At 37.2% G+C, this 144,179-nt stretch overlaps 2 protein-coding genes, 1 long non-coding RNA gene and 1 pseudogene across 11 annotated transcripts; 2 read left to right on the top strand and 2 right to left on the bottom strand.

Moving 5' to 3' along the window:
• The first annotated feature begins 55,525 nt into the window (after positions 1–55,525).
• FXR1 (FMR1 autosomal homolog 1) lies at positions 55,526–125,607 on the top strand. Of its 6 annotated transcripts, XM_046658415.1 has the most exons (18): positions 55,798–55,985; positions 74,610–74,662; positions 76,956–77,049; positions 89,647–89,718; positions 90,125–90,273; positions 90,499–90,592; positions 91,273–91,389; positions 92,726–92,896; positions 94,311–94,389; positions 98,080–98,189; positions 110,151–110,237; positions 111,525–111,582; positions 111,670–111,732; positions 116,542–116,745; positions 118,631–118,831; positions 119,536–119,616; positions 123,472–123,563; positions 124,292–125,601. In XM_046658415.1, exons 1-18 carry the CDS (start codon positions 55,935–55,937, stop codon positions 124,460–124,462), a joined length of 1,947 nt encoding a protein of 648 aa, XP_046514371.1. In that variant the 5' UTR covers positions 55,798–55,934; the 3' UTR covers positions 124,463–125,601. The 6 variants fall into 6 exon arrangements, with proteins under 6 accessions (XP_046514373.1, XP_046514371.1, XP_046514372.1 ...); XM_046658417.1 differs by having other exon boundaries at positions 55,526–55,985; positions 111,525–111,732; positions 124,292–125,607; XM_046658416.1 differs by lacking the exon at positions 119,536–119,616 and having other exon boundaries at positions 124,292–125,602.
• On the bottom strand, positions 84,178–84,876 carry LOC124238028 (diphosphoinositol polyphosphate phosphohydrolase 2-like; annotated as a pseudogene).
• A 7,433-nt stretch (positions 125,608–133,040) lies between the features above and the next one.
• Positions 133,041–138,442, bottom strand: DNAJC19 (DnaJ heat shock protein family (Hsp40) member C19). The gene is made up of 6 exons (XM_046659900.1): positions 138,280–138,442; positions 137,352–137,403; positions 137,200–137,273; positions 136,060–136,139; positions 135,242–135,312; positions 133,041–133,637 (listed from the first exon to the last, which is right to left on the bottom strand). Exons 1-6 carry the CDS (start codon positions 138,280–138,282, stop codon positions 133,567–133,569), a joined length of 351 nt encoding a protein of 116 aa, XP_046515856.1. The 5' UTR covers positions 138,283–138,442; the 3' UTR covers positions 133,041–133,566.
• A 58-nt stretch (positions 138,443–138,500) lies between these two features.
• Positions 138,501–143,903, top strand: LOC124238318 (uncharacterized). 4 transcript variants are annotated; one of them, XR_006888282.1, is made up of 5 exons: positions 138,530–138,579; positions 139,915–139,992; positions 140,101–140,591; positions 141,395–141,653; positions 141,815–143,903. It is a non-coding gene; the product is annotated as an uncharacterized LOC124238318 (long non-coding RNA). The 4 variants fall into 4 exon arrangements; XR_006888284.1 differs by lacking the exon at positions 139,915–139,992 and having other exon boundaries at positions 138,522–138,579; XR_006888280.1 differs by lacking the exon at positions 140,101–140,591 and having other exon boundaries at positions 138,529–138,579.
• The last annotated feature ends 276 nt before the right edge of the window (positions 143,904–144,179 follow it).

The raw sequence follows: 144,179 nt of genomic DNA, 5'->3' as shown, positions 1-144,179 counted from the left end.
ACACAGAGCTTTTATTATCTGATGGCTCAACTTTGATGAAAGAAAAATTCTGAAGAATCAGGGCTACTTTCCTTTGTTCAGGAAAAATTAGAGTTCATTTCAGATACTGTACTTTCCCTGTTAAAGGGACCACATTGAATTTGAACATACCATGAATCATTCTATAAAATTGTTTTCACTTTTCTGAAAGGTAGAATTAGAGTCTACAGTTATTTTATTCCCTTTCTGATAATGCATAAAACCTACTATTTCTACCACACGCTTCAGTTCTTGAATATATGTAGCTTGAATATCTCATTTATACTATTCTTGAATTTCCCCGTCTTTGTTGGTCGACTTTCTTAAGTTCTTTGTGAGAAGAAGAGTCACATATTTCTGCTGCAGTGAAACACATTAAAATTCACATTAAGTGGAATAAATAGACCATAAATAGTCAGTTCAAGTCAAGTCTTACTAAAAATTAATTATAGAAAACACCTTCATTTAAAAGATATTTTTGGGGGACTGGCCCTGTGGCCGAGTGGTTAAGTTCGCACGCTCCACTGCAGGCAGCCCAGTGTTTCGTTGGTTCAAATCCTGGGCACGGACATGGCACTGCTCACTAAACCACGCTGAGGCAGCGTCCCACACGCCACAACTAGAAGGACCCACAACGAAGAATATACAACTATGTACTGGGAGGCTTTGGGGAGAAAAAAAGGAAAAAAATAAAATCTTAAAAAAAAAAATTTTTGGATTTAAGAATTTATGGACTTGTAGTAACGCTATGCTAGAAAGGAGCTTTATTTGTTTATACTGAATAAAAGTTATGTTTTAAAATCAAACAAATTACAATTCTAGGCTTAAAAGTATACACATATATAAACATGCACAAATTGCAAACAAGCATTAAAGTAATTTTAAAATCTAAATTCTTAAAAGGAGGATATGCGTTCACAATATTGAATCAGAAAGTCGTTTTGAGGATGTTGACGCTATTAGCAGAATAATAATCCATGTATTATTCTATATTTTGTGAAGCACTTTTATATTTACTATCACATTGACTTTCACAGCAATTTTGCGAAGTAAATAAGGCAGGAATTATTAGTTTTTGTTAAAAAAATCACATCAATTTTTTTCTGGTTACCATAGTAAGACATTCTTGCAAATAATATGGAAGATAAAAGAGAAAAAGTTGAGGGGAGGTTTCCCTCTTATTTTACAGAAGGAACTTGAGGATCAGAGAGGTTCAGTGGCTGACTCTGGGTCTATCAGCTAGACAGTGGTAGAGCTGGAGTTGAAACCTAGTCTGACTCCAAGAATTGTGGATTTTTTCTTTCAACAATTTCTATTGAGTATCAACTGGTATCAGGTTCTCTGGTAACCACATCTGCTGCACCACAATGCCTCCCAGCTAAGGAACAAAAGAAAAGACACAATTTCACAGCATAAGACATCTGTAGGAATCTAGACCTAAAGAATGTTGGGGCTGCTAAGTGGTGTAGTGGTGAAGTTCCTGCACTCCACTTCAGCAGCCTGGGATTCTCGGGTTCAGATCCCAGGTGCAGAGCTAAACACTGCTCATTAGGCCATGTTGTGGTGGCATCCCACATGCAAAATAGAGGAAGATTGGCACAGATATTAGCTCAGAAACAATCTTCCTCAAGCAAAAAGAGGGAGATTGGCAACAGATGTTAGCTCAGGGCCAATCTTCCTCACCAAAAAAAAAAAGAAGAAGAAGAAGAATGTAATAACACCATACCATGAGCAAAACTACTTATTTTCATTTTAAGGGGAATATTTAATTTGCTAATTAAAGTAGAACCTTCCTTCCCAAAACTCTGTTTAAACAATTTGGCAGGTACCTTGAATCCAACAATCACTCTAGTGTTAGTTGGGGACCGCATATCAATGTAGGTTGGAATTACCTCAGACCAGCCACTCCCATAAATGGCCACACTCATTTTATAAGATGTGCAGCAACTGGAGTCTATTAGTGGTTGAGGTGAGAAAGGATGGATGTAGGCCAGTTTGGTGAACTATTGAGGATATTTCCAAAGTCTTAGTTTTGCCCCAATACTATGGTGAAATGACTTTCATTAAACTATTCTTGATGGTCTTTGGAAAACTGACTTAGTGAATGGACCTAAAGACATTTGGTCCAAGTGTCAACTTTATGATGAAGGGCCTCAAGTTTAGATTTTTGATGTTATCCCTGACTGAAGTCATACATACCATCTGTATTAGTTTTCTGAGCTGCCGTAACAAAGTACCACAAACTGGGTGACTTAAGCAGCAGAAATGCATTGTTTGACAGTTTTGAAGGCTTGGAGACTGGAGTCAAGGTGTCGGCAGAGCTGGTTCCTTTAGGAGTCTGTGCTGCAGAATCTGTCCCGTACTTCTCTCCTAGCTTCTGGAAGTGCAGGCATTCCTTGGCTTATAGATGGCTTTCTCCTCGAGTCTTCATGTCGTCTTCCTGCTGTGCAAATTGTCTCCAAATTTCCCGTTTGATAAGGACACAAGTCATATTGGATTAAGACCCACACTAATGACCTCATTTTAACTTGATTACCTCTGTAAAGACCCTATTTGCAAATTAGGTCAGATTCTGAGGTAGTGGGTGTTAGGAGTTTATTGGGCCTTGTGATGGTTAATTTTATATGTCAACTTGAAGGGCATTTTTAGATGACATCAATATTTAAATTGGTAAACTTTGAGCAAAGTTTAAAGTAGATTGCCCTCCATGATGTGGTGGGCCTCATCAAATCAACTGAAGGTCTGAAAAGAACAGAAAGGCCAGCTTCTTTGAGCAAGGAGGGAATTCTTCCACAGACTGCCTTTGGGTTTCATCTGCACCGTTGCCTCTCCTGGGTCTCCGGTCTGCCAGCCTTTGGACTAGAACTGCACCATCGGCTCTCCTGGCTCTCCAGCCTGCAGATTTTGGACTTGCCAGCCTCCATAACTGCATGAGTCAATTTTTTATAATAAATTTCTTTATTTATTATACATATACACAGATATCCTATTGATTCTGATTCTCTGGAGAAGCCCAACTAATAGAAAGGAGAGGACAAAATTAAATCCGTAACACAGACCCAGGGATACTCTAGCAGGTTGAAAAGAGACATATATCACAGAACTTTAAAACTTGTGTCCTGTTATCATAGCACACCACCTGTGGTGTATTATGAATTAACATCTTTTTATAAACTCTGTAAGCATCTTGTGAATTGGTACAATTATATTGCCTTATATTTTTGGTGTTTAAAGTATCAAACAGATGTCTTTGAAATATAACATAAATTTTACAGCCCTGTTTTGGAATTTATTTCTATTTTAATATTCTGGAAGCTTCAAACACTAGAAATAGCTCAGGTCTTTCTCAACCTTGGAGAGACTCTCCTTAGCTGTCATTTTTCCACTTAGTCCCTCTCCCACTTGCTCCTGTTGCAGGAAAGCCTTACTAATTCTTGCCTTTTGGCTTTGCACACCCTCTTCAGACACTTTCTCTCCACCAAGTCACGTTCATCACCTGTTGTAAGAAGTCTTCCCAAATAAACGCCAGCCTTATTTAATCACTCTGTAATTAATTACATATTTAATATTCATACATACCAGTATAAGAAAAATTCTCTCCTTGCATTTTCCACACCATATTCCCTAGCTTCCTTTATAATTAAGTGGATTTTTATGACAAAATTCTCTCTAATGGCCTACAGGTCAATCTAAGGAATTGGGAATCTAAAGTATAGTGGGAAGCTGCCAAAGTATTAGAAGCAAGGGAGTGCGATGATTCCATTTTTATTGGAAAGATTCCTCTGGCTGATCCATTAAGAATGGATCAGAAAAGGCAAAACTGGAATGGGAAGACAAGACGGGAAGTCCAAAATTAACCCAGATGAGAGGATTTCAGCTTTAACCAGGATGGCTGCAAGGAAAACTGAGAATGAAAACAATACTTGTAATGGGTTTGATATGGGGAGTGGGCAGGAAGGAGGTATCAGTAATGACTAACAGATATAAAAAGATGGTCAACTTCACCCATAATAAAATAAATGCAAATGGGATCTGTAGCGAGATAAGGTTTCACCTATTTGGGGAAAAATCCAAAATTTGGGTACCATACTTTGTTGGTAAGACTTGGGGAAACAAACACTCTCATTTAACACTGGTGGGAGCTCCAAACAGCACAGCCTCTGGAGGAGAATTTAGCGACAGAAGTATTTATCCTATGACTCAGTAATCCCACTTCTAAAAATCGATCCCAAAGATACACTGGCAAATATACAAAACTGACACATGTACAAAGCTATTCACCACAGCAACACTTGTAATAGCAACCAATGAGTACAGCTGGCTTGTATTGCTTACAAGAATCAATTGTTAAGTTTTCAGGAATTTTGCAAGCTGGTTGTCAAACATAGTCATTGTTTAAAATTAAATAATATAAACTTACAATTAAATAAATTATATCTAAGAACAAAGGTGACAAGTAATCAAAACTCAACACTTCCTAGTTATTTTACTACCCTTTATTATTATCCATGCTCTTGAGGGCATTTATACGTGTTGTATATGAATGGTGGAAATGCTATATAATGATGTATCACTGTGCATCACTTCCCAACTTCACATCCAGTGACACGATGTTAGTAGCTTTAAATCAGCCATGGTAGGAGTATTTATACCACCCGGAAATTTGCAAACACTCCACATCAGAACTTTTTCCCCTGGAGAAAGCTGATTGTTAAACATTTACCAACACACAATTAGAAACAATCAACACATCCATCAAAAGGGTTCTGGTTGAATAAACCATGATACATCCACTCAACAAAGTACCACATAACTATAAAAGGAAATAACATCATTTTTATATACTGCTATAAATGTGATCTTCTCCAGAGTATACAGGCAAGGGAAAAAAGCAGGTTGAAGGAAAGTATGTATAATAAGCTGCCTTCTATTTTTAAAAGGAGGAAAGATACAAAGGCATATATGTTTTTACTAATTTTTTTTAAATAGAAAGCTGAAGCAAAAACGTTTTTAAATAGCCCAATATAAGGAGAGAGAAGAAACGTAAGAAAGATAGGGATAGATGACAGATCTCTTTAATATACCTTGTTTGGTAGATTTCTTTGAAATCATATAAATTTTTTTGTTGTTGGTAGTGGTGTCGTCGAGTGGATTCTGACTCCTAGTGAATCTGTGCACAGCAGAATGAAACCCTGCCCGGTGTGTTTTTGCACCATCTTCTCATCTTTTGGCGCTATATCAGACAATGCTTTGCTGCTATTCATGGGGTTTTAGTGGCCAATTTTTTCAGAAGTGGTTGGCCAGGCCCTTCTTCCTATAAATGTTTTACATAATTGAAAATTTAAATTTTATCAAATAAAGAAATCCCTAAAAATATGAAGCAAAATGAAACAAATCAATCTATGCAATGAGTTGATGGCATAATCACAGACAGAAGAATTACTTCAAATCAAGTGAAAATACAATTTCATTTGCCTAGCTAGATATACCTTAAGGACCAAAATAAATAAATGAAATGTAAAAAAAATCTTGAACAATTTTCAGTAATCATATTGTTAGTGATGACATTGATTATGTTATTATGAAACTATTAGATACAGTCTAGGATAAAGAAAATAAGTAATCGTGTTTACGCAATTAAGAACCAATGTTTTTTACAACAGTAGAAAATGACATCAATATAAAATCAAAGAAGTTTAGCAAAATCATTATAATCCTAAATTTAAAATACTGTGAACTCGCATTTTTTCTTAAGAAACATTTATGTATTTTCTAGTTCTGTACGCTGAACGAGCCTAGAAACAATCACCAATGCAGCAGCAGTGAACACTTCTGAAATCCAGATTGGGGACGGCCCAGCATAGTGGTTAAGTGCACGCGTTCCGCTTCGGAGGCCCGGGGTTCGCCGGTTCAGATCCCGGGTGCGGACATAGCACCACTTGGCAAGCCATGCTGTGGTAGGCATCCCACATACAAAGTAGAGGAAGATGGGCATGGATGTTAGCTCAGGGCCAGTCTTCCTCAGCAAAAACAGGAGAATAGGCAGCAGATGTTAGCTTAGGGCTAATCTTCCTCAAAAATAAATAAATAAATAAATAAATAAATAAATAGATGAAATCCAGATGTGGTCTGTGAAATCCCAATACTGGGTTCCTTGGAGAAATGGATGATTTCAGTCCTGGAACAAGAGAAGTCTAAGATGATCTTGGAACATCTTATCATACCAGAAAACAATGAGGCTACCAAAGACTACTGAGGTTTGTCAAAAAGACTCAGGAGCCAAATTGAAGAAGCTCCTACTGGTCAAAGAGGGCATCACTTGAGCATCAATACAAATAATGACTGCAGTGGACTGAAAAACATAAAAACATTTTTACAAGTTCATTGACCAAACATGGAACATGATACAGAATCAAGTCATTATGCTGAAAGCTGAGAAATAAAGGGAAATATGGAGTATTTTGTATTTCTCATGTGAAATGTACTGTTGGGTAACCAAAAGTTGTGAGAAGAAGTTTCTCTTTATAGAAGTATTTCAACCAATAAATGAAGAAGCAACAATAGAATATTAACATTTTGTAACCACTAATGGCATAATGGATATATTCTAAACAATGTCCATCAACAGTTAAAAATATCACAAATTAAAGAGACAATCGGACGTTAATGTGCTTCCTGACGGAAGTGCCCAACACTTCCCATGAAATATTCTTGCAAAAAAGCAAACCTAAACATAACCAAGCCAAGACTTCAGATCTAACTACCAATTTACAGGAAATATAGGGACAAAGGGAAACCATGAGGCAAATGACTGTATCTTCAACAAATATATTTTGGGGAATGGGAGAAAAAGGGGAAGAAAAAATAAGGATTAAAAGAAACTTGAGACATGTCAACAATTGCTGTATGTGGACTTTATTTGGATTCTAATTTAAATCAAAGGTGAAAAAGGAAAGATAATTGATATTTTGATAAAGTTTTCAAAGAATGTCCTTATATTTTTAGAGATACAAACAAAAACATTTGTGCATAAAATAGTATGGTGTTTGGGATTCATTGCAAAATGATTTACTTTGGGGTATGGTGGAGCGGCTAGGAGGTATAAATGAGACAAGATTGGCCACGCTAATTGTTGAAGCCAGGTATTCTCTCTATTTTTGTACATGTTATAAATTTTCCACATTAAAAAGTTAAAAATGTTTAAAATATGACTGTCCAGTTTTTGTTTGAACTGGGGAGATGAATATGCCATTTGCTGACATTGTAATATCTTAAGCAGGACCAAATTGCGGGTGGGGAAGAGGTCTAGAAAGAGAGAGCTTAATAATTTAACTTTCAGTTCTGAACGCGATTTAGTGTCCAAGAGACAAGCAAGGGAAGATACTGAGTAGTCAGATATATATAAGTTTTGAACCTCGGAAGAGATATCAGGACTAGAGATCTACATTTAGGATTTATCAGCATATGGGTGGGGATTGATATGATTATTTAGGGAGAGAATATATCACAGAATAAAAACTACTGAAACTTACTGAGTGCCTATTACGTACCAGACACTATTCTAAATTCTTTAAATGTATTTACTTAATCCTCACAATAACCTCGTGAAGCAGATATTACTACTATCTCCTTTTTATATACAGGAAGCTGAGGCACATAAGATGTAAGTCTTGTCTATAGCGAGTTAAAGCATTGTAACCAGGATCTGGAGCCTTAAAGTCTGACTGTGTAAAAATAGAACATCCCACGACTGTAACCTAAAGAACTCTGATATCTAGAGATAGAGAAGGAGACAGAAGAAAAGGCTTCTGAGAAAAAGCTGCCACAGAGGTAAGAGAGAAATAGTTGAGACAAGTGTCCATATAAGCAAAAAGAATAGCACATTTGAGAAAGGGATTGGCCAATGACACTGAATGGAGCTGAGAGGTCCAGGAAAAAATATGCTGAATTAATTCTATCAGTGGTGGCAAGCTCAGCTCATGACTCATGCTACAGTTTATTTCCATCAGGATACTTTTCAATAGAATGACTTACGGTATGATTCTAACCTGATATATAATAAAGAAATACTAGCTTCTACCATTATATATATAAGTACAATAGCTTTCACTATAAATAATATATCTTGCCTTAAAATACACAAATCCAAATAGTCAAAATATAATTTAGAGAGGATTTTTCTGTGGTTAACAATAGAATTTCTTACTGAAATGATTCATCTTATGATTCTTTCATACAGGGATTTTTTTCCTAATACGTTTAAAATATGATTCAATTTTCAAATCTGTCGCACATAAAATTTTAAAGACATATTTGCTTTACACCTGTACTATGATTTTTATATGTTTTAGTGTTTGCTAAGATTAGGAAGAATTTAAACTTTCAGGAAGAATGAAGCTTAAAAGCTATTAAATAAAAATGATTATCTTTTCTTATTGCTCAAAGATTATCTTCTTTAAATTTTCAAATCTTATTTTCAGTTTCAGTGAATAAATTGTTAGCATTTATGTTCTTGGGTTCTTAGAGGGAATCTTCACCTTCTCAGGAAATTTATTTGTGATACAGATAATAGAGAAGAATCCCATTTTCATCTGCATATGCACAATTCTTAAGGGATTTTCAAGCACCAAGTACATTGCACATGGGGGAAAATGAGTTAGAGATTTTCCTCTCAAACAATCTATTTGTAATTATCAATATAATACTAGCTTATGTTTTCACTTCGATGAAAGAAACGTATACCACATAAAGTGTTTTTTGGCTTGAATTTTTAAAACCTTAATAATAATACTAGAAAATGGGAGATGCTTACTTTCCCATCTATGTTTGTTTGATTTTAAATGTTGGCCTAAAGATTAAGATGTAATTATTAACAGGCTGGCTCTAACCTGAAAAAAAAGAAGAGTAGGGGAAAACGACGTGGTACTGGAGCCAGCCCTGATGGCCTAGTGGTTAAAGTTCGGCGCTCTCACCCTCGGAGGCCCAGATTCTCTTCCTGGTTGCGGAACCACACCACTCATCTGTCAGCTGCCATGCTGTGGTGGCAGCTCACATAGAAGAACCAGAAGGACCTATAACTAGGATATACAACCACGCACTGGGGCGTTGAGGAGGAAAAAGAAAGAAAAATAAAACAGGAAGATTGGCAACAGATGTTAGTTCAGAGAGAATTAAAAAAAAAAAAGATGTGATACTTGACATGAACTGTATGATCTGAAGGTACTACTTCTCTTCCCTATTGTCTAGGGTGAGAGTAAAGGAAATAGAAGTATTGGAGCTGACAACTACAGGACCCGAGCAGGCTCATCACCTAGCACAGTGGCGATTACATAGCGGGTGTTCAGTAAATCAGTGTAGAACAAACAAATGAGTACATAAATAACAAATAAAGCTTGTTTTTTGTACCAGTAATGAGAAGCAAGAGGCAGTGTGTTAAATAGTAATAGCCAGTTTCTACTGCATGCTTATCATGTGCCCAGCACAGCAAATAATTTTAATAGCCAAGACTCATTACTGCTACCATGTGCTCTTACTGCTTACCAGACCATTACTAACTGAAGCTTCAATAGGTATTATTATTATCATCATCATCTCTCATCATTTCATCTTACAAATCAGTATACTGAAGCACAGAGGGGTTAAGTAATTTAACAACAATCACAAAGTTGGTCAATGGTAGTTCTGGGCTTTGAGCAGTTTGCATTCAAAGCCTGTTTTTTCAAACACCAGAACATGTTGCTTTCATTCTCTATGGTTCAAAACTCTCTATTCGTTGCATTTGCTAAAATCCTTCCAGTTCCCCAAAACCTTTGGGTATGTATTAGAACTAAACTCTTTCAAGGCTTCCTGTGGGGCCTATCTCTACTACCAGCAGGCGCATCTGCCATTCCTGGCACATATTTGTCTTCCAGAATGACTGATTTTCAGAGCTGAGCAGCAGCACAGAGATCAGTATAAGATAACAACCAAGTACATGGGCAGGCTAGATCCAAATCCTGGCTTTGCCCCATACCGAGAATGTCTTCAAGTTCTCTTTATTATTATCCCACCTTGGAAAAAGAGGCAAGTGTAGTGAAAAGAAAGTAGTTGCGTACTGCTTACCAGCTACTAACTACATGAGTTTAAGTTCCTACTTTTCACTAAACTCTGTCTCAGACAGCAAGGCAGGGTAATCTAATCATTAAGGAGTGGGTCCCTGCTTCTCACGAGAGAGCCTCATTGTCAATGATTCCTTACTTCTGATGAAGCAACTTTGTGGGAAATGAAGCAGTGAGAAGCTGGCCATTCTTCTGACAACAACAGAGAGGGGAAAAGTCAAGACCTAAATAATACTGAACTCTAGTCCAGTGGTTTTCTAAATGCAATCTGTATACTCTTGGGGTCTCCAAAACACTTACAGGGAGTCTGCAAGGCCAAAACTATGTTTATAATAAAACTAAGATGTTATTTTTCTTCTTCATTGTGTTAATATTTACTAGTGGTGCAAAAGCAATGGTGGGTAAAACTGTTGGTCCCTAAGAAGAATCAAGGCAGTGACACCAAACTGGACTGGTAGTTACATTCTTCACCATCATGCCCTCACAATAAAAATAAAATGCCAGGTTCCCTTAAGAAAGCTATTTATAGAGCAACAAAATGATTTACTTTATTAGATGTATACGTCTTATTAACATCCTGTATGATGAATGAGAAGGATGCGTAAAGCACTTCTACTGCTACTGAAATATGATGATTGTCTCTAAGAAAAGAAATTTATGCAACTGAATTTCAAGTGGAACCAGCTTATGTTTTCACGGAACATCATTTTTATTTGAAAAAAAGACTGACAGACAAATGATGGATTATCAGATTGGTATTTGGTAGACTTTTAAATTTTTTTAATGAACAAGTAAGCCTGTCACTTCAAGGAAAACAACAGATGGCATTTTTTCACTCTGATAAAATTTGAGCCTTCAAGAGAAAATTAAAATTTTGGAAACCTTGAGTCCACCATGGTGAACTTTATAATTTATCAACACTTTAAGGCTTTTCTAATGAGATTTATGGTGATATTAACATGAATTTTTTTGATATTGTATAATGAAACAGGTCAACATATACAAGATCTGAGTAAGTAAGTGAACCAACATTTTCCCAATGACCAATGAATGATGTTAAAAAATCGTGCATTAGTAAAAAATTCATTCAAAGTTCAAGCTATGTCAGTAGATTTCAACGAAACTGAGTACACAAAGTTTATTTATATGATTTCAGATTCCACATTGCAATTAATCTTTAAGAAACTACCACTTGTAAGGTTTTGGTATAGTATAAAAGATAAGAAAACAGAGACAGATAAAACAAACGAATTGTCCAATATCAGAAATAAATTGCTGAGGGTTTGAGATCAGAAACTTGGATCCTAAATTCCTACCTCCCAAGAAAAAGTTTCTAATATTACCCCTGTCATAGTGGTAGTGGGCTTTATTAAGATCCTGAAGAAGAACATGACCCCAACTTGTTCCCTAATCATGAGAACTTAAAATTTAGAAAGAATTGGTCTACAAAATAGTTTTCAACTTCTGAACGCTAAAATATTTTGAAGACGTCTATATATATTTGGTGTTCATAAATACGTGTTTCGTGTGTGTGAGGAAGATTCACCCTGAGCTAACATCTGTGCCAATCTTCCTCTACTTTGCCGGATGGCTCTACAGTATGGCTGATGAGTGGAACACGTCCACACCCGGGATCCGAACCTGTGGACCCTGGACACCAAAGCAGAGCGTGCATAACTTTAACCACGCAGCCACGGGGCCAGCCCCACAGTTAGTGCCTATGTTTTAAGCATCCATTGACAAAATGCTGCAAGGAATTACATTCAGTCTACAGGCAATATGTGGTGTATATTTGGAACCCCTCCAAAGATCTAAATCTCACAAATTGAAATTCAAAGGTCTTTATCTAAACCTTTGAAAGAGCTAATAACAGAGGTAGCTCTCAGATTCAGACTAACACAGAAGGCAATAATTTATCCCATCAGCTATGGAGAAATCTGAATTGTGTATATGTGTGTAGAAAGGACAATTTTCACAAGAAGTCTGTCTGGTGCCTTTTCCAAAATTCTAGCATCTTGGGATTGGTGCAAGAAATGGGACTCAGTCTAATCTCTTTTGTGAAGATAGATTTACTTTGGCTTTAACCAGTGTTCCAGATATATCTCATTTCAACTCAAAGATATAACAGCACTGTATTATTCCATTGCCGGACCAAACCTGGAATTGAAGCAGACAGGAGATGCAAAGTAAAAATAGCTACGTGCAAATCTAAGGTGTTGTCAGTGTCTGGTCAGATTCAGAAAAATCTTGCACATCATCTAGCCAAATCTCACTTTTCAAAGATGAGGAAGTTGTGGCCCACAAATATTAAGTCGCTTGCTCAAGTTTTTACAGGGAGTTAATGCCAGAGATGAGATGGAAAACCACAGGCTTTTCTTTATACCACAACTTGATCATCTAATTGCTTTTTTCTTTGATGGTCAGTTCCCAATCTCTAAACCTAGATTGAGGTTTTCCTAACCACAACAAAAAGGACACAGCATGCTAAAGAATTGGTTAAATAGCATCAAGAAACCCTATTTACGTTCAAAAAAAGAGAAAGGTTTGTTAAATGCTAAGAAGTTCATAATAGTCTAGTCAGTTGACACAGCTTCTTAGGTTTCAATTACAGAAAAATATTATTGCCAAAGTCCACAAGTGCTATCCTAATTTTTCAGATTACTTCCTTAGAAAGTGTGCTTTTGATCTGTTCTTCCAAAGAAGAACAAATGTGCAGACTTCAATGCTTAATAAACTTGAAAGCTTCTCCCTGGGGTAACTGAAATTTTTATCAAAGGGACGATAGACCTGGTTGCAGCTGCAACAAAGAAGTGCCATATAAAGCCAAGTGGAAAGCAGTTATACATCATTGGTGGTGCAGAGCCATTGAACATGTTCATATTAATTGGAATCTATTGCACAGGACATTCCACTACATGCTGGGCAAATGACCCTGAAAGTTTTGAGTCTCTCTGGTGTATAAAAAAAGTTCAGATGTAAAAATAATCACAGATGGTGGGTTCTCTATCCTTGAATGGGCATAGCTACCCTGAGATGTAGGTGGCTGGAAAATCTCTTTTTTAAATAACGCCCTTTGAGTGAGTCCCCATATATGCATCTTCTTTTACAACCATTTGAAAACTTGTCTTCTAATAATTTCACGCAGAGCTTTCAGCGTAGTAACATTCAAAAGAATAAAACTAATGAAATACAGTAACTTTTACATTTTTACTTCTGTGCCTTGGGAAAATTCCGATTAAAAGATATGAGGCAGCTCAAGTTGGAAGTTCTTTATTGTCCCCAAAATGAATAACTTTTAATCTAATAGAAAAATTAGAAAGATTAAAGCCAAAGCAGTAGGGAATGTGTTTCAGGTACATCAGGATGAAACCCTTAAGCACTTACAATTTAAATTATTGTATCCTTAGATGCTCATACTGATTGTAGGTTGTCCGTAAAGAGCAATCACTGTATTTGTCTTTTAGGCAGAAGCCATTCCTGAGCTCCGACACAGCCTTTTTATCTCATTCTTCAAACTGAATATTAAAAGAAAATCCCACAAAATATAATAATATCAATGTACAGTAACCTTAAAATGGCAGAAATTTTGTCAGGATATACATCGTCAACCAATAAGAATAATCTCTTTCTCAAATTTTGATTTGATTTCCTAATTTTGTCTAATTTTGTAAATAAATTGTCTAGAATACAAATCAATGAAAATGTAAGCCCTAGCTAGATGATGGCCAGAGGATAAATGCCCTTTAAAAGTTGCACTTCAAGTCAATTTTCATTTACTCGAAACTGGAAGCCCCAAATTCTTTTTTTTTTTTTTTGAGGAAGATTAGCCCTAGGCTAAAATCTGCTGCCAATCCTCCTCTGCTGAGGAAGACTGGCCCTGAGCTAACATCCATGCACATCTTCCTAACATCCATGCACATCTTCCTCTACTTTATACGTGCGTGGGATGCCTGCCACAGCATGTCTTGCCAAGCGGTGCCATGTCTGCACTGGGATCCAAACCGGCGAACCCTGGGCCACCAAAGCAGAACGTGTGAACTTAACCGCTGCGCCACTGGGCCAGCCCCAGGAAGCCCCAAATTCTTAAGTACATCAATCTTTTCATCAAGCCATATAGCACATGCTAAAAACATGCTGAGTTTATGTTACAGCCAAGTCTATTTTCCCCCAGGGATCAACACATAATGTTGACTGGATTTTTGATTAACATATTTATCTAAAACATAACATTCATGAGCAGTCCATCACAGATATCGACACATTTACAAACATCTTTTCTTAAACTAATTAAAGCAAACAAAATAACTATACTTTTTTTCTTCCATACCCATAACCAGTTTCTCTATATTTACCTTTCTACCAATAGTTGAACTTTCAATAATTTCTACCTTTCACAAAATGATTACTTCAGAATCTGTTGGAACAGCCAAAAGTTGAGCATTATTATTGCTGAGAAGAACAGGAAGGATATTTACAACCAGAGTTCAACAGATGTGGGAGAGCTTCTATGAATAACCTATTTCTTTCTCAAGAGTCAAATATCATTGAATATGGTATTTAAGTAGAAGCAACGTGATCTCTTGAGCCATCCTCCATTGTAGAATGGAACTAATGAAAGATAAATGACACATGAAAGAGTATGATATTCCACTGTGGGCCTTGCTTCCTCTGAGCAGTGTCTTGCATCGAGTGAAAGCCAGAACCAAGATTTAATAGAGATTACAAAATTGGCATGGTAGACCCTGCCAAATTCTCCTTGTAATGAATAACTGATCATCACTGGTTTCACAATGATTATAGTAATAATCCAATGTTGCTATCATTGAAATAAGGTTAGCAGGACATTACATGAATCATTTTCCTACCAAGTCATCATATTGTCCATAATACTTGCTCCCACAGTTCTCTACTAAAATTGTTGTGGCCATAATACTCTGGGAGAAGTGTGAGCAAGCAATATTCTATAAGTGGTCTCACCACAAAACACAACAGTAGGTAGAAAGCTATAATGGGAATATGCTTTTCCTAGATTATCTACTTTCATAAATGTATATTACCTAGTATTACCCAAACAATTTATCTATAGGTACACTGGGTAATCAAAGTAGAGAATTTTCATCCCAGTCAGAGTAAAAAGTTTTCAAACAATCATATTATTGTTGCATTATTTTTCTTAGTGGCTGGTAACCTAAGATCACTTTACCTGCCTAAAAGACCTACCAGAGAGATTTGAGGAACATTAGACGGTCCACTTAACCAAAAATCAATCACTGACAATATAACACAGTAGATTTGGAATCGGACAAATCTAATTTGAATTCAGACTACAATACATATAAATTCTGCAACTTAGATCAGGTTATATAAGTTCTCTAATCCTCAGTTTTTTCATTTTTAAAATGAAAATGATAATGCTTTTTAATGCAGGGTTGTTATGAGGATTAAATGTGATAATATATTTAAAACCCTTAGCACAGTGTCAGACACATAGTAATTACAGGGATAAAGGTAGCTATCAGGGCCACCACCAGACTGTATAGTTCTCTTGAATTAGAAAAAGCCCTGTGAGTGTTTAGCTTGGAAAGCAGAGCATGAACTGGATTTTAGCCTCCCCCTGCCACCTCAGCCAGGTGCTTCTGTTCAGTGTACAAACCGTACAACTGTACTCAGAAGCCTTGGGAACTACTACCAATTATAGCACCTGAAATTTCCATCACTTAAATAATTCCTAGTGAAGAAGGTTTTTTCCTCTCTCTAGGAAGCCCCTGGTATTCCGATATTCAATGAAAATAAAAGGTGATTAGATGGACAGTTTCAGATACTGCTGGTGGGAGTATAAATTGGTATAATATTTCTGGAGAAATTCATTAAGAGCCTTAAACAGGCTTATATCTGTTGGTCTAGCAATTTCATTTTGAGACTTTACTCTAGAAATAATCAGATATACAGAAAAATATTTGTATAGTGTTATAAATAATAGTGAACTTTGGAAGCTATCCAAATATCTGATTATAGAGAAATAGAATACACTATTGCCACTTAAATTGCCTCTCAAAGAAGTGTCCATAATAGAGAAAAAGCTTAGCAAAATGTTGAATGAAAAAAACAGAATCCATAATTGCATATTTATATGATTCCATTAAAAAATACATAGAAAAAGTCCTGGGATAAATGAACAACAAAATACTTACAGTACTTCTCTCGAAAGAGAGCAATTACAGGTGATTTTCAAATTCTTCTTCACACTCCTTAGACTAAGAACTTTTATTATTAAAAGCAGAAAAAATAGTTACTTTTTTAATTTTTGAAAAATTAAATTGCTCAGAATAGAACATACATTAGTTCATTAGCAGTGGTACTTTAATAAGTCAAATAATATACAGCATAATGAAAAAATGATCAGGTGACAATGTGATGGGAAGGAAGATGCCAGGAATTCCTGGAGCTGAGATTATTTTGAGTAGTCTAAATTACGAAAGAGAGGATAATTGAGGCTTTAATTTGGTTGGGCAAATGCACAGTTAAATAAACAGTAAGAAGGATGTCTGCTTCTGGTCAAGGTGGAATAAATAAGATGTGATATACTCTCCCTCTTGAAATAACAAAAAGCCTGACAAAATACATCAAAGATGATTTTAAAGACACTGACCATTAGGCAAGAAAGGATAGTAACCTCTGAGACAGGAAACAAATCAAATGAGCCTTATAATTGCCCAAATTCCTGCCTTGAGAGAGTTTTCCAGGCTGTGACGCAGGGAGAAGTACCCCAGTGATCTTCCTAATTTGAGGAATTGGAGCTGGGCATTTAAGGGACCAAAGCAGCTCGAGTCCACACGGGAGAGTCCCAGAGAGTAGAAATCTTTACTGAGGGAGAACACCAGGTCTGCACAGGCTTCCCCTAGAGTATTCAGCTGAGTACTGATCAGTGCATACATGTAAGGAAACTACCGGAGATCAGGGGGAAAACATTCAAAAGACCAGAGACAATTGGTCAAAAAACAATCCTCAGGCATCATACAGGACTGGAAACAGTTCTAGTTCTCACCACTCAGATTAGAAAAACCTCATAATTCACACAATATAAAGTTAAGTACACAGAAGGGTTTTGCCTCAAAAGTAGGGCAAAATTAGCCCAAGAGTAAATGCTATTCTGGTATTGCCTATCAAAACTTGATCCAAAATAATGAAACGCTTTCCATGTAACTTAACCATATCTCAGAACAAAGCTCAAGAATCTTCATAGAAATAGAAAAATATCCATTTTATCCAATGATAAACACAATGATATCACAATGTCTAGTAAACAGTCAAAAATTACCAAGTATGCAGATAAGCAGGGAAATAATGACTCATAATGAGAAGAAAAAATAATCCATAGAAACTGATCCAGAAATGACACAGATGATAGAAGTAGTAGATAAGGACATTAAAACTGTAATTCCACACATTAAAACTGTATTCCATAGGTTCAATAGGTTAGAGGAAAGATTGAATATGTAAATAGAGACATAAAAGATTTTCTTTTTTGGAGGAAGATCAGCCCTAAGCTAACATCTGCTGCCAATCCTCCTCTTTTTCCCGAGGAATGTTGGCCCTGAGCTAACATCTGTGCCCATCTTCCTCTAGTTTATATGTGGGACACCTGCCACAGCATGGCTTGACAAGTGGTGCATAGGTCTGCACCTGGGATCCAAACCAGGAACCCCGGGCCGCCAAAGTGGAACATGTGAACTTAACCGCTGCGCCACTGGGCTGTCCCCAAGAAGTTTTTAAAAAGACACAAAATGAACTTCTAGAAACGAAAACTATAATTTCTGAGATGAAATTAACTAGAGGAAGACATTGCAGAAGTAAAGATTAGTGAATGAAATAATGTGGAAATAGAAACTGTCTAAACAGAAAATACAAAGGTTTGTGGGGAGACAAAAAAAATAACGGAACATCTGTAAGCTTCAGAAGAGTTTCAAGCAGCCTAATAAGTAATTGGGGTCCCCAAAGGAAAGGAAAGATGAAAGTACAGAAAAAAATTGGAAGAAATAATGGCTGAAAATTTTCTAATTTTGATAAATGCTATAAACCCATGATCCAAGAATCTTAACAAACTACAAGCACAAGAAACATGAAGAAAACTATAGCAAAACACTTCATAAACAAACTGCCTAAAATCATTGATAAAGAGAAAGCCTTAAAAGCAGTCAGAGGAAAACAAGACACATTAGGTACAGAGTAACAAAGATTACAGATTTCTCGTTGGAAACAACGTGAGCTGGAAGACAGTAGAGTAATATCTTTAAAATACTAAAAGGAATAAACTGTTAGCCTAGAATTCTATGTACTGCAAAAATATCTGTCAAAAATGAAGGCAAAATAAAAACTCTTTCAGATATACAAAAGTGGAACAAATTCATCACCAGCAAGTAGAACTGCATTATAAAAAATGTTAAAAGACATCCTTCAATCAGAAGGAAAAGGATACCAGACAGAAATCTGTGTGGAAAAGGTAACTATGTAGGTACTTATAAAAATATTGTCTCATTATTTAAATCTCTTTAAAAGATAATTGACTGTTTGGGGGTCAGCCCAGTGGCATAGTGGTTGGGTTCATGCACTCCACTTTGGTGGCCCAGGGTTTGTGAGTTCAGATCCCAGGCACTGACTGCACACCACTCATCAAGCCATGCTATGGCAGCATCCCATACATAAAATAGAGGAAGATTGGCACAGATGTTAGCTCATGGCCAATCTTCCTCACCAAAAAAAGAAGAAGAAGAAGATAATTGATTGTTTTAAATAAAATAATAGTATGTTTGGGGGTTTATAAAATATGTAGAAGTAAAATGTATGGCAACGATACTACAAAGGCTGAGAGGAAACAAATTGGAGTATACTGTTATAAGGGTTGTTATACTGTAGGAGAAGTGATTTAATGTCACTTGAAAATAGACTGCGATGGCTTAAAGATATATGCTGTAAACTGTAAAGCAATCACTAAAGTAACCTTCAAGGAGTCAAAGAGATAAAACGGAATAATAAATATGTTCAATTAATTCAGAGGAAGGCAGAAAAAGAGAAAAAAGTGAACAGAGAACAGACGGCAAAGATAGAAAACAAATAGCAAGATGGTAGATTTAAACCCAAACATCTCAATACTCACATTTAATGCTGATGATTTAAACACTCCAACTAAAAGACAGAGATTGTCAGATTTGGTAAAATAAGAAAACTCAATAATATCTGAAAACCACTTCAAATACATAGTTACAAACATTAGATATTGAAGAAAGGAAAAAATACACCACACTAACACTAATAAAAATAAAGTTGTAGAGACTATATTAATATCAGATGAAGTAAATTTCAGAGCAAAGAATATTTCCAGGGATAAAAAGAGTCATTTTATAATGATAAAGGGATCAATTTATTAAGAAGACATAATAACCCTAAACATTTATGTACCTAATAACAGAGCTTTAAAATACATGAAGCAAATATTGATGAACTGTAAGGTAAAATAAACAAACTCACCATTCGAGTCAGAGATTTCAATTCCCCTCTCTCAGTAACTGACAAGTACACAGAAAATCAGTAAAGGTGTAGAACACTTGAGCAACGCTCTCAACCAACTTGACCTAATTGACAGTTATAGAACAGCCCACCCAACAGCAGAATACACATTCTTTTCAATGTATCTGGAGCACTGACGAAGCTAGGCCATATATCCTGGATCATAAAACAAAACTCAAAAAATTTATTTTTATGTATTTATTTTTTTGTTCAAAGTACAAATTTAATTCTCTCTCAAAGAGCAGGATGAGGTGGACCCAAGGAATTCTCATACATCATAATACAATGAAGAAACAATACTTGGAGATTCATCTTTAGGTGAAGAAGTTTAAATCAGTTTAGAAATACTGTACATAAACATACACGTGAAAAGCCTAAAAAGCTGTGAAAACAGAACCTACAACTGAAACAAATATACTTTAAGAATAGCTAAAAAGCATTTGCTTTCTAGAATCTCTACAAATAAAATAACTTTAGGAACAGAGATTTCTGGACTCGACTGTTATGACTAGAAGACCCAAAACTTTCATTAACAACCTTTAGTATAAGTGTTAATTCCCTTGATATATTAAATTTTGTCTTATTTCCCTTTTCTTTCTCAAACCCAGCTATCTGACTAAATAAATCGACAACTCAAAAGTTTAAAGATTTTATTTTTCCTTTTTCTCCCCAAAGCCCCCCGGTACATAGTTGTGCATTTTCAGTTGTGGTCCTTCTAGTTGTGGCATGTGGGATGCTGCCTCAGCATGGCCTGGTGAGCGGTGCCACGTCTGAGCCCAGGACATGAACTGGCGAAATGCTGGGCCACCAAGCAGAGCGCACGAACTTAACCACTTGGCCACGGGCTGGCCCCTGAAAAGTTTAAATGAACTGAAATCATACAAAGTATGTTCTGAGCATATAATATAATTATTTCAGATATCAGTATCAGAAAGATATCTGGAAAATCCTCTAAAATTTGGAAACCAAGAACACACTTCTAAATAACCAACGGGCCAAGGAAATCAATAGAGAATTAGAAAGTCTTTGCAACTGAAATAATATAAATATAATATTTCAAAATTTATGGAATACACCTTAAGCAGTATTTGGAGGGGAATTTACAGCATTAATCACCTATCTTAGAAAAGAAGAAAGGTTTCAAATCAACGACCTTAGCTTCAATCATAAGAAACTAGGAAAACAAGATCAAATAAAACCAAAAGTAAGCAGAATAAAGGAAATAATAAGACCACAGCAGAAATCAATAAAATAAGAAACAGAAAAATGGTAGAGAACAGCCAATAAAAACAAAAGCTGTTTATGTGAGATCAGTAAAATTGACAAATCTATAGTCAGACTGATAAGGAAAAATGAGAGAAGACGCAATGAAAAAAGATCAGGAATGAGAGAGGTGAATTAACTTTAAATTCTACCAAGTATTAAAAATATAATAAGGAAATATTATGACCGACTTTATGCCACTAAATTCAACACTTTAAATGAAATATTTAAATTCCTTGAAAGAGAGAAACTAACAAAGCATTTCCTTTGGAAATGCCAATTCTGCTCAGTAGGCAAAAGCAGGTTAGTATATAATTGAAAGAGAACAGAAGCAAGCATGGAAAATTACAGGGCATAGTCATAATGATAGTTCCTAACACCCAGAAATTTTTAGCTCTTTTTTGATCAGTTTTTAGCAAAAAGGCATCAGTAGAATCTGAGAATATAATTTTAAGTGTGTCAAAGATGTGATGGAAAGCATTTGACTTTTTTAAGGCCTAAAAAAAGGAGTCACAGAGTTTTTTATACTTTTAATGTAAGAGCTCAAGTAAAAAGTAATTTTAATGCAGTGATTAAGGCAAAGCAAATGATTCCTTGTATTCTCCAGAATTATCTTTTCATGAATTTGGATAAACTATCTATAATATTCATAAATGACATGAAATAAATATCTATAATATACAAGGGGCTTCCACAAATTAACAAGAAAGATAAATGAGGCAGTGGAAAGTGATCAAAGGATACTGATATTGTGACAATTCACAAGAAAAAATTACAAACATTTATACGTAAAAAATATTAAAATATCTTCAACTTCACTAGTTATCAGAAACATGCAAAGTAAAACAATGAGATAGCATTTTTCACCTATTAGATTGGCAACAAGTAAAAGACCTTAATAATAATTACTGACAATGAGGAAATAGAAAGTTTCATAATTTCTTTTGAGAATATAAATTACCATAGCTTGAGAAGAGCAATTTAGCATTATCTATCAAAGTTTAAAATGCATATAATGTGCAGAAAGGATAAAACCCTAATGATTACCTCAATAGATGGCGAAAAAGCATTTGACAAAATCAAATACCTCTTCATGATAAAAACACTCAACAAACTAGAACAGAAGGGAACTTCCTCAACCAGATAAAGGACATCTACAAAAAAACCTACTGCTAATATGAACCTAGTTGGGAAAGACTGTATGCTTTTCCCTAAAATCAGGAATAAACAACATGTCTGCTCTCATCACTTCTATTCAACATTATACTGGAGGTTCTAGCCAGGGCAATTAGGCAAGAAAAAGGAATACAAAACATCCAGATTAGAAAGGAAGAAGCAAGACTATCTCTACTTGAAGATGATATAATCTTGCATGTAGAAAATCCAAAGGAATACACTAAAAAACTACAAGAGCTAATAAATAAGTTCAGCAAGTTTGCAAGACATGAGATCAATATACAAAAATCAATTATATATCTATACACTAGTGATGAACAAACCAAAACAAAATTAATAAAAGAATTCCATTTATAACATCATCAAAAAGGATAAAATACTAAGGCATAAATTTAACCAAAAAAAAGTCCAAGACTTGTACACTGAAAATTACAAAACAATATGGAAAGAGATTAAAGAAGATCTAAATAAATGAAGACACATCCCGTGCTCAAGGCTTGCAAGACTTAACATAATTAACATGGCAGTATTCCCCAAACTGATCTACAGATTCAACATAGTCCATATCGAAATCCCAACTGGAGTCTTTGCAGAAACTGACAAGCTGATCTTAAAATTAATGTGGAAATGCAAGTGACCCAGAATAATCAAAACAATCTTGGAAAAAAAGAACAAAGTTGAAGGACTCACCTTTTCCGATTTTGAAACTTACTACAAACTACAGTAATAAAAACGTGGTACCGGAACAAGGGTAGACATATGGACCAACGGAATGTAATTGAGAGTGTAGAAATAAACTCTTGTATTTACAGTTGGTTAATTTTTGACTAGTGTGCCAAGATCATTCAATGGATGAAAGAATAGTCTATTCTTAGACGAATCATTGTTTCCATAGAGATGGACTACTATGATTTGTGGGGTCAGAGTCAAGCACCACTGCTGAGGTCTGGAATTCAGGGTCCTGAGACAAACACCTTCTGACACCCACCAACATAGAGTGGGTGAGGAGGAGTTCCTGTATACATACCCCTCACACACCAAATGCTAGGCAGATACAAATAACAGATGTCAACTATATCAAACATGAATTTTTTTTTCTGGAAGTTTGACCTTGAAAGGGAGTAGAGAGAGAGGTCAGTATAGCTAAAGTCAAATGTGGAGATGAGGAGGTTTGTTAGAATAGAAGGGACTTGAGTATGTTGAAGTGCTTACGCATAGTAGACAATAGGGACTGAGCATTAAAGATACAAAAGAAAGGGAAGTTAATCAATGAATCTGAAGAGATAATTATTTCCAACTCTCCCACAGAAAATATATTCAATAAAAGAATTTCTTCCTGGGTCTTTGGAAGATAACTCAGGCTCTCCCTTAACTTTTCTTTTCATACTGTCATAATACAAAGTTGAATTATCACTTTAAATCACATTGTACCGTCTATACAGTCATTGGAACCTGAAATTCCAATGCCCCGGCCGTTATGTTAATCTGTACTTCAATCTTCATTAATAATGAGATTCTCCCCACTCATCCCTTTCCACAGTGAGGGCATAAATGCAGGCAGGCCACCTGCCTTTGCAGAGGGGACATGGCGGGCTTCTTCTTTTTTGTTTGTTCACCTCCTCCCACATTCTCAGCTGCTGTTGCTGACCCCTCTAAGTTGGAGTACTAGGAGGGAAGTAGAAAAGGTCTTCCGCCATGATTGGTACTATTTTAAGATGGCTTTGCACTCTGGTTTGGCAGATGTTCAAAGCTGAGTCATTCTTAAAGATGGTTTTATGGATTCTCTGGAGACTATCCTGCTAGACCCTTCCAACTGCAATTCTCATGACACGGGCCATTCTTTCTGTACTTACAGCTACTGATCCAACCTTAGCTGCTGCTGGAAACAGCGCACTTCTCAGGTTCTCTGATGGAAACCCATCACCTTTCCAGCCAATCTTCTGGGAAAAATTTCCTTCCATGCGAAATTATACATTTTCCTTATTGTTTAAGGCAATTGAGTCATAGTTTTAGGTTATGTGCAACCAAAGGCAGTTTTATTGATAATAGTAACTTGTGCTAAATTTTATTTTTCTCTTCCTGTATCCTGCTTATCTTATGAGAGGGGAATTGCTGCTTGTTTGTGAGTTCGATTTCTCTTTAGGAAATTTCAGTGGTCCTGATTTGGAAGCTCTAAGCTTAGTACCTTCAAAGCCTCAGAGAATATTGAGAAAATTAAGGAATTGATTATGATTGTGAATAAAAATTATACTAAAGAATTGTGAAAAGTCTTGTGAGCCTTACCCTAAAACAAAGGGCAAGGTTCCCAGACTTTTCTCCTTAAATTTTCCCAAATGAGTTTTTGAGATCGGCAAGTTTTATTTTCACTGTATTTTGGAAATTAGATGGAATGCCCATATGTTTTAAGGAGTAAATGTAATATATTTGCCTTAAAAACTGACAAGAAACCAAAAGAACTAGAACAAAGAGCACTAATTTTGTACCCAGCTGCATGCTAAACACACCACGAATAAATCTGAACCCAAATATAACTGCTATTTTCAGATGTCTGTTTAATTTCATAAGTACATGAATATATGCTATTATGAAAGATTCAATCTCAAAGTTCCTTTCCTTTTTATAAGTATTTGCATACATACACATATATAACTTTATTTTACATAAATGGATCATCATAAATGTATTGTTCTGTGACTTGCATTTTTAGTTAATAATTTCTTTAAAAAATTTTTCCAAGTCAGTGTATAGAGCTCATTTTAACAACTGTGTAATATTCAATAGTGGAGTGCATATAATTTGTTCAACCATATCTATTAATGGATATTTAGGGACCTTCCAATTTTTAGTGATTACAAACAATACTGCAATGAACCATAAACATTCCTTTAGTTATACTTTTCTGTGGCATTTAAAAAAATCAGTTGAAACAGCATATATCTGGAACAACAAAATATCCTCTGAATCACTCCCATATGCTTGCTTAAAGTTCTCACTTCAATTACATGTAAAGAATTGATTAACAGGGGTCAGCCTGGTGGCACAGCAGTTAAATTTGCACGTTGCATGGCACCACTTGGCAAGCCATGCTGTGGCAGGCGTCCCACATATAAAGTAGAGGAAGGTGGGGCACGGATGTTAGCTCAGAGCCAGTCTTCCTCAGCAAAAAGAGGAAGATTGGTAGCAGATGTTAGCTCAGGGATAATCTTCCTCAAAAAAAAAGAATTGTCTAACAGATTGTAATAATATATCATTTGAACAAATAGATCAGTGCCTGCATGGACATTACCTAAAATAGTATGCTTAATAAAGGTCTCATGTCTCCAAATGGAACTGCAACAAAGTTCATGAGCTGACTAACCTAATAGGGAATGCAAGCTGACTTTAGACATGGTCTATTTGACCAAATTTTTTCCTTCCTTCCTTCATTCTTTCTTCCCTCTCTCCTTCCTACCCTCTCCCTCCCTTTCTTCCCTCCCTCACTCCTTCTTCACATTGTGCGTATCAGTAACCATATGTTAAATACGTTAGAACACACCTGTCAAGTCTTGGTACTTCTATTACCCACTGAGGTATATCTGTGATAATTACTATGTATGGACAGCCACTAAGAGGCATTTCGAATTTTCACAACTGTTTACAAGACTAGAAGATCCATTTTTGAAAAGTGGTCTTCTTTTAAGCAGTTACAGAATTACACTTTGTCAAGCTGTTTGTTTTTCATTACAAGGGAAGACTTGCATTACATTTTTATTGCCTGAAAGAAAACCCTGCCATGCTTTCCGTGTTATCATTTAGTCTATAAATAGATTTTCTCATTCAGCAAAAAGAAAGCAGAAATTTGATAGCTTTTACATAAGGTATCAAATATTCCTGCGGTTCATGGGTCAACAAACCCAACAATGACACCAAATCTCCCTCATGTAGTACAGTCTGCGTTAGCAAGAATTCTCAGTTTAGCAACCTAGGAAGAATATTGTAACAGAATCAAGGTCTGAAGGCATCAGAGAGTATTTTTAGACTTCAGTGGGGTCATGATCTGCTCCTTTTAGGTGTGGATTTCATGTATTAAAATTCAATAACTAGTTTTTCCAACTTCATAAAGCCCTTAAGGCAAAATGCATAATGAAAAGTTCCATGGGGTCCCAAATAGTAACAAAGGCTACATTTTCATTTTAGTTCCAATATTGTCTTCAGCAGTTAACCAACTTGTTTACCATTGTTCCCTAAGTCTTCCTAGGCAGCCCATTGTAAAAGGCTTTTGTGATTTGGCAGTACAAGAGCCCATAAAGGAATGAATACTGAGTTATTTCCAATTAGAACAAAAGCCAGGTTAGATATCAGTTAAGTGCAACAATAGATAACACCTCTTGTATGTGTAAGAAACTTTTGTTAAACAAAACTTCCTTCCAGGTTGATTTTAATTTAACCATTCTAAATAAAGAAAATTTTCAGAGACTTTGTAAATAGATTTCTTAGAAGGCTACAAAACTGGCTTGAGTCTCTCAGTTGAGTCTTTTTAAAAATCTTAATCATACTCTCTCAGCGCTTTCATACTAACATCCAGATCAACCTCTTTGTACTTTGACCAAAGATTGTTTAAAATGCAATGAGTTAGAATCAGATTTGCTTTTGAACCTGAAAAGGCGCTTATAAAATTAGGGAGAACTTTTTAAATGCACTAGAAATTCCAGAAGAGATTTTCATTCTAATTCTGATTTATTCTAAATAATCTTAGGTAAGTGTCGCAAGTGTTTGATACCATTTGTGATTTATAAATCATAAATGCTTTCTCAAATTTTGATGGTATGATGACATAGTATTCCAATATTATTCAAAATTTTGAAATGGGTATTTAAAATGGTTTTATTATTCACATAGGAAAAATAAGTGACTATTATCCACTCAATTTTGTAGCCTATGCAATTTATTTGATGCCTGCTCAGTGGTGGCATGGGAATGGATCATGAGAAGTGGAAGTTCCATTCATTATTTATTTTCTATGATTGAGGTTTGCCAAATATTCACTGCTAACCCCTTGGCTGCTTCCATTTTCTAGAGAAGGAATATAAGGCATGGAGATGCTGAATAACTTTCCTAAGCCCACATAACATTAAATTGAGTAACAAATCAGAATTAGCTTTCTGGAAATTTCAGGATGTGACTTAACGTACCAAATGATCTTAAAATACCAAGGCAGTGACTGAAGATAGGAATGAACTGTAGCTGATCCCAGAGAGCAGTAATGCAGAAGCTCGTTATATATAACGTTTGTCCTAAGGGGAATCAAAAACCAAAGTATATAAACAGAATAAGAAATATAAATAGCCAATTGACATATAAAAATATATACCCTCACTAAGAACTAAAAAAGGGAGCTCTACATAGAAAAAAATCTGCAAGGATACACACCACTTAATAGCAGTTACTTTTGGGAATCAGGATTGCAGAAGGAAAGACTTTCATTTTTATTTATTTATTTTTTAAAGATTGGCACCTGAGCTAACAACTGTTGCCAATCTTCTTTTTTTTTTATGCTTTATCTCCCCAAATCCCCCCCAGTACATAGTTGTATATCTTAGTTGCAGGTTCTTCTAGTTGTGGGACGCCGCCTCAACGTGGCCTGAGGAGCAGTGCCACGTCCGGCCCAGGATCTGAACCAGCGAAATCCTGGGCCGCAGCAGAAGAGCGCGCAAACTTAACCACTCGGCCACAGGGCGGGCCCCAGACTTTCATTTTTAAGTTTAAGCATTTTTGTGTTATTTATATTTGTTACAAACAAAAAGTACGATAGTCAACAAATATTTATTGAACTTCTACAGTGTACCAGCACTGTATTTGGAATGTATCAGTGAATAAAACAAAAATGCCTGTTGCCATGAAGCTTCCATCCAGCTTTTGTTACACTGGGGTTCGAAAACACAGCCGAGGCACCTTTAGTTGAAGCTTAATTAACAAGTGTGGCAGAAAAAATTAACAGAAGGAACAGCTTTCTCAAGCAACATAAGTTACATTGAGGTGGATTTGTTTGTTTTTGATGACTAGGAGAACAAAAGACCCACGTGAAGGTGGAAAAGGGGACAAAGCAAAAATAAAAACAGAATTTAGTGATAGATAATATCACAATATGTAAACTGTCTTTATCTCCGACACTAGCCATGTTTTATGATTTCAAAAAATTATCTAAAGCATGAATCAAAATGTAAAGTAAACCAAGAACAGGGGTTAGAATTTATGTTTGTAATAGAATATGATTTCTGTAGCACATGTGAGAGATCTTTTATCTTTTGGTAACTTGGGTGTCAGATGACAGAAGGAGGAAGAAATCTATGAAGGAAATGAGAGTATAACAAAATACAGTCTGAACTGGGGCTTTGAATCCTAGCCCAACTGGTTCAGCTAATTTGCTGAACAAGGTGTTGTAAATATTCCAGAGCAGCGGCATTTACTGCATTACAGCTGAATAAACCGAGGGGCCAAGTGATTGCTTCAAAATCTCCCTTTAATTAAAAATTGATTCCCTTCTTATGAGGGTGACTCATATTTCTGATTTAATATTTTCCATTATCAAAAAGGTGGCTTATATTGTTCCACACTTAGAAATCACTGATTTTTACTTATGAGTAGATACATATTTTTCAAATGTCTTTCAGACATATACATAAACGCCATGCCATTCATGATGTGGTTTCAATCAGGTTTAATTTTTAAAAGTTCTTAACTTTATATTCGAATATTTTCTGTTACATGATACATTTTATCTGAATTTGATTTTAGATGCTACAACAAAGTTTTCAAAAAGCTATATAGACCTTGTACTTTATCTGTTATACTGAAGAAAACACTAATTTCAAAGTACTCACCCATAATAATCATAGCTATATTCCACCTGAATATAATAAATTATACCATAGAGAGCTATTGCACACAAGAAGGTAAATTCTGTATTATATATTCATTCAACTTTCATTCTGTTAATTTTGTACTCTGAAATATATATACATATTTATATATTTATATATAGTATATTAAAACATGTAAAATATATTATATATACCTATACATCACATATGTTCTTTGTATATTGTATGTATGTAATCTTTTTTCTTAATTCATTGAACTAGCAGATAAGAAAAGAGCCAAATAACACCAGCAGAGAGTGATTTCTTTTCTTTTTTGTTTTTTGAGGGAGAATGGCCCTGAGATAACATCTGTTGCCAATCTTTCCTCTTTTTCTTGAGGAAGATTGTCACTGAGCTAACCTCTGTGCCAGTCTTCCTCCATTTTTACGTGGAATGCTGCCACAGTGTGGCTTGCCGAGCAGTGCTAGATCCCATTCCTGGGATCTGAACCTGCAAACCCAAGGCCACTGAAGCGGAGAGCATGAACTTAACCACTACGCCACTGGGCCAGCCCTGATTTCTTAAATAATTAGAAGAAAGCAATGAATATTCTTGGTGTACTTAATTTGTTATTGTTCAAGGGTTAATACTTATTGGTTAAGCATTCCACATTTTTAAAATCACATTTTCCTGAGAGTGAGGTGAATCAGATATTATAAAGTGAATCAAAATACTCTTGATTCTTTTACACATGATTCCTCTAAAAGTTTCTTCCTAAAATCAGTCATCCAAAAATTAGCGGATACATTTTTTGGAATTCTCTATGATATTTTATTGTTAAGTTCTATTTTTGTTTTTACTTTCTCAAACTGGAAGTTTTATTTCATGGAATAGGAACTAAACTGATATTGAAAATCTTGAATTCATGCCTAAAATTCTGAATTTATGAAACACTAATAAATTGCATCAGGTTGGAATGATGAATTTTGCAGTGGTGTGAGGAATCAGAAAGAGTAGGTTTCGATTCTCTTTCAAATTCTAAATTAATCTAATGTCAATGAAAATACACACAAAATAGTTATATGTTGTTTTAGTAGCTTCTTTTTATTTTTTATTTTTTGGTGAGGAAGATTAGATCTAAGACAACATCCATTGACAATCTTCCTCTTTTTTTTCACTTGGGGAAGATTAGCCCTGAGCTAACACTGGTGCCCATCTTCCTCTTTGTTTTTTTTTTTTAATAGGATTTCTTCATTTTTTTTGTTTTGTTTTTAAAGATTGGCACCTGAGCTAACAACTGTTGCCAATCTTCTTTTTTTCTTTTCAATTGCTTTTTCTCCCCAAATTCCCCCAGTACATATTTTAGTTGTAGGTCCTTCTAGTTGTGGCATGTGGGATGCCGCCTCAGCATGGCCTGATGAGCGGTGCCATGTCTGCACCCAGGATCCGAACCGGCGAAACCCTGGGCCGCCAAAGCAGAGCGTGTGAACTTTATCACTCGGTCATGGCGGCCGGCCCCATCTTCCTCTTTTTTGTATATGGGATGCTGCCACAGCATGGCTTCATGAGCAATGCATATGTCAGGGCCTGGGATCTGAACTTGCAAACCCTGGCCTGCCTAAGCGGAGCACGAGAACCTAACCACTACACCACAGGGCTGGCCCCTTAGTAGCTTTTAATAAAGGCTAGGGGAAAGGAAAAAGGAAGTAAGTAATAATTATTGAAGACCTAAATTTCCCAGGAATGGATGCAAATGCTTTTTCCCTAATCCGTACAACAGTATTATGACATAGGAAATGCTATTTTCAACAGTTTAGGGATGAGGGAAAGTAACTTTCTCAATGTCATACAGTTAGTAAGGGGCTGTGTGCTTCAGCCCAGGATTGGTGACTTCAGAAACTCAGGCCTTAATGACTATGGTCTGCTGCCCAGCTGATTGGTCTCAATTTCCTTTTGTCTCCTGGTTTACTGGTAATTTTCTATTTTTATCCTTTCTTTTCTCTCCTTTCCCTTCTTTCTTCCCTTTTCCAATACAAATGGAGAAACACGAGAAAACAACAAATATTGCTTCATTGTATTGGGAAAATACATTATGGATATCCTAGATGTTTTACCTTATTTATTTACAAATCCTTTAGGGTAAGGGTCAAAAGCAGGGGGTCAAAAGGGTTTTATAATTTAGGGACTGGCAGGAAATTGATGGTATACTCAAATTGGGTAATTCGAGGAGAGTTTTAAAAAAGAAACTATTTTAAAAGTGCAATCAGGATATAGGGGAACCACATAAGATAGGCCAGTAGGAGTTGGGCTTCCTTGCCACTGCTAGGCCTGCAGAGCTAGGGGAATTTGTGGCTTCCAGAACCTGGAGAGTCAGCTCTGTGGTGAGGGCCGACGGACAGGTACTCTAATCTTCAGTCAATGGATGAAAACAGATGTGAGATGGTGGGACCAGTTCCCACAGCTCTCCACCCTCCTACCATCTCCTGCTGGGGCTGTGTATTGGCTCCATCCACCCAAAGATAGAAGGCAAAAAAGCCTGCTGATGCAGTCTATGCAGGTCAGCCTCCAGGGCATAGAGCAGGCTGAAGAAGAGTGGAGAGAGGGCCTAAACAGAAGGTATCCAGCACAAGGTCCAAATCGGGGTGAAAAAAGGCAGTGTGGCTACTCTAGGTAGGGGTATTTCCTCATCTTCCAGAAGCTGTCATTTTTGCTGATGTCAGAAATAGCTTTCCCTGATTAAGCACAGTCAGAGGTCATGTAATTTCTTTGTACAAATTGCAATGCCATTAAATATTTTATCTGTGCCTGATTAATTTATCATTTCTTTTATGACTATCATTGTTCCTAAGTTTTTGCAATGTGCATATGCTATGTATCCTACTGCAGAATCATGGAAATGGCAAGCCTGAACCTCCTAGGTCAGATAGGTAGGCCCTGGTACTCAGAAACACAATGCTGAGAGTTGCTGTGGTCCCCAGACCATAATAGCCTCAAGCAGCCTGTATTGCAGAATGCATAAGAATAAGGGCTCTGAAGCCAGACTCTGCTACTAGCGAGCCATATGATATTGGGCAAATTATTTCTGCCTAAGTTACCTATTTGTAATATAGGGCGTAATGATACCATCTGTCTCAAAAGGTCATTCCGAGGTTTAGATGAATTAACTCGTGCAAAGTGCTTACAGCAATGCCTGACACAGAGTAAGCACTGAACAAATGTTAGCTTTTATTACTATCTCAAAAATTAACGTTTTTGGTCTGACACAAATTGGCTGATTATAAAGAAACTACATGTAAGAGTAAAGATAGGTTAGTGTAAATTACAACTAGAGAAGCAATTGGAAGTGACTTTGAGGCCACATAAAGAAACATTAGGGCAGAAACCACACCTAAATGACCAATTTGCAGGCAAACAACATAATCTCAGAAACCAACTTAGTAGAACAGTTCTCACATCACATGTGCTTTGTGTTTAGGTTGACTATTATATTTCCCTCACTCTGCAACAATTTCCCAAGTATTTTGGGGTCATTCCAAGTGACCACAAGCTTAGGTCAAATTGTTTCCCCCCTGTCTCCTCTCAGCTGATTCCCTATCTCAAGTATCTTTAACCAGCCACTTTCCCTCTCTTGTCTCCAGCTCTCCTCTTGTTTCATTTGATGCCGCTTTATTTTCCCTGATGCTTGGGACAATGCTTTCTTCACCATTCTTGCTCCCATAATTCTCTGACTTTGCTCAGTTCACACTTAGGGCCCTGGATTATTCTCTCTAGAAACCTGTAGCTTTATCAATTTTATTCCTGTCAAACAATTTCTGCCTCATACAAAATGACTGCCTTTGAGTAGTCATTTATATATTATCCATATATATTTATATATTATCCATATCCATTGAACTTTTGTGGATGCAAAAAGTGAAAGCCTAGAAGGCATGTTATCATATATAAATGAAAAAGTATTATTAGTAATCTGACAAACTCAATCTTTTCCAAAATGCAGGCCATGACCCATTATGGGCCATAAAATAAGTTTAGTTGGCAGATTCCAGAATTTTTTTAACTAAACAAAATACAATGAAACAACATAGAATAAAAAAAGACATATCAGAATGCAACCATAAAATAAGAGTATGCATCGTTTCATGAAAGTTTTGCTTTAGTTATTTATGTGTATATATATTTGATCACCATGTAAAAAATATTTCTTACTCTGGCTCAAGATATAAAAGGTTTGAAAGCCACTCTAATATATCACATTTACTTGTTTGTTGTTTTTAAAACGTTCTTAGTCCTTCCTATAAAGACATTTATATATTTTCAATTAGATTGCAAGCTACTTGAGGGAAGAGACTCATTCTCATTTTCCTTTTGTATAACATCTCCACAATTCAATTGAACCAACATTATTGAAAGTCTTGGGGCCAGCCCGGTGGCGCAGCGGTTAAGTTCTCCTGTTCCGCTTCAGCAGCCCGGGGTTCGCTGGTTCGGATCCCAGGTGTGGACATGGCACTGCCTGGCAAGCCATGCTGTGGCAGGCATCCCACATATAAAGTAGAGGAAGATGGACACGAATGTTAGCTCAAGGCCAGTCTTCCTCAGCAAAAAGAGGAGGATTGGCAGCAAATGTTAGCTCACGGCTAGTCTTCCTTAAAAAAAAAAAAGACTTAACACATACAGTACACAAAATATTCAATAAATATTGACCATGAGGATATGTATTCAACTAAAGACAAATGAATGCAGTGATAGCTGAAAATAAATTTGTAAATGAAATATCCAATATAATAGGTCTCCAACTTATCTTGTTATTTACAGGAGACCCACTATCATTCATTCAATACTATCAAATCAGATGAAGAAAACTGGCTATATACTACATGCCAGATCAGGCATTTTGCTAGGTGTTTAAGATAGACACGTGATTAATATATGGTCCCTGTTCCCAAAGAGCTCATCAGTTATGAAGGATATGTGTTTTGATGAGACAGGATTGGATTATAAGTATTAAGTGCTTCTGTCTCACAACATTCTTCTGAAGTGGGCGTCATTACTCCCACTTTAAATCTCCACTATATTAGGCCTAAGATTTTCATGTGGCTTACTTTGCCAGACCCCAGAATATGGAGAGGCATAGGACTATAACATTCACAATTATCAACTTATCAATAATTTTATTTTGAGTGCCTACTATATGCTTATGTTCTAGAAAGAAAATAAACATGCGAAAACTTAGGACAGAAACTAACCACTGAATTTAAGGAATCCCATGAGGTTGGACAAAATCAATTGCCAGAGGAATGGACTTCGTGAAAACCACTGTAGAAGTCAAACAGGAGATCAGTTCGTTAGGTCTAGATACATAAATCATTTTGAAGAAGTCATGGCTCCCATATCAAAACATGAAATTGGAGTAGCTCTAAGAAACACTGCTTGTATGCCTACCCCCAACATATTGACTCTAAAATGTGTAAATTTGGGCCAAAATGCTTGAGAATATCAGTGTCAAGTAATTATGTTTTACTGCAATCGTTTTCCATAATTTTACAAAACCAACAGTTTCCTCTGTGGCAAGCTTACAATGAAGTGTAAAATGTAGAAGAAATAACAGCAGAGCTGATCATGGAAAGAAGAACAGAGACGCAGAGCCTACCTAACAGTGTCTAATTGTTACATGATTGGAAACAATTCAATAGGGCAGATATTGCTTGATTACTTTATTTACTAGGCACTGGTCCCAACTCTCAGGGAGCAAGAGAAACTTAGAGGAGAGTGAATTTAAACAGCCTTTAGGAGTTTACAAAGCACGTTGTTACATTTCATTTTCTCACAATAATCCTGAGGGGTAGGTTCCAGCAGAGATTTTAGACAACTTGGCCAAGATTGTAGAGCTTCAACCTGACTTTTTAAAATTTTTTTTAAAGAAGGCAAATTCTTTTTTTTTTGTTAAGTACGCTTTTTTTGGTGAGGAAGATTGGCCCTGAGCTAACATCTGTTGCCAATCTTCCTCTATTTTTTTCTCCACAAAGCCCCAGTACATAGTTGTATATCCTAGTTGCAGGTCATTCTAGTTCTTCAATGTGGGATGCTGCCACACCATGGCCTGATGGGGGTGCACAGGTCTGTGCCCAGGATCTGAACTGGCGAACCCTGGGCTGCCGAAGTGCAGCACGTGAACTTAACCATTCAGTCACAGGGCCAGCCCTCTATTTTTTTTTAATTGGTTTTTCCTTCTGGGGTACTCACAAAAGTGGCTTTATAAATATGTTCTGAAAATCATGTTGAAATCAAGAAAATAGTTTGAAATACAAGATTCTTTGATAATGCCCCAAATCCCTCGCCTTTTATCTCAGAATAATAATATATTTGATAAGTGATGGTGAAATGAGTCTGTACTTTTTCATTGTCTTATTCAGTATGCTTTGAGATTCCCTGAATAATTGGACATTTTACTTTCTTGGTTCTCTTGATTTTAAATTGACATGCAAAGCAGGCTCAAACTTTTAATGTCAATCTTCATATATTTACACCTTTTTGGAAATATGCGTAAACTCCATACACATTGGTTCAAGAGATTAGAATCTCAATTGCATCTTGACATCTTTAACATGTTTCCTCTTCTTTAAAGTGGGGATACAGTTGCCCACCTAATGATTATCAGTTTGTAAACTAGTTTATAAAATTAGTTACCTGTCAAATGTCAAGTTTATAAAGATTTATGGGTGTGTCTTTAAATAGTATCATTATAATTCCCATAAACTCCTACTATAGATGCATAGTGTAATTTCTTAGTGTAAGTTCTTGGCTTAACCCTTACTTCCTCCAGGAAATAGTGCATTGCCTCTCCCATGACTATGCTGTGATACCCTACTCTGGCCTCTAATAGAACCCAGTCCTTTCCCCATCTGGAACCTGTCTCATTTTGTTGTAATTACTTGTTCAGTCACCCTTCTTGCCTGATAAACTGAAAGCTCTTAGGGAACAAGAACTGTATCCGTCTTTCTCACCATTATATCCCACATCTGTCTAGTACAATATAGGGCATAGTAAAAGTCTAGTAAATACTTGAAGAGTGACTGGGAACTCAAAGTTGGTGCTTTTTTTCCACTTCATAAAATTTTATTTTCAGTATTAAAGATTATTTTTAAAAATAATTAAAATAAATAAATAAAAGTAATTTTATTAGTAAGACAATCCACTAAAGTTCTGATTAGTTTACTCTTCCTCTAACCTGTTAATATGAACGTTTTTGCATGGAAATGCAAAAATAATAATAATAACAAAACAATATCATTAAAATGCTTTCACAGTATACCTGCCTAGGAAACTAGTGTCTTTGAATGAGGGGTCATCAAGAAGACAAAATTCAAAGTTATCACACTTGTTGAGTTCTGCAAGTTAATTACGTATTATTCTCCAAAAATGTCATCTTACCAAGGATATTTTTTTCTCTAAGAAGATAATTCTTAGCAGAGAAGAAAAAAATGTTTATTTTTTTTTCTGCTTTTTTCTCCCCAAGTCCCCCCAGTACATAGCTGTATATTTTTTAGTTGTGGGTCCTTCTAGCTGCAGCATGTGGGACGCTGCCTCAGCATGACCTGACAAGTGGTGCCACGTCTGCACCCAGGATCCAAACTCGTGAAACCCAAGGCCGCCAAAGCAGAGCGCACAAACTTAACCACTTGGCCATAGGCTGGCCCCAGAAAAAATGTTTGTGTTTCCTTCCATGGTAGAGAAAGAATTTACAAAGCAAAATCAGAAAAAGAAATAAAATAAATCTATAAATGGCTTTCAGAAAACAAAATTGTAATAAAATATCAAGACTGCTTGGGTGCACTAAAAATTTTTTTAAGTTCTCAAGCCATTTCCTAGGTGAAGTCACATATTCTTTGGTCTTAGTACGAATGCCAAGTCAATTTCATGCAAACAAACAATGTGACCTGTGAACAAGAGTATTGTGTTTACTGTTGTGATAATAAAGCTTATGCACAATTTAATTATTAAGTTGGAGAATTTAAAGGAAATTGAGGATCCAAGCATTATCTTTCTTTTCTCCTTTTTTCTCCCACCTTTATTCTTGGGGAGGAGGGGAGGGGGTTGGGGAATTCACATAATATCAAAAATTTTACTCAATATATACCCATAAAAGATTTTACTCAACATATACCCATAAAAGATTATGAGGTTTAAAGAAATTGACCATCTTTCTTTGCTCTTTATATGCTTGGCACTTGGCAAATGCTTAACATGTTATATATGTTCCAGAAATGTTTAATTGACGAATGAATGAAAACCTGTTTTTATAAGAATAAGTTATTCTTCAGATCACACTAGAATTTTCAAAAATTCTAGCTTAGTCTCCATACAAATGTGTATTTGCTGACATTGATTATGTTAATCAGTATATCTAGTAATGCCTGGCAGAGGAAAACAACATTATTTACGGATAAGAATCTAGCTTTATTCAGTGGACTGAATCCAGAACACCCTCCTACATTCCCAGCTCTTATGGTTTCTTCATAGCAGTGTGCCATTAGTATGACTGCCTCTCCTTTCTAAAAATCATTAGCTTATTCACAGGGAACAGGATGAAAAACTCACAGAAGAAAACCAAACAAACCAACCAGTTAAACCAGGTCAAATGATTCACCCAAGCTAAGCAAACCAAAACACTTTCAATCTGTCCTCAATTAGAGCAGATGTCTTCCTTCCCATTTTTGCCCAGCTGCATCTACCTGACTCTTTATATAGAATTATCTTCCTCTCAACATCACCAAGTATATATTTAAAGCAAAATAATTTTAATCAAATTCACAAGCAGATTATATGGGCTTCAGCCAATTCCTCTTATCATAATTGACCAGAACTGTGGTACTGCCGTGCTTTATAGAGTTTTGGAATGATTTTCTTTGATGCACATTTCGTATCATTATGAAATGATATGGCCTGTTTAAAAATATGTTTTATGAAACCAGTTCCCTTTCCTGTCTTATTAACTCTTGAGAGTATTGAACAGTAAAGTTTTTTAAAGTTGTTTATTTCCATATTTTTGGCTTTGACATGTCCTTTATACTGGAAATTGGAGACAACACGATTAACTTTCACCCGTGCTTTGAAGTAGTTTTACTTATCCCAAATGTATTTTATTTTATTTTATTTTTTATTTTTAGTGAGGAAGATTGGTCCTGAGCTAACATCTGCGCCAACCCTCCTCTATTTTTTGTATGTGGGATGCTGCTACAGGATGGCTTGATGAGTGGTGTGTAGGTCCATGCCCAGGATCTGAACCTGTGAACTGCGGGCCACCAAAGTAGAACGTGTTAGCTTAACTACTAAGCCATCAGGCCAGTCCCCCAAATATATTTTTAAAGTAATACAAAGTATATGTATCTGCAGTTATCTTTCAAAATGCCTCATAGAAATGGTATAGTCAAAACTAGCAAAAGCAGGTAAGTCTAAAATACAAGAAATTTTATGGTAAAATTGAAAATGCCTATCAGTTTTTTAGTGAGCAAATCATCTTTAAAAAATTTTTAGCTATATCATACATTCAGAAAAGCATATAAAAATCAGGCAGTCTAGATAATAAAATTATAGAATGAACACCCATAAACCCATTAAACTCTAATAAATAAAATGTTACTAGTATCTTAGAAGCTCTTTTTATGCTCCTCCCAGATTTAAAATCTTTCTTTTTTTTGAGGAAGATTATCCCTGAGCTAACATCTACTGCCAATCCTCCTCTTTTGTTTTTTTGCTGAGGAAGACTGGCCCTGAGCTAACATCCATGCCCATTTTCCTCTACTGTTTTATATGTGGGTTGCCTACTACAGCATGGCTTGCCAAGTGGTGCCATGTCCACACCCGGGAACCAAACTGGCAAACCCCGGGCTGCCGAAGCAGAACATGCACACTTAACCACTGCGCCACCAGGCTGGCCCCTAAAATCTTTCTTTCTCCCATTCTAAGAGGTAACTGCTATCCTGACTTCTCTGTTAATTATTTCTTTGCTTTTCTTTATAGTTTGTATCAGCTATTCCTAAACCATTTCATGTTTATTGTTTAGTTTTGAAAACCTGAGTAAGAAAGCCAAACCTAGATGTTCACAGAAAGGGCTATATTGCCACTATTACAAATACCTTTTAAGGAGAATAGAAACTGAACAGACTTTGTATGTTATAGACTTTCTTCAGCTTCTCTGACAATATAAATGAGTCCTTTTTAAAGAAGTCAGTGAGTGGGGCCAGCCCTGTGGCCAAGTGGTTAAGTTTGCACGCTCTGCTTCCGAAGCCCAGGGTTTCGCCAGTTCGAATCCTGGGCACGGACATGGCACTGCTCATCAAGCCGTGCTGAGGCAGCGTCCCACATGCCACAACTAGAAAGACCCACAACTAGGAATGCGCAACTATGTACCAGGGGGGCTTCTGGAGAAAAAGGAAAAACAAAATCTTAAAAAAAAAAAAACAAGTCAGTGAGTAAGGCCATAAGTGAATAAGCAGAACATCAGTCAAGACAGTAATGTGGGTCAACTTGGAGGAGACAGAGACAATGCAAACAGGACAAACTTACAAAAGATCATTACTCAACAATATCATTAATATAGCCAAAGCACAACAGGAATATATATATATTTTTCTGAAGTATATAAAAAATACATATATGCTATATTGCATACGTTGCATACATGCAATGGACTGAATGCTTATGTCCTTCAAATTCATATGTTGAAATCCTAACCCCCGAGGTGATGGTATTTAGGAAGTGGGGACTTGGGGAAGTGATTAGGTTCTGAGGGTGGAGCCCTCACGAGTGGGATTAGTACCTTATAAAAGAGGCTCCAGAAAGATCCCTCACCCCTTCCACCACATGAAGTTACAGTGAAAAGCCAGCCATCTAAGAGGAAGTGGACCCTCACTAGACAATGAATTTGCCAGCACCATGATCTTGGATTTCTTAGCCTTCAGAACTGTGAGAAATAAATTTCTGTTGTTTATAGGCCACCCAGTTTGTGATATTTTGTTCTAGCAGCCTGAATAGATTAAGACAATTATATATTTATTTATTTAAGAAAATTAGAAAGAGCCTCTGGAAATTAAAAATATGATAGCAACAATGAAAAACTCAATAGAGAAGTTGAAGATAAAGTTAAGGAAATCTTTCAGAAAATAGAGCAAAAAGATTAAGAAATGAACACTAAGAGAGAAAAAGATAAAAAACAATTAGAATATCAGTTTAGAAGATGCTATATCCAAATAGTAGGCATTCTAAAAAGTGAGAACAACTGAAATATACAACTATGTACTAGGGGGAATTGAGGAGAAAAAAAAAATGAGGGGCCAGCCCTGTGGCCGAGTGGTTAAGTTCATGCGCTCCGCTGCGGTGGCCCAGGGTTTCGGCGGTTCGGATCCTGGGCACGGACATGACACTGCTCATCGGGCCACACTGAGGTAGCATCCCACATTCCACAACTAGAAGGACCAACAACTAAAATATACAACTATGTATTGGAGGGATTTGAGGAGGAAAAAAAAAAGGTGACAACAGAGAAACAGGATGGGGAGAAATCATTAGTGAAATAATTTAGGAACAGGGCCACAAAGAAACTCATGCAGCTCTAGACTGAGAGATCCAATCTTGTGCTTAACATATGTACACCAAAGCACATCATCAAGAAATTCCAGGGGACAGCCTGGTGGTGCAGTGGTTAAGTTCGCACATTCCACTTTGGCAGCCCAGCGTTTGCTGGTTTGGATCCCAGGTGTGGACCTACGCACCACTTGTCAAGCCATGCTATGGCAGGTGTCCCACATATAGAGTAGAGGAAGATGGGCACGGATGTTAGCTCAGGGCCAGTCTTCCTCAGCAAAACGAGGAGGATTGGCAGCAGATGTTAGCTCACGGCTAATCTTCCTCAAGAGAAGAAATTCCAGATCACCTGAGATGAAAATAAGATATTAAAAGCTTCCATAAATAAAAGAATGATCCCATACAACACATAGGGGATTAGGATTGCTTTAGAGTTTTCAATAGCAACACTGGAAACACAAAAATACTTGAGGAATACACTTCAAATGTCTGAAGGAAGATGATTTCCAACTTCAAATTTTATAGCCAGCCAAACTATCATCAGCTATGAGTTAGACTAAAGATACTTTAAAACATAGAAAAGTTTACTTCCCCACATTCTTACTGAAGAACCAACTGAAGATTGTGATCCTTCAAAAAAAATCGAGGCAAGAAACAGAGTGATGAAGTGAATCCCCAGGATGCTGGTAAAGGGAGATCTCAGGATGATAGCTGTGTATCTGGTGAAGAGTATAACCTGTCTGGTTTGGAGGTGGTAAAAAAATCCCTAGGAGAGACTTTTTCAAGATAAACCTGTTTGAATGCTTGTTATGAATTAACTTCTTGAAAAGATATTGCTACAACTAGTGAAGAGTTTGAGATTGAATGGTTGATAAATTGAATTTGGTATTGAAACGTTGATAAAAACATGAAGTAAGTTCAAAAAATAATTTAAAACTCTAGGAAAAACATAATCATCCCAGAAAAGTAATCCTCATTTATCTTATGGCTCAGCTCTAAATATTTGATTATATATATATAATATTAACCCAACCTAAATTCCAATAAGACTAAATTGGAGGAAGAGCAATAGAACGTGTGCATGTTGTAGTGGAGGCAGTAAAAGGAAGACAGATAAGGCCTCCTCTTCCACAGTAGGAAGTCAATAGATAACGCCCACATACTATTTAGAGATACAGACGATAGCAAGGTAATAAGCTAAAAAGTTAAAAGTGGTTATCTCTGGGAAAGGGGAAATGATTATAGACAGGAGCAGGGCACTACAGTTTCTAAAATTCATTGACAACTAATTGATTCTTTAAATTAGGTATAATATTTGACAAAAAGAAAAACTTCGGAAATATACAGTTTTTCAAAAGAAAGAATGAGTATCCTGTGTGCTCTGCAGAGAATCCAGGACTGAAAGTCTGAGATCTGGTAGCACCAGTGGTGACTGAGAGAAGCGGAAGAATATTCAAGAGGTCAATAAGACAAGGTTTGGTTCTCAGATTTAGATTCCTAGTCCAGGCTCATATTATCAAATCATTTTTCCACTCTTAAGCTCTACCATCCTCTTTAGGCAACTCTTATCATCCATCTCTTATGTCCATTCCATCTTCATGAGATTGTTAATGGTACTAAGATGTGACGTAGCAGTTAAGGGCATGAACTTTAGAATCAGAAAGACTGAGTTTTCTGACTTGATCCTTTATGTGTTCTATGGTCTTTGGCGAGTTAGCTAACATCTCTGAGCTTTAATTTTCTCTTTTGTGAAATAAAGAATAATAATGGCCACCTCTAAGGGCTAAAGAGAGGATTAAGTGAAGCAATATATGTAAAGGTGCTGAGTTCAGTGTTTGGCATCTAATCAATGCTCAGTTATTATAATTAAACTCCAGAAGCATATGAGGTTAGAACCAGTATTTTAATTTAAGTATGAGACCCATTTATTTGAAGTCATTATGAGTACTTTGTGAGTTTTTTTTTAAGATTTTATTTTTTTATTTTCCCTTCTTTTCCCCAAAGACCCCCAGTACATAGTTGCATATTTTAGTTGTGGGCCCTTCTAGTTGTGGCATGTGGGATGCCGCCTCAGCCTGGCCTGATGAGCAGTGCCATGTCCACGACCAGGATCCAAAACACTGAAACCCTGGGCCACTGAAGCAGAGCACAAACTTAACCACTCAGCCAAGGGGCCAGCCCCTACTTTGTGCTTTTTTAAACTGCTAGTCCTATCATTGTTGGATCATGGAATCAATTCAGTGGATCATTATCAACATTTTAAAAACTAAAGCAAAGTAGTAACAAATAAAACAGAGTACTTTGCAGTGATAAGGGTTATTTAAATGTTTGAAAAACATTGGTCTAAGTGTTGATGGGAGGGAAACATGCTATTTGAAGCTTTTCTCCTTTTCGGTAAAAGCACAGATATGGAAACATAGATTAAAGACGATATAAATAACTCTATGTGTTTTTCAAAGTCTTTGCTTCAATAATAAATTATAATAAAAGTCTAAGGTCAAGTTCATATTTACAATAAGATAACTCTTAGTTTTCAGGACCACCAAAGCTCAAAAAGGTACTTTTTAGAATCCGTTGCATCCCAGCTCATCTTTCAGGCCTAAGAATAAAATTCTAGAGCCAGCCCTGATGGCCTAGTGGTTAAAGCTCTGCATGTCTACTTCAGCAGCCAAGGTTCAGTTCCCTGGTGTGGAACCACACCGCTTGTCTGTCAGTAGCCATGCTATGGCGGTGGCTCACATAGAAGAACCAGAAGAACTTACAACTATGTAAGTTGTACTGGGGCTTTGGAGGTGGTAAAGGGAAGAAAAAAGGAGGAAGATTGGCAGCAGATGTTAGCTTAGGGTGAATCTTGCCCTGCAAAAAAAAAAACAGAATAAAATTCTGAAGCCTTATAAAATAAGTTTAGTTTATAAAAATGTCTTTGATAAAAATCTCATATTTTTAAAGAAGTAGGTATATATTTATCACCCATACCTTGGTTTCTAAACACAGTTCCCCAATAAAAGCAACCAAGGCTCCTTGGAGAAATGGCTGATTCCACAATAGGGGACAGAAAGCATAAGATGAACCTGGAACATCTTGTTGTATGAGAAAGTATATATTGCTCAAACACTGATGAGCCATGTTAAAAGAACTCACCAACTAGTTTGAAGAGGTTCCCACCAGGTAACTCTGGGACAAACTGAAAATCAAATGTAATATTTGGAAATATAAGGTTATTCTTGGGCTGGGGTAAGGGAAATACAAAACGAGCCTAGAGCATCTTACAGTAATAGAAAGCAAGCAAGTACTCAAAAAGCAAAATGATGAGAGTTCATCAAAAGACATAGACGCCAACCTGAAAGAGCTTCCAATGGCTAAATCTGGAGCAATTTGAACAACAAAATAAATAAGGTAGCATTGGATTATATCCAAAGTATAAAATAAATAGCCATGAGTCCATACTTATATAAATAAATAAGTGATTGAATAAATAAATAAATGGGAGGGAAGGGACACATTTCCCGCACTGAAGAATTCGAAATAATATGTGCAGATACTCTCCCCTCCTGGAAGTGGAGCTTAATCCCACCTCCCCTTCTCCACTCTCCTTCCACCCCTTGCCTTGAATGTTGGTTGGATTTACTGACTTCCGAAGAATACAGTATGAATAAGGAACAACAGGAGTGGAGAAATCTGGAAAATGCTAACTTAACCAAGTGATCAAGGTTAGTATCAACAGTAATGAGTCATATTGATGGCATTGTTCCTTGTGATATAACGTGATGAGGACTCTTCACCCCTGTGGTATTCTTTCCCCAAATCCATAACTCTAGTCTAATCATGAGAAAATCATCAGACAAATCCAAATTGAGGGGCACCCTAAAAAATATCTCACCAGAACTTCTCAAAACTGTCAAGGTCATGAAAAACAAAGAAAGACTGAGAAACTATCATAGACCAGAAGAGACAAGGGAGACGTGACAACTGTATGCAATTTGGTATCCTGGACTAGATTCTGGAACACAAAAAGAATATTAGTGGAAAAACTGGTGAAATCTGAGTAAAATCTGGAGTTTAGTTAATAGCAATATACCAATATCAGCTTCTTGGTTTTTAGCAAATGTATGATGGTAATGTAAGATGTTAACATGAGGGGAAGCAAGGTGAAGCATATATGGAAACTCTCTGTACTAACCTTGTAACTTTTCTGTAAATTTAAAATTATTCCAAAATGAAAAATTTATTTAAAAAGAGGTTGGGCTTGCCTAGTAGTGCAGCAGATAAGTTTGCACGTTCTGCTTTGGCGGCGCGGGGTTCACCAGTTCGGACCCGGGTATGGACATGGTACCACTTGGCAAGCCATGCTGTGGTAGCCGTCCCACATATAAAGTAGAGGAAGATGGGCACGGATGTTAGCTCAGGGCCAGCATTCCTCAGCAAAAAGAGGAGGATTGGCGGCAGATGTTAGCTCAGGGCTAATCATCCTCAAAAATACCAAAATAAAATAAACAAATAAATAAAAGATAAAAAGAGGCAAATATAATTTACTAATAATATTAAAAGAAGAACTGATAGCAAAGAACTCTAGAATAAGGAGGCCCATAATTTTCTATGCACGTTCTGGAAAACATTCAGAGAAATATGGAGGTGAGCAAGTTTTTAGAGGGTTGATCACAGCCCCTAGATGATAAGAATTTGAGATCATCTATTTTCAGTCTTTCATACCTACAGAAGTTGAGAATTTTCCTAAGGTCACCTGGCTAGGCAAGTCACGTGAACAGCTATTTTGTGATAGTCTCTGCTGTAAGTTCCATGTTTTGATGAACTCATATGCTTTCTAGCATGAGCTTCTATTCTTGGGAAAGCCACACCTTTGCTCTCTTCTACCCTTATTGCGTTCCCATTGTCCTTAGGATAAAATTTAAACCCCTTAGTTATTTGTCAGAGACCTCTAGCTAAGGTAATCTCTTGCTACAGTACTCTATGCTACTGCCATTCTACTCTTTGGGGACCTTTGCACAATCTTTTTCTTCTGACTAGCAGACTGTCATCTTTACTACTGTCCCCATTCTCCCTGGTTATATTTGAAATCATCTTTTCAGATTTCAGCACGATCGCCCTCCCTAAGAGAGGTGAATTGACTATCTTAAGGAAACCACATAGAATCAGGTCTGCCATAGAGAGCAGTTCTCTTGCTTTCTTGTCAAATATGCTTCAACAGTTCTCTTTCTCATTAAGTTACATTACGAATGGTACTCCAAATAAATGTGGGAAAAAAGCAGCATTCCAATCACCCTAACAAATTAAACTATTTTCATGTGTTTAAGCTCTTGTCTTATTCTTATCTACTTGCACATATAAATTTTACGTAGTTAGAATCATTGTGCAGATCAACTTTTACATTCTGCTTTATTTTTTATTCATTTATTGTTAAGCATTTTCCATGTTGTTACATGGATTAGGTATTTATTTTTATTATTCTTATCTTATGCATTCATTCACATTTAGAGCCTCAATATATTGAGTACTAAGCAAGACAATGTTGTGCAGAAGCAGAAATAAATCTTTGCTCTAGGCAAGTTTATGTCTAGTTTACATTAGTCAGATGCTTTGCTGTATATCTTTTATTAATATTATTATTAAACACTATAGTCTATATTAATAAGATAATAATTCTCTTCTGCTCTGTAAATGACACCATATAGCTTCTTTTTCCCAAATAGTCCCGTCTACAAATTGTGTTTACTCTTATTCTACTTTCTCTTATAAACTTTCCCTAGGAAATCTCATATGCTTTACTGATCTTAAATGCTAAATATGCACCACAGACTCCCAAAACTTAATCTCCACCCTACACATCTACTCAAATCTTCACCGAATGTTTTGAAGATACCTCAAATGCAGTATTTCCCACACAGAACTCATCTCCCTCCACAAATCTTCCCCTATGTTCTAAATTAATGGCGTCATTATGTACCCAATTGTCCAAATAAAAACTTCAATTTATCCTTGAGGCTCTCTTCATCGTTCATCATATCCCTAGCTACTAAGTCCCATTGCTTCAACATTTTAAATATCTCAATTTTCTTTTTCTCCACTCTCATTACCTTCCTTCAGGTTCTACTTATCTCTTCTTTATGCTTGCAATAGGCTTTTAACTGGTTTCTGCCTTCTCTATTATGATTTTTAAATCGTTCTTCCTCTCTACTGATAAAAATTCTCTGTCTAAAACCCAAACATGGCCAAATGATTTCCTTACTTCGAAACTTGTGATGGCTTGATTCATTATCTGACACCATCACCCTCACTTATTGAACACCAGATATATACCAGGCATTCTTCTAAGTACTTTATATATATTATTTCATTTAACCCTCACTTCAGCTCTTTTGGAGTAGCCACTATTTTCATCTCGATTTTACAAAGGAGAAAACAAAGGCACAGAGAGGTTAAATGATTTGCCCAAGGTTACAGCTAGTAAGTGGCAGAGCCAGCAGTTTGACTCTGAGTCCTTTTTCTTTTTTTTTGTTTTTATGAGGTCACATTGATTTATAACATTATATACATTTCAGGTGTACATTATTATATTTCAACTTTTTTTGAACTTTCAGGTGTATATCGTAATATATTTCGAATTCTGTGTAGATTACATCATGTTCACCACCCAAAGACTAGTTACAGTCCATCACCACACAGGCGTGCCTAATCACCCCTTTCGCCCTCCTCCCTCCCCACTGACTCTGGAGTCCTTACTCTTTACGTTACAGCTACCTTTCAGAAATACACTAATTTCAAACCTCTTAATGTAGCTTATAGTATTCTTCCCACTTGGATCCAAAATCCATTCATCCATTCTTTAAATATTTATTAAATATCATGTATAGTTAGCTATAAAAAAAACTTTCGTCAAAGAGCTTACAGATTAGTAGAAAATGAGTGCAAAATGTTACAATTAAGTGATCTGATACAATAAAATAGAAGTAGTCCTAAATTCTATGTGAACAGCATAAAAAGCTTCAACTGGGCTGAATTTTTCTTTTTCATACTTTTGGTAATTTTTCATGTTTTCTTGGGTTTGGAATGTCTTCTTCCTTGACTACATGACAAACTACAGTTTCTTGAAGATGCCACTAAATTGTCTTCTGCCCTGTGGAGGCACACTGACTTCTCAGCACACAATTGGCATTCTTTCTTTGAATGCCCATCTTCCATGGGGCAGAGTTGTAATACTGTATAGTTTGTTGAATTGTCATTGCTTATTTATGGGGCTTCTTTCTACCTCAACCCCCAGATTATAAATAGAGATCAGTCTGATTTTTCTTTGTATTCCCCTCTACCACACCTAGCATTGGGCATATGCTATTAGCAATTATTTAAAACATAAAAAGTAAAAATGACACAGTCACCACTTTACTGTTTACTATGTGCCTGGCCTTCTTGTAAGTGCTTTCCATAAATCAGATGAACGAATGGGTAGAAGAATGAATGAATAAATAAATAAATAGACTAGAGAGAGGTTGGCTGGTTAAAGCTGTGCTTCCCAGTTTCTCAGAGACACCAGAAAGGTGCAAGGGCAGGAGCTTCTGTCGCTATGGAATTAGGGAGTACCACCCTCCCAGCATGTGCACGTGTTCACCCACCCAGCAGCACATCAAATCTCATTGTTCAATAGTTTATAGAGTTTTAATTTCCAGCCCAGGTCAGAGGTGGGGCTGAAAATCCCACTAGCCTAATCCTAATTCCTTGATCTTTCTGGTGACCAGCCCCAACCTGAGGCTATCTAGGGGCCTCCACCTTAAATCACCCCATTAGCATAAACTCAGGTGTGCTCAAAAGACTTCTTATAAATAACAAAAGACACTCCTATCACTCAGGAAATTTCTAGGGCTTGAGAGCGAGATTTATTTTAAGGAATTGGCTCACACAATAGTGAGGGCTGGCAAGTCTGAAATCTGCAGGATAGGCCTGCAGGCTGGAAGTCCTGGCAATAGTTGTGTTATAGTCTTGAATCTGAATTCCTTCCTTTTGGAGAGACCTCAGTCTTTTCTCTTGAGGCCGCAATTGATTAGAGGAGATCCACCCAAATTAGAGAGGGTGTGGTATAACATATACCCTGAAAAGATAATGTGTGGTGTTTTAAACCTCTAAAGCTGTGGTAATTTGTTTTTTATGAAGCAATAGAAAAATAACACAAATTTTAAATACCTTACCATACCTAGGTGAGAATCTTGATGATTGATTATTGTTTTTTTGGGAAAAATGTCATTTTATTTAAAAAATTTTACTTTTTAAAAAATACATGCACGAAAGAAAAAAGTAACAAAAAAATGTATAAAAGAAACCAATTCTTCCCCCTCTCCTCCAGAAATAAACTGTTCTGCAGCTTATTTCTCCTAATAATATATTATGGAAGAGCTTTCCCTATTTCCACATATAGATCTATTTCTACTTCAAAGGTTCCCAAACCTTCTTGGTTCATAGCATCCTCAGCATTTCAGTACTCAGTACACTGCCCGAATGAATACCTAATGATTGTGTTTACTAAGTAGTTAGATCTAAAAAACTTAAGAAGTATTTATATCCTAACAATTTGATAGCTATGAAAAATGAGTAAATGTAAACTAGTAGAAAAAAGATTTTAATTTCATTCTTTTTTTTTTTTTTTTTTTGAGGACGATTAGCCCTGAGCTAACATCTGCCGCCAATCCTCCTCTTTTGCTGAGGAAGACTGGCCCTGAGCTAACATCCGTGTCCATCTTCCTCTGCTTTATACGTGGGACACCTACCACAGCATGGCTTGCCAAGTGGTTCCATGTCCGCACTGGGGATCTGAACCGGTGAACCCTGGGCCGCCGAAACAGAACCTTCCCGCTTAACCAGAGCCACCAGCCGGCCCCCTAATCTCATTCTTAAGTAACACAATTCCTTACTAATGGGAACACTAATGCATACCCATTGGTCACTACACACCTCTCTTGGAATCACAGTGGACATTACTCCTCTCATTTCCTGTTCCACACTGATTTTTGCTTTTTGTTACATCAATTGCTGAAAACGCATGCTTAGGAAGATATGAAATCATCAAGTGGAATGTAGCATGATCTAATATTGAAATTGCGAACTATTTTAAGATAGCAGTGTGCACGATGTCCTACAGATATCAAGAATCCCTATGTTTATCTCACAAATGTAAAATATCCTGAGGCACCCCTGAGAATTCACTGCCTGTTGGTGCACAACTTGGGAACTCTGGCTCTATCCCATTCCTTTTAATGGATGCATATTATGCAATTTTACGGATAAATTTGTTTCTTTAGGGTTAATTTAGGCTCTTTCTGGTTTTTATTTCCTTTCCTCTTTTATTTTTTTTCTTAATTGTGATTGAGTTTCTTCCATCAATGAAAAATCCTTATGAACAATTTTGCAACCTTATTGAGTATATCTGTAGGATAAATTCCTATCAATTGAATTGCTGGCTTATATGGATTAATTTTAATGTTGATACCATTGAAAAATACGTTTCTAAAGAGGTTGAACCAATTTACATATTTGTGTATCAATATGGCTGTTTTCGAAATTTTTTCTGACACTTGTTTCACCAAATTTTTAAATCTTTATCATTCAGAGAGGGAAAATGTGATATCTAAATGATTTATTAATATGTTTTTCATTTGTTGAGAGTTTCAGTTGTGAGCATTTTTACTGTGCTTATTGAACATTTATATTTAATTTTACATTAACTGTGCATGTCCTTTGTCCATTTTTCTACACGATTATTTGTGTTTCCTTATGATTTGCAAGAGATCTTTGTTTAGCAAGGAATTTAGCCATTTTTCTCCAGCCTATCTTTTGACTTTGTTTATGGTAATATTTTTTCCTTTGAGAAGTTTTAAATGTTTATGTATTCAAATTTAGAAGTCTTTCCTCACTGGCTTCTGGGTGTTTTGTTATGGTAGAAACAATTAAACAACAGTTTAATAGTTACCCATATTTACTTGTAGAATTTTCATGATTACTTTTACATTTAAATTTTTGTTCCAGTTGGAATTCATTTTGATGTAAGTAGTAAAGTAGGGATATGCATTTGACAGATCAATTAATGCTAACTGCTATATTAAACAACCCTCAAATCTTTGTGGCTTAACATTAATGAAAATTTCTGGGGGCCGGCCCCGTGGCTGAGTGGTTAAGTTCGCGCGCTCTGCTCTCATGGCCCAGGGTTTCGCTGGTTTGGATCCTGGGCACCGACATGGCACCGCTTATCAAGCCATGCTGAGGCGGCATCCCACATGCCACAACTAGAAGGACCCACAGCTAAAAAAATATGCAACTATATACAAGGGGGCTTTGGGGAGAAAAAGGAAAAATAAAATCTTAAAAATAAAAATTTCTTTTTCGCTCATATATAGTCTAAACTAGAAAATGACACAGATGCACTTCAAATGGGCAACCCATATTCAGAGTCCATGCTCTCAATCTGATTAATTATGCTTCAAGAGGGCATGTGCTCTAGTCCTTCCTGCTTTAAGTTCAACCTCACATTAGGTTAGGGTATAGGGAGGAATGAGGCTCAGTTTTTTACTTGCAAAATAAAACCAGTATGATTTCTTTCCTCCTTCCTTCACCCTGTGTTGCCTATATCATAAGAAATAAATTGAGGGACTCTTTACAATATCAAGACAATTGAACTCACTATTTGGGTTTAATGTAATTTTCCTTTTTTGTTTTTAAATTGAGGTATAATGGACATACATTATATTAGTGTCAGGCGTACAACATAATGATTCTATATTTGTATATGTTGCAAAATGATCACAATAAGTCTAGCTAACGTCCACCACCATACATACAGAACTTTTTTCCTTATCTAATGTAAATTTCTTTAAGGTTAATTCTTATCCTTAATGTCTGATAATACAGTGTGATAAAAAAATCAAAGATGCCTATGGAACAAAAGTTGAAATATTTTAAATTGTGACTCATGAGTCTTTCATTAATGATTTATAAAATAGAACACAGTTTGTTTTGGAAATTGTTGACTGAAATATTAAAAGTTATTTTAGACTTTCCAAATCTGTTTCTTGAGGAAGGAAAACTCCTATAGTCTCAATTCAGTCAAAATTATTTTCAAGGGCACTGTGTTGAGAAGATTTAAAATGATGATAGCATGTCTCCATATCACATTTCATTAAGACAACTCAAACTAAATACAGCACCGCAAAACTGATCAAAATCTTAAGTTCTTAGTGTTCCAGGAGCCTTGTATACAAGCTTTCATTACGTGTGTGTATAATTCTTTAGGTTTTTTTTTTAAAGATTGGCACCTGAGCTAACATCTGTTGCCAATCTTCATTTTTTTCTTCTTCCTCTTCTTCTCCCCAAAGGTCCCCAGTATATAGTTGTACATTCTACTTGTAGGTCCTTCTAGTTGTGGCATGTGGGATGCTGCCTCAGCATGGCTTGAGGAGCAGTGCCATGTCTGGGCCCAGGATCCAAACCAGTGAAACCCTGGGCCTCCAAAGCGGAGCCTGAGAATGCAACCACTTGGCCACGTGGCTGGCCCTGCATGGGTTTAATTGTATTTTTAAAGAACCATTTCCTATGTAATGTACAAATTTTTTAAATTAGAAACATATTATTTTTCAATGCAGAAAACTTGGAAAACATGAAGAAAAGTAATAATTTGTGATGCCATTGCCTAAGATAACCACTGTTAATAGTTTGGTAAAAACCTTTACAATATATTTTCATGCAATATATGTATATATTTTCTGTACAGAACTGACTCCACATATATTATTTGGCAGTCTTCTTTTTATAGTTACATTAAGATGTTTTCTGGGGGCCGGCCCCGTGGCGTAGCAGTTAAGTGCACACGTTCTGCTTTGGTGGCCGGGGTTTGTCAGTTTGGATCCCAGGTGCGGACATGGCACTGCTTGGCAAGCCATGCTGTGGTAGGCGTCCCACATATAAAGTAGAGGAAGATGGGCATGGATGTTCGCTCAGGGCCAGTCTTCCTCAGCAAAACGAGGAGGATTGGCAGCAGATGTTAGCTCAGGGCTAATCTTCCTCAAAAAAAAAAAGAAAGATGTTTTCTCCTATCAATATTATTCTAAAACTTCATCTCTAATGGCTGCAGAATATTCTATAGTACAGTGTTTAAAAAATGAAAATATTTTTTTTTGAGAATCAAGTGATGTGTTCATTCTAAAAAATTCAGACAGTGCAAAAAATACAGAAATCGTAAAATTTACGTCAACCATAGGTCTACCTTTTAGAAATATACACTTCCAGACTTTTTCTCTCTTTCTCTCTCTCTATACACACACATAAAATATTTTATGTGATTATGTATGCTGTTTTACTTTCCCTTTTTTAAGAAATTTTATTTTGACTTTTTCCCATAGTTTTATTAAGATGTAATCTTTTCAAGACGATGAAAATAGATCTACATCAAAATTTTTATTCTTTTTTGCTGAGGAAGATTAGCCCTGAGCTAACATCTGTGCCAACTATCCTCCACTTTACATGTGAGTCACTGTCATAGCATGGCTGATGAGTGGTGTAGGTCTGCACCTGGGATCTGAACCCATGAATCTGGGCTGCTGAAGTGGAGTGCACCAAACTTAATTACTACACCACAGGGCCGGCTCCAACATCAAAATTTTAAGTTTGTGTAATATTCCATCTTGAATATAACATGGGAGCAGCAAACAGGATCATTGATGTGGGCTCTGGAAATTGAAAGGAGAGTGCTTAAATCCTAGCTCTGCTATTTAGAACATGTGTGATCTTAGATAACTGACTGGTTGCTACAAATCTCAATTGCTGAATGGAAATCAAGAGGTCTACCTAGCAGGAATAGTAAAGTGTTAGTGGGAAGAGGGAAGGGTCCAAAATCAAATGTTTTTAGTATGCAAGGCCTGAAAAGGACCAATCTTTATTCTTCAAAGTTCAGATAATATGGAAATGCTTTGGCCTGTATCCAAAATGGAACTTTTGAAGCCCTACTCAAAGTCACTCACATTGAGAGACAAAAGCAAACAATACACTGAAGGCCAAAACAAATAAAAGAAAGAAAGAGAGAGTGAAACAGAGACAGAGAGAGACAGAGAGAAAGAGAGAGAAAGGAAGGAAGGAAGAAAGAAAAACCCATGATGCAAACTAGGACCCTCATACATTGCTAGCGGGAATGCACATAGCGGCACCACTTTGGAAGAGTCTGGCAATTCCTCAAAAGGTTAAACAGAGTTACCATACGAGTCAGCAATTCCAATTCTAGGTATATACTCAAGAGACATGAAACCACACATGTGTCTATACAAGAACTTGTACAGGAATCTCCACAGGAGCATTATTCTTAACAACCAAAAAAGTAGAAATGACCCAAATGTCTATCAATGGATGAATGAATAAATAAAATGATGTGGCATATCCATACAATGGTATATTTGACAATAAAAATGAGTAGTGATACACGCTACAACATGGATGAACCTTGAAAATGCTATGCTAACTGAAAGAAGCCAGTCATAAAAGACCACATATTGTTTGATTCCATTAATCTTAAACGTCTAGACTAGGCAAATCTATAGAGACAGAAAGTACATTAGTGGCGGTCTAGGGCCTGGGGGGTTGGGGTGAAACGGGGAAAGACTGCCAACAGGGACCGGGTTTCTTTTTGGAGTAATGAAAATGTTCTAAAATTGACTGTGGTAATGATTGCACAACTCTGTGAACATACTAAAAACCACTGACTGTATACTTTAAATGGATGAATTATATGGTATGTGAATTATGTCAATAAAGCTGTTAAAAAAAGAAAAGCAGGGCATTATACTTCTGAAGGATCAGAATAAGATAGTAAAACGTTGGACAGATAAAGCTCTTAATAAGTGGTGGCTATTACTCATTAATGGGTATTTAGTTTGTTTTTCACGTGATGGCTATTTACATTTTCCTCACCATGATCAACATTTTTCTTTTTTAAAGATTGGCACCTAAGCTAACAACGATTGCCAATCTTCTTTTTTTCCCCCCTTCTTCTTCTCCCCAAACAACCCCAGAACGTAGTTGTATACTCTAGCCCTGAGTGCCTCTGGTTATGCTATGGCGGACGCGGCCTCAACATGGCCTAACCCTTGTCGGGGCCCAGGATTCCAACAACCGAAATCTCAAATCTCGGGCAGCCAAAGCCAGAGGGAGAACCTGACCACTCGGCCGCGGGCCCGCCCCACGATCAACATTTTCAAGAGAACATCCTGTACATAGCAATACCATATTGAGCACTTTCATAGCCTTCATTTCCTTTCCTAACGTTTGGAAATGTAGAAGTGCTGATCAAATGTTACGTACATCTTTTTAGGACCCGCCTCCCCGCAAAGGCTGCGTCAGTGGGCATTTCCTTGAGTACAGAGCGCCAGCAAAGCATCCTTCTTTAGAGTTTTTCTGTCAAAATGATAATACAACACACACATAAAAGAGTCCTTCTAGTATTATTTCCAAAGGCCCCGCCTTGGGAAAGTTTTAGTATTGTTAAAATAGACATTCAAAGGATCTTCGTCATAATGCTTACAGCACTGGTGTAGGTTCCGTCAGAATGGGAGTTCGCGTGCATTACTTAGGGAGAAACGTGGTCTGCGGCTCTACTAAGTTTCCCTGACTACTTCTAACGAGGGAATTAACCCAAACTCTGCTGCAGGCTGGGCACACGTCTAAGTCGCGCTGAAAATACTTAGGTTGACCTTTAAACAGTTAAAGGCGTAACAGGTGGGGCGACGGCTCGGCCCAACTGTGCGGAGGTGGGGAACCGTGGAATTTGAGTCAAGAGAAGTCCACTGATTTAAAAAAAAAAAAAGCGATGCGAAAGAATTTGGAGCACAGAGTCTGTCCATTTTTAGGATCCCTCCTGCGCCCAAAAGGTTGCGCCAGTGGGCAATGGGATCCTCCAAAGGCGCTGCTCCTCAGGTGAGGAAGCTGCTCCAGGGCCGCTGGCACTTCGAGAAGTTTAAGCGGAGGATGCCCGAGCGCAGCGCAAGGCAGGTGCGTGCGGCAGACGGCGGCCGGGCAGTTTCCTCCAGGTCGGCTGCAGGCACCGACTGGCTGGAGCGGGCGAGCGGCGGGCACGAGGCGGGGACGGAGGGGCGGGTCCGTGAGGGGAGGGCGATTGTGTCGGGAGGGAGCGGGGCGTAGGCGGCGGCGGGCGGAGCCCAGCGATGATGTAAGGAGCCGAGGGATCCCACCAGGAAAGTCGGCGCGGCGCGGTGAGACCCCAGGGGTGTGGGGCGGGGGATCCCAGTCCCCGCCCTGTTTTCCCCGCCCCTCCCCCTGCCGCCTGCACGCCCCTCCCCCCTCCTCCCCTCTGGTTGGAAAGTTTCTAGAATCTCTTCCCAGCGGCCTTTGCGGTTCCAACATGGCGGAGCTGACGGTGGAGGTTCGCGGCTCCAACGGGGCTTTCTACAAGGTACCGACCCTTTGACTGCTTTCTCGGGTCCGCCTGGGGTTGGGGCAGGTTTGCGGGAGGGTTGGTGGTCCGGGAGAGTTAGGTTTGGGGTCGAGAAGGGCGGCCAGGCCCCAGCCCGGGGCCGCCGGGTTCCTCGCTTCTCCCCCCTCCACCCGCGGTTTAACGGTCTCGGGGGCCCGGCCTCCGTTATGTTTTGAAAGACCACGCCGGACACCTCCTGTGCTTTCCTGCTGATGGACTTTCTTCGCGGATGCTGGCGCAGCCCTCGGCGGGCCGGGGAGGAGAAGCCGGGCCGCTGCTGGGCGGCGGGGAGCTCCCGGGAGCAGGCCTGGCCGGGCGGTGGGAGTCGGGGAGGCGGCGGTGGGATTGTGTGGTCGCGGCCGCTGCCCCGCCCCTCGGCCAGGCCGGGCGGGAGCGCCTCTGCCGGGCGCCGACCCCTCCCCAGCTCCGTGGGGGAGCGCGTCTCGGAATCTTAGGAATTCACCTTTGTACTGGGGTTTTGCGCTATAAACTTCGGTGTCTGGAGGGGAAGCGGGGACCGGATTGAGGGTTAGGATCGAAGAAAGAAAACTAGAAAACCTTGAAATGGGGCAGGTTGAAGTATTTTTGCGGCCTGGGAAATTGGGCGGCGCCTTCGCCCCTCTATTAGGGAAGAAAAGGCCAGAGTTCTAGGCGTTAAAGTAAGACTTAAAATGTGAAATGGATCACAGAGACCGGTGGGGAGGTGACCACTTTCTTTCTATTAGTTACCCAGTGTTTGTGGAAGGAAGTGTTGATTTTTGTTTGTTCCCCCACGAGGTTTTTTGTTTGTTTCCATCGGGAGGAAGGAAATGCATTACTATGGGAATCGCGGCTGGAAAACGGAAGAGGAATTCGAGAGTAGAGGAATTTAGTAGAGCTTCCAGCGTAGGGGTCACAGAACTGAAAATGAAATCCTTAAGTTTGGTTTTGCCTTTGTAACAGTTCCTTCTCCCTGTTCTCCCAAAGTGTGCCACGATGTTATAAGATCAATACAGAGTCTCCCCAGCTGTTGTCTGTCAATCACTCTCGCTAAGCCAGCATCTCAAATGTTTGAGAGTGCTGGCTATTTTTATGGAGGGCCTTCTCCTAATACAGGACTAATGTGCGTACGCGGGAGGTATTCTCACTGGGTTTCCTTTCAGCGTACCTTTTATCCTACGGGGTTTTATTTGATTTGGTGGTCGTAATTCCCTATTTGCAGCGTTGTTTTTCTTTCCTAGTTTACTGATTAGCTGTGTGGATTTGGTTTAACTGTCACGTGGTGAGAGCATAGTGGGGAATCACTGTTGGCGTCTAAAGGATGTCCCTAAGCTTTTTACAAGTTTAAATCTCCTTAGGTGGTCAACATAAAGTGAAAACAGTGTCTGCCTGGTGGAAAGGAGTGTTTCAAAGCGTGACGAGTTGCATCAGTAGTCTAGGTTTAAAACTTGGTGTCAGACAAAGGACCTAAGCGAAATTTGAGTAGACGTTTCGTTGACTCCAGTTCTTATTGAAACCCAGTGGTTGCCGTCTCTGAATCACTGCGGATACAGTTGTGGCACAATGCACGAAGAATGGGCTTACCATGCTTTTCCTGTTAGGGTAGAAAAGGTTCATCATTTTTGCATCAACCACCCCCCCAACTCCCCCCCGCCCCCAGAATTTCAAATTCTCACTGTTTGGCTGTAGGGTTCTTGTTTAATGGACGTGTGCATTTTTTTCCCTAGCATATTGAAAAATAGAAAAGGATTATTTTGCCTTTACAAATCACTTTGCAGTATGTAAGTGGTAGATAGGCGACATCATTTCTTTTTAGCCAAGTATATTTTATTTATTTATGTTGGTCACCAGCTATACAAGATATTCTTTTCTTTTTTAATAAGATTCATTATTTAAGATCATCAGTTTGAAAGTTTTAGTAAAGGTTGTTTACAATCTTACTTTGGTTTCACGTATTTTTTTAAAATCAATTTATAGTAAATGCTCCCATTTTGGAGCTATGAAGTGTTTATTGTTGGTCCCTATCCATGCTTTACAAATCTGCTTGATTAGACTTGGACTCCATTAACCATTTTTACCGAACAGAGTAAGGTGATTCTTTGGCAGAAGTTGGGAAGGACGCTAGCTACGTTTGTATGTACTAAAATAATTGCACTTGAACGTTTGGAGTTTGTGTTCTGCCATAATCCACTGGCACATGCACTTTGTGGAAACTATGGTCTTCAGAACTCCAGAGAGAGAATGGTGATGTGGAACCATCCCTGCATTTGAAGTTAAACAAATTGGAATTCCAGGTCTGTACCTCAGCTTGTCATTATCTAGCGGTGGACTCCTGAACAAATCTCTGTGGATCTGTGTTCTTCTGTGTAAAATGAGGGGTTTGAAGTATTCAGTAGTCCCTGGCATATTTTTATCCCATCAAACCGCCCACTTGGGAAAAAACTGGCTTACTGCACACGCAGTTTATTATTTTTAACTGCATGAAATTTTTGAGATTCATTTGCATATAGTAAAATTCACCTTTTTTGGTATACAGTTATATGAACTTTGATAAATGCTAGAAGTTGTGTAACCACCATCAACATGATGAAGAGAGAGAATAGTTACACCATTCTCAAAATTTTCCTCGTGCTCCTTTGTAGTCAGCCTCTCTCCTCACCCCCAGACCCTAGAATATTTTCTATCCCCATAGTTTTGCCTTTTTCAGAATGTCATATATGTAGAATCATTCAGTATACTGTGTAGCGTCTTGAGTCTGGCTGCTTTCATTTAACTTAGCGGTAACTTACTTTTAAGTAATTTTTTCTAATTTAAAAAGTAATACACGGTTAGTGAGGGGATTTTGGAAACTATCAAAAAAACAGCTGCCTTGAGATAACAGCTGTTAACACTTTGGTGTAGTACTTTTTCTTTCACTGGTGGTTTTCAGTGTAAAGGTGATTCTGATTTTTCTCCTTGTCTCCCCTTCCATTCCCCCATCTTCACAGACACACACACTTGGCTGTAAATGTGCACTGCCATTGAAGAATTTCAAAGTCATGGGATTAGTAGCCAGTATTATCATGCCTTGAGGCAGTGCTCTGTAGACATTGATTAAAGATTTTCTAGTGGAACTGAAACTTGATTTCACAGATTAATTGGAACCAGTGAAAAGCTGAAGATTTGACCTCAAATTAGGATAGTCTTTTTTTTCCAAAAATATTTACACAGGGGCTGGCCCCGTGGCTGAGTGGTTTAAGATGGCCTGCTCCGCTTTGGTGGCCCAGGGTTTCGCTGGTTCGGATCCTGGGCGCAGACATGGCACTGCTCATTAGGCCACGTTGAGGCGGCATCCCACATGCCACAACCAGGAGGACCCACAGCTGAGATACACAACTATGTACTGGGGGGATTTGGGGAGAAAAAGCAGGGAAAAAAATAATTACACAGATGGTAGCAAGCTAAATTCTTTGTTCTGCTTCCTCCTTATATATTTAGCCATGGATCTATAGTTGTTAAAGAGAGAAAAACTTGGTATGCTCCTGTTTACAACCCTATAAATCTATGGGGATTGGAAAGGATGGAAGATATGTTAATTAAGCACTTGATGGAGGATATCATTTTATATAAAAGTTTGGTTTTATAGCTTTTCTACCTGGAGCGCAGCATCTTAGGGTTTATACTACTGGCCACTTCACGTGCCTTTTTTTTTCTTTTGAAAGCTTTGAAATAGAATTTACGTTCTGTGATTGTTAGTCTATTTACAAAGTTGTATAACTATTACCACAATCTTATTTTAGAACATTTCCATTACCCCCCAAAAAACCTTGTGCCCATTTGGAGTCATTAAAATGCTTTTTAACTGATGTATATGATCTTAAGCTTTGTAATAGCATTGCAACTTGCATGGCTGTGGGCAGAGTATAATTTTAAATAGAAGTTGAAAGTAAGTCACTCAGTTTCTGGCTCATGTAGAGGAAAGTTTCCATGGTGTTCCAAGGAAATGTGTAATCTCTAAGACGGCTGAATGAAATTTCAGGCCTTCTCTTTTAGAAGATAGAATTAATTTTAGAGCTCTGTGATTTTGCTTTGACTATGTAATTGATTGGCTACAAAACAAATTTCAAAGTAGTACAATATTTCCAAAATTTCTGCATTACTTTAGCTTAATTTAATATTAAAGTGAAATTTGAGGTTCACTAAATTATGGAGTAGGTTTATTATCACTGATGATGATGACCTGTAGAGTTATATTAAAGGAGTTGTGCTCTGAGACAGTACTGACTTTTCAAAAATTGTTGATTTTTTTTTTGTGGCAATCAGTTCTTGAGGAAGAGATGGTAACTGTCTTAATAATATTAGGGACAGTCTTAAAAAAGCGTAGTGTTCCAGATTCTTTAAAGATGGTTTGTAGTTCTATGTGTTTTCTTAAAGATTTTATTTTTTTTGCCTTTTTCTCCCCAAAGCCCCCCAGTACATAGTTGTATATTCTTCGTTGTGGGTCCTTCTAGTTGTGGCATGTGGGACGCTGTCTCAGCGTGGTTTGATGAGCAGTGCCATGTCCATGCCCAGGATTCGAACCAAGGAAACACTGGGCCGCCTGCAGCGGAGTGTGCGAACTCAACCACTAGGCCACGGGACCAGCCCCTGTACGTGTTTTAAAATGCAGTTTTTATAAAAATTTAAAAGAACTAAGGTTTAACTAACTTCAAAGGCCACTTGATTCTTTAGAATTAAACTTTTCCTGTGAAGTTTTGTTTTTGTATTAGAAGAACAATACATAATTATGAAAAATCTGAAAACGGAAAAGCAAAAAAAAGAAAAAATATTCTTATCTACCTAGCGATATATTGTCAAGGCCTTGGCTCTGTATACTTAGAGAAAATATACTTTTTTTTCGTATTTTTACGTATGCACCTGTATGTTTTATGTGTCATTTAACATTTGTGTGCCTTCCGTAAGATAACAGCGTACTATGAGTGCCTGTTACTTACTATATATCTGTGAAGTTTATATGTGTAATTCCTGATTTGTTTTCTCAGGGACTCCATGACGTATTGTTTTTAACCCCATTTTACGTATTAGGAAACTGACAATAGTGATTAAGTAACTTGTCCAAGATTACGCTGTGGCTGAAATGAGATTTAACTCTAGGGCTTCTTGCTTCTAATTGTGTAGTTTAGCATAGCATTAGAGGTTTTCCAAAGGAAATCTCAGGGTAGTGAGTTTGCATTTTAGTTAGGAAGACAGGTCAGACGCTTGACTGGATTATAACTCAAGAAATGAGTTCTCTACCACAATGTTAAGGATGTGGACAAACTAGCTTTTTTGTGGTGGGAAGAGCAATATGTATTCCATGATTGACCCCTAATTTTTGGACTAGCTAGATATATAAGACCTTGGTTTATTCGTCTGTAGTTTGAGACAGTTGTATTTTTTTTTTCTTTAAAGATTGGCACCTGAGCTAACAACTGTTGCTAGTCTTTTTTTTTCCTGCTTTTTCTCCCCCGGTCCCCCCAGTACATAGTTGTATATTTTAGCTGTGGGTCCTTCTAGTTGTGGCATGTGGGATGCCACCTCGGCATGCCCTGATGAGCGGTACCGTGTCTGCCCCCAGGATCCGAACCAGTGAAACCCTGGGCTGCCGAGGCGGAGTTTGTGAACTTAACCACTTGGCCACGGGCTGGTCCCACAGTTGTATTTCTTTTAATGATTTTATCAAGTCCTGGAATCTGCTAGGTTCATTTAGTTCACTAAGATGCTAGTTAGCTGTGACAGCAATAACAGTATGTTTATTGAGTACTCAGACTATCAGACTGTGTAGGTACTTTACATGAGTTTATCTGATTTGGTCCTCTCAGTCACAGTGAAGGAGATAGTGTTACCACCAGTTGAGAAAACTGAGGCTAAGTGAATCTGGCTCCATAAAGACTCAGACTCTGATCTTTCAGACTCTAGAGAGCCTGATCTCTTTGACCATTGTAGTGTGATTCTGTTTTTGAAGTACAAATACATGACTTACAAGATTACTTATTACAAATTACTAATTAATACAATGGAAGTCAAGAGGAGTGAATTGAGAAGATTCCTGGAGAAAGGATTTGAACTATGTATTCGCTTTACAAAAATTTGCTCTTTCCTATATGGTAGACAATAGCCATGGGGCTGAAATGTGCTAGTCTGAATTGTTTAATTGTAAAATCCATACTGAGTTTCTGAGACTAATATGAAAAAGAGAATGTACAACATCACAATTTTAAAATACTGATTACATGTTGGAATAATATTTTGGATATGTTGGAGTAAATGAAATTATTATTAAAATTTTGCCTGTTCCTTTTTACTTAATATGGCTATTAGAAATTTTTAAGACTAGATATGTGGCTCAAATTATAGTTTGTTCTGGATACTTCTGATTTATACTCTTCTCAGTTGTTAGCTTTATATTGTTTATGTAAGGTATTTGGAGCAGTATTTGAAATGCTTTATGTATGCATATATGTGAAACTTCTTATTCAGATATCCTTATGATCCGACACCTCTTGGTAATCTTGCCACGTAGTATTTTTGAGTATCAAAAGGCTTTAGAAGATTCTTCAGCAGATGTTTAGCTAATAGTAAGAAATTGTGTTGTGATGGTTCTGTTAAATTTCCTAGGACCAAATCTTCATAAAGAACAGCTACAGCAAAACAAAATTAAGCAATGCAAAATGTTTTGTTAATCTGAGTGTATGTATTTCTGTGTATAACCATCCTTTTAATGTTAATTTATTCTTATGTTAAAGAGGTTGAAGCCATGGCGAAATTGAACTAGTGTTATATCTCACTTGTTTTAACGTGTCTCCCATACTCTAGCTTCAGCATTTTTTGCTTAGGTGTTTTGGGAGGATGAGTGGAGGTCTTCTCCAGTAAATAACTGATGTTTATAGTTCTTGTTGACAAAGGAACATGCATTCCCCATCAAGATTTCTCCAGGATCAGGAATCTCATCTTTCATGCCCTTGTCTCTGCCTTTCTTATTCTGGCTAATTAATCATGGTACGATTTCTTTCTTTGCTGTTTCATAAGTTTTTGCTTTTATAGCTTTTCAGGTTGTTTTCAAATCCTAAGTTTTTCAGTGACTGGATATGTGTACTTAGTAGGCCTTCAGTACATATTTGTTGAGTGAACAAGTGAATTACTCATTCTTGGCTTCCACACACACTTTGGTTTGTTGTTAATCTTAGGATAACTGCATTTATACAAAACCAACTTCATCATTTCTGATTTTGATGCAAACTGAATGTATGTTTATTTTTAGGGGTTGTGTATTGATCCTGGTGAAGTTCAGATATTGTCAAAGAACTGTATGCATACGTAGAAATACATAGAGTGTCCACTTTTTGCAAAAGGAAAATCATAATAGTTTTGGATGGCCATTTGGAGCCACTAAAATTGTAATTGTTATGGGTGACCATTTGGAACCACTAAGTCATTCCATTTCATGGAGAGCTATTGGATTATAAGCTTGTGAAATTAACAAACCAAGAACATTACTGGTATGCAAACATTAGTAGATATTTATGCATTCTTATGAAATTCTATCATCCTCATTGTGTTTCTTTTATTTAAAACAGTTACGAGTCTGGCCCCGTGGCCGAGTGGTTTGGTTTCACCGGTTTGGATCCTGGGCGGGGACATGGCACCACTCATCAGGCCATGCTGAGGTGGCGCCCTGCATACCACAGTTAGAAGGACCCACAACTAAAAATACACAACTATGTACTGGGGGGCTTTGGGGAGAAAAAGGAAAATTAAAATCTTGGGGGAAAAAAAAACAACAAAGTTAAATGTTCAGTACAGATGAACCCTGAAGCCCAGCCTTGAATAATTTTTTCCTTTATAGAACTTATTCCATAATGGTGCAGTACTTTCTGTAACGTATTATGTAATTAGTAAATTTACAGACTATTTGTAGACATAATATTTGTTGATTTTGCAATGATTTCCCTTTGTATATTTAGTTCTGTAGGTCTTTAAAAAAAGGGTGTATGTTTGAAATTAAGAACTTTTTTGATTGCAATAGCAGTCTTGAATGTTTGTGCTTATTTTTGAAATCAGATTACAACTCAGATTTTTTAGGTGTTGTAAACATCAAACGAATTTGTTGCTTAGAATGTAGATTTGAGATCCCTCGACATGAAAGAATGAAAACGCTGTGGGGAGTGGTGATGTATACATATACCGTTTGGAAAAAGTGATGGTTGACAAAGTGTTCAAGATATATCTCACTTATTTCAAAATTTATACAGTAGTCCTCCCTTATCTGTGGGGGATACATTCCAAGTTCCCATACTTACATACTATGATAAGGTTTAACTTATAAATTAGGCACAGTAAGAGATTAACAACAACTAAAAATAAAATAGAGCAATTATATACCAACAAATTATAATGAAAGTTACCGTAGATTTTAGCAATCTCAGCATACAATTTCTTTTCTTAAGTCCAGAATTTTCACCCTTTCACTTAAAGGAAGCACTTTATGACTTCTCTTTGGCATATCTGAATTCCCAGCATCACTGCTCTTACACTTTGCGGCCATTATTAAGTACAGTGAGGGTTGCTTGTGCACAAGCACTGTGATACAGTGGCAGTCAATCTGATAACTGAGATGGCTACTAAATACAGCAGGGATGTGCTGGACAAAGGCATGATTCACTTCCCAAGCAAGGAGGGTACAAGATTTCGTCACACTACTTAGAACGCTGCAGGGGCTGGTCCAGAGGTGTAGTGGTTAAGTTTGCGTGCACTGCTTTGGTGGCCCGCGGTTTGCTGGTTTGGATCCCTGGTGCGGACCTAGCACCACGTGTCAAGCCGTGCTGTGGCAGGTGTCCCACATATTAAAAAAATAGAGGAAGATGGGGATAGATGTTAATTGAGGGCCAATCTTCCTCATAAAAAAAATAGAGGAAGATGGGCACAGATGTTAACTGAGGGCCAGTCTTCCTCAAAAAAACACGTACAATTGAAAACTTATAAATTGTTTCTGGAATTTTCCATGTAATGTTTTCAGGACTGCAGTTGACTTCTGTAACTGAAGCTGTGGAAAGCAAAAACTGAGTATAAAGAGGGATTACTGTACGTGCGTATACATATGTATAATTTGACACGTATGCAAAAGTATAAATAAAATTGCTTTATTGTAATTTTCCCCCTCCTATTTTCTTGGCTCCCCTTTATCACTTGATCTTCTCTCATCCCCACTCCATTGAGGTAACCTGTTTATAGCCATGTACACAGGGTACCAGATTTTGCTGCCTACTCGAGGAATGGAACATAGATACACATTCAGATACAAATGTAGGTCTTTTCAGTGTTGCTCTATAAAAGTAATCTACAGTTTGGCTGTTTTCACTTGGAGTGTAACTTATTTTTTAATGGTGTATAATATTTTGTGGTAAGAATTACCATGAAATCCAGCCATTTCTCAGTTAATAGACGCTTATTTTGTTCTCAGATTTTTGCTGCTCTGCGTGTTTTCATTGGAGAGTTTTTGAAAAGTGGGATAGCTTTGAGGAAGGGAAATTTTTCTTAATTCTAGTAAATATTAACAGATTATTTTCCAGAAGGCCTAACACTTCCCGTTTCTTCCATTGATGAATGTCAACTCCTTGCCAGAACTGTTTTATAATCTTTAGTTTTTGCCAATCTATTGGAAGTAAACGGTTATTTCATAGGAACCTGGATTTACAGATCTCCATTTCTGAATTTTAATGTTTGTTGGCCATTTGGATTTGCTTTTCCATAAATTGCCTGTTTGCCCATTTTCCTGTTGGGGTGTCCTTTGTCACTTTGAAATCTCTTAGGGGTCATTTATTATAAGTATCCTCTCCCCATCTATTATCTGTTGCCTTTCTGGTACCCCTCGCTGTAAAGAGGTTTTAGTTTTTACGTAGTGAACTATTTTTTCCACATTAAAGCTTCAGGTTTCCCAGTTCTGGTTAAGACATCCTGTGTCCAGATTGTATTAATTTTTTAGATTTTCTTGTGTTTTATTCATTTGTTTTATATTTGCTACATTGACTTATTTTTGAATATTTATACGCGTGCTAGCACCACAAAATAGATAACCTGTATTTTAAAGTTTGTGTTTTTGCATGTGGGGGAATTTGGTACTTGCTCTTTTTAGACAAATCTCTCTCACTTCTGGGATTGGGATGGGAAGAGGGCGTCCAGCATCCAGGAGAGCTGGGTCCCAGTTACAGTTGATAGAACCTCCTGAGAATTGCTCCAAAAAGCTTGGGGTGCTCTGTGAAGACCGTAGAGAGTCCCTGAAGGGGGACATTGTGATTTGCTTTGGGGCAAATAAAGCCAGTGAGGAGTGTGTCTTATTTTCTAAAGCCAGTCTTATTTTCCTTTCCTTACTGCCCTGGGCCCTCTTTTGTTTTACCTACCACATAGTAAGTAGTGGATCTGAGACCAGTCTTAACAGTGAAGTCATTATACTGTGGTGTTGTAAGTGAGGTGGGTTTTTTTTTTTTTTTTCCAGTTTCCCTAGTAAGGAGTTCTTTCTATACCTGTTAACTGTATACACAGTCCAGAAACATAAAATGTCTATTATAAATTATTTAAATTACTTGTTATAAAAGCTCCAGGAAGATTTACTGTGGTATTTTTGGGGGAGAGGAGTAGGTTTAACTACTAGCACACCTTTGAGTGCCTGGGAATACTTAGTTTAAGAAGCTTTGACTCTGAGTTTGCAAAGTGAGACTCATATAAAATTGCTTAGGTAATGTTGATCGCTTAGATCTGGCAGCTCCTAAGTCAATTTTCTCAACCCACTAGATTTTTCTCATCTGAATTATAAAACAGAAACACACTTTTCTCAGTTCTTCCAAGGATAGTGCGTAGCTAGTACCATTTTAGATGCATGCGCAAGAAGTTAGTTCATTACACATAATGAGTGCCTTAGTGATGGGGCTGTATTCTTTTAGAAGCCTGGTTAAGTAAGAAATACTGTTTTTGGAACTGGCTCTGTGGCTGAGTCGTTAAGTTTACGCGCTCTGCTTTGGTGGCCTGGGTTTCGCCGGTTTGGATCCTGGGCGCAGACATGGCACCACTCATCAAGCCACGTTGAGGTGGCGTCCCACATAGCACAACCAGAAGGACCTACAACTAGAACATACAACTGTGTCCTGGGGGGCTTTGGGGAGAAGCAAGAGGGAAACAAAAAGATTGGCAACCAATGTTAGCTCAGGTGCCAATCTTTAAAAAAAATACTCTTTGCTATACTCAATTTTGTCTTTTTTTAATCTTCTAATTCCTGGATTGTACATGCGTAGAGTTGGAAACAGGACAACAGGTGATTCCCACTGTTGATGTGTTGATTTGATGTATGAAAGTAGGCCAGGGGTGGAGATGTTGATATAGGTGGAAGTTGGGTTTAGGGTCCAGGTAGTACGTTATCTTTCTGTATATGGATTTGGAAAGTTAGTGGAAGATGCATACAATTTCATTGTATCTAAAATGGTATCAATTGTAAGGGGCACTAAGAAAAAAGAAATGTTGCTGATTAATCTATGTGTGGTAGTTTTGTATTTTAGAGTTCTTGTCATATACTTATTCAAAGGTCATCTTTAAACACTTGTGTACATAAAGTGGAAAATATAAGCAAAATATGTTGGTTAAAACATATTTACATTCAGATGATTGTGTTTTTTCTCACAATATCTTCCTCAGTGCTGTGGAGAGCATTGGTGTTCCAAGCATATTTTAAAAGAGCTCTCCTGGGCCTGGCCTCCTGGCCGATGGGTTAAGTTTGCGCTCTCCGCTGCAGGCGGCCCAGTGTTTCCTTTGTTCGAATCCTGGGTGTGGACGTGGCACTGCTCATCAAACCACGCTGAGGCAGCATCCCACATGCCACAACTAGAAGGACCCACAACGAAGAATATATAACTATGTACCGCGGGGCTTTGGGGAGAAAAAGGAAAAAAAATAAAATCTTTAAAAAAAGGTAAATAGAATGAAAGAGCTCTCCTCTGTTATCGCCAGGATTTTTTTCTAAGAATTTTCACCCACTCTACAAGTTTTGTGCTGGTGCCTTCTTGATTTTATCAGAAGGTGTCAACAGAACAAGCTTCTGGTAAGAAACATTAATCCTTCCTAAAATAGTCCTTCTTGGTCTGCTGAATGAAATGTCAAGGAGTTGTAGTCAAGTACCATAGCAAATTGTAAGCAAACCAAGTTTGAGCATGCTTAAACAGTGACATTTGTATCCTGACTGTCATATGGCTAATCAGCTATTTTAAGATGCCGTCAATTGTGAGAAGCATTCTGATTTCAGAGATGTTAAATTGTTAGGATTGAGGGGCTGGGAAGGTAGACTGGGGCCAGAGAATGCATCAGGAAGTAAACTGATAATTAGTCAGAGGATAACAAGTGATTATCAAATCCATTGTGGCAGTTCTTGAAAAACAAAAACCTGAGTTGGATTTTGCCTAAATTTGGCTATTAACTTTTACTTCCTCATGGGTTATGTTTTTGTAATCATGTTTATTCACAGCTGTAAGCTTTAACTGATGCAGTTAGGGAAAATGGAGATTGTTAACCTAGTCAGAGGAAAGGCCTTCAAGGATCTAACAAACTGAGCCCAATGCCTCTAATGTATAAAGAATTTATTCCACTCAGTTCACTTTCAGCAATACAGTATTTTATCGCAAGTTTGCTTCAGTAATTAAGCCAACAACTGTAATGTCTTAACACATTGGAAAAGGCATAAAAAATGTAGTTGTTTGACTGTTATGCCAAATAAATAGAAAAATATAATCTTTAAATTTCATGCTAGTGATCCTGAGAAAGACTTTAAAAAGAAAAACTTTGATACAAGTGTTAAAGCTGGAGTGAATCTTAAGTTATTTAAGGATACTTGAACAAGTTTGAAGGAGGCAGTAATGTGAGTGTGAGAACTTTTTCTTTTTGCTTGCTTAAGAGAATGAATGTGAACTAGAGGTTTGATTCCTGACAGATCCTTTGCTTTTCCCCTTGAGACTGGAGTCATTAAAGGCCTGCTGCCTATTTAGTCATCCTTGCTGATGTTTTTTCCTCAGTCTGTTGGCATTCATTGAACTCGTGTAATAAGAGTTTTGAAATTTAAGAGTTAACAGCTTTAGGGTGTAAATCTTGGTTTTTTTTGCATCTGGGAATCTATTCTAAGCCTTACTTTAATTGAGGATTCAAGCTGTCTGGTTTCTGGAGTAGTTTGTTGAGTATTAAGGTTTTTAAGTTTCTGTTTTCCTCTTTATAAGGAATGTGATTTTTGTGTTGTAATGAATTGCAATAATGGGAGGTCGTTAGTAGATTTTTGAAAAATCTAAAGTAATAGGTGAATTTGAAATGTTAGTTACTTTGCAGTCAAAAAGGAATTTTCCTAGACTAAGATAATGTGTTCTTAATTACTTTAGTGGGAATGTTCTCAAGGGAGTTTATGCATTTCTAGATTTCTAAGCCACATCTCAAGCAGAGCGTCTGATAAATTGATCAGTATTTTAAATATTAAAATTTTATTTTAACTGAAGTGTGTGTTTTGGACAATATAGCTGCCTTCCCAGTGTGAACTGGATTTTCTTTGTTTTGTTTTTTTTTTTTGAGCAAGATTAGTCTTGAGCTAACATATGCTGCCAATCCTTCTCTTTTTGCTGAGGAAGACTGCCCCTGAGCTAACATCCGTGCCCATCTTCCTCTACTTTATATGTGTGATGCCTGCCACAGCATGGCTTGCCAAGCAGTGCCATGTCCACACCTGGGATCCGAACCGGTGAACCCCAGGTCGCTGAAGCGGAGTGTGTGCACTTAGCCGCTGCACCACCAGGCCGACCCCGTGAACTGGATTTTGATGTTTTGTTCTGGAACTTTGCCTTCAATAGGCTTCTTAGGAAAAATGACTTATTTCTTCAAATTAATATGGTTACCAGACTTAACCTTGGGAGTTAAAAACTACGAATTAGCAAAAGGTAATTTTTATCACGTGATTGATAATGATTTAATGAAAAGAGCTCCAGACAGAAGATTAGGCTTTAAATTCAGTATTTATAATCTCCTAGGGAGTAAAACTTTGGGGCTTTTTGATGTATATTGTTTCACCTTCCCTCTAAAATGAGGGATCCAGAAGGTCTATAAAGAAAATTTTGTATGTCTTCAAGAGTTGTTAGATGACTTTCCCACAGCCTGGGCCTATAATTCATCTGTTGTGATTTTTGATTATTTTCATAATCTCAATCTTTGAATTCCTGAAATGCATTTATACTGTGTTCCTTTCTACTTAACTGATAAGAGTTTTTTCCCCATGACTACCCTTATCAAGTTGAAAAACGTTGTTTTCCAGCTGTAGCGTTCTGTAACTTCAAAAATGTATCCTAAACGGGGCTGGCCCCGTGGCCGAGTGGTTAAGTTCGCGCGCTCCGCTGCAGGCGGCCCAGTGTTTCGTTGGTTCGAATCCTGGGAGCGGACATGGCACTGCTCATCAGACCACGCTGAGGCAGCGTCCCACATGCCACAGCTAGAAGAACCCACAACGAAGAATGCACAACTATGTACCGGGGGGCTTTGGGGAGAAAAAGGAAAAAATAAAATCTTTAAAAAAAAAAAAAAAAAATGTATCCTAAAGTTAGGCAGATATCCTGTGTACCTTGTTATTTCCACAGGCCGTTTAAGCTCCCACCTCAAAATTGCCAAACACTTTATGCAAATTTAAAAAAATGAGATTGATCTTTATATTCTGATAGGAAGGATCTAAAGATATAAAGTGGGAGGAGAAAAGCAAAGTCCAGAACAAACTGCAGTAAATGTGTAACATTTTAAACAGGATTTATATTATTAAAATTACGATTTATTTTTTACTTTTCTTTTTTAAAGATTAGCACCTGAGCTAACAACTCTTGTTAATTTTCTTTTTTTTTTCTCTTCTGCTTTTTCTCCCCAAAGCCCTCCGGTACATAGTTGTATATTTTTAGTTGTGGGTCCTCCTAGTTGTGACATGTGGGATGCCGCCGCAATGTGTCCTGACAAGTGGTGCCATGTCCGCGCCCAGGACCCGAACCAGCGAAACCCTGGGCCACTGAAGGGGAGTCTGTAAACTTAACCACTTGGCCCCGTGGATTTTATTTTTTGATCACTGTTGGTAGAAGAATGTTTTTGTCTGTTTTATTTTCCAGCTGCTTATTGTTTTTATTTAGGAAGCTTATTGTTTATTGGTTAACTTGCCACCTTACTTAGTCTATGAGTTTTTAAAAAAATTTTTATTTTAGGCTAGATTGCTTTTTAAAAATCCTTCAAATAGTGCTTCCACTGCTCAGGGATTCCTGCTACTCCGTCCATCCCATCCTTTACCCAATTCACACATAAGTTTTGGCATTTTTTGGTTATTACTATATCATGCTCTGTTTGTTATTTTCTTGGGGATAACCTTCTAAGATATTTTGATCACACTTAAGATATGTGTTATATTGCATTGTTACTGATCATTATTTTAAATTATAGTTGAGAGTTTCAAATGGAAACGTATATTGGGCTGTGTGAACAAATTAAGAGACCATTTTATAATGATGCCTTGGAATCTTGAGTTTGCATATGTATGGGAGGAAGAAAAGGAGGTGTCAAAGGTTTTGGTCTGGGAAATACGGGTCCTGGGCCAGATGAGTGTGAAAAGGAAGAGAGAGACTAAATTCCCAAAGTTGGGACTAATACGAGGAGGACAGAAGTTATGGAGACTTAAAGTCGTAAAGCCCCCTTATGCCATGTGCAGACAAATGTGGCCATTGTTACTTGGTGTCCCCTGACTCCCAAAGATTTTGGTAAACACCCAAACCTGGCATTTTGGGTCTTTTGAGTATATGGGGACCCACCATCATTCTGGTGACTTGGAGAGTACAAAAGTACTTTGAAACGTGTTGATTGTGTCCTGCATCAAAATGGTCCCAATTTAATGGAAATCTTGCCATTAGAAGCACCTTATCCCTAGAATCTAGGGTTTGGAGATGAGAGCAAGTTTCCTAATTGTTCACTACAGTCCAAATACACTTTAACTTTAAGGACTGGGTGTCAAGTCCTTAATCTATTTAATCTCATGCCTGAGGATATTAGCAATGAGTAGGTGTCTATAGCCATATTTTTTTCTTAAAGTTGATGAAAAATGTGCACCCAAAGAAAGCTGATGCTGATGTTTTTGGTGGAAGTAAAGTGGGGATGGGAGTGGGAAGACGTTTTTAAACACTGATTTTTTAGGTAGAAGAAGAGGTTTTTATTATAATGAAGAGTTGAATTTCCTAGTGGCTTGGAGCCGTGATTTGAACTAATTCACTGTATAAATGATAACAGAAATGATAAAGATTAATTAGTGAAACATTTCATACTCTGAAAGTTGTTTGTGAAGGACTAGAAAACGTTAGTGAAAGTTGAAAACATGACTAACCTCTGGTGAGATGTTTTACTCTGATATTTATGAACTTGGAAGTTCTCAGTTTCTGAAATACTCTCTACAAATGGCAAGGGTATAATACAGAGAGATATGCTGGTAACATTACTATGAAAGTGCTGACCAAAATGCTTGCTGAAAGTGGATGTACGGATGAACTACTAGAAATAGAGAAACTGGCCAGGAAGTTGTTACAGCGTGGTCAGGTAATCAGAGCTTGAACTGAAATGGCAGCTCTTAAGTTTTAGCTTTGGGAGGAGAAAGAGGAATAAAAATTGTCTCCAGAATCGCAAGGCGAGAGCTACTATAGCACTCATGAACAGAAGGTATCCTGAGTTTTAGGCGTCATATGAGGATATTCGCATTGAAATGTCCCATAGCACACAAATAAATCAGATGATAGGCATTTGGAGCTGGAGAGAGATAGGGCCAAGTTACAAAATCATACTGTTGAGTAGCAAGTGTAGGAGGAGGGCACTGAGAGACATTCGATTTATGAGTTACCTGCACTCTGTGATTGGTGATTCTACATTACTAAAGAAAATAAAATAATTTTATTTTCATCTCCATCTGGTATCCTCTTTCCAAGATTTCTGTCTTGAGTTCTAGAGATTTTCTGGGGTGGTAATACTGATCTGCTTGCCTTTCGGTTTTTCCACTGCTTGTTTGTTTCGTAGTCTTTGGTTTGCTAATTTGCTTAGAATAATGTCTGACATAATAAGTATTTAAATATTAGTAGTTATTTTTTAAGAAATTACTGTTAATCCTCTTCTGTCTGCTTTGTAAATTTCCCCAGTTTTTTTCTATTTATTGTCTTTTTCTTGTGGGTTTATGCCTTAAAATTCCTTTAGAATTATTTAATGGACTTTTGGGAAGGAGATGAGGTAAACAGATGTGTTCATTTCTGCCGTGTTTTAACCGGGTACTGCAAGAGAGTGTGTGTGTTTATTTAGCTAGTTTTTAGTGCACATTATGGAGTCTAGTGTGATAAATGTTTTAGAAAAGTGTTTACAAAGTACCTAGTGGTTCAAAGCGTGTGTGTAAGCGTTTGACTGAGGTTGAGAACTTTGTAGTTCTGATTGACAGTAATATAAAGTGTCATTTACTATCAGTTGTAATCATACAGGTCCAAGTACTGCTTGCCCAAGGTTATGTAGTGGTGGAGCAAGGATTTGAACAACAGTTATTCTACACCCGCGTCCCTTGCTCTTTTTTGAATATGTCAGATGTTACCATTTTTTTCAGCTGTATTAATCAAATGAAGATAGAGCAAAAAGACTAATTTCAAAATTAATTTTTAGGTTAGAAAATGAACACTGATTTTTATTGATTATTTATATTCATTCCAAAATAGTTTCGAGGCAGTGTACTTGCTATAGCCCAATTGTTTTTAAGCGAGGGAGGAAGAGAAGTTGGTAGGAAAAATAAGATTAATGCCAAGGTTAGTATTCAAAATGTAGTGAAGCCTTTTGCTAAAGGTGGGCTCTACAGTCGTGCACTACATAACGTTTCGGTCAACGATGGAGCACATATGATGGTTATTACTATATAGCCTAGGTGTGTCGGAGGCTATACCATGTAGGTTTGTGTAAGTACACTTCGCGATTTTCACACAACAATGAAATTGTCTAATGACACATTTCTCAGACATATTCCTGTTAAGCGGCACGTGACTGTAATTTAGTATTTATAACTGATATTTGTATAAATTTCAGTTCTGTCTCTGCCAAGTACTGTAGTAAACATTAATTATTTCATTTAATTCTCGTAATTCCATGAGGTGTAGTATTGAAATGAACCGTTAGGTTAAAACTATGCTCAAGAATGTATGAATGATACAGCCTGGGATGTGAATCCTGGCAGCCTGACTCTAGAGCCTGAACAATGAGTATCAACTAGTACCTGTGATGTTTCAGGGATGTACATTTGTTTTTCCTATTCTGAGGTAGATGATACTGTGTGAAAACTGAAGTTCAGGGGGTTTAAATAACTTCCAAGGTCACACGTCTCATAAATGATGGACCTGAAATCAAACCCAGATCTCCCTAATTCCAAGCCCTGTTCTTTTCAGTACTCTGTATTGTTTTTGTATACATAGAGAGCCTTTTAGAGTTAATATAGCCTTTTAGAGTTAACAGCATTTAATTGGATATTGATAGGCTTTTAATAGTGTTTTTATTTTTGTTTTTTTACAGGGATTTATCAAAGATGTTCATGAAGACTCCCTCACAGTTGTTTTTGAGAATAAGTAAGTGATTTTTTATTGATAGAGATCTTAATTTTAAAGATCAGGAGTGCCGAACTGTTTGCTTTTGGGTGCCCCTGTTGCCACTGGAAAATGATTTTGCTTTTGGGTAGGGGGTCTTTATGAGTTCACTAATTCTAGTTTTGATAACTCTGTGCCTCTTTTTCTGCACACAATTTGCGTGTCACTTTTTCATGACCTCTTTCTTTCCCGAAACACATGTGAACATGATTCAGTAAGTAGCTTTTGCAAAAGTAGGTGGCACAAATGGGATTATAATATGCCTAATTCTTAAAAACCCAGAATGTGGAGGGGCTGGCCCAGTGGCGCAGTGGTTACGTGCGTACGTTCTGCTTTGGTGGCCCGGGATTCGCCAGTTCAGATCCTGGGTGTGGACATGGCACCGCTTGGCAAGCCATGCTGTGGTAGGTGCCCCACATATAAAGTAAAGGAAGATGGGCAGGGATGTTAGCTCAGGGCCAGTCTTCCTCAGCAAAAAGAGGAGAATTGGCGGTAGATGTTAGCTCAGGGCTAATCTTCCTCAAAAAAAAAAAAAAAAAAAAACCCAACAACAGACAGACAAAAAAACCCCAGAATGTTGAAATAATATTGTAGAAGGCCTTCCAAATGGCTACTGGTAGTCAGAATAAGTATTAGGCCACCTTTAATTGCTTCGTGTTAATAAGGAATAATATCTATTGTAAGGGCTAGGTAATGTTCTAAAAATGTGAAAGACAGTATGCTGGGCTTGGTTAGGAAGAGTTATAAAGGAGCACTGTGTAATTGAAGATCCAGAAAGAACTGTTCAACTTTCACTTTTAAGCTGCTTCTGGAACTGCCTGAAAAGGTATCTGCCCAACAGCTGTTTCGACTTGTTTCATGTAGAGACAAGTGTTGAGATGATTTCCGTCTTTGAGCAGCTGCCATTTAGACAGTAATGATGAAAAGAAAGCGCTCAAAAATCTTTCCTTGTCTCCTGCTTTTTTGCCCAACCTTGGCAGATAGAAGCTATAGGGACATTTTATGTGCTCATATACCTCCTAGGCATATGAATAAGCTGTTAGAACTTAGAGTAGGAAAAAATTTTTAGCTTTATCAACTCAGCTTATAAAATATAACACACAAAAGTCAGTTAAGCAGCAGCTAAATTAGTAGTTTAAATAAATTCATATTAGCTACAAAGATTAAAAGTATGCTTTTTCTAGGTTAATTATAATGTATATGTTCATTGTAGAAAAGATAAATTCTATGTGAGAAAATTAAATCTTTTGTTAATTCAGCTATTCAGCATAATGGAGTAGTTTTCTGTGTTTCTGTAAGCATGTACACTAAAAAGGAATTATGCAGTTTATATTTTATAATCTCAAAGTGTATTCCTTTGACAGGCTATATAGTTGTAAAAGTCTTTGAAATAAATTGATCTCACTGCTGTTTGTTTGGCAGTGGTATAGATATGACATCATTTTGAATCTCTAAGTCATTACTGTGACTTTAGCCTATTTCATTTGCAGAATAATGTATGTACTGTTCCCTGAGAGTGAGTAATTTGAAAAGTACTATATAATTATTATCAGTGATATTAATTATTTGTAAACTCCATCAGGAGTCATGCAAAATCTGTTCTACCTCAATCTATAATTACTTGGGAAAAAATATATAATATGAAGATTGTTTTTCTTTAGGAAAAGCTAAACGATTAACTTGAAAAATATTCAGCACTAAGCATAGAGTATATAGCTTCCATATTAGGAGCTATTAGAATACAGATCTTCCTCAACTTATTATGGGGTTTCAGCCTGATAATTGTATCGTAAGTGGAAAATAATCATTAAGTCAAAAATGCGTTTAGTATACCTAACCTGCCTAACATCGTAGCTTAGCCCAGCCTGTCTTAAACGTGCTCAGAACACCTAAATTAGCCTACAGTTGGTCAAAATCATCTAACACAAAGCCTATTTTATAATAAATGTTGAATATGTTATGTAATTTATTGAATACTAGTCTGAAAGTGAAGAACAGAATGATTGTAACTGTTATCACTTGTTTATCCTTGTCCTCACATGGCTGACTGGGAGCTGGGGCTCACTGCCACTGGCCAGCGTCGTGAGACAGGATCATACTGCATATCGCTAGCCTGGGAGAAGATCAAAATTCAAAATCTGAAAAACAATTTCTACTGAATGCATATCACTTTCACACCATTTTAAAGTCAAAAAGTCATAAGTCAAACCATCATAAGTCAGGGGACTGTTTGTAATAAATTTTAAAATTGTTAATTCCTTTTCTAATTCTTCAGTTGGCAACCAGAACGCCAGGTTCCGTTTAATGAAGTTAGATTACCACCACCACCTGACATAAAAAAAGAAATTAGTGAAGGAGATGAAGTAGAGGTACGTATTTATAAGTTTATTTTCTCGTGTGCCTATTTTTTGGTGGTTGTTTTAAATAAATATTCTTGTAGGACAATCTGTTTACGTGATGGAAAATAAATCTAATTCCTTTTCTTTATTCTTTCTGTTGGTAATGGCTGTATAAGATAGCAATGCTTGAGTTTTAGAATCAGAACTGAGATTCATGTGTTAGCTCTCCCATATTTAGCTTTGTGACCTTGGTCAAGTTTTTTTATCACTAAAATGAAAATAATTTGAGAGTTAAGGATTGATAGTGCATTTGAATTGCTTTGCAGAGAATCTAGTACAGAGAACTGTATGGTTTTGGTCATTATTTTCCTCCTTTTTGCTGATTTAAAATTTGTCTCGTGCTTTTTACTCAGTATCTTTGTGAGATATTAGTAATCATTCTTTATTATAGTGATCATTAATATGGCTCATATGTAATAATGTGAAATATTGTAATTAGCCTCCTGCCTTATTGAACATTCTAGGAATGTCTGGAAAATTTTAAAAGTACAGAAAAACAAAGAGGAAAAAAACCAAAAATCACTGCCCAGAGAGAAAAACTACTGTTCATGGCTTACATAGCATTCCTAGGCTCTCCCTCCCCCCTCTTTTTAAAAAAAAAAAAAGGGATCATAGGGTACTGCTGCTTTGTATCTTGCTTTTTTCCCACAGTTAGTAGAGCTTGGGTGTTTGTCTTGAATATGTTAATATTCATTAATATGTCTTCTGTTATATAAAAAGAAACTTGGAAGTAATTGTCAAATAGAGGTATACTTAGTTTGTTGGAGATAGAAAATTTGATTTTTTTCTTACTAATTTGTATTTTCATATTTTAATCTATCAATTGTGTAGATTTCCGTCTCTTTATTTATTGTGGCCATAATAGTTTATAACAATGTGAAATTTCAGTTATACATTATTATTTGTCAGACACCATAGAAATGTGTCCCTTCACCCCTTGTGCCCACCCTCTCACCCCTCTTCCCTCTGGTAACCACTAAGCTATTCTCTTTGTCTGTAAGTTTGTTTATCTTCCACAAACGAGTGAAATCATATGGTGTTTATCTTTCTCCGTCTGGCTTATTTCGATTAACATAATACCCTCAAGGTCCATCCATGTGGTTGCAAATGGGACGATTTCTTTTTTTTTTTATGGCTGAGTTGTATTCCATTGTGTATATATGTACACACCACATCATATTCATCCATTCATCAGTCAGTGGGCACTTGGGTTGCTTCCATGTCTTGGCTATTGTGAATAATGTTGCAGTGAACATAGAGGTGCATGAGTCTCTTTGTATTGTTAATTTCAAGTTCTTTGGGTAAGTACCCAGTAGTGGGATAGCTGGGTCATATGGTATTTCTATTTTTAACTTTTTGAGAAATCTCCATACTGTTTTCCGCGGTGGCTGCACCAGTTTGATTCCCACCAGCGGTGTATGAGGGTTCCCTTTTCTCTACAACCTCTCCAACATTTGTTACTTCTTGTCTTGGTGATTATAGCCATTCTCATAGGCATAAGGGGAGATCTAAGTTGATACAGTTCCTCCAGGGACATCTAAGTTGATACAGTTCCTCCAAGGTGCTCAGATATGCTAAATATATTTCTCACAAGGAGTTGGCTTGATAGTGAAAGAGAGATTTTCAAATCTCATTTGAACCTTGTTTATCTACGGTGGGGTAGGGATAGGGGAACTGGGGGCATAGGAGAACCTTTATTGATGAAATAGCTATCTAAATGTTTTTATAAACAGCAGGACATAATCTCTGCCACTGTTCTGAGCATTTTGCAATTGAATTCATTTAATACCTGCAAAGGAATTATTCTTCATAATTTTTTCAGTGGTAAATTTTCTCTGAGTTCCCATTAATTGTAGGTGTTATGCTAGGAAACCAAAGAATTGTAGAAGTTTACAGTTAATCTCTGATAACTTAAACTCATTTCCATTCTAAAATTCTGCCTAGATTTTAATTACTTACTCTAAGTTCACTGTGCATTCTTTCGCTTTTGCTAAATCAAAGCATGTTATAATCTAATTGTGTCAGGGCATTATGAGCTTGCTCCCTAATGTTATAGCATTCACTTTACTAATTTTTTTCTTTTATAGTTGACTTCCACCAAAACTGGGTACTAAGAACTTCCCTGTAAGGAAACCTCTAACTGTAGTCAAGGTGTGGTGTGTATTTGTGTCCTTGAGGGAAATGGCTCAGCTGGTATGGGAAGACACCGGGAAACAAAGTGGCAAAGTGCTGAAAATTAAGGCCTGTTGGAGTACTTGGTGGCTTGTATGAATTGTAGTAGTGATTCTGCTGATTATTACTGTACCATGTTCACTCAGACTTTATAGACTCCAGTGAAAATATTTTTCTCAATATTTTATCCTTTTTCTACTCAGCATCTTTCTGTGAGGATGGATAAAACATTGGTTTGTTTTCATTTTTCGAAATTTATGTCTTATTCCAGAAGAAGTTGAATTTCTGGTGATAGGTCAGGTCAAGCAAGCTTAGTTTTGGAAATGTTCTAGAAATAGAAATATGTGGTGATCACTTCTGAGAGTACTTTTTCATACTTTTTTATTGTTGTTCACTTACTGTAGAGTTGTAAAGGCTCAGATTAAAGGAAAAACCTGTTGGAGTGCTGAGGATGTTGTTACACTGTCCTTTCTCCACTGTAGGAAGGTTCTGTCTAGTTTCTGGACCATCTTTTTGGCTCACCTCAACTATGTACAAAACTTTGATGTTGGAGATTGATTTGGAAATTGATGATTACAGAGAGTTTTATTTCACCTTGTGTTTTGTGATTCAGTCTTGGTGAAGTTTGCTCCTTAAAATTAGGGGAATCATTGCCTGAAGTTAAGGTGTTACTCTCATTTTTTTTCTTTTGAGGAAGATTAGCCCTGAGCTAACATCGGCTGGTAATCCTCCCCTGTTTGCTGAGGAAGACTGGCCCTGAGCTAACATCCATACCCATCTTCCTCTATTTTATATGTGGGATGCCTACCATAGCATGGCTTGCCAAGCGGTGCCATGTCCACACCCGAGATCTGAACCCGAGAACCCTGGGCAGCCGAGAAGCGGAATGTGCGCACTTAACTGCTGCGCCACTGGACAGGCCCATACTCTCATTTGTTTTTGCTTTTGAAAACTTTGAAAATTCACATAAGGAAGAAGTTTAAAGTTAATCTTGCCACCCACGGACGATTATGTGTTTTTGCCACAGTTGGGAGTCTGTCCATATGACATGTACTGTTTAGGCATTACAGTTGTTAGTCCTTCGTGTTTTGAAAGAAATAACTTTTTGAAAGCTCCCCCCCTTTAAATTCAGAGTAATAAAGCTTACTGTAAAAAACGAAATGATACAGAATTAGTGTGTATAAAGTAAAAAGTAAACCTTCTTTCTTAGTGTACGTGTGCTTGTCTCCTCACCTCAGCTTAAATCTCATTTACCAGACTTAAGTGTCTCTCTAGATTGTTTTCTTTACATTTATAAAGAATTTGTGTGGATTTTTAAGTTACAAAAATTGGGAATACATTATATATTTGTGATTTTTGTATTCACTTAATTAGGATACCATAGAAATTTTTATGTCTATACATATGGATTTCCCTCATTCTTCCTAACCACCCCATAATAGTCCTTAGTACAGTTGTATGATAATTACAAGACACTGAAATCATTGACAGATTTTTTCACTCTTACCAAAAAAAAAAGCCAGAGTTGATGTCCTTATGTAAATCATTTTCTGGTAATGTAGTTGAAGTAGTTCAGTTGCTGGATCAAAAGGCGTGTATATTTAAGATTTTGATAGTACCAAAATGTACCATGTCGTCTTCCAAAAATTCTTTTTGAATTATGACTTCATAGTTTTGCTAACACATGAAGGTGTTTGTTTCCTCATAGGTTGACTGGCTGATTTATTATTAACCAGTCAAGTTTTATGTAAACGTGATAGAAGGAAGCTGTGGTCTTCTGAATCTTCATTTCCTTGATCACTAGTGATACAGAACATCTTTTAAATTAGTTTATTGGGTGTTAACCCCTTTGTTCTGTGAATTGTCTTTGGTTTTTGTCCACGTAGTTTTTTTCTTTTTTTAATCTTTTTTTGTCAGGAAGATTAGCTGTGAGCTAACATCTGTTGCCAATCTTCCTTTTTTTTTCTCCCCAAAGGCCCTGTACATAGTTGTATATCCTAGTTGTAAGTCACTCTAGTTCTTGTATGTAGGATACTGCCACAGCATGGCTTGATGAGTGGTATGTAGGTCCACACCCAGGATCTGAACTGGTGAAACCCTGGGCCACCAAAGCAGAGTGCGTGAACTTAACCGCTCGGCCACAGGGCCTGCTCCTGTCTGTGTAGTTTTTGATGTAGAAAATCTTTGCATTTTATGGATAAGTTTTTATCTGTTCTATTGTGTTTTCTCCCAGGCAACTAAAAAAAAAAACGTTGTGGCTTTTTCTATTAAGAAGTCATATTTTATTCATTCAGGTCTGCCATCTTTTTGTGGGGTTTTTTCCCCCTAAAATAAAAAGAGTACTTACGTTTTTAACTTGATACTTTTCTCTATGGTAATTTATTACATAGTTTATTACTTTTAGTATCTTAATTTTTAAATCATCAGCCAGTGTTTTCTTTCTGCTAGTCACAAATACTAGTATAGCAGTAATAACGTACTAGTTATTAACACATAATCTATGAGGCTTTTTAAACAGTTTATCTCAGTTTAACATAACGTTCTCTTGAGGGCCTCTTCTAAACTCTGAATACTTCATTAACTTTTCCAAGGTTAGATAGCTTGAAAGTTGGGAGGCTGATAACTAGTTTCAGTTTTTGTCCTGAATGTTGTTCTTTAACATATCATGCTATGTTCACAGGATGTTGTCAGTTTTGTGCCAGATTCAGAACTCTTGCTCTTTTGGAGTTCTAGGAATCCTTCCTGTTTGAAGATGGGAAAGGTGACTTTGATTTTGCCATTAGTAGTGCATTTAGAACAAAAATGATCTAGAAGAGAGCCTTCCTTTGAGCTCTTCAGGTGTTTATGTAAAGTTCAGCCATATGAAATTTCCATTCTTGTAGATCAGGAGTGGTTGAATATTGACAGTTTCCTATGGTTTACTCTAAAATTTTATTGCTTTGAAAATATGTTTGGCTACTTGCGGTTCACCTTTCCAGGCAACTTATGAGACTTACATGAAGTTATAGAACATAAATTAGTGTCGTAGTCTTGTAATGGCCTCAAGACGATGACGCTGTATGATTTATGAAAGAAAGTTGAGGTTTTGAAAGGTCTAAAACTCAAAGGTTTCTAAATCTAATTATCTGACTTTTTTTTATTTGACTTAAAAAAGTGGAATATATTTTAATATCTTTATAACAGTAAACGTAATTAAGTATTTTCGGTAAGTATTTGCTTAATGGTTGGTTTTGCTAAAGATTGCTAAGAAAATAGTGCTCAGCTTGTAAAGTTGGAGGTAATGGGAAAATGAAGAGTTCATTGATTCTCTTAAGCTTGATATATAATAAAATGCTCTGGGATATTTGAAGGGCAGTAGAAAAATTATTTTCTCCCTGTGATCTATGAGGTGCTTTGCTTTACTGCCTTGTTCAGCAAGTTAATACATATGCTCAGTTGTGTTACACAGGAAACCTGACATCTGAAGCCAATAATACAGTTTTACAAAGTTTTCTAAGTTTCCCCTTTGAGTTTCACATAGGTGATAGTAAAAACTTTTTTAATTGTGAAGTTTTCTGTTGGAACTAAGAATTGGCAAGCTGTTGTTCTTGTGACATGTGCCTTTCCTTCCATCTTTTATGGCAGATTGTCAGATATTATGGTTGTACATCTTTATATTTTAATTATAACATTGGGATAGGTGCCTTGTGAGAAATTAGACAAAGGGAATAAGAATTAATTTGAGATACGACTCTCCCTCATTTTTTAAATTCAATATTATATTCATACAAAAGATACAATGTGCATGTATAGTTTACATCTTACCTTTAAAAATGTTTCAGTTTTATTCTTAGGACCAATCTGAAAATTTTAGCTGTCTGTAGTTGGAGGCAGTCTCTCTCTTAATACCAAATCCATTGTTAGTGCTTGGGAAATGCTTATACATTAAAGAAGAGGCAAGCATATTCTTCAGTACTTATATCTGTCTCATTTGGGGAATGGCAAGTTTCTAAGACTTAAGAAACCCATTTGTTAAAAGTGTTGGCCACAAATAGGAATGAGATAATACTATTGTGTAGGTAAATAATGGAATTATTGTGTTCTAGGTGTTAAACTTGCTTTCCTAATGTACATTTTCTATTTCTTGATTGATAGCAGTGAGATGAAATGGTGGATACAGGGGAACAGTACTCAATAAATGTATCTCATGTAGTTGTAAAAGAGGTCGTTTTGATTATTCAAGTTAATGGTTAACATTATTTAGAAATTTACTTTATAGTTTGGTGATGCGTAGAAATTCCTGCTTTGGTGTTCATATTATCTCTGGTTGTGACTTTGAAAGGCATAGTTGAACATTATTAACTTTTTTTTTTTCAGTTTTCATGATATGCATTTGCTACATGCATTTTGCTTACAGTACCTCCCTAAAAATCACCAACTCCATAGAGTTGAACTTTATGTTAAAGGACTATTGAGTTATAGGGGAATAGGCCATATCGGGTAGCTAGTGACAATAATAACTAGTTGTGAACATTGAGACAAATGAGTTGACAAATTCCTAAAAACAGAAAATTGAGTCCTTTGTCAAAATAGTTATTGAACCATATAGAAAGAGTCCAAATCTGGAATTTATGAATTAAAATTGTGATCCTATGAAATAAGTTTTTGAGTGGGTGGATTTCTTTAATATCAGGATGTTCGTAAATTCCCACAACAGTATTTGTTGAATATGTTAATGCTGTGAATGAGAAACCAATTTAGGGGGAAAACGTACCCACAGGTAGGTTGATCTGACAAAAACCACAGACTGATGTCGAATGGACAAAAAAGTGAAAAAAATGACAAAATAACATGGGAGGTGGGGTGGGGCAGGGGGCACAGTTAAGGCATCTAAAAAAAAATTCCACATGGCTTTGGCTTATTAAAATATTTTACACTTAAAAAAAAGATTTGAAAGCATCTGAAAAACATGCAAATTGTTTGAAAACCCTGCATGGCAAATTCAGACAGTTCGCAAGCGTCATTCAGATGTTTGCCGAGGAAAGTAAAGAAGCCTCTCCCAGTGAGGTGGCACGTGGTCGGGAAGATGCTCTCCCAGCTCCCTCTGTATTATACTAGATGGCAACCCAGGGGTCTGTGCAGCAGTTACAAACAAGGTGTTATTATCTGGAGGGGAAGGGACAGTGGAATTGCCATTGGATGGAGAACACCTCAGCTTTAGTTTTTCCAGATACTCTGCATGTACAGGCTTATGACACTGGAGAACTTTGATAGCATCTTCAACTTTGAACCACTCTCTCTTCCTTCCTCTATTAACAGAATCTTCCCAATCTTCTAATATTTCAGTGACAGTAAGAACATAAGCATATGTCCTGTGCTTTCGGTCTTGGTTCTCAAATATGCCCAGGAGTCTGCCTAATTTTCCTTTGACCCAGCGTCTTCATAAACCTCCCTCACCGCAGCACCGCCAGGCTCCTCATCGGGCTCCCCGCCTCCTCCTGGGACAATCCATTGGTCTGGGTACGGACTGCTTCTCACCAACAGCACCTCGTCCTCTTGCTCGCTCCGGAAGCACAGGCACACTGCCCGCTTCTTGAAGCCCTCGTGGTCGTAGGTCCGCGTCTGGTTGGGCTTGAACTTCATCATAGAGGCGGGCACTTGCTGCCGCTGCTGCTCCGGCTGCCGCCGCTGCTCCGGCTGCCGCCGCCCCGTCACAGATAGCGGGCGAGGGCAAGTCGGGGCGCGGGGAGGTGAGGCAGCGGCGCGGGACGAGCAGTGAGGCCGGTCAGTCCCGGAGCCGGCAGCCGCTCCGGCGCGGGGCAGGGCAAGGCGCCAGCGTGGGTCACTGGAGCCCAGGATGGAGCCCAGGAGCCGGGGAGCAAGCGCCGCCTCTGCCGGGGTGTCCGCCGCTCTCCATGGAGTCCGCTGGCTGCTCGCCTGCTCCCTCCTGCCGCCGCCTCCGCCAGGGGAAGAGCGAGGCTCAAGGCTTGCACCGCGGAGACAGTTGCGAGGACCCACGCCGACTGGGCAGCACTGCTGCGGCCTGAACATTATTAACTTGAATGAAAAGTTGATAACATTTGAGGAGCCAGACTGGAATTCTATTTAAGTCACAATTTGGTTGTGTGCTAGAATTTGGAGATCATTTTGTAATAAGGTTTGACTTGGAGTCTTTTGGTAGAAAGAATCCTGAAATAGGCCTTTGGAATTTGATTCTTCATATTCCATCCTCTACTCTGTAAAACCGTAGCCGCCTTCAGTTGGAGTACTATTGTGTTTTTAGGTCTCTCATGGGCACTCCTTAGTGGGTGGAGACTTCCTGCCTTTTTTGTGTGTGTGAAGATCGTCCCTGAGCTAAAAGCTGTGCCAGTTTTCCTCTACTTTGTATGTGGGATGTTGCCACAGCATGGCTTGATGAGTGACATGTAGGTCTGTGGCCAGGACCCGAACTGGTGAACCCAGGGCCACCGAAGTGGAGTGTGAGCTTAACCACTATGCCACCCGGTTGGCCCCTTCCTGCTTTTTTTTAAGCTCTTAGAGAAACTTAGAATGTTAGAACAATGAGGGCCCTTGCTTTAGAGTGTGAATTGCTCCCTTGGGAAAAGTTTGGAGATTTAAGTGGAATCTGAGGAACAGGAATTTCTGTGAAGTGCTCTTACTGCAATGACATAGTCATAAATAAATTCAGTAATCAACGTTGGAGAGGTAGTACACTAGGGCACAGTTTTAATGCTGGGTTATTAAAGTGATTTTTCATTGTGTGAAGACACCATTCATTTTGTAAGGGATGTGATTTGATTTGACCCATAGCACTCAAGTGGAGCCAAATTCATAGTGTTTTGATTCAGGCTCAGGAACTTAGATTAGTTGGCTTTATCTTTCAGGGGTAAAGTTATTAAGCTTACAGAGCTAGATGTAAGTTTAAAATGGAATCCAGCATGTTAATGTTGAATGACAAAGCCTCAAGGCAGTACAAAATGGTTTATTCTCTCTTTTGTACGTAAGCTTAAACAGGAAGCCAGAATCCTAGAAGGGTAATGCCTTGGTGAACATAGGATTAGAACGAAGGGATTTAGGTAGTTTTTTCAGCATTCAAGCTTGAAGGGACCCATCCACTATGGATCACTAAGAGATACTCCAGCCTGCTTAGCTTGAACTGCCTTTCTGAGAGAGTGCTTGGAGTGGGCACTTTTCCTTCTTAAGGTTTTCTTTCTGTTTTTTTAATCCTCAGTATACTAGGGAAAATAGTCATCATCATTCATCGTTTGGGTTCAGTGGGCCATTTTTATTGTTTGTTTTTTTGTATTTTTAAGTAATTTTACATAAAGTTTTATACAGGTAAAAATAAAAGGATGGTGACAGTCAACATTATTAGATATTTTAATAAGCATTTAAACATAGCAAATCCAAATTTTTATTCCATATTTTCCTGGTTTTGACAATACATATGCCTAAAATGAGTAGAGTTCTTTAAATATTACTACTCATCAGGTATCATGCATAAACCAGAACATGTCTATCTTAAAAATACTGATAATCATATTTAAAATACGTCTCTAGTAAGATCTGGTTTATCATTTCTTCTGGTTCATCTTATACTTGAATTATCAGAATGCAGTACTTTAAGAATACTTTGGAACTTATGGTGGCTTCTAATATTATTGAATAGAATATAGTTGTCTTTGCACTATAATTGAACTTCTTTCATATTTAAGCAATTGGATTTTTTGCATTTCTTCATCTCTCTCTAGTCATCTTTGTATACACAGCTGCCTTTGGCATTTGTCCACTTATGAATTGTATCAAGTACATTTTGGTGTACAAATACAAAAGATGAAAGAATACTGTCATGTGTCCTTCTAGAAAAACACAGTGGTCCACATTCTTGTCCCAGGATTTTGTATGATGAAGTTCCAGTTGAATGACTTAACTGAATGTGAATACTAAATTTCCTTTTTCTCCTGAGAAGTATATTCTTGGCAAATATCCGTCTAGGATGTCATCTGAAGACTTCATAGTCTGAAATTCTGCTTATAATTTCACATTCATCATTAGAATTTAGAGTGCTGTTGTCTATCTCTTTGCATCATTCTGATTCCTTTAATAATTGTGAAAGTTCTTCCTCTCTAAATTTTCTTGTCTTTGCAATCATTGATGGAAAATAAAAATTCGTAATTGTTAACTGTTCAACAATAGCCAGAAGCAGACTACAAGAATGGTGTCTCCAGTCTTTTTATACTTTCTTGAAAGACTAGGTAATAAAGAAACTAGAGAATGATGCAGTAGTAACGATATATTTCACTGTTAATCTCCTTCCAGGTGATACCATCATTCTTCTGTTGTAGACTTTTTTTGAAGCATAGTTGGGAATAATTGATGAATGATAATGAAATAGCAAAGTATTTTAAGATACAGGGAAAGTAAGATCACTAGATTCTACATTAGATTTATAAAAAGGGCCCACTGGATACATACAATAATTGCAAAATAGAGTTTTTATTCTATACTGAAAAAAGTAAAATTTGTTGTTTTTTTGGAAGACCTATAAGAAAGGGTAAAAGTCATGAAATAGAAAGATTTGCGCATGAAGGAAAGGCAAAAGCCAAAATTGAGTCCACTGGAGCCAGGTTGGTATATAGACCTTTTTTCCCCTCATAGTTTTGTTTTTCTGTTTTTGTTTTTTTTTTTTGAGGAAGATTAGCCCTGAGCTAACATCAGCTGCCAATCCTCCTCTTTTTGCTGAGGAAGACTGGCCCTGAGCTAATATCCATGCCCATCTTCCTCCCCTTTATATGTGGGATGCCGCCTCAGCATGGCTTGCCAAGTGGTGCCACGTTTGCACCCAGGATCCGAACTGGCAAACCCTGGGCCACCGAAGGGGAGTGTGCGCACTTAACCGCTGCGCCACTGGGCAGGCCCCTCCCTCATGGTTTTTTCTTTCTTTTTTTTCCTTAAAGATTGGCACCTGAGCTAACAACTGTTGCCAATCTTCTTCCTTTTTCTCCCCAAATCCTCCCAGTACATAGTTGTATATTTTAGTTGTGTGTCCTTATAGTTGCGGCATGTGGGGTGCCGCCTCAGCATGGCCTAATGAGCACCCCGGATCCAAACTGGCAAAATCCTGGGCCGCCAAAGCGGAGAGCGCACGAAGTTAACCACTCGGTCACGGGGCTGGCCCCTCTCATAGCTTTTTTCTAATCATGTGTACAGTAAAGTTGATCACGAGGTTTTTGCTTATTCGTTTACAGTTCCAGTATTCTACCACTTCCAAGATTATTCTCAGATCATTTTGAGAGAAGCTTCAGGTTTTCTAAAACTATTTGCCCATCAGTAGTCATTTGCATTGATTTCATGGATGGCTGTTAATTTGTATGGGTAGATTTCTCCAACCTTATTTTATTATATAGTCAGGATTTTTGTGAGGGTACTTCTTAAGTCATCTCTTCCCAGGCTCTGCCCTCCCCCCGGTTTTCCATGTATTGAAAACAACAAACAAGCTGCTGTATCTTTAATTCCTAATGGAAATTTTTCTAATGTATTATATTAAAAATAACCTGATAATTACAAGTATAGAGCATATAAGATAAGTTTTTTAAATAGGTTTTGTTAAGATAAAGTACTCTGCTAGATAGAGTAAATGTGTGTAATTTTTTTGTTCAGCTGAACATTTTTAGTATATTTGATTTAGGTTCCTCAGCAGGGGATCTAAATGTCATATCTTTGAAGGAATTTTGTTTTTAATTTTTTAAATTTTAAATTTTTCCTTCTCCCCAAAGCCCCCCAGTACATAGTTGTGTATTCTAGTTGTAGGTCCTTCTGGTTCTGGTATGTGGGATGCCGCCTCAGCATGGCTCGAGCCCAGGATCTGAACCTGCAAAACCCTGGGCCACTGAAGCAGAGTGCGTGAACTTAACCACTCGGCCGTGTGGCTGGCCCCATAAAGGAATTTTAAAATTGGGTTTATCACTTTCTGAGAAACAATTCTTGATTTCATCTTATAAATATTGACAGTAGATTTAAAATACATCTCTAATAAGGTCTAGCTTATCCTTCCGATACTTGAATCATCAGAGTGCAGTACAGTGTTGACAGAAATGGATTTATATGTATTTTACGCTACGTAAAACTGCCTCGTAAGAAGCATTTCTTTAAAATAATACTTAACTTATGTTTAGTAAATCACCACGAATTCAGAATTGGATTTCCAAGGAGCCAAATTGGTCAGAAAGGGTTCAGTTTTTTTCAGTAGTAAAATTTAAATGTACATAACTCTTATTAAACTATGTTTATTACACCAATTTCAACACAATAACATTTTTGATTCTTGAATTTAATGAGATTTGGCATCTATAAGTCATTATTTAAAATACTGAAATCTTGGGAAGAATGGATAAGGATGGTTTTTTTCCTTCTCAGGTATATTCAAGAGCAAATGACCAAGAACCTTGTGGATGGTGGTTGGCTAAAGTTCGAATGATGAAGGGAGAAGTAAGTGATGTTAATACTTGCTTTGTGATTAGTTTCCAAGGAAATACCTCAGCGCTTGGTTTCTATAAATGTTATTCCAACTCCTAGTTTTGTTTCTAAAGCCCTGCTTCACAAATAGTTGATCACGTATTTCAAGAATTGATCAGACTATTAATTTCTTGTCTTTGAATTTTCACACACCAAAGCTACTCTCCAGAAGTACACCCCAAGCATGTGAGGACCACCAAGGGTCATGCTTGTAAGAACCTATAATCTAGTTTAGGCAAATCAGATTGAATAACTAAGCTGTTCTTAGTGTTTGTGCCACCACGGGGTGGGTCTGCTGGGAGCAAGATAATTAGAACTTCATTTAAAGCTCATTATTTTTGTTCAGATGGGATTTTTAAAGTATTTTGATGTCTTTTAGTTTTATGTCATTGAATATGCTGCTTGTGATGCCACTTACAATGAAATAGTCACATTTGAACGACTTCGGCCTGTCAATCAAAATAAAACTGTCAAAAAAAATACCTTCTTTAAATGCACAGTGGATGTTCCTGAGGATTTGAGAGAGGCGTGAGTAATTTTGTTTACTACTGAATTGCTTTGTGAATTAGGAGGATTTTTCAGTGCTACGAAAATCTTTTTTCCCCAAACGCCATCAAAAACTTCTGATACAAAATCTTTTTAGTAAACAAAAGTTTTAATGGGTAGTATCAAATTGAAATACTGAGCTTGCATTATAATTGAAATCTAAATTTAATCTATTTAGGTCTTACACTTGAATTAATTTCTCCCTAGGTGTGCTAATGAAAATGCACATAAAGAGTTTAAGAAAGCAGTAGGAGCTTGCAGAATTTTTTACCATCCAGAAACCACACAGTTAATGATACTGGTAAGATAACTCCATATTTTAAGGTTGTTAATGGATATTGCACAGATTTTGTAATTAAATATTTCAAAAGATAAAAGCTAACTTGGAGTATAGTGAATTTATTAATACACTAGGAGAAAAATTTTTTTGCAGTTATGAAATATTAATTTTTTAATTTCTTCTGGAGTAAGGAGGAAAAATTTTAATGTGACACTGTTAACATTGTAAAATTCTTTTTTTTTTTAAAGTTTTTTTTCCCCCTTTTTCTTCGAAAAGCCCTCTGGTACATAGTTGTGTATTTTTAGTTGTGGGTCCTTCTAGCTGTGGCATGTGGGACACAATCTCAGCATGGCCTGATGATCGGTGCTGTGTCCTTACCCAGGATCCCAGCCAGTGAAATCCTGGGCCGCTGAAGCAGAGCGAGTGAACTTAACCACTCGGCCACGGGGCCGGCCCTAACATTGTAAAATTCTTAATGTGTGGGATCATGTGTTATCCCCCCCCAATCATAATTTGATTAGCAGTTCTAAGTAAAATGAGAATTGAGAAAGGAAACTAAGACTACTTGTGGAAGGAGGAATGTTAAGTGAGGAGAGGAGGCATGGTAGAAGAGAATCAAAGAAGGCTTTCCATGGAAGGTCATGTTTGTATTGTCTTGAAGAATGATTAAGTTTTTGAGTGATTGACTTGTTTGTTTGTAGTCTGCCAGTGAAGCAACTGTGAAGAGAGTAAATATTTTAAGTGATATGCATTTGCGAAGTATTCGTACGAAGTTGATGCTTATGTCCAGAAATGAAGAGGCCACTAAGCATTTAGAAGTAAGTGGGTTTACTCATAAAAAGATTTTTTGTGTGTCCATTTAGTTTTGTGAGTATATCATTCAAATTCCCTGGATCAAACTGCTTGACTATAAGGTAAGTCAATTTAGGACCTGTTTTATGGACCTGGAGTCATTGCGTCCTTCGAAGAAGTGCTTTTTTCGGTTACTTTTCTCAGACATAGCCTTTCATTTGCTAAATGCCTGTTTAGTTTTTTGTCAGGACTTAGATGACAGGTACCAAAGAGCTTAGATACTCACTAGGGATATCCAATAGAACTATATTGCTAGTTCTTCTTTACTCTTGTTCTTAACCTTTTTTTTTGGACTAACTTGTCACTGTCGCCACACACTATAACAACTCTTGTGTAAGAGGAGAAGAGGGCACGTAGCATACAGTTTTTTAAAAAAGCCTGTCGTTGCTTCTCTATCCTGTCATAAGGTACTCCTGTTTTGTCCTGTTCTTCACTGCCACACTATTAATGACTTGTTCCCTGCCCCCACCCCCTTCCGCCCCGCAGCACACATGTGAGCACACACCGTCTTAGAGAAATTGAGGTATATTTATCTTTAGGACAAGTTTGCAAATACCCTTATTAATTTAAAAGTTCCGAACAAGGGATATGCAAATGAGTTTTGAAACACGAATCATCTGAATTGGAGAACTGCCTATATCAGTAATTCTGAAAAATTGTTTTAGAATTACTGTTGTCTATGACTATGATTAAATAGACTGATCAAATGGTTTCTTTCCACTTTCATTGTATGACCCTAAATGAGTTTCCTTTATTCTTTTTTTCCCTTAGTTCTTTTTGTTTTTTAATTGTGGTAGAACATACATAACATAAAATTTAGTGTCTTAATTATTTTTAAGTGTCTAGTTCAGTAGTGTTAAGTATATTCACGTTGTTGGTCACCCAGTCTCCAGAACTTTTTTCATCTTGCAAAACTGAAACTCTAAACCCATTAAACAACTTCCCATTTTCTCTTCCTGCCAGTGCCAGGCAACCTCCATTCTACTTTCTGTTTCTATAAATTTGACTACTCTAGATATCTAAGTGAAATCATATGGTATTAGTCTCTTTGTGACTGCCTTATTTCAATAAGCGTAATGTTCTCAATGTTTATGCACCTTGTAGCGTGTGTCAGATTTTGTTAAGGCTGAATAATTTTACATTGTATGCATATATCACATTTTGTTTATCTATTCATCATTCAGTGGACGTTGGGTTGCTTCCACCTCTTGACTGTTGTGAATAATGCTATGAACGTGGGTGAACAAAAACCCACTTTTTGCTTTTGAGCTTTTATAATTTCTAGTTTACCTCTTTTACTAGTGCACAAAACAACTTGCAGCAGCTTTTCATGAGGAATTTGTTGTGAGAGAAGATTTAATGGGCCTGGCAATAGGAACACATGGTAGTAACATACAGCAAGCTAGGAAGGTTCCTGGAGTTACAGCTATTGAGCTGGATGAAGATACGGGAACATTTAGAATCTATGGAGAGGTAAGCTGTTGTTTGTCCCCAACCTCGGGTAACTTTACTATAACATATTAACTATTGTTTGATCTTACTTTATCTGGAATTTCAGTTTACTAGTGAAACGCTTTAAAATCAGTCAGCCTAATAATCATTACACATATGCAGGTGAATTGAAGATGATAATTGTATTATATGGGACAGTGAAAGATACTGAGTATTTAACAAGCGCTATTTTCACAAGTTCTTTAACCAGGTGTTTTTGAGTTCCAACTCAGTTTTATCTGCATTACAAATCAGTTTTTTGAGTGCTCGGTATGTGTCATGTACTAGCAGTTAATAGCGTATAATAGAATAGCTTTTTTTAGAACTTGAATTTGGATAATATTTTGTCATTGGTTAATTGTGACATTTGCATGGACAGGAAAATAATATATCGGATAAATAAGTAATTCAGACTTTTCATTGAGACCGTCCTTCACATTAGAATAAATGGATGAGTTCTTGTAGGGGTTGATAATTTTAAGTCTTTTCATACAATAGCTCTTCTTTTGAAAAGCTTGAGTCGTGTAGTAAATCTGAGTAGGAGGCCTGAATTTTATTTCTGAAATCTTTAGAAGTGGGCAGTATAAAAAAGTAATGAAGATGAAAAGCTTTGGAGCCCTACTACCTGAATTGGAATTCTGTGTCTACCACTTTGAGTGGGCTTGGAGAAAGTTACTTACCTGCATAATTTTCTTCATTGTAAAATGAGAATAATAATAGTACTTGCCTTAAAGTTTACGAGGATTAAATATGGTTATAAAATTTTTATTGTGTATGGTATATAATATAATGAGCACACAATACACTTGATCTATGGTTATTAAAGAACAAACATTAAAAGTGGAAGTTAATTGTTACTGAAAACTGTAAATTCTTTTTAGAGGGATCTCCTCCCATCATCTTTTAAAATTCGTTAGAAATTAGGAATTTTTAATGATCTTGTCAGTAGTTTTTAAAAATGTGTCTCTGCAAAAACAGCTTTCAAAATAATTTATGTTGAGAAAGAAAGAACAATGCACGCAATATGAGCAATTTGTTTTTAGCATTCACCTGGAGAAATTCAACCTGGGAGTATGGACCAAACATATTTAGGATTAGGTTAAAATTTGGCAAACATAAATAAGTTAAACTGCTAATTTTCTCAGGAGCTTAGAAGGGACCTTAAAAATGTCTAATGTTTTGGTTCTAATAGTACTTTTTTTCCTAGAGTTTTAATGATTACTCTTATTTTTTTTTTTAGTACTTCATGAATTAGTTGACCTTATATGTCACTAGTGGGTTGAGTATAATATTGTACTAGAGCATAATTCAGATTTTTCTCGTTTCTCATGTTTTGTTTTGGGTTGTGGGTTTCTTTACGGTTTTATTTCATGTTTATTTTCCCCCTCTTCTACAGAGTGCTGATGCTGTAAAAAAGGCTAGAGGTTTCTTGGAATTTGTGGAGGATTTTATTCAGGTTCCTAGAAATCTTGTTGGTAGGTACTTCTACTAAATGTTATTTTAATTACATAGAGTGACTTAATTGAAAATTAGTGTTGTCTGATATCTTATTTTACTTACGTGGAGTATTTGGATAACAGTGCTTGTTTTCATTGTTTTAGTAGTAACATTGTATGTGACTTGTTATTGTCTTCTTAAAAAGTGAAGATGTTTTCTTTCTTCTGTACAGGGTGACCCACTAATAAGACTCATGATTTTTGTAACAGTCATTACAGTTTTTCTTAAGCCTTTTCATCCTTTGGGCTCTTTCTTAATTGCTTAATGTCTTTTTATCATTCGTATACATCAGAATTGTCATAGTACTTTTTGAGAAGGTGTTTGTGATAATTTTTTTCTTTTATTTAGTGCAGAAGAAAAAGTAAGAGTGGACTAACAATAGGGTAATAAACTTCTACACAGTAGGCCCTGAATAAATAATAATTGGTTGTTGCAAAGGCATAGAATAAGGTAAGAAGTCATGGGCAGGAGAGAAGGATGGTGATAAGATAAGGGGAGGTTTCACTGTTAAGTTTTTGACACATTAATAAAAACTATTTTACTTGTGAGTTATAAGTTAAGTGACAAAAAATTTTGAGTTTGAAGCTGTACTTAAATGAACATTATAGGTTGAGATGCGTTGTTTAATAGCTTTGTTATTAATATCCCCTACATCTGTGCTATCCTTAATTTTCAATGCTATTTGAGACAAATAGGAAAGCTTTGGTCACGTGTTAAATACTCAGTGATTGTCCTAAAAGTTTAAAGGCATCAACATAAAGTAGTAACATTTACTAAGAGAAGGATGAGTTGTCATCTATTGTGTCCCATTAGTTTTTTGACTTTATTGAAATTTATAGAGCCGTTTGGGCTCCCTTTGTGTATTATTAGGCCTGTTCTGCCTTTAAGAAGTGATTTCTTTGCTATAGGTATTCTATTTGACAAAGCCTGTAAAATAGATATGTAGGAGAAAATTTAAACAACAACAAATCAAATACTTGCACTATAAAAAGACATTTGTTTTGGCTAGTAACAAGTAGTATATTCTGGGACAATAGTCTACAACACAAGAATTTGGATGGTTTCTTGGTATTTGCCTGTTAGTTACATAAAAAGCTTTTCTCTTGTGCCCAAACATTTGGATAGGTATGACATACTGCCAGTTAAGTAAGCTCCACGTTATCTGCTCTTGGAGACGACTGTTTACTGTAGAGTGAACTGCTGGAGAGATGAGTTGTTAAAATTGAATATACCTTGAAGAATTTTGTGTAATTTTAATAAACATTAAGATACAAAATATTTTCAAATGTTTATCATTTTCAAATGAAATAACCTTTGACAAGAAAACTGGTTTTGAAATGATCATCTTTTTTGTTGAAATCACACTCAGTTATTGACATCTATGAGTGCTAACATTGTGGTTGCTGCTTTATAGAACATAATTTAACTTAGATGTCTTCACTTGTAAAAATGATTTGGTGGTGAGTGTGTACAGGGGAATCGGTTATTTTCAACTCAGTTTTATAGAAGATAGCCTTAGTCTTATGGAATTTGTGGTATTGTTAATTTTGAGTAAAAATTCCTGGTATTTCAGAAATAAGGAAACTGGATATATTTGTAGTTGTCTGATTCTTCTCTTTATTCATTTGCCTGTGCAGTGATGTGAGTACCTGTCATGTCCCTTTTTTCCTTACCCTGTCTTGTTTGGCTTTGGTGATTTGGGTTATTGGTATACTCTTTTGGAAATACACATTAGCAGCTGCTCTTATATGTTGGTGAAATACTCAGAAGTAAAGATTTCAATTGGTTGTGTATAACACATTTCCCTCCAAAATAACACATTTCCCTCCAAAATGTTTTATGGGTGAAGCATTCTTAGTACATTCTTAGTCCAAATGAAAGAGTAAAAGAGGACTGAAATGGAAAAGGGTATGAGGGCTACTTGGTGGGTAAGTTCCAGAGAGGATTCCCTTAGACATTCAGGTCCCAAGAGTTCTAGAAGTTGACCATTCTCACCCATCCCAAGTCAAAAGAAAAAATGGTGAACATTAATTTGAAAATGACTTGAATCCTTTCACCTCCTGGAAGCCTTCCTTAATCACTTCTCTACTCTGTCCCTTCAGCATTTATGCTCAATGCTCAATTTATGCTACAGGTCTGCTTCAGTTTGTCAGTATGCTTTGGAATTTAAACTCTGGAAATGATCAGTTAAAATATTGACAGTCTCTGGTGGGACTAAATAAAACTTGCAGGTAGGTCCCTGCCATGGACCCTAGAAGGGTGATGGATGTTCACTCACCACTGGTATAGTTCACAAGAAAAAAGGGGCAAAGATTCTGGGGGAGGAATTATGATATATCAAGCTGAGTTCTGTTTTTTCGAAAAGATATTTGCTTATTTTTAGCAGGGTCAAGAATGGAGTTGCTGCTTGAACCTCACTGTGTTAACAGTGAAGGCAGCTTTTATATGCTGCTGCTAGGGCTGCTCAGAGAAGACATGCATCATGTGACTTCCCTGTCCTACTCTGTTTTTTAATTTTACCTGTTCAATTGCTGCTGCTTGTAAATTTAGGGTTACTAATGGGGGAGGAGGTTTGAGAATAGGGATAGAAAATCCTATATTGACCAGCTTACTGTTGCCATTGTTCCATTGTTTATTCTTTAATGGAAACTGTTCTCAAGCATGCAGTAGGAAAAACTTGCATTTTATACCTCTTTCAACCAAAATTTATTGTGGAAATAGATTGCTGATTTAGTTAAAAAAAAAGGATTTGGACTTAATAACAAATGTGGTGGTGTTAACTTTATAAGGGATACATCTATTCTGCTAGTGAACAGTACCTGAATATTTACTTCTCTTAACCAGGTAACACTACCCAATATTGCTTTGTTATTTTATTGAGTGTATGTTACTTTTATCTTTATAACTAGTTAAGTTCCTAAGGGGAAGAGAATCTTCATAACTCCCTTTTAGTTTTTCCTTTAATTATTGAATGCTCAATAACTCCTGTTTGACAGACTTAGAAGTTAAGTGTGGAGAAGGTAAATAATTTGGATTTTGTGTAATTTTGCAGTATTTCACATCCAGAAAGTAAACATACCATATACATGCTGCATGTATTTGTATAGCTGTGAAGTACTTTTAAAAACTTTTTGGTGTAAATGTAATACTTGTTAAATGTAAACATTTTATTTCAGTGAAGAGAATATTCATTTTAAAAGTATCTTCAAGTCACAGGTATCTTTTGAACAAATAGAAACTTGAAAATAAAAGCAAGATTGATGATTTTGCTCATCTTTTGAATAACATAATAACAATTATTATTGCTAAAAGTGTTTTTTTTGCTTTTATATATATATCCAAGCTTTTGAAATGAGTTGGACTTGATATTTTAAAAATATAAAAATGACATGGAACATAGTAAAAATCGTTTAGACTTTGAAAATGGTCTTACATGTGAGCAGCATCGTCAGTCTCAGTTAATAACAGCCTTAGGCATACTAAAGAGAAGGAAATTTCAGACCAAGGATAAAATTTCTCAGTAGTCTTTAGGATGAATTAATTGAGAGTAAAAAGATGGAGCTTTACTTGGTTTTTATAATTTGATAGCAAGTCTTAAATTTGGGCTGATGTTGAAATGATAGCAATATTCGTTTTTAATTTACTATATTTGTTTTCTCTTATTAAAGGAAAAGTAATTGGAAAAAATGGCAAAGTTATTCAAGAAATAGTGGACAAATCTGGTGTGGTTCGGGTGAGAATTGAAGGAGACAATGAAAATAAACTACCTAGAGAGGATGTAAGTATTTAAAATGTAATTTAATTTGCCTGCTTTTTTTTTGACGTTCTTTTCTTGGCTAACTTATTAATGTTATTTTATGTTTTGGAAATTGTTCTGGAAAGTTGTATCTAGTGAGCCTACTTAATGCTCTGATGCAGTGAATTTTTCTTTCTTTTTAAAAAAATTCTGTTCCTTATAATATTGCTGTACATACTTAGAAAACAAGTCATCTTTCAATTGTGGGACTTTGGTTCTTGGTTGGTTTCTGAGTACTTGAGTAAAAAAACCCAGTTTTTGATAAAAAGGTTTTAATTTGATAATCTTAATGGTTCTTTTTTTGTACTTAGAGTGTAAATCTGTAGAATATGATACTCTCAACAGAAGTGTATTATTAAGGAATTCTTGATAAATAACACTCTCCTTGACTTTTAGTGGAATCTGAAAGCACTGACCATTTCTTAATTGAAATCTTCAAGCTTTTATGTTGCTGTTAATTCTGATGCCAACTTTCAGAAATTTCATTTTCAATCTCATCTCACATGTTGATGTTTTGTTCACAATGCTGTTCTTTATTCCTCATACATCACTTTAAGGATCTCTCACCTTTGTGGCTCCAGTGGTCAACTCTGTATAGTTGACTTAAACTTTGTATGCCTGAAGATAAAGCAAGAATTTTCCCCCGAATTATCTCCCAGAAAGCAGTATACTCACAACCTCTCAAGTTTTGCACAATAGATTACTGTTTGGAGAGTTGGTTAACCTGTTGAACAGAATCAGTCTTGTAAAGAAGGAAAAAAAAAAGGCGGCCAGCCCCAGTGGCCTAGCAGTTAAGTTCAGCATGCTCCACTTTGGCAGCCCGATTCAGATCCTGGGCGCAGACCTACACCACTCATGTTAATGACCATGCTGTGGTGGTGGCTGACGTAAAAAGAAAAAGAGGAAGATTGGGAACGGATGTTAGTACAGGGTGAATCTTCCTCAGCAAAAAGAGAAATCTGTAGACGTTTAGTCCTGACAGATAGCCTCATATCAAGTATTGGATGTTGTAAAGATGCTTATTAAAGGTAGCCACTTCCTTTACACTTTTTAATTAGTTAGAATGTGGAGGTAAATATACACTTAAAAGCGATTGAGGAAAAACAAATAACTTAGTATTTTACAAGTGAGTACTTGTGGCTGAGATTGATTTCACTGTACACTGCTTCAAAATTTGTTGTAAGTCTCAAGTAACTTTTGCTTATTCTTAAACACCATTTCCCCAGTCATTTTTCGTGACTTTAAGATGCCTTTGAGATGAGGATTAAAATAGATGGTGTGTATATATGTACTCACATATATATAGTAGATACTATTATATTTGGCGCTTTCCCCTTTTATACTTAATAAGTTGATCTGAAGACCAAGATGTTTACTGGACAGGGCCATTAAATGACTGAACTATAAATTTCTTAGCTTGGTAGTAATATCTAGTCTTCCCTTAGCTTTGCTGATCCCCAGTTGCTTTCTAGTGTTTACCATCTTGCAAGCTTTAAGGTCCTCTTTCATAAATAAGAACTCATTGTACTTCCCTGTGTTTGTAGTTTTGGTCATTGTTACCACCATTCCTGTACCAGGGTTAAGAAACTTACATGCTTAAACCAAGCAGATTATGTAAATAATTAAGTGGGTTGGGATGTACAAGACAGGAGTGGGGAGGGCTCATGATGTCTTTCTGTAAAAGAAACAGATGCAGCTCAGCTTTAGTTTGGTTGCCATGTGGGAATGCATGCATTTTGTGTTGCTATTTCTTCCAATATTTATAAGAGAAGCTGGAAACTTATAGTAATACCCAAATTTTTCAATTTTTAAACCATTGCATGTTAAAAACAAATGTGAAGGTTGGTATTGGCTTAGTTGGGGCCACCATTTCACAATTTAAGCTGTCTAAATCCGCTGGAGACTCATTTTAAAACTCGTTTACTCTGAAGTCTTTGGTGTTAGGTACTTAATTTTCTTTCAACCTTGTATTTTGTTTTCTGGTTTATCTTATGTCTCCAAGCCAGGTTATGAATTCCTTCAAGTCAAGAAATCAAATCTGAATTATCATTGTCTCTCTTCTTCCCTAGCACAATGAATAGGCACTTGATAAATATTTTGTCAGTTCATTAAGTTTTTTTAAGATTAGAGTTTCTTGTTTTTTTTTTTGAGGAAGATTATCCCTGAGCTAACTGCTGCCAATCCTCCTCTTTTCACTGAGGAAGACTGGCCCTGAGCTAACATCCATGCCCATCTTTCTGTACTTTATATGTGGGACGCCTGCCTCACCATGGCATGCCAACCAGTGCCATGTCCGCACCCGGGATCCAAACCAACAAACCTCGGGCCGCCAAAGTGGAACATGTGCACTTAACCACTGTGCCACTGGGCTGCCCCCTAGAGTTTTTAATTGTAAAAGAAATAGCTTTATGTGTAAGTCAGAAGAGCATCGAATGGTATAGTGTGAAAAATAAATATATGTCTATGTGCTGTCTGTGTCTTTCCTTCTCTCTCCATCATAGCTAATAGATTTCAGACTGTTGTTATGGTGCCATTTCATGTCTGTTTTGCTGTTAAAAACAGTGCCGAAACAGACATCCCTTGTGACTATTGAGTAAATCTCATGAAAGTGGATTTGTTAGATCAAAGGCTGTATTGGCATTTAAATATTTAGATCTTGTTAATTTTCCCACACATTCTTTGCACCAGTGTAGGAAATGTCTGTTTTCCACTTATTTGCCAATACTGAGTTTCATTAAACTTTTGTGCCATTCCATAAGGTGTACCTGTTACCTTTCCATATGCTTAAAAGACATTTTTATCTTTTTGTAAACAGCTTGTGTGTCCTTTGCATATTTTTTGTCTTTACTACTGAGTTGTAAGAGCTTTTTGCATTTTAAGGAAGTCTTTTGATTTTTTGTTTTTGTTCTTGCTTGAGGAAGATTAGTCCTGAGCTAACATCTGTGCCAGTCGTCCTCCACTTTATATGTGGGTTGCCACCACAGCATGGCCGAGTGGCATAGGTCTGTACCTGGGATCTGAACCCACGAACCTGGGCTGCCAAAGCAGAGCCTGCCAAACCCAACCACCACCCCATGGGGCTGGCCCCTTAAGGAAGTCTTTTATCTTTCATATGTGTAACACATATTTCTTATTTTGCTTTTATTTTCCCCCTGTGCAGACATTAAAAAATTTTACATTGTTGGATTTTTTTAGACTTTTGCTTTATGGCTTATGCATTTTCTGTCATGCGTGGCAAGGTCTTTCCCACTTGTAGATCATTCAGAAATCCATTTGTATATTTTATTCTCCAGGTTTTTGGGGTTTTTTTAGTGCATAAATTTTTCACTCCATTTGGGGTTTTTTTAGTGTAAGGTATCAGAAACGGATCCAGCTTTATTTTTTCTGAGCGCTAGTTGGTTGTCTTAGTGCCATCTGTTAAATATAATCAGTTTTTGGCATTTCAGACATCTAGAATTTCATTGAAGTCTCAGAAATGAACTCATATTCACTAATAATCACTTGCTCTTTACTCTCAATTTTTTTCTTATTATGACTTTACAATAGCCATTATTCTGTAAAATATATGCCTTTAAAGATACCTTTTTGCGTCTCCTTTTGTTTGGAGGTAACTTGGTGATAACATCTCCAGTTCAGGATCAAGGCATTGTATTTCTCTTATTCCTTGCAGATCATCAGTCTGGAATGACTTTCCCTTCTTTATGTACTTGGTAAAATTCTGTTTGTTTTAACATCCACTTTAAATAACAGTAATATTCTTAGAATTCCCCTAAATTTCCACATCTGGGCTGGCATAATTCACATTCTTCCTAATGTTCCTGTGTTTTTAATTCATATCACTAATGCTATACAATGAGATTATTACAGGAATGTTTAGTGTCTTTTCTGAGAATATGATTGCCTTTAGAACAAGGACTTTGTTTTATTACATGGCACCACTCATTAGGCCATGCTGAGGCGGCATCCCACATGCCACAACTAGAAGGACTCACAACTAGAGTATACAACTACGTACTGGGGGCATTTGGGGAGAAGAGCAGGGGGAAAAAAAAAGAAAGTAACTTTAGAAAATAAAATATAGATGTAGAATAAATAATATAGTCCCAGAAATATAGTATTTGTTTAAACTTTTTTTCATCATTCCCCCCCGCCATCCTCTTACTTGCCTGTGCATTTTTTTTTTTTATTAATGTTATGATAGATTACAACCATGTGAGATTTCAGTTGTACATTTTTGTTAGTCATGTTGTGGGTACACCACTTCCCCCTCCGTACCCTCCCCCCACCCCCCCTTTTCCCTGGTAACCACCGATCAGATCTCCTTCTCAATATACTAATTTCCACCTATGAGTGGAGTCATATAGAGTTCGTCTTTCTCTGACTGACTTATTTCGCTTAACATAATGCCCTCGAGGTCCATCCACGTTGTTGTGAATGGGCCAATTTCGTCTTTTTTTTTGGCTGAGTAGTATTCCATTGTGTATATATACCACATCTTCTTTATCCAATCATCAGTTTCTGGGCATGTAGGCTGGTTCCACGTCTTGGCTATTGTAAATAATGCTGCGATGAACATAGGGGTGCAACAGACTCTTGAGATATCTGATATCAGGTTCTTAGGATAGATACCCAGTAATGGGATGGCTGGGTCATAGGGTATTTCTATTTTTAACTTTTTGAGAAATCTCCATACTGTTTTCCATAGTGGCTGTACCAGTTTGCATTCCCACCAACAGTGTATGAGGGTTCCTCTTTCTCCACAACCTCTCCAACATTTGTCGTTCTTGGTTTTGGATGTTTTTGCCAATCTAACGGGGGTAAGGTGATATCTTAGTGTAGTTTTGATTTGCATTTCCCTGATGATTAGCGATGATGAACATCTTTTCATGTGTCCATTGGCCATATTCATATCTTCTTTTGAGAAATGTCTGTTCATGTCCTCTGCCCATTTTTTGATCGGGTTGTTTGTTTTTTTGTTGTTAAGCAGTGTGAGTTCTTTGTATATTATGGAGATTAACCCTTTGTCGGATAAGTGGCTTGTAAATATTTTTTCCCAATTAGTGAGCTGTTTTTTTGTTTCAATTTTGTTTTCCCTTGCCTTGAAGAAGCTCTTTAGTCTGATGAAGTCCCATTTGTTTATTCTTTCTATTGTTTCCCTCAACTGAGGAGTTACAGTGTCCGAAAAGATTCTTTTGAAACTGATGTCAAAGAGTGTACTGCCTATATTCTCTTCCAAAAGACTTATTGTCTCAGGCCTAATCTTTAGGTCTTTGATCCATTTTGAGTTTATTTTGGTGTGTGGTGAAAAAGAATGGTCAATTTTCAATCTTTTGCATGTGGCTGTCCAGTTTTCCCAGCACCATTTGTTGAAGAGACTTTCTTTTCTCCATTGTAGGCCCTCTGCTCCTTTGTCGAAGATTAGCTGTCCATAGATGTGTGGTTTTATCTCTGGGCTTTCAATTCTGTTCCATTGATCTGTGGACCTGTTTTTGTACCAGTACCATGCTGTTTTGATCACTGTAGCTTTGTAGTATGTTTTGAAATCGGGGATTGTGATTCCGCCGGCTTTGTTTTTCTTGCTCAGGATTGCTTTAGCAATTCGCGGTCTTTTGTTCCCCCATATGAATTTTAGGATTGTTTGTTCAATTTCTGTGAAGAATGTTCTTGGGATTCTCATTGGGATAGCATTGAATCTGTATATTGCTTTAGGTAGTATGGACATTTTAACTATGTTTATTCTTCCAATCCATGTGCAAGGAATGTCTTTCCATCTCTTTATGTCATCGCCTATTTCTTTCAAGAAAGTCTTGTAGTTTTCATTGTATAGATGCTTCACTTCCTTGGTTAAGTTTATCCCAAGGTATTTTATTCTTTTCGTTGCGATTGTGAATGGGATAGAGTTCTTGAGTTCTTTTTCTGTTAGTTTATTGTTAGTGTATAGAAATGCTACTGATTTATGCACGTTAATTTTATACCCTGCTACTTTGCTGTAGTTGTTGATTATTTCTAATAGTTTTTCTGTGGATTCTTTGGGGTTTTCTATGTATAGGATCATGTCGTCTGCAAACAACGAGAGTTTTACTTCTTCGTTACCTATTTGGATTCCTTTTATTTCTTTTTCCTGCCGAATTGCTCTGGCCAGCACCTCCAGTACTATGTTGAATAGGAGTGGTGAAAGTGGGCACCCTTGTCTTGTTCCTGTCCTCAGAGGGATGGCTTTCAGCTTTTGTCCATTGAGTATGATGTTGGCTGTGGGTCTATCATATATGGCCTTTATTATGTTGAGGTACTTTCCTTCTATACCCATTTTACTGAGGGTTTTTATCATAAATGGGTGTTGGATCTTGTCGAATACTTTCTCTGCATCTATTGAGATGATCATGTGGTTTTTGTTTTTCATTTTGTTGATGTAGTGTATCACGTTGATTGACTTGCGGATGTTGAACCATCCCTGTGTCCCTGGTATAAATCCCACTTGATCATGGTGTATAATCTTTTTGATGTATTGCTGTAATCGGTTTGCCAAAATTTTGTTGAGGATTTTTGCATCTATGTTCATCAGTGATATTGGCCTGTAGTTCTCCTTCTTTGTGTTGTCCTTGTCAGGTTTGGGGATCAGAGTGATGTTGGCTTCATAGAATGTGTTAGGGAGTTCTCCATCTTTCTCAATTTTCTGGAACAGTTTGAGGAGAATAGGTATTAAGTCTTCTTTGAATGTTTGGTAGAATTCTCCAGAGAAGCCGTCTGGTCCTGGACTCTTGTTTTTGGGGAGGTTTTTGATTACCGTCTCTATTTCCTTACTTGTGATTGGTCTATTCAGATTCTCCATTTCTTCCTGATTCAGTTTGGGGAGATTGTAGGAGTCTAGGAATTTGTCCATTTCTTCCAGGTTGTTCAATTTGTTGGCATATAGTTTTTCATAGTATTCTCTTATGATCTCTTGTATTTCATTGGTATCTGTTGTGATTTCTCCTCTGTCATTCCTGATTTTATTAATTTGCGATTTCTCTCTTCTTTTCTTGGTGAGTCTGGCTAGGGGTTTGTCAATTTTGTTAATTCTTTCCAAGAACCAACTCTTTGTTTCATTGATCCTTTCTATTGTCTTTTTTGTTTCAATATCGTTTATTTCTGCTCTTATTTTTATTATTTCCCTCCTTCTACTGACTCTGGGCTTTGTTTGTTCTTCTTTTTCTAGTTCTGTTAGGTGTCGTTTGAGGTTGCTTACATGAGCTTTTTCTTGTTTAGTGAGGTGAGCCTGTATTGCAATGAATTTCCCTCTTAGGACTGCTTTTGCTGCATCCCAAATGATTTGGTATGTCGTGTTCTCATTTTCATTTGTCTCCAGATAATATTTGATTTCTTCTTTAATTTCTTCAATGATCCATTGTTTGTTGAGAAGCGTGTTGTTTAGTCTCCACATTTTTGCACCTTTCTCTGCTTTTTTCTTGTAGTTGATTTCTAGTTTAATAGCGTTATGATCAGAAAAGATGCTTGATATTATTTCAACTCTCTTGTATTTATTGATGTTTGCTTTGGTTCCCAAAATATGGTCATTCCTTGAGAATGTTCCATGTGCACTTGAGAAGAATGTGTAACCTGCTGTTTTTGGATGAAGTGTTCTATATATATCTATTAAGTCCATCTGGTCTAATTTTTCATTTAATTCTATTATTTCCTTGTTGATTTTCTGTCTGGATGTTCTGTCCATTGGTGTTAATGGTGTGTTGAGGTCCCCTACTATTATTGTATTGTTGTTGATGTCTTCTTTTAGTTCTATTAAGAGTTGCTTTACAAATTTTGGTGCTCCTGTGTTGGGTGCGTATATATTTATAAGTGTTATGTCTTCTTGGTGGAGAGTCCCTTTTATCATTATATACTGTCCCTCTTTATCTTTCTTTATCTGTTTTGCTTTGAAATCTACCTTGTCTGATATTAGTATAGCGACACCTGCTTTCTTTTGTTCATTATTAGCTTGGAGTATTGTTCTCCATCCCTTCACTCTGAGTCTGTGTTTGTCTTTGGGGCTGAGGTGTGTTTCCTGGAGGCAGCATATTGTTGGATCTTGTTCTTTGATCCATCCTGCCACTCTGTGTCTTTTGATTGGGGAGTTCAATCCATTTACATTTAGAGTGATTATTGAGACGTGGGGGCCTACCACTCCCATTTTGTGTCTTGTTTTCCAGTTTTCTTCAGTTTCCTTTGTTTCTCGTCCCATGGTTTAATCTGTTCTGATGTAGAGCTGCTACTCTCTGTTGTTGTCCTTCTACTTATCTCCTCTGTTCTTGGTTTTGTAGCCCCTTTCCTTTTTTGGATTTTTCAGGAATGAGGGTTTTCCTGATGATTTCCTGAAGAGGTGGTTTTGTGGCAATGAACTCCCTTAATTTTTGTTTATCTGGGAAAGTGTTTATTTCTCCATCGTATTTGAAGGATATTTTCGCTGGGTAGAGAATTCTCGGCTGTAGATTTTTGTCCTTCAGATTTTTGAATATATCATTCCACTCTCTTCTAGCCTGTAAAGTTTCTGCTGAGAAATCTGCTGATAGCCTGATGGGGGTTCCTTTGTAGGTTAGTTTCTTTTGCCTGGCTGTCCTTAATATTTTCTCCTTGTCGTTGACTTTTGCTAGCTTCACTACTATATGCCGTGGAGTTGGTCTTCTTGCATTGATAAAGTTTGGAGATCTATTGGCTTCTGTCACCTGAAGATCCATCTCCCTCACCAGATTTGGGAAGTTCTCAGCCATTATTTCTTTGAATAGGTTTTCTGCCCCTTTCTCCTTCTCTTCTCCCTCTGGTATACCTATAATCCTTACGTTGCATCTCCTAATTGTGTCTGATAATTCTCGGAGAGTTTCTTCATTTCTTTTAAGTCTTGCTTCTCTCTCCTCCTCTGCCTGCAACAATTCTACATTGCCATCTTCCAAATTGCTAATTCTTTCCTCCATATTATCGGCCCTACTGTTCAGAGCATCTAGATTTTTCTTAATCTCCTCTATTGTGTTCTTCATTTCCAATATTTCTGTTTGGTTCTTCTTTATCGTATCAAACTCTTTTGTGACATAGCTACTGAACTCGTTGAGTTGTCGGTCAGAATTCTCTCTTAACTCATTGAGAATCTTAATGATGGCTGTTTTGAAGTCATCATCATTTAGGTTATATATCTCATTTTCTTTGGGATTGTTTTCTGTGTATTTGTTACTTTCTTTCTGTTCTGGAGATTTAATGTATTTTTTCATATTGCTTGATGTTGTTGATTTGTGCCTCCGCATGGAGATAGAGTTTAGTTGCTCCTTTCACTTGTTTCAGCTGCTGCAGTGGGGGGAGCAGCTGTTTATACTTCACCAACCAGGAACCCTGTCCGTAGTTGCTAACTGGGCCTGGGCCCCTCTTCGTAGCCACAGTGGCCCTTTGGATTCCCTCCTCTGCCGTGGGGGCCGTCACAGGGGGGCTTCAGGCTGCAGGTGCCTACTGTTGCAGCCCGCCTAGATGTGCTCTCTCCTTGGGGTCTGCAACGGTGTTATGGGCTTTTCCAGCGGCCAGGGGTGGGATCACTTATATTTGTTGCTCCGTTGCTGTCGGCACCCACCAAATCTCACTTGTCCTCTATGGGTCGCAGGAGAGCTATTGGCATCTTCTACAGTCTGTGGTTAGTACACCTAGCTATGCTGCTTTTGCCCTGGGGTCTTCCAGCCTTGTGGCTGGCGGCTGGGTGCCTTCTACTGGTGCTGTGCAGAGGCTTTCCCTAAGGCTGCTGTGAGCCTGTAGGGTTTCCCCCTAGGCTACTAAGCTGGGTCTCCAGAACTCTCTCCAGCCCCTGTCCTCTCCGAGATCTCCGGCAATCCCTAGCCTCACGGGGCGGGCAACGGCAGCTGGGGGTCGCCCCGCCCTCAGGGCTTCTCTCCGGGCCTCTGCCGGGAGCCCTGAATGCTGGGCGTGGCCCCTCTGCTAATGGCAGACAGAGAGTTTTGTCTGCTGCCTGGCGGAACTCCGGCGCTTCCCCTCCGGGTCGCAGAACCGGCCCTTGAAAGTTTCCCCCGCCCCGGTCCTCTCCAAGATCTCTGGCAATCCCTAGCCCCACGGGGCGGGCAACGGCAGCTGGGGGTCGCCTCGCCCTCTGGGATTCTCTCCGGGCCTCTCCCAGAGCCGTGAATGCTCAGCGTGGCCCCTCTGCTAACGGCAGACAGAGAGTTTTGTCTGCTGCCCGGGCGGAGCTCCGGCGCTTCCCCTCCGGGTCGCAGAACCGGCCCTTGAAAGTTTCCCCCGCCCCGGTCCTCTCCGAGATCTCCGGCAATCCCTAGTCCCACGGGGCGGGCAACGGCAGCTGGGAGACCTCCGTGCCCTCCGTGTCTCTCTCTGGGACCCTCCGAGCGCCCCGAGCACCAGGCTGGGTCTCCCCGCCAATGGCGGGGAGAGACTCTCCCCGCGGGCTCAGGTGTGCAACTCCAAAGTTTCCCTCTGCGTTTAGGAGTAATTGCGGGGGCTTTAGGTAGGGTTCTGGTCACCTGTTTCCACCGTCGCTCCTCTGTTGTGTTCTCGCTCCTGCCGTAGATGTGTGTGGATCCTCTGGGGGCGTCTGTTGGAAGAAAGCCGCTTACGGGTACTAGGCTGCCCGTCGGGGTCGGAGAGTTTTCACCTATTTCCACATCCTCCTGGAGGAAAGTCCATCCGCCTTCCGATGTATAGTCGCGTGGGTGTCTCAGACGTCCTGAGATGCTGTCTGGATATCCTTTGTCAAGCGATAAGTGTCCAAATAATTGTAGACTCGAAGGGCGAGAGACAAAGAGGACTACTCACGGCGCCATCTTGGATCTTCCCCCTGCCTGTGCATTTTTGAGGACAGGGTCAAGACTAACTCACTTCCTAAGCTTAAGTTAGATTCCCTCGTTTCATGATTCATAGTTGTAATTACTTCTTTATGGTCATTACAGCTGTCTTTGAGCTGTCTTGTATCCTTAGTATCTGCCCTCGTGTGTTCCTACTTTTGACTCTCCCATATCTAAAATTTACCAATTAAATTTTTAAAAAAGTAGTTTGAAAATAAGTCATAGAGTGATTTTCTTACATACCATCAAAAATTCTTAAGCCACCCTTAGTTCCATATTTAGAACTCCAAATTCTTAAGCCAATCTGTTTAAATAATTGTTGGGAGCTGTTCTGTAAAATCAAGAAAGTGAGGAGAGACACTAAAACTGATTGGGCGAGTTTATTTAGGCTTTCCTTATTTTCCTTAGTTAATATGAAGCTTGAAGTGTATTTCTTTAAAATAAAAAACCCGTTGTTATTTAGCTGTCTTATTTCTCTTCCTTCCCAGTTGTTTAAACTTTCCTCTTTTGAAATTCAGCGAAGTAAACCAGGTCTAGGTTAATCCTCTGATTTGCTTTAATACCTGTGACTAAGTATTTGCCCATATCAGTAATTCTTTTATTTTACATTGTATAAATATTTTTATTCTGTAGGTGATGCTTTTAATGATCAAGAAGCACTCCTATCAATACCCAGAAATTGAAGGTTTTGTGAGCTGAGCATATGTTAGAGGGATGATCTGGCTAGTGTGTTTTATTGTGTTTTTAAGTCAGTCACTGCTAAGGTGATACATCTAGTCTGTAAATTCCTGCCAGTTTGAAAGGAAATTTCTTTAAAAAGCTAGTTTGTATACTTAGAACTAGATTAAATTAGAAATTAGAAAACCTTATATTTTAAAAGTAATTTCTTAAATTTTTTAGCATACTTAAATGCTAAATTGTAATGCAAATATGACATTAGTGAAAGTCTCAGTGTTTCAAATTATATTGATCTTTTTAAAAAGTTTATTTTTAAATCTTGAAGTTTAGTAGCTGTAAATTGCTTTGTTTCAGAAAAGTTTTCCAAATTATATATTGGTCTGTTACGTTTAGGCTAGAACTTTGTTAAAATAGTAAATACTGAGGACATTGTGTTTTCTTACAGGGGATGGTTCCATTTGTATTTGTTGGCACTAAAGAAAGCATCGGAAATGTGCAAGTTCTTTTAGAGTATCATATTGCTTATCTAAAGGTTAGTATTCTGTTCACATTCATATCGTTATTCCACACATTAAACTTATAATTAAATTTATATTTGTTGGTAGTGAATTTCAAATCTTTAAATATTTTTGTTGATTCAGATTTGCCCTGTTTTTCTACATGAGAATTCAAAAATAAAAAGTCCTTTGCCATAATAAAATGATTGACCTCATGTACATTGGTTCTCTTTCCCTGTGAACTTTTACACTTCTTTTCTTACTAAGAATGATCACTCTTGTCTTCCTGTAGTTTGACCATTCTATAGAAACAGTTCTGTACTAGAACCATTTTGTTTTTTCCTTGATGTTTTACATGCAAATAGGGCCAGAACCAGGAGTCAAGATGGGCTTTGTTGGTAACTGTCATTACCTGAATCAGATGCACTATCCCTGTAGACATCATTTGATAATTCTTAACTATTGTTTCTAATATAATCTATTTCAGTTGATAAATAAAGAGCAAGGGTTTTAGAAAGGAAATGCCCCATAAATTATTAGAAGTTGCAGTTGTCTTTTTGCAACCCTTTCTCTTCCGTTTATTCCTGTTTCTCTTGTTTCAAGTATAGCAATATCCTTAACTTCTCTATCTTTAGTATGTCTTCCTTTTAGTCATGCATATCACTCCTGTTAATGTTTGGAAAGTGCCCCTGATAACGTCATTCTTCTCTTTCAAAGCGCATCTTTATATGATAAGTCTCAGTTCAGTCTGGCATTCTAAGCTCATGCTTTATCTTCTAGTACCCTACCTTTCAGCCAAGAGCTTTCTTTAGACACTTTACCTTCACGTCCTGTAATTATGTCAATTTCTAAATGACCAAGCCTAGTAGTTCATCTAAGACGTAACTCAGGTGTCACCTTTTTGATAGGAACGTAGGTTACTAATAGTATCTCTCATAGATGATAGCTGTACCTCATTTAGCAGAGCTGTAACTCCTTCAGGGCTAAATCGGATGATAATTTATAATTTTTAGCTATTTAATAAATAGGTTATTTTAATGCTTATCTGTTAAACATCCTCTTGAAGTAGGAGAATCTTTTGTTTTTTGTATTGTATGCCTGTAGCACTTAACATTTTTGGCAAACACTAAGGCATTTAGTAAATATTTGGTGAATCAGTGGCCTTGTAAATTTTGTTTACCGGGTGCACAGTTGTACTTTACCAAAAAATTGCCTAAGATCGCAGCTTTTTTCATTGGTAGGAAGTTTAGCTCTAGCTCTAGGCTTTAAGATGGAAAGAAGTTACATATAAGAAGATTTACCCTTTTTTGTTTTGATTGTAGGAAGTAGAGCAGCTAAGAATGGAACGCCTACAGATTGATGAACAGCTACGACAGATTGGTATGGGTTTCAGACCTTCTTCCACCAGAGGGCCTGAAAAAGAGAAAGGATATGCCACTGATGAAAGTACCGTCTCTTCTGTACAAGGTTCTAGGTCTTATAGTGGAAGAGGCAGAGGTCGTCGAGGCCCTAATTACACCTCCGGTTATGGTAAAATACAAATTTTTATTGTAGTAGTACTAGTTTATGCGCTCCAGTACATTTACTTATTATTATTACTTAGTTCATCATTCTAGGCTTTGAGGACAGGAGATACTTCTGAGGTATATGTCTTAATAGTAGGGACAGCATACTTTTATTAATGACAGTAAAAGGCACTTAATATTCAAGCAGCTATTTAATGAAATGAAACATGTTTTTTGTTAAGTTGATAGTTCATGATCATGTTTATTCCAAATATTTAGAATAAATAAATATGAAACTTGTTTTCCAAATATTTCCCTTGTACAGTTGTATACATTTTCCAATAAAAACCCTCGTAATGGTTGTGATACTGCTAGGAATCGTCTTTTGCCTACTCTCTAAGAAAGTAAAAACAAAAACTATGCTAATCACTGTGCCAAGATTGCATATAGCAAATCTGTACTAGCGTTTAAAATATACTTTATTGGCTCATTCGGCAGTTTTGAATATTAATATCTCACATCTGGAATTATTTTGTGAAATCCAGCATTTCACTAAAACGAGTACTTTAAAAGCCCAGAACCTAATTAACATTTTATAAATGAACCTTTTTTTCCTGAAATGTATTTCACCGTAAGGATGGGGCCTAACAAGGGACCAGTGGATGATGATGGTCAACAATTCTCTAATCCTAAATTCTCACTTATTCTTCTTCAGCTTTGGAGTTGTTCCATTTTTCTACATTTCGACTTGGATTTTGGTAGTGACTTGATTTTTTTCCTCCCTCCTCTTCTTTGCTTTCTCTTCCCTTCTCTTTTTTCAACTCCCCTATGTTCATCCTGTTTTGGGAAAATCTTGCATAAGCCTTTTTTTTTACAAAACAGAGGGCATTTAGGGAAAAGAGAAATAGATGAAGGCTTACCTTGTGCAGATTTCACATCTAAGTTTCCTTTTTGACTGAAGGATTATCTAATGATGCCAGAGTTATATTAAATTTTTGCTTTCATTTGTTCTAAGGGTTGGAAGGTTGATTATCCCTTCCCTTTCATATCCTCATTTTTTTTTGTTCTCATTTCTTGATATTTTTTAAAGTTAACTCTATTTTGAAACTTGAGAAGCAAAAATTCTAGTAAAGTGAAAGTGTTTATAGCATGTGAATTGTGACCTCTTATTGTATTCCTGAAAATACATTTAATACAAAAGTAATTAAAGAGCAATTAGTATATACTGAATGATTTTAGAGGTACAAATTACTAGCACAAATGATCAGATTTGGCTTTTTGGATGGTGAGGACGATGAATTCATTGAAGAATTTCATAAGCCTCTGGGAAGTCCACTTACTCATGAGAGGTCACTCCTTGGCAAAATGCTTTTGTTGACAGCAGTTGATAAATTTTTATATGATAATGGTAGAGGAATATCATCTGGATTGAAGAAAACTATGCAAATTCTTCAGTAGATGGCACTCTTACCTCTGAATCTTAGCAAACCAGTAACATATTTCTTGAAATAGCTATTTAACTGGGCTCGAGAAATAAAAACCATTTGAATTTGGTTATACATGTTCTTGTCTGCTTGATATCAGAAGGATTTTTAGGTGATTTTGTATAAGCTCTATAAGAAACATTTTCTCAATACATTTCTGAAGTTGGTATGTATCTTACAGTGGATGGTGTCTTACAACTTTAATTGGCAGCATTTTCTTTAATGGCATGCAAAATATTATGTCTTACAATGGTATGGCATGTTGGATTTGATAAAATGTACTTGAGCTATTAAATTTAGCATACATGATCATTGAAAAGGATGTAAATCCTTATGAGGTGATTTTAGAAGTTTTAGGAGAAAATCTGATTTAAAGTTTTGTTTAAAACAGGTCTTTTTATTGTTGGAGTTATTAAAAATTGGATCAGTTTCATGAATCATTTTTAAAGCTATTTCAAAAAATTTTTGGATGAGAGATGGGGAATGGTTGCCATGATTTCAGCAGAGTATTAGTTTTGCTTTGTGCTTAACCAGTCACAAACTTAGAGACTTGAACCCACAAATTTATTATCTTAACAGTTCTGTATGTCAGAAGTTTGACATGAGTCTCACTGGGCTAAAATTAAAATCTAAGTGTCAACAGGGCTTATTCCTTTGTGGAGGCTCTAGGGGAGAATCTGTTCCCTTGATATTGCCAGCTCCTAGAGACCACCTCCGTTCCTGGGCTTGTGGCCCTCTTTTCCTCCCTTGTAAAACCAGGAACTGCAGAGTCATGCTGTCATCTCTAGTTCTCTGCAGCTCAGAATGCTGCTCTACTTTTAAAGATCCATGTAATTAGTTTGACCTCACCTGGATAATCCAGGGTGACACCCCCCACATATCCTTAACCTTAATCACATCTGCAAAGTCCCATTTGCCATCTCAAAAATGTTTAAAGGTTATTTAATATGAATAAAGTGGAGCACTAGCCAATTCAATAGCCTGTTTTGTTTTTGACTTTACTATCTGTCTTATCTACTAAAATCTGTTTATGCTTTAGTATCTTGAATACTAGATTTAGATTAAACTTAAGAATTTTCTTGCTTGCGTTTTTGTTAAGTGCCTTCGAGTTGATTCAGAGTGGAATCTTGCCTGGTACTTTTTGGGCCATCCTCTCACCCTCTGGTGCTATATCAGACAATGCTCTGCTGCTATTCACAGAGTTTTGATGGCCAGTTTTTTCTGAAGTGGGTGGCCAGGTCTTGCTTCCTAGTCTGTCTTAGTTTAGAAGCTCCACTGAAACCTGTCCACCATGGGTGACTCTGCTCGCATAGCTTTTAGGATCATAGCAACCTGGAGCCACCACAGTATGACATCAATAGACCGGTAGTGTGGTTCTCTGACTAGGAAGCAAACCTGGGCCGCAGCAGTGAGAGTACTGAATCTTACCCACTAGACCACCGAGGGCTGGCTGCTTGTTTATGACATTGAGTTAAATACCACACTATATTTCTGAAGAGAATTTAATAGGAACTTTGTGAGAATGTTTAAAAATGATATATTTATCTACCTTCAAATTTTGGTAGTGTTTTCAGGCAAGCTGTATATTTGTAAATAAATTCAGATGTTTTTATACATTCCAAAGGTTTTTTTCCACTATTTATGAAATGATAAATTGCCCCTATTCGAACAAACCATGACATTAGTTAATAAAGTTCTCTTTTGTCATTTCAAGAAATTAGTGTTTAGGAGATTCATTCTTTTCTGTGAGATTCTTACTTAACAGACTCGAATGTGAATAATAGAAACTTGTTATAGTCTTCCTAAAATATACTTCCAATAATTACTTAATCCATTCTTCTATAAGTGACTAGTTACATCCATAGTTAATGGCATGTGGAGAAGAAAGATGCATTCAAGAGTTATATTTAAAGGAGAAAGGAAGTTAGTAGGCTTCTTCATTTATTAAACTTTACATTTTATTCCCTGCTCCTTAGTACTTAGAACTTTGTGCATCTGAAGAGCTCTTGTGTTTTGCTTTTATCATCAAATGACTTGTGAAGTTTAAATATAGGGAACTTTTACTTTATCATGGAATCACTCTTATTGGGAGATGAGCCAAGAAACTTCAGAATCATGCAGCAAATTAATTTATCAAGAGAAAATTGTTATGCACATTGCTAGGTGTCTGGGGGCATTTAGAGGTATAGGAGAGCTCTACCCTTTAAAGATATCATAGACCAGGTGGGAAGTAAATCCAAAGAGGAGAAAATAGAAAACAACACATGACAACACTGCATGATAGATGTACATTACATTTGAGGAAATAAGAGAAGGAGAGAGGTCTGTTTCAGTTAAGTTGATCTGAAGCTAGAACTTGAGCTAGGCTCTGAAGGAGATATATTTGGATATATGATAAAAGGAAGGATGGAAGGGGCATCCCAGAACAAAGAATGAAAGTGGAAAATGAGTATGATAGTGGTTGGGTGATAGAAACCTGGCACTGTAATTATGATATAATAATGAGTATTATAGGCTTTTATAGAATCCATGCAGTGTTTAAATTTTTAAAAGCTCATTATTAAAAATAGGTCATTGAAATGTTAGAAATGGTCTATGAACTTTGAAAATTCTACTGAATTTTTGTCTTACTGATAATGGTTTCAGTTCTATTGATTATTAGGTTGAAGTCGTCTTCTCAGTAATCTCCTTAAAATTTGTTCAGTAACTTCAAATACTGTATTCTTCTAATTTAAGACACTTTTGCTCATAAAATATACTATTGCTTTATGTACGACCACTAAAAATACACTCCTGGTTCATGAGACCATCAATGACAAGAAGCATCCTAATTTTTGAGATGTTAAAAATGTGAAAAACGTGCCTCCCTAGAATCAATGAAATAATGGTAGAATATACTATATAGTTAAACTATTCATTTTTCTGTTTGTGATTAAATTTACTTTTAAATATGGGATAATGGTTATTTTTATTATACTAATAGTTTATTAAAACCTAAAAATGGGCAAAACTTTTTTCAGTATTTACCCATATTAAGTGCATTTTCATACTGTATATGTAACATTGTGTATGTTTTCTATAACATTCTATTGGCTGTGTTTCTGCACATCCAAAGAATTCAATTTTTAATCTGACTAGTAGTTACAGTATTATATTACTAGTATAATATTAACATTTGGTTATTTCTTAGTTAATAAATTTCAAGTTCATTTTAATTTTTATTTAGCCACCTTTGAAGCAGCCAGTCAGTAGGGTTATTTAAATACTGATTTGTAGGAAATAATTTTGAAATATTTCACTCTTTCTTTTTTAATAGGAATCTAACTCTTAGGTTCTCTTTCTTTCTCAAGGTACAAACTCTGAGCTGTCTAACCCTTCTGAAACAGAATCTGAGCGTAAAGACGAGCTGAGTGATTGGTCATTGGCAGGAGAAGATGATCGAGAGAGCCGACATCAGCGTGACAGCAGGAGACGCCCAGGAGGAAGAGGCAGAAGTGTTTCAGGGGGTCGAGGTCGTGGTGGACCACGTGGTGGCAAATCCTCCATCAGTTCTGGTAGTCTTTTATATACTATGTCAGCATCCTTTCTTTGTAAACAGTATAACTTTATGCAAGTTAATTCATTTCCCAGGGCACCCAGTTTTTGGAAGTTTCTCTTTCCACTCACTGTCTCAGGAAAATAGTGGAACATACAGCAATATAAGAAAAAGCCCTGTGGAGTGTTTTCTTAGTGAGGGTTTAGCTAGAACGTTCAGGTCAGAGAAACTTTAGTTGGCTGATGCTCTTTTTCGATGGTCAGATGTTTATCTCGTCAGTTTTTGGGGGCTTATGTAATTAGAATGTTTTTTCCCTTAGAGTATTTGGGGTGTGTATTTGTTTATCAGGCAGACTCAGAGAATTCTAATGCACAGAGCTAAATACTTTTGTATATTTAATATTGAAAATAAACTGAGAAACCTTCTTTGCTACATTATGTACTACTTTGGGAACAGGGAAAAATTTTGAAATCTTTAAAAAAAAATTTTCATTGGTTGAGGAATTGATCTGTAAAAGAGTGTTTGGAAGCCTGGGATTTGAGGTGTATAAAGCAACTTTTCCTTGTATCTTTTTGAAAATTTTAAATATTATAACTTAAGCAGAATTGGAGTTTCCAGAATGTTCTTGCTTAGCAATAATGGGCTGGGGGGAGAATTGTCAGGGATATGTGGACCAGATTATATCAGGGATATACTCTTAACATTATTTTATAGCAGTTTAAGAAAACCACTTTTTTTTAATTGTTATAACATATGCCCTATGGAAAGGTTATATAGTATTTTAAAGATTATAGAACATATGTGTATATATAATTAAATATATACCAAACTTGCTTACAAATTACAAAGAACTAGAATGAATCACAAAATGTAGGGACTTTTTAAAGGTACTCTCTGGTTCTAGTGATATTCTTTAAGCCCTAAGTTTGCTGGCTTTCAGGGAAATAGTTTTTATATTCTAGTACACTGTTTACTATTACCAAAGTTTATAAAATTATGCTGAATTGCAAAATAAATGTACTTTACCTAGTGTTTATGATTAATGGATAAACTTAGTGTCTTTTGCAAAGATGCTAGCTTGCTAGCTGTTACCAAAGGAAACTTAGAAAGGAAAAATCGTGATTAGGTGAATTTCTTCTATAATTTGATTGGTGGAGGCAATAAATGCACATAGGTAAGATGGGTATTTTTTTTCTTATGAATTATATCTTAAAACTTTTCCTTTCCCACCCTCACCCCACCTTACCCCGCCTTCACTCTTTGTTTCTGGAGATGGGAGTACTAGTCAACATTCATTTTCACATTTTCCTATAACCACTTAGAATTTCAGCCTTCTTTAGTTTGCCCTTCTGTGTAAATTTGTTTTGGTTGCTTCACTTCCTAGTAACAGATTTCTGTTATGTCACAGAGTGCAGGTGTTGAGTATTACTTGGAAATAGTCCGTTAACATCAGGACAAAGCAGCAGCAGTCACCTTGAATCAGTAGAGAGGACAAAAGCTCGCTCGTAGAGTTAATTCATATTCACTGAATATATATTTCTACTCATTTTTATTTCTGTAGCCTCTAGGCAAGATTAGCCGGGAATGTGAATGTTTAAAAAGCATGTAATAATTTACTATTTCCTAATGTATTTTCAAAACAAGTCAGAGAAATGGTAGGAAGCTGAGGTGTCTGTTCATCTTCTGCTTTAATTTTTCATTGTCATTTAAATTCTTTTCATGTATGTTATTTTCTAGGTGAAATATTGGTAGAGGAAACATTTTATTTGAAGACAGAATATATTTTTATTGGGGGGAAATTTTGAAGTTTCTTTTTCAGTTGATATAGTTCAATGTAGATCAAAACATTCCTAATAACTACAGTTCTCTTAAACGAATATTTCTTGCCTCTGACATGCATATAGTGCTCAAAGATCCAGACAGCAATCCATACAGCTTACTTGATAATACAGAATCAGATCAGACTGCAGACACTGATGCCAGCGAATCTCATCACAGTACTAACCGTCGTAGGCGGTCTCGTAGACGAAGGACTGATGAAGATGCTGTTCTGATGGATGGAATGACTGAATCTGATACAGCCTCAGTTAATGAAAATGGGCTAGGTATGTAAGCACTTAGGGAAAAGATACATATTATTGTATAATATTAATGTATGATGCTTTTTTCAAAGAAAACAAAATCCAAACACATGCAATTTGCAAATTGAACTTTTCTTAGTGTTTACTTCAAATAAGGTAGATAGCGTTTTGTCTGTCTGAAATGTCTAGTTCTGAGATTTGTATAGCCAAATTATTTGAAACTGGGAGGGTTTATTAAAGTGCCCTTTGATTCCATTAAATCAATATAAATATTCAAACTGCAAGGCACTTAATACTCTCATTGTTCCAAAACTAAAATTGGGCTTTCAGCTTGCCTCTTTAAAAGTTACAAATGACACTAGTGAAGTATGTATTTTGAGTAGGCATTAATTTCCAAAGGGCTAAAATGTCATTAACTTTGGTAAAAACTAAAATGTATTGGAGAGGAAAACTTTATCTGTGAATGATGGTAATTTAAATTAAGTCTTAGTGTTTGTTTAATTAAGAGTTAAAACCCTCTTAATTTCCAGATGATAATTCCGTTTTTAATCTATTTGGAATGCTTAAACTACAGAAGTATTTTTCTTGTCAGTAATGTATGTTGTTTTATCTTCCCTGTTTAATTAAAAGGTTCTCTTTCTCCTTCCTTAAATCTTTGAAGGAAAGAATTTTTTTTTGTTTTGTTTTGTTTTTGTCAGAATAGTTCATGGTAAACTTTGCAATTACAGATGATAGTGAAAAAAAGCCCCAGCGACGCAATCGTAGCCGCAGGCGTCGTTTCAGGGGTCAGGCAGAAGATAGACAGCCAGGTAACTTGAGTGGACCTGTTGACACCACCAGGTCACAAGCATGAAAAAAAATGTCATGTGTCTGCTTTCTAAATATATTATACTTACGTGTACACGTGTGCATATACATTCAAGATGTGCATTGCATAAATTGTTTACTCAACTAATAAGACTACTACTCTAAAGAAAATGCATTCATTCTTCCTTCACACCATAAATGTTTAGTAACCTGTCTAATTAAACTAATGTTGTGTCTCAGTTTTTTACATGGAAATACTGTTGAGAAGACCATTATTTTGTCCACTTGGCAGATTCTTCACACTTGAGTTGGGGCCTGCCATCCCAGGGACTGTGTTGTAGATTGTGATTGAGGTTGATTGGCAAAACTGGGCAGCTTTTGCATGGTGCCTGCTTACTATATCTGGATTCAGCACCTCATTTTTGTGGGAATTTTAATACCCACGGTTTAAAAAAAAGTACAAATGAGAAAAATACTTGAAAGTGTCTTTTTCCTAATAAGAGGAATGCATGTTTATGTTTTTGTTTGTTTATTGTAGTGTGATGCTTTTTCCCTTACACCTACTAACTATTCAGATTAATAGTACTTACTTAGTTTTAGGATGTTAATTCATTTTAAGTAGTCATAATTTTTAGTAACTTCAAAGAAACTTGTTTGCTGTGTCTATATTATTTTGAACATAATTCCATTTCCTGTGTACAGAAAATCACGTGTATATTCACAATGAAGAAATTGTGTGCACCAGAAATAAACCCCTTTTAAACTAATCAATTTTTTGCATTCTTTTCCAAAACAAATTCTTTCCTGTGTTTTCCCCAAGTAAAGAATGTAAATTCCAGTATCTTTAGTATTTTAAGTTTAGTGGTTATAGAGACATTTGGGAAACTGGTTTAAGGGTATTAGTTCCTATTCTTGAAAAAAAGTTCATGTTTTAAAGATAGTTGTAAACTGAAAAGGAATTAAATATCAAAAATAGAAAGTTTTCAGAAAATGTTTCTCACTCTTTTTCCTTGTCTTCTTTTCCCTCTCTTTAGTGTTAGGAATATATTTTAGATCAAGAGATTGTATTTAGTTTTTTGAAGCTGGCACAGCAGTGAATATGGTTTCTGGCCATATATAAATAAAAAGTTGCAACCTATCAGTATGAACTTAACATAGGATAGATTACAATGTAGCTTACTAACTAGATGGATGGTGGTTTATTACTAAGTCAGTGGACATAAAAAGAATGTAGTGGGGTTTGTTAAAGAAGAGGCAGAGATTTCTGCATGGTATTAATTGAAACTTGAGTAATTTGGAGTTTTCAATTATTTCCCAATGATTTGTGTTCCATACTGCATTTATTCCTGTTTTATTCTGTTCTTTGGAATTACTGCTTTTCCTCTTTTAAACTTCTTGCCCTGCCCCCAGCAAAAGACAAATCCAAGATAGGACAAGCAAGCACATCACTTTCTCCTTGACTCTGGTAGCAGTTCTAGAAAGGCAGCCTTCATCTAAAGTTAATATCAACATTCTCTTAAATACACAGTCGTTAAATTATTCTCATTTGCTCATAATTTCTTGTTGCCCTTAGTGTAAATTAATCAGTTTATATTCTTTACTATACACGGAATGTGACAGTACACTGGAGTCCAACTGAGTAAGTTGGTCCCCTTAGAGGAAATTCTGGAGTCCAAATTATGTTGCACAAATTGCCTGTATATTTTTTTTAGATACTGTAAATACTGTATTGAACTTTCAAGTGGCTTTTATTATAAGGACTGGCTATAAACAGGTTTTTCTTTGACTCAACTGAAGTTGTTCTTGGTTTCATCTCTCTTTGGAGGGGGAGGGGCACTGGTAAATTTTTACCTTGCCAGCTAAGTGCCTCTTAAATTAATTGATAACTTTATCAAAGTATATTATTCTCTGCCTGTACATATTGGATGAAGAGTTGTAAGAACTGTCCCGCATTCAGATACAGCAGTATTTCAGTCTATGCAAGCAGAGTTTCCAAGTAGCTGAGTTCTTCCAGGTGTCAATGAGGACTGAACTTTGGAAACAGGATGAATTCTTTAAGGTGCTCCCAGAACTAGAATCGTACCTATAATGGTTTTGCCACCACGTATGTAGACATACTAATGAAGTGGATAGTAGTATTCTCCTCCCCAATTTTGGAAACTATCATTAAAAGTATTTATAAATTCATTAACAGTGAATTTAAATGATTTAAAAAGTTCCAAAAAGAGCATGCTGCATTTCTTAAAATTTGCAAGAGGCAGTTTTTAGGCATGAAACATCTTTATTTGGTGGTGTTTCTAATAAATGATGTCTATTAGTTTTGAATTAAGTTGTTTCCTTGAGATTTGAAAAGATTCATTTAGTATTTGTAGAAAGTTCTTGGATCTTATAAAAGTTTTAGCATGTTAATTCATGGTTAAGAAAAATTAATTGTAAATACTATCTAGCTTTTTAATATCAAAATGATTTTCATATAATTTGAACCTGATGCACCAATTCTCTCCATACCTTAGTGACTTTAAATAATTTAAAGTTTACTTGAGTTTTCATTCTTTACATAATTAACTTGCTCCCATAATTTAAAATTCACTACATTTCACATAATCAGGGATTTTTCCTCACAATTTCTGATAGAAAATAATTCTTTAAAAAAAAAAAAAGAAAGTGAGGGGCCAGCCCAGTGGCTTAGTGGTTAGGTTTGTGTGCTCTGCTTTGGTGGCCCAGGGTTTGCGGGTTTGGAGCCCAAGCACGAACCTACACACTGCTCATTGTGCTGTGGTGGTGTCCCACATACAAAGTGGAAGGAGATTGCCACAGATGTTAAGTCAGTGACAATCTTCCTCATGCAAAAAAAGGGGGGTGGGGGAAGATTGGCAACACATGTTAGCTTGGGGCCACTCTTCCTCACCAAAAAAAAAAAAGGATTATTTTGATATTTCTTCAGATCAGTGAATTTAATTCTAAGTTGCAAACCCATGAAGAGAAAGGATTGAGGTATAAAGGGAAGGTAGTCCAGAGTATATGTAGACCAGAGGTCATTTGTTGCACTTGGATTGGCAGTAGACCGTTAGCTTGGGTTAGTCTTTTTCCTGTATCGCTACTGCCATCCACCTGCTTTCTTAGAAAGCAAGCACATGCGTGCGTGTGTGCACACAAATAAATCAGTCCCTTGAAGGACTGGCAGAGTGGGGAGGGGGTGGTTACTGATTTCATGGTGGCCTTTTTTCCACCATGATTGATGTCCACATTTTTACGGTGGTGTCGTCATTTTTAGTTTGCTTGTAAATTTTTTTTTCTTTTTTTTTTAATCACAGTGGTTTCTAATGAGAAATGTTAAAAAGGAACCATAAAATACCACACTTTGGATCATTATTTAATTGTGCTTTTTAAAAACAAAAAACTAATATTTGAGTAAATCTTTTAAAATCTTTGATGAAATTTTCAAATTGAAGTATACTACACCATGATTTGCACCAAATTTGCCCCATTTTTTCCCACTGATAATTGCAAACACTGTCTGGGCTTAAAATGCTGTATTTCCTATTGGTTGTGGATTTTTATATCAAACTTATCCCACAACCGTAGACTCAACCAGAAGCAAAAATGGCTGGATTCTTGTGAAAGAGGATTTTAATGTAGGCGTCCTCGATCTCCAGCTTGAAATTTTCTATTGTCAGCACTGAATCAGGCAAATTTTTCACGCTTTGTTTTTGGTTGGAGGTGGTACCCAGCTTAAGAAAACTTTGAAATTGGGTAACCCACCATTAGTTTATTTTAGAAGTGAAATTACTCTTTATCCATAAATAAACTTTAGAAATATTTTTCAACACCTGTAATTTTTTTCTCATCTTCAACAGTCACAGTTGCAGATTATATTTCTAGAGCTGAGTCTCAGAGCAGACAAAGAAACCTCCCAAGGGAAACTTTGGCTAAAAACAAGAAAGAAATGGTAAGGAGAACTTAACCTGTAGGTTTTGTTTTGTTTTTTTTGGTACGGTTTAGCTTTATTTTTATTTCTTAACTTACTGTATGATCACTTGTTTCCCAAACTAGACGAATAATATTTTAAAGACTACTCTTGATTTTGTTCTTGGCCCCAAGTAACTGAAGATATGCATGCTTGAGCTTGAAATACTTTTCAGTTAGAACTCTAAAGAGTATTTGTAAAATTCAGTCTGCCCAAAGATACTGGGTGTAGAGACTGTTGCTTAATTTGGGGAGCAATAGGCTATAATATACCTCTTTTCAATGATGGATTAGACTTATAAGTTTCAATTATTTAAATGCTTTAAGGGATTTGATATGTAAATATGAGTTTCAAAAAAAAGGTGAGTAAAGTAGGTGATTTGCTTTACTTTTAGGGTATTAACTGTTTATATCTTTTATATGGTGAACCTTCCAGTGGTTAAAATAAAACTAGGCACAAGTTTTCAGTAAACAAATAAGACTCTTCCTGTGGTTTAGGCACTGCTAGGTACTAGAGATAGAGTTGACAGACCCAGAGAGGTGCAGTATATTGGTAGTTGTTTTGATTTTTAACAACATTATAATTCTTTGATCCATTGTGGTATATGAAACAAATTATTTATTAGCTGATTAATGTTTATGTAGCTATTTTCCTCCTCAGCTATAGATTTCATTTATCAAGAAGTTGAAAAAGTTGTCTCCCTTTGGCAGGCAAAAGATGTGATTGAAGAGCATGGTCCTTCAGAAAAGGCAATAAATGGCCCAACTAGTGCTTCTGGCGATGAAATTTCTAAGCTACAGCGTACTCCAGGAGAAGAAAAGATTAATACCTTAAAAGAAGAAAACACTCAAGAAGCAGCAGTCCTGAATGGTGTTTCATAAACTGAAGAAGTTCCTAGTTTACAGTTCTTTTACATTACATTTTACAATAGTGCTTGTACAAGCTTGCCAAAGATAGAATATGGATCGCCAGTCTTTACATCGCACTTTCAGTTCCTCCATTTGGAATTCAGAAAGGGGAGGGATCCTGAAGAAATCATATGTTAAACATACTTTGACACCTACTGTGTTATAAAATATATCATCAGATGTGCCTTGAGAATAGTATATGTAACATTAAAAAAAGTTGCTGGCTATAGGAAATGTTATTTTGTTTTCAAAATATGGCAGAGATGGGGGGAGGTGGGTGGGGTGGGATCCCTAACGTAATATTCTTTATGAAAGCATTAGCTGCTTTTGTTACATTTTTAATAATATGCAACCACTTCTTCACCTGAGGAAAACTAGAATGAAATGCAGTCTAAAATATTTTGCACTGAATTGTAATTCATTAGTTTAGTCTGGAAACTGGTCTGTTTTAATGTGTTTTTTAAATGCTGTATGTAGAGGAAAATCTGCAGACCACTGGAATACATTTGTTAAACTCGCATCTGCAGGGACACTGGGTGATTTTGGCAGTGACTGTTCTACATTGAGGCTTTGTTTGGTTTATTTATTAAAGTGTACAGTATTTAAAAATCAAACATAGCTTTAGTTAAAACACTAAGCTGAATTAGACATGTCCATTCAGACATAACCTGAACTACTGAAAAGATCAATTTCCAGAAGGTTTATTCTGTATAAACTACATGTTAGTCTTAAGTAGAGTATCTTTTCCTTTTCTTTTTTCTTTTTCTTTCTTTTTTTTTTTTTTTTTTTTGATTTTGGTTGTTTGATGTGCAATATGTTTTTGTATGCAGGTAGTAAATAAACTTTGATCTTCCATTTGCTGATTTTTAACTTTCTACTTTTTATATCAACTGTTGCAAAGTAGTTGGAGCTACATGCAGGCCTAGAATAGTATCCTGATTGCTTTTAAAAAGCATTTATACTTGCTCATAAATAGCATTAAAATATTAGTTGGTCAGTTTATCATTTTGTAATGAAACCTCTGAAATCTTAGCACTTAAAAATTTAGTCCGTTAGAATAGAATGGCTTAGGGAATTGATCATATATTTGATATCAGGAGTCTTTGTAACAAAGTTCTAATCAGAGGCAGTGTTTGGAGGCAACGGGGTAAAATCCAGAATTTTACTTTTGCCTTTGACTTTATTAAAAAATATTTTTATAAAGAAGTATGATGAGCAATTTTTAAATAATGGGCTACTACTTTGCCTTTTGATTCTCAAGGAAACAATTCTGAAGGTTCTCATTACTACTGATTGTACTTTTTTGTATGCATTTTAGCCAGAGAGCTTAACTTTAGGGACTTCAGACATGAAGTGTTGTTCTAAAGAGTAACAATGATAGAATAATTTATGCAGCTAATTGTGAAGTCATAGTAAACAACTGGATTTATGGGAGAGTTTTGCTCTACAATATTACATAGACCACTGAGCAAGACAGACAACCCTTTCTGCCACATGACATCTGAAAAGTTATGTGCATAATTTGTTTTGTTATGTGCACAAAGATTTTAAGTGATTTTAGTTAATTTATAATGACTGAAAGAGAATTCAGGGTATAGTTAAACATGTACTGTTTGCCAGATCAGTGTACATAAAACCCTAGCCCTCACATTTATTATTGTTGAGGTTAAGTATTAAATCCTTTTTGTGAAACGCTGATAAGTGAGAATTTTCAAGTAAGATGTGGTGCACACAGTGTAATCCTTGCACTTAAATAACAGTATCAAGTAATGTCAAATCCTGATTTTTAAAAATTTTCCAACAAATGTCTTTTTTATCCATCAAAGTTAGAAACAAGTAAAATTGTTGGCTTTTTCATTTAGTTCTCTTCGATAATAGGGTTATAGATTAAGGTATGAAAAGAATTTTCCTTAATCCCCAAACTGGTAACTATGGTATAAAGAAAAAAATGATTTTTCATTTTCTTCCATGTAGATTCACTAAAATCCTCCTTCCATGAAGATAGTTTCCGTGGGAAAGGAAGAAACACAAGCCTATCTTAAAACTTCTAGTATAGTATAGTCCAAGTAGTTCTTTACAGTACTAATAACCATATTCTAGGAAACAATATTAAGATTTCATTACTTACCAATGACTAAACCCAGTGTTTCGTCCTTTAAAAAAATATATGTACTGCAGAATCATGATACTTATTTTTGATGAATAATACATGCTCAGATTCACAAGTGAAACGCCTACTCCTCAAGGTAACCATTGTTGATTCAGGTAGCTTTCCAAACTTATTTCAGAGGGGTACATCGTTTTTCGCTACTATACTAGTTAAATCATACGTTGCTATGGGAGAACTTGCCAGTACATAGTAAACAAAGACACACTCAAGTAAAAAAAAATCGAAAGGTCTTGTGCAGCTTAAATGATGTTTCAGTGTAAATACATGAAATCATATATGCAATCTGAACTAAATCATGAAATAGGAGCTGAGATGGTGTGGCGGCAAAAATTAGCTGCTTTTCCTGATATCTGGGAAGCCTAGGATTCTTCGGTTTGGCATTACCTTTTTTAAGCTTCAGTGGGCCTAAAACGTTTGCAAAATGGTATGGGTCTCTGTTGACAGCTCAGTCACCATTGGTAAAATATACAGAAGTCTTAGTTTTAAGTAGTTATATATTTTAATGTGGAGTTAAGACACGCAGCACATCAAACTGATGAGTTCATGAAAACTTACCTGGACACTGCATAGGACAGGGCTGAGGGAGGTGCTTAAATAAATGTAATTAAAAAAAAGAAAGTACAGGTATATGTAGGCAAGCAAAATAACTGAAGAACAGGGTTAGTTAAGGAGGAGACAAAAGCAGCTGGTATTTTACTCTTGTATTGTGGCTCTTCATTGCCAGCCATTCTTCTGTGGCTCGGATCCCATTACCTTTGTGCTAAGTCAGGCATTTTTGTAGCTATTGTTTGCTGTGAGTCTAGTATTAAACCTGAGAAGGGTCTCTGCACAGTTGGCACGTTAAGTTAATGTTGCAGTTAGGTTGGGAAACAGTACCATTTGTGTTCTGTGCAAACACTTTTTTGAGCTTGAAACCAACTAGTTAGTATTCTGATAGGCTGTGCCTACAATGAGCTTCGTTTACCAAGGAGAGAAGAATGGAAAACTGGCTACAATGCAGTAAGTCTTAAGTCAGATGATTGGTGGTTATTAGAAATGACAGAAAAAGAAAACGACTTTTACACTTGGATTTTGTAGAAGGCTTCTGGGAGCTTGGATTTGAACTTGGATATATGAGTTTGGCAAAATTCCAAAAGGCAAAAAGGATGTTTGTTGTAAAGTCGCATTCAGTCTTCCTCTCTTTGCTATTATGGTTTGGATTTCCCTATACCCTTTTATAAGGATATCTGGTATAGTGAATTTGTTGACCCCTTTAAAAAAAATTTTAGTTCTCTATTATCATGTGTGCTTGAATGGATAGTAGTCACTTAGAACTCATGATTAACCTCTGTTAGCGTTTGAGTTTTATTTCAGGAACTGCTGCAGTAATCACAATCTGCTGTAGTTAAACTTTTGGCAAGGGGTGATAATTCAAAACTGCACTCAACTGCTGGTTGAAAATAAGTCAATTATGTTGAACCATAGGAAGTTGCAAATGAACATTTTTGACCCACAAAAGTGGCAAATTTTCTATGGTTTAACCTAATGATAAATTTTTAGGTATAATCATTTACTCTAGAAATCCAAGCAAAAATCTAATCCAGAAAATCCCTAATTACTAGATGAGGGAGGTACATATAGTCTATAAGGAAATATTAATTTTGTTTTTTAAAAACGGTTCATCAGTGGGTCACTTTAGATTCATATTCATCTGTATCTTCTATATACCATTTCAACTACTGAAATAAGGTACACAAAGATGCCCTGGATAAACTAAAATGCAGCTTTATAAGAGGACTTAATCAGTCCATTTGTTTGCCTACTACTTCTTTTGATAATCTGAAAAGATGGAGGTCTAAGCATAGAATTTGGAGTTATCATCTTGTATTTCTGTGTTCTATTTCATCTAACTAGAGAGGGCTGGACTAGCTGATCTCTTAAGGGTCTTTCCAATATTAATATAACTGGAGGCTAGTCATATGTGGGATGCTGGGTAACACAACCATGTTCCCAAGTATTCTAAACAAGGAGTATGCTGAATTAAAATGTTTTATATATGTATCCATCCCAGACATTTCCAACCAATGCTGTGTATCATCTGAAGATAGCAACAGCAGAGGCAACGTTATTTTTCACTGACGTTCTCAGTCTTAAAGCTCCACTATTAAGTATACTAATTAACAGCTTCTGAAATTTCTTAGTGTTTCAGTGGCTGGTATGTTTTTTGGGGGTGTGAAATTACAGGGATATTTTCTGAATTTTGTACCCTTTTTACTTTAATGGATTGTTAAATGTAGCTACTCATTTTCTAATTTAGAGACTTTGCATTACAAAAATTTTCCCATGGTTTTTCTAGGTGAACCAATTTATAGTTCATTGTGGCTTGCAGCTTATACCTCAATCTCTGAGCTTCGTTTTTCAACTTGCTGTTTTCATGTTGTAAAAATGTCATGTAAACATTACATTTGAAATTCCATTAATTGAAACAGCACTAAGGTAACAGCAAGTGTTAACACGTTACAGATTATACCATAACACTGGACTATGACCTCATCATTGGGTCAGGAATAACAGCATTGGATAGAAGCGCTTCCTTTATCTTGATGCTAAGGTAACAGTTGGCTCTAAGGAGATGAACACCAGTCTGAACGACAGTGCCAACAACAAAAAACAGAGCTTGGGTCATTTAAATTTCCTGGTACTCAAGGTTACTCTCAGTCCAGGATGCTTTATAGAACTGAAAACCTACTGTAGCACTCTAAATACTGTTTTTTACTTTACCTCAAATTTATGTATTTTTTTCCTATCATATTCTGTTCTTGAAGTTTTTGAGCCAATTTCTAAATTCTCATTGGAATTAACATGTTTGGGGGCATCCTTATACTCAATAAAATGTGACCCCACTATATACTTCTGAAGTGCAAAACAACTTTTATAGGTCTTTATCAACAGAAAGATGCCTTGTAAATTCTCACTGAAACAGAAGTCAATATTCTAGCCTAAAGTGTTGAAACTTAAAACTTGACTAATTATTTAAATGAAGCATTCTGAGTGAATCTTTAAAAAAAATATTTCTGATGCAAAGTTTTCTTTAAGGTAGGGCATACATTTCCAATATGCTGAATACAATACAGCATTTTAGTGTGGCATAGTTCATTTTGAAGTTTAGGGTTTTACCCTTGTTTTAGGATGCTAGTTACCTAAGTTTTTCCACTTCTTTTTGCTTCCTGCTGCCTTCTACCCTTCTTGCTTCTGTTTGTTGTAATTTAGAGTAGAGCAAATTAAGGACGGCAGAGAAAACCATATACAACCAAGCGTTGAGATTCAGAATACATAGGTATGGGCTTGTATCGAGTCTATTTTCACACAAGTTCTCACATTTCTTGAATGGTTTGGGTCTTCTGGACTGATCAGTGTAACCAGACTTTTTCTTGTTTAAATGCTTCCATAGGTATTCCCATCATTTGGAAAATACTTGAAAGCAAGAAAATTAAATTAAAACTCTTAAGGGTGGGAAAAGATTTAACTTCCAGGACCACTCATTATAGCCCACTTTCATCATCAGCAAAGCAGATTTTATAAAGTAGTGTAGGACTCATGATGTCAACCCAGAGGCCGAGTGAATGCCAAACGGAAGGGGCTAAGTAGGGAAACTAAACCGCTGGTAAGGCAGATCTACTATTAAGGCTGTGGATAAGAATTCCCCCAAAACATACTTGTTGAGGACTAATATAGAACCAAATTATAAATGAACATAGTAAACGAGAACACACCCAGGGCGTAATTACTGTTGCACTAGCTGTGTAACCTCAGAAACCATTTGCCCTAGCTTTTTGTTTCCCTATTCATAAAATGTAGAGGAATCCTCACAATTTTCAAGTCGGCACAGATGAGGAAGCAAAGCCCTAACCACGTATATGGCTTGCTCAAAGTTGTCTATTATTGCAGAAGTTTGACTTGAAACCTGCACCTCCTATTCCCTAGTGTTGTGTCCAACCATACCTTCCTCCTCATTTAAGAAAAGTCTATCTGTAAGCAATGACTGATAAAAAGGCCTCAAGCTAGATGTGTAATGGCAAGTCCCACACACACACACACGTTTCCCCAAGGCAAACATCCCTGGGTTATCAGATTTGTGAAAGGTACCACTGTGCAGAGGTTGACAGTACAGAACTTTCTTTGCATTTTAGAAATATCAGCCTTCTCACCCAGCATGCTGCTTTGGGCAAGTTACTTATTAACCTCACTAAACTTCAGTTTCCTTACCTGTAAAATGTAGTTAACAATGGTAACTCTTATGGAGATAACAGGGAAACTGTTTAGCACAATGCTAGCATATTAAAGGTAGTCAATAAATGTTAAAATGACACATGAAGTATTTTGTAAGAGAATACCATTAAAAGTGAAGGCTCTTTTACAGTTCATACTTGCATCAGTTACCCACTATGAGCTAGAGCCCTCATATATATGATTTTCTTCCCCCAATAAAAATGGTAGGTTTGCCTAATAGCCTTCAATGAAATGTGGATTCTTCTACCTGAAAAAGGTAAGCCTGGAAATAAAGCTGATTACTATGAAAGAAAAATGTGCTCTGCTGTGCTCCTTAGTATTATTTTAAAGTGTTCTCCCTTGTCTCAATACTTGTCTTAAAACAGGTATGCTGGGGCCGGCTCCGTGGCCTAGTGGTTAAGTTCACGCGCTCCGCTGTGGTGGGCCAGGGTTCAGATCCTGGGCGCAGACATGGTACTGCTCGTCAGGCCACTTTGAGGCGGCGTCCCACATCCCACAACTAGAAGGACCTGCAACTAAGATATACAACTGTGGGGGGTGGGGGGGTTTGGGGAGATAAAGCAGGGAAAAAAAAAAGATTGGCAACAGTTGTTAGCCCAGGTGCCAATCTTTAAAAAAAAGAAAAAAAACAGGTATGCTATTTGCATTAAACACTCAAAAGTACTTATACCCACTACATGAAGTTTTCCTTTTTAGAGTAAATGCTTGATTGCCTGGGGCATATTGTCAAACTATTTGTCTTTGAAAAACGTGCTTTTAAGTCTTAACTGATACTCTGTCTTCTCAATTAAAGCTCATGTTCATAGAAACTTTTTTGATTAGTCCAAAGGACTGGAAAAAAAGGTCAGTAAGCCTAAATACAGTTGATCCTCATTATTAGCAGACTTCCTCATTTGCAAATTCTGCTACTCGCTAAAATTTATTTGTAAGCCTCAAATCAACACTCAGAGTGCTTTCCTGGTCATTTATGGACATGCAGAAGGGTGAAAAATTTGAATCACATGATGCCCACAAAGTGATGCTCTGCCTTGTTTAAATTTTCATAACGGTAAACGAGTATCCGTTCCATGGTCCATTTAGTACCAAGTTTTTCACATTTTTGCATGGTTTATTCGTGATTACCCTTGTTAAAGATGCCCCTGAAACTCAGTGAAGTGCTGCCTAATGTTCCTAAATGCAAGAAGGCTGTGATGTGCTGGCTTGAGTTACAGTGTTGGCTGTGAGTTCAACGTTAACGAATCAATAATATATATTAAATAAAGTGTCTTTAAACAGAAACATGCATAAAACAAGGTTATATACTCATGGACAAAAACGAACAGAGGCTCATAGGAACCTGTATTGCCCTTAGGAACAATGGTTCAGTATTCACTAATTCACTGCTGTGACTTTATAGAAATAACTACTTTGAATAACTAGAATCAATCATATCTTACATGCCCTTGTTCCTGGAAATAACAAAAAAGATTTATCCTACACAAAAGCCATCGTTGCCTTAACCTGGTGCTTCATACTCTAATAAACCATAACAAATGGACTTGATTAGATTTTTAAACAAGGAAACAAGATGGAAAATAAACCAAAGAGCAAATATATCCCAACTCTGAACATGCCCCTAAACACATTCAGACACTAAATATGATTACCTCCACTATTTTGACCTTGAAAGTCTGTGTTCTCCATTAATAGTTAAGAACTTGAGGATGATTTAAGAAAGTTTAGATGGCAGATAGTATAATTTATCATTTTAGAGCTAAACATAATACATACATATTTTATTGGTGACCAGACTAGCTATTTTACCTCACAGGTTTTACACAGGTCTTCTGGTTAAGATCCTTAGATATTTTATGTTAGACTAATAGTAAGCCATTTGCTCTCAAATGTCATTTAAATTTATCAGTGTATAAACTCTCAAGGAACAAGCTGGATATTTTGCTAATGGGGCATTTCAGTTTTCCATTTTGCTAACTGTTTAAGCTTGGTCATAACAAATGCAAAACTTTAATGTAAAAATGTAATCAAAGTAATTAAAAAATGGTCAGTTTCTTTAAGAGGCTAGCTGAATATGATGCAAATTCTTTGATGAAAAACAAGACCTGTACTCAAATCTTTTATCATACTGTTTCAGTTTTTAATGTATGAAATCTGAGTGCTGGCAGGGATATACACATACCTACGCCAATTTCTTAGTCAAAGTTGTGGTTAAATTCACTTAAATTCAAGGTTCCAAGCAGCTGGGCCAGTTCTTTGTACCTTAACAGCCTTTCCTCCCTGAGATGAGTCCCTACTGTAACAGTCTGTGCTAATTCTATCATAATATTTATCACATATTGTACTTTAATTACCAGTTTATCAGTCTCCCATGAGAGTGGAGGTTCTTTGAAAGCAGACTGTCCTGTTCACTTTGCCTTGAAGTAGGTACCAAATTATTTGCTAAGTGAGTAATGAACAATATTTCTATTCAAATTGTATGTATTTATCCATAATTATTGAGTATTAATCTCTTATACCAAGGCTTTGATTTAGCTCACGCTAAATCATTTTTAAAATTTGTAGCTTCGAGGCTTTTTATTATAAAAAGCTGGTACTCATATACATAAACTAAGAAGAACTTAAAACTCATCATACATTTACTTCATTTTTTAGCTTGACCTTCCAGTAAATCTTTAGCTTCATTGATTTTGGCTGCTATATAAGGAGATCCTCCTATAGGAAAAAAGAAAAAGGATTAGTTATAACACAGATTCTCAATTTCTACGTGGTGAAAACTTACTTTCTTGTTTCAAGGATCCCTATGCTTATCAGAGAAGTGGAATTAGCAGAAATGGTATTTTGATTTTTAAAAATAACTTTGACATTGCAACTGGATCACCAAATATATGGTAATATATTTGACCAATGGGCAACAGAAGTGAGACACATAAGGGAGATTTCCACAAAAATGGCACCTTCTAAAATAGCATATGATAGGAATAGGATTAAAAAACCCCCACATACTTATGTGATTTTGAAATAGTGTAAGTTACCTATTCATGATGATTACAAATCATAAATGAACATATTTATTGTACTGTGTTGTTTTAAAACCATGATATTCTCAGCCTTCTAAGCTTTGTTGGAAAGACCCCACTTTACTTTAGATTGTCTTCTGTCCTTCATAGTTTTTCTCTTTTCCTTCTATTAATTGTCCCTTCACAATGATATCTACTCCTTTCTTACTGATCTGCTGGATTAGTGCTTTTCTTTTTTTAAAGAAGAGTGGCAACAGTTGTTAGCTCAGGTGTCAATCTCCCCCCACCCCGAGGAAGATTAGCTCTGAGCTAACATCTGCCAACCCTCCTCTTTTTTCTGAGGAAGACTGGCCCTGAGCTAACATCTGTGCCTATCTTCCTCTACTTTATATTTGGGACGCCTACCACAGCATGGCTTGCCATGTGGTGCCATGTCCACACCTGGGATCCGAACCAGCGAACCCCAGGCCGCCAAAGCAGAACCTGTGCACTTAACTGCTGCGCCACTGGGCCCCTGGATTAGTGCTCCTTAAAGTGTGGTCAGACCCGCAAACATCAGCATCAATACGAAGCTTGGTAGAAATGCAAATTTATGGGCTCCACCCTAGACTTACTGAATCAGAGGCCCTCCAGTTAATACAAGTTAAATTTCATAAACTATGCAGTCAGCTATCAAGCAATTACAACCCTGTTTAAAACTCAAAACCCTCTTTCTTAATGAAAAGCCTCTCCTATGAATGTAAAAGGATGTGAGCACTGGAACATGGATTTTGTGGTCTATATTTTGGTATTCCAAGGAATTAGTTCCTTTCTTTCAACACAGCCAAGGCTGCTTAGAAGAGTATCAGAAACGAATAAATACATCCTATAGGTTTCTAACTAGGTAACTTCTAGTTCAAAGGTCTAAATGAATAGGAAAAAAATCATGCTTTTAGTTTCATTAACTAAAACTGAACATTTCCTTAAGAATGTAGACCAACCCCCTACCAAACTGGTGTCAGCAGTATTTATGACTATTAGAAGCCACATTTTATCACAAGTGCAGATCTCAAAACATTGTTAACGCTTATCACCACTTTCAAATTATAACAGTAATTAGCTCTGCTCATTATTCTATACATACATTTTTCACTCAGAATTTATTCTTTAAAGACATCAAAAACAACAAATGGATCCAGCCTGCAAGACAGTGCTCACATACAGATTTAGGCATCTCCTTTGTAATAGCCAAGAGTTAGATAAAAAATTATAATCAGTCACTCCAACATCTTGTATAGAAAGAGTTTAATGACTACTTACCCTTGTCTGGGTGATTTAAAAGCATAATTCGTCGATGAGCATCTCTTATTTTTCCTTTATTGGCAGTAGGGCTAATTTAAAAAGGAAAAGGTATTGCTTCAGACTACTACTGGATCACATCAAAAAACTGTACATAAAAGCCAATTAAAGACAGTGTGAAACGAGTTAAGTCATCGTGACAGTATGACAAGCTGTTTAGGAGCCTCTTCCCTAACACACAAGGGAGATGAATATTCTGAATCTGGGAACTAAAGAAACAGCTCCTTAGAAAAATAAGGCATTCTCAAACAAAAATCTAGTTGAACTTGATAATATTCATTACAATAGTCCTTTTATTAAGAAGGAAAGCATGTTTAAGTATTTGGAAATGAAGGCAGCAAGTCACCATAAAAAATGTGTTAGCTATAGAGAACAACATTGGGCACTGTGATTGTTGAAAAGTCTATCTTTCAATGAATTAAAAAGTGCTTATGGGGCTGGCCCAGTGGCATACTGGTAAAGTTTGCACGCTCTGCTTTGGCATCCCAGGGTTTGCCAGTTCAGATCCCAAGCATGGACCTACACACTGACCATTAAGCCATGCTGTGGTGGCATCCCGTGTACAAAATAGAGGAAGATTGGCACAGATGTTAGTTCAGGGCCAATCTTCCTCAACAACGACAAAAAAGTGCTTATGTGCCAGTGTGCCTTCTCACTGGATTTTTATAGGGAGTGTTTAGATCCTAAAACTGTACATAACAACTCCCTCCAAATAAGAGAGAGAAGGTCTTACATTTGGTCATAGCTCTAGAATTGTAAAAAATATTAGAAATTATTACCTTACGCCTAGTATTAATGCTGCTTCCCGTTTTGTCATTTTGGGTTCAAACCCACCTCTGTAATAGCCACCACTGAAGGCCTAAAAGAGAAAATGCATTTGTAATAAAAGATTATTAGAATAAATTGAAAGTTGCTAAAAAAGTGTTTGTAAATGTTCATAGAACCAGTAGAAAAACAGACATTTCAGAGAACTTTAAGTGCAGTTCCCAGGGTATTTTAGCTTTAGAAGTAGCAACAAATATTTTAATGATCATTAAATGGATCATTTTTTCCCCAGACAACCTAAACTGTGTTGAAAATTTAAGACAAAAGGACAGTGCCTCAAAGCCAGTTCCTCTGGGAGTGAAGGAAAGATAGCCATGTCCAAGTCAGCCATGTTCTAGATAAAAATTTGATCTCAGAATATGACTATATGTTTTAGAACAAGAAGTACCTCAAGAAAAGGATTTAGAGCTCTTTTGAGACAAGTAGTTCAAGAGTATTTTGAGGTTCGAGGCAACTACTAAAATAAGACTTTAAGATATGTATTGAGAAAATCAGGCTATCAGGTCCTCTGACCTTATTACCTAAGAAATCATATTGGCAAAGCCTACCTTCACTCTATTCTGTCGCATTCAATCACAACAATAGAAATAAATACTCAACAGGCTGTCACAGCCAAATTCACTCTGAACTATGATACTAGAAGGTATGATCATCACCTCCAGTCATACTCTATAGCCTAATTAACTGCAGTGCCACCCAAGTATGTGAGGGAGTGCCAGGGCCACACAGTAAGAATGGATCACTTCAGATCCCTAGATCCCTCTGTGCTTGTGACGGAGAGCAGAGGAAGGAGGGCAAGAATGTGGACGGATGATGCCGAAGTAAATAGTATATAAACAATAAAGTGATATTAACTTTCATGACACTAGCATTGTTATCACCTCTGCCCCAATTCTGTTAGACATAACATTTGATTTTTTAGGGTAGCATCGTTACAATACTTAGAACTTCTAAACCCTCCTTGTGGAAAGCAAGAGAAGGGGGCCAAAGCAATCACTTAGAACTTCAAGTTTGGAATCCTACCTTCTTGAGTGTGGCTCTAGGCTTAATACGTAGGCAGCAAAGAATTAGCAAGAATGTTTAGTAAGACTTACAGATTTTGGTAGACTTTGAAAAACTTGTTTTACTTGAGGCTCCATATGCTTCATAGCTTGCAAAACATAACGGCCTAAAAACAAAATCAACAGAGTAATTAAAAAGTCCCCAAACGCCCTACTTCACTTCCACCCCCAAACCATAAACAAACCTGCAAATCCTGCAGCAGCAATGGTCAGTCCAACTGCTACCACTGTAGTGGCCTGGTAAGGGGAAGCAGAGTAAATATTTACTTCTCTAATTCCCACCCTTCCCTATCATACCCATTCTCTCATCCCAACTCATTACAAGTTTTATTTCAATGGGAGAAACAAGGTTAAGGGTGAAAATATTCTGCCCAACGATCCTTTAAAACTATTGCAACTTTTCTACCTGATGCCTTATGAAGGTTTGGGATTTTCATGACGGAATAAAAGGGCAAACTGATCTGCTAATTTACTTTTACAACAGTGAAAAAGATGATTTCCTTTCTTTGAAATCCTCTCTCTCACCTCGGAGCGCATGGAATCACATTAAAGTTCAATCAAGAGCAACAGAAGTTAAGTTTCTGTTAGGAAAGGAAGAACTGTTTACAGAGGGTTCCTGTAAAATACTGACAATCTATTTTCAACGTTCAACGAGGGCTTAAACTAGGAGACTAGCTTTCCAGAGCCTTCGGCACTGTTTCGCCTCACGATTACAGACAACAGGAGAGAAGCCCGAATATGTTCAGGAATCGAGAAGAGATGAGTTAGCAAGAACCAAGGGGAAAGATAAAGCAAAGCAGAGAAAAGACTGTGGGAATGTGTTATGGGAAGGGCAGGTATAACTAAACTCGTTCCCACTAATCTCCGAGCCCAGGCGGCGGCGGACCAAGGGCCGGGACCCTCTGCGGAAGGACCGTGTAAGAACACAAAGGCCCGAGGGGGTGGGGGGCGGCCAACAGCTCTGTGTGCTGGAGAGGGTGGCTCTCCGGGGCCCTCCACCCCCAGCCCAGCGCCGCACCAGGCGGACCACCTCGGCTCCTCTCCTCCGAGGCCACGAGCTGAGGCTGGGGCGTGGGCCCGAGATCGCCCAGGAGAGCAGCAAGCCGCACTCACCATGGCTCCGGCTCAGCTCCCCTGCCTCCGCCGGGAGCGCGGCTCATCCCAGCCCAAAGCCCGCAGCCACCACCCGCACGCTGTACCAGAAAGCGCCGCGGCCACCAGCACCAGGTACCACCCGCCCAGACGGGCGCCGCAGCAAGTACGGCAGTGGCGGCCGCAAACTAGGCCGGAAAGTGTCGTAAAAGGGGGACTCACAGACGGGGAAGAAAAGGTCGCTCAAGCAGAGGGCAGCTGGAGAACGCCGCTTCGGATTGGTTGATGGGTGGGCGGATCGCCTCCTCACTGAGCTCAAAGGTGGGGCGTCTCTGTGTTTTGCTGTTTGCTCCTGGGCCGAGGGTATTTGAAAATTCCTGCTGGGAAGGGTATTGGTATAAAAGGGCACGAGCAAATACTGTGTAGTCTTACTCAGAATGTTTTTTCCCTACCTCTCAGCACCTCTGTTTGCCATTTTTGTTTATAATTGTCGACGGTTATGAATATCCTTAAACCGGATCAGTTCCACCATGAAGCCAGATAAATATGTAGCAACCCAGTATGGCAAACGAGATGTCCCAGAAAACCAAATGAACGAACTACATTGTGTTTCAGGGGTCACTAGGTAGCATTCTTTTGTTAAAAGAATTTTACTTAAATATGTGACTTGACAGAACCTTGTGTGAACGTTGGGGGTTTTGTTGTGTAGAATGAAGTTACCACTTCAAACACGGTTAATATTCTGATCATGGGATCTCAAAATCCCCACAACTGAAGAGTGCTATTTAAAATTTCTCCCCCACTCCTCAAAATAAAAAGTAAGATTTGGTTTTGCCCTTATAGGGCATCAGTTTCATGTACCTCTACATAAATGCTTGAGAAGAGAAAAATAACGGAAGTTTTACAATACAATGTTTGGATGATCAAAATAAGTTTGGAGTTGCTTCCCACTTAGAACTTACAAAGTATTAGAAATCTGTTTACAGTGCAATGAAATTCTGCTGTGATGAACTGGTTGGTTATTAGACAAATAAGCAAATTTATTGGCTTTGTTTTCCTCATCTATAAAAAGATTCTGTATTTGGATCTCCAAGAGCTCTTCTAGCCCTGAGATTTTTGTAATGTAATTTATTGTCAACAGATGACCCAGGACTAAGACACTAGTGTTAAGTATACATCTTCCTCTCTTGCCTCTCTTTTATCTAACTTTCCCCCACCAACTACAAAATAAATAATCAAGTGAGGCGTAAGAACTTGGGACCAAATTGGCCAGAAACAAGCTAGATTGCTGCTTGAAAAAACTTCTTCTTATGCATATTTTTGGCATGTACAGATGGCATTCAGCTTGCTTGAGGAATGGATTATCATAAAGAAGCCCAGCCTCTGGGAACCAGAGATGGGCAAAGCAGGGAGACACTTGGAGGTGAAGTGGAGATAGCCCTGTTTTTGGAGGCAAATCAAACTAGATGTACAGCCTGGCCCTGTCATTTACTGGTTGTGTGACTTTGGACAAGTTATTTCTGACTCTGAGTTTTCTCACTCGTAAGACAAGGGTAATGATGACTATATTGCCAAATTTTTGTGAGGATAGAGATTATGTACATAGTGTGCTCTTCACATAATTATCACTTAGTGTGTGGCTATTATTCTTACCAGGGAAGTCAGAGTGCAAATTGGTGTGCAAAGGCCTTCTCAGAGGTGTCTCGTGACACCTCACTCAAGGATGTAAATTTGGTAAGCCCTTCCTTACCCACTAAAGACATGCAAAGAACCTTTAAAAGTAACCTTTTTAAATGTTTGTCAATGATGAATGGATAAATAATCATTCTTTGCTGCTTCTAGCTTCTGGTGACTGCCAGCATTCCTTGACTTGTGACTTCATCACTTCAATCTTCAAGGAAGATCAGTATCTTGAAATCTCTCTCTACTCTGTCTTCACATTGCCTTTCTCCTCTGTGTGTAGAATCTTCTCTGCCTCCCTCTTAAGGGATAGATGTAATTGCATTATGGGCCTACTCCTATAATCCAGGATAATCTCCCCGTATCAAGACAATGAACTTAATCATAGATGCTCAATTGAATCATAGATTCTTAACTTAATCATGGATCCTTAACTGAATCGTTAGTTTCTGTTAAGAATCTTAGCTGTGAAGACTTTGCCACGTAAGGTAACATTTACGGGTTCCAGGTTTTATGACCTGATATCTTTGGACACCATTATTTAGTTGACTATAGAGAATAAGAGAAGATAAAAGTGAGGACTAGCAGGGACAAGAGAATGAGAGAGGACTCAAGCACATCTGCTCAGTTTCTCCTCCAAGTTTGTCAGTCAGGTAAGTCACTTCTTGGGGAAGAATAAGTGAGAGGTGAGAGGGAGTAGCTAGAAGTGTTCTTGCATTGTGGCTTTCAAACACTTTTTGACCATGACTCTTTGTAAGAAATATATTTTACATTATCACTCAGGGAACAAATACATAACTGAACACACACACACACTTTGAATTTAATGTGTATTTAAACTGAATTTAATTTTTTTGAGACAATAGTTACCCGTATTTCATGAAACGCATGCTGGTCTTTTATGTCCCCTCCCCTCCCCCCCACAAAATGCTAGGAACTCCATTAAGTTTATAGCCCACTAATTGGTCATGATCTGAAGTTTGGAAAACATCACTCCATAAAAATCCACACTTGGAAATATGCCAGGCAAATAAGAATTGTTTTTTTTTTTCCCTTAAAACCTTTGTGCCAGGGGCCAGCCCCATGGCTGAGTGGTTGAGTTTGCATGCTCTGCTTTGGTGTCCCAGAGTTTCTTCCGTTCAGATCCTAGGTACGGACCTAGCACCCCTCATCAGGCCGTGCTGAGGCGGTGTCCCACATAGCACAACAAGAAGGACCTACAACTAGGATATACAACTATGTACTCATGGGCGTTGGGGAGAAGAAGGAAAAAAAAAAAGAGAGAGAAGATTGGCAGCAGATGTTAGCCCAGGTGCCAATCTTTAAAAAAAAGCTATGTGCCAGACTTGTGCTAAATATTTTATGTAGATTATTTCACTTCACTCTATGACAGTACTATTTATTTCTCTTTTGCAGATAAGGATATTTTGGCTGATATATTTGTTTTCTTCTCTAGATCCCTTCTCTACCATTTTCCATTCTGCTCTGTGTCCCAGAGGAGTACAGGAGGTTAGGAGGCTGACTTTAACAGACTGCATCAATGGGCTCTCTTGTCGTCTGGCTTGGAGTTCAGTGATGTCTGAGATCAGAAGATCAGAAAACAGGAGGAGAGTGAGTTCATGGTCTTCATTTCTCCATCTTCCTTCCTGTTGGTTGCCATAGGCTGCCCAAGTTTGTCCACTGAAGAATACAGTTCCTGCTGTGTGTGTGTTCAGGTAATTACTCCCATTCCTTGCTCCCTAAGGTCTAAGGTTAATAATGACTCCATTATCTGCCTGCTAGCTTGCTGGACACAGGACACGTGACCATCATTTGCTAATTTCCCTTTATCCTGTCCACACCTTTATAAACTCTCTTTTTATTAAATTCTCCTCAGTTACTCCAGTTGGGTATGCCATCTGTTTCCAGCATGGATGGGGACCGTTATAAGAGGCAACTGCAATATTTCAAGTAGGAGATGGTGATAAGCAATGGAAGTGGAAACAAGTGGCTGGACTCCTGCTTATATTTTGAAGGAAAAGCTGATAGAATTTGTTGATGGATGAGAAGTGGTGTGTGAGAGAAGGGAAAGATTTAGGAGTGACTCCAAGGCTATGGGCTTGAGCAGCTGGAAGGATGGAGTTGCCACTTAATGGACTGGAAAGTCTTCCTGAAGAGCAAATTGAGGGTGGGAGCTTTTGTCATGTGAAGTTTGAAGTATCAACTAGATATCTAAGGAATGTTTTCAAGTAGGCATTTGGATATACAAGTCTGGTGTCAAGAGAGAGATCTTGAAGTCATCAGCTCATAGATGGTCTTTAAGGCCATGGAACAGATGACATCGTCCATTGCGTGAGTGGAGAGAGAAGAGAAATAAGGGCTGTGTTTTGGGATCATCTATATTTGAAATTTGAGGGGGTGAGGAAAACCCCAGAAAATTGGACTGAAAGGGGTGACCAGAAACCAGGTGCGGGTGGTGTCCTGGAAGCCAAATGCAGAAAATATTCAATGGAGAAACTGTGTAAAAATGATGCTAATAGTCAAATAAAAGAACAACTGAGTATTGACTACTAGAGATCATTGGTGATATTTATGAGAAGAGTTTCTGAGACATGATGGAGACAAAAGTCTGATTGGAGTGGATTCAAGAAAGGATGGGAGGAGAAAGAGTGGACATATAGGTTATAAGAAATCTCTTCCAATGAATTTTGCTGAAAAGGGAATTAGAGAAATAGGGCAGTACCCAGAGGGAGAAGCAGTATAAGGAGAGTTTTTTCGTTTTTGTTTTTTTAAGATGGAAGAAATAAAAGCATGTTTATCTGCTATAGGAATGATCCTATAAAGGGGGAAAATTTGACAGAATTCATTGAGTCATGTAATTTAAGAATGAGAAGAAAATGTAGGACCATTTTTTCCCCCAATCGCTTTGTTTTATTAGTGAGGAAACTGGGCCTCAGAGGGGTTGACTAACTTTCCTGAAGCCCTAACAGAGTCCGGTAATTGCTCACCCTTTTTGTCCACTTTCCACATGTGTATAATGTTAGCGTCATAAGATGAGAGGGTCGTCAAATTGTCTTTCCCTGTATTTCCTTACCACTTTGTTTAGGAATTATCTTAGATTTGGATTAATGGGATCTAACTTCCTGACTAGCAGCCATTTAGCCCAGGGAATCTTTTGTAGGCAGCTGCTCACGTAATGCTATATGTACAACTAAATGGCACTCAATAAATATGTCCTTCCCTTCCCTTATCCTTCATTCCACTCCTTTTTATTCTCTCTAATGATCTCCTTTCCTCCAGTGATTCTGCCATGACCTGGCAATCTACCATTGGGAATTCATCCTATTGTCTCCTGTTTGGATATGAATATTCTTGGTAAATGATCATACTGAGCTATGATCAGCAGACTCCTCTGTGAAATGTTTTAAGAGATCCTTTCGGTGTTGTAACTAGCAAAAGGAATACTTTATTTGGAGTGCAGAAAGGAAAGAAGAGAAAAGAGATTTAGAGAAGAGGGACTGAAGACAGGCCCTGTGGGAGTCACATGAGGACCTAGGCAGGGGGGAAGCAGAAGAGATCCTGGGAAGTGGGAAGGGAAGGCCCAAGGTCCACCCACTCTTTCCTCCAGTCCAGTGGCTCATCTGCTTCTAAGTCAGGTGACCCGCCCTTCCCTGTGGCTATTATAAAATAATTTATAACTGTTTCTCCTGTGATTTTCTCTCCCCTTTTCTCAGCTTGCTTCATTTTTTTCTCACTGCATCTGTTTTAATCTGACTTCCTGCTTTTCTTTCTAATTACAAGAACTGTTGTCCTCGTTTAGTCTGGAGCATGTGAGTGAAGGGCCACTCAGAGAGTTGCAATGTGTTTGACCAGAGTGACAGCACCCAGGAGGCGTGTATTTCTAAATAAAGACTCTGCTCTCTTCTCAGGCTGTGAGGAAGGAAAGTTGAGGCACGGAGGATTTCAGGGGAAACTTGGAAATTGGAGTAGCCTAGGTGCCTTTTCCCAAATGGAGATTTCCCAACCAGCCCTCCATTCCACTCCCTCTTTGCATGGCTTTCCCATTGCCTTTCTCAGTCCTTTTTGCCCCTTCCATAGCCAGGGTTCCAGTTGAATGCAGCAGCTTTATGCATTGAATAAATCGAGACTTCCCTGCTGAGCTGTCAGCAAATGGAAGTGACCAACAGAACTGTATGTGTAAGTGCATCTTGTGCCCGGGCTAGACAGACAAGCACAATTATTTGATTGCTGGAGATTGCCAC

Source organism: Equus quagga, chromosome 4 (assembly GCF_021613505.1).
Source record: "Equus quagga isolate Etosha38 chromosome 4, UCLA_HA_Equagga_1.0, whole genome shotgun sequence".
Classification (NCBI taxonomy): domain Eukaryota; kingdom Metazoa; phylum Chordata; class Mammalia; order Perissodactyla; family Equidae; genus Equus; species Equus quagga.
Note: the sequence above shows the minus strand (reverse complement) of the source record. Positions and strands in the feature narration are given on the sequence as shown.

Excerpts from the sequence above, each read along its gene's own strand:
- DNAJC19 (XM_046659900.1), bottom strand. Across the intron at positions 135,313-136,059 it reads GCATTAATACTAGGCGTAAG|CCCTACTGCCAATAAAGGAA; the intron begins GTAATAATTTCT and ends TTTTTAAATTAG. Across the intron at positions 133,638-135,241 it reads TTTAAATCACCCAGACAAGG|GAGGATCTCCTTATATAGCA; the intron begins GTAAGTAGTCAT and ends TTTTTCCTATAG.
- FXR1 (XM_046658417.1), top strand. The coding sequence starts at position 55,935 with ATGGCGGAGCTGACGGTGGAGGTTCGCGGCTCCAACGGGGCTTTCTAC. Across the intron at positions 74,663-76,955 it reads ACAGTTGTTTTTGAGAATAA|TTGGCAACCAGAACGCCAGG; the intron begins GTAAGTGATTTT and ends CTAATTCTTCAG. Across the intron at positions 116,746-118,630 it reads CAAATCCTCCATCAGTTCTG|TGCTCAAAGATCCAGACAGC; the intron begins GTAGTCTTTTAT and ends ACATGCATATAG.